The sequence below is a fragment of the Bufo gargarizans genome, chromosome 2, assembly GCF_014858855.1.
Source record: "Bufo gargarizans isolate SCDJY-AF-19 chromosome 2, ASM1485885v1, whole genome shotgun sequence".
Classification (NCBI taxonomy): Eukaryota; Metazoa; Chordata; class Amphibia; order Anura; family Bufonidae; genus Bufo; species Bufo gargarizans.
Window position 1 is genome coordinate 523,256,525 of NC_058081.1, and position 124,704 is coordinate 523,381,228.

Sequence of the window (124,704 nt, forward strand, 5' to 3'; positions counted from 1 at the left end):
GCGACAGCGATGACGCTAATCAGCGACTAATCAGTCACTGCGGTGCGGTGGACTGGGCGCCAACTACCTAGCAAGTAGCTAACTACTTGGCGGTGATGAGGGACCCTTACAGGGGATGATCAATGACAGGGGGGTGATCAGGGAGTCTAATATGGGTGATCAGGGGTTAATAAGTGACGGGGGGGTGTGGCCCCCTCCCTCCCCAGTATTTAATTCATTGGTGGCCAGTGCGGCCCTCACTCCTCTGTATTAAATTAATTGGTGGCAGCTGAGAGTTCCGATCGGAGTCCCAGTTTAATCGCTGGGGCTCCGATCGGTAACCATGGCAACCAGGACGCTACTGCAGTCCTGGCTGCTATGGTTACTTAGCAATTTTAGAAGCATTATACTTACCTGCATTGTCTGTGACCGGCCGGGCGCTCCTCCTACTGGTAAGTGACAGATCTGTGCTATAAGCAATGCGCCGCACAGGCCTGTCACTTACCAGTAGGAGGAGCGCCCGCCCGGTCACAGACAGCACAGGTAAGTATAATGTTTTTAAAATTGCCAAGTAACCATGGCAGCCAGGACTGCAGTAGCGTCCTGGTTGCCATGGTAACCGATCGGAGCCCCAGCGATTAAACTGGGACTCCGATCGGGACTCTCCGCTGCCACCAATGATGGGGGAGAGGGGAGGCCGCACTGGCCACCAATTAATTTAATACAGGGGAGGGAGGGGGGCCGCACTGGCCACCAATGAATTTAAAACTGGGGAGGCACCTGAGGGGTTAATTGTGCGGATCACAGCCCCCTGTAAGAGATCAGGTGCTGCCAGGCAGCAGGGGGCAGTCATGTACACAGTTCTTAGTATATTCTAACTTGAAGCGTCCCCATCACCATGGGAACGCCTGTGTGTTAGAATATACTGTTGGATCTGAGTTCTCACAATGTAACTCAAATCCGATGGTATATTCTAACAGAGGCTTTCCCATGGTGATGGGGACACTTCAAGTTAAAATATACCATCGGATTGGAGAAAACTCTGATAGGGACTCCTGACTTTACATTGAAAGTCAATGGGGGACGGATCCGTTTGCAATTGCACCATATTGTATCAACGTCAAACGGATCCATCCCCATTGACTTGCATTGTAAGTCAGGACGGATCCGTTTGGCTCCGCACAGCCATCTTACACCAAAACGTTTTTTTAACTTTCTTCATGTCTGGTGATCCTCCAAAAATCACGGAAGACAGAAAAAACGGACACGGATCACGGAACAACGGAACCCCGGTGGTGTGCATGAAGCCTTACTCTGATTCTGCAGTTTACAGAAATTCCCCATATGTGGCGGTAAATTGCTCTATGGGCACGTGGCAGTGGTCAGAAGGAAAGCAGTGCCATATGAATTTTGGAAGAAGATTTTGCTGGAATGCTTTTTAGGCGGCATTTTATATTTAAAGAGACCCTGACGTACCCCTACAGTGGAAACCCTCAAAAAGTGACCCCATTTTGGAAAGTACATCCCTTAAAGAACAACCATCGTACCAGCAAATTAGATAGCAAATGGGAGAGAGAACCTTACACCATTACCGCTATTCTCAATCCAGAGACTGATACTTATGAGATTGCCCAAGAGGACAAATCACGTGTAGTGCATCAAAATCGCCTTAAGCTGTGTCGCAAGGAAGATACTCGAGAAGAAACTCTTTAAGAAGAAGCTGTTCAAGAGGAAACTCAATCCGTAGAACCAGAGCCTGGAAAATCATCTGATTCAGAAGGACTAATACAGTCTTTTGGAAAAACGTTATTAGACTCTGATCCTTTACAATGGTTTTTTACCCCATGGCTAAATATCTTAGTGCCTGCCAAGACCATCACAACCGCACTTCAACCAGAAGAGCTATCTCAAGAAGTATCTACTACAGCTCAGGAAACACCAAGTTCCCTTGAAATAAGGCCTGTAGAGTCTCAGCCACTTCGTAGATCCGACAGGATTACAAGAGGACAACCACCTGCCCGTTATAGGGATTTCCTGCATCAGCAGCCGAGGAGAACTTCCAGCCCTGCTGTTTCATAGTTGAGTGAATCCTTACATCGTCTGGAGTTCCAGAGTTTAAGAAAGAGACTGACCTACGTCTATTATGTTTTATTTCCTTAATGGACTTTTAAGGGACTAATTACCTTACACCTGTTTTGCAATGTTCAAGCCTGCACCCGGAGATAGACTTTCATGCACCTGAGCCTCCGTTATATGCTATTTTGACATTTACCTGTGCCCAGGGAACCGACTCATACCCCGTGAGCCTCCTGAGATGTTATTTTTGTTTTGTTTTTCACATCATTATGGACTATCCTGGTTTTCCCATTACATCACCAGTCTTCAGAGGAAAAGTTACAACCCCGTTGTCACCTTTTGTCACATTTCGTTGTTGCCTGAGATATGTTTGCCTAACCCATTTTACTTTTAGATACAAGGAGTACAAGAATGGGGTTATGTTGTTATTCCCTATGCATGCATGCTTTCCCTTCTCTTATATCTTATAGGAAAACACAACATAGAGTCAAAAATGTGTCGAGGTCGACACAAGTTTTACCATGGGGGTATGCAGCGTCCCACACAGGACATGTGGGAACTGCAAAATAACTGTAAACTACATTACCGTGTTGCATGTCATTCTGCATTACATCACCTGTTATATCCCTGTTCATAGGCTGGTTAAGTGTGTTTTATACATCGCACCACTAGTTGAGGACAGCACCACCCTGGATATCTAGCCCAGCTCAGGTCTAATCTGTGTTCAGTTGTTTTTGTTAGTTAGTGTGCAGATCAAGCACAAGTCTGCTCAGGAGTGAAGTCTAGTCCAAGAAGGGACAAAGTAGAAAAAGGACTTAAACCAAAGGAGGATAGCCACTACCTAGGCATCAAAGACCTTTGGGGAGTCTAGGTGAAGGATTCTTTAGCAACGGGCAACCTCACCAAACTTCACTGGATTTAAAAAAGGACCGGAAGCAAAGTCACCTACCAGTAAGAATTATACTGAACCACAGTCTGAGTCAGGACCTAGCCATAACCTATTAACAGTGGATCAACAGAATTTCCCTATATACCCAGGGACTGTATTCTGTCTGGATGTTTATGCTGCAACTTAAACCAGCTACAGTAAAAGTTATGAGTTGTATCCTACCACTGTCTACCTCATTCTTCAATACTACCACTACAACTAGTTGTACCACCATAAACTGTACTGGCGTCACGACAAATACCACCAAGGGACCCAGCCGCCACAAGCACTCTAAACACCGCCGTCATCAAGGGCACCTCAACCTCCATCTTGGCTGGTGCTCCCCTACCACAGAGTGTGCCCCGGAAAGTTTCTTGCTGTCTTCCTCATCACTGTGCTGCTGGCCCACGGAGGCTTTCTGCTAACAGTGAATAAACCGATGAACTGTATTACTACTCCCCCTCATCGGCCCACCGTGCACCTCACGTGTCGCCCCTGCGGTTCTGGCATGCCACACTGCGGATTTTAAAATTCACAACCTGGGTCAAAACCCGCACAGGCTGCTGGCAGGGGCCCCGCTGTACTCACATGTAATGGAGCACTCTGATGGGGCCCGGCGTGAAGTAAAGTGGCAATTTCAGGCCCCATCAGAGCAGTTCATGCCTCCATTACATGTATAATATGGGGGTGGGGGGTGGGGGGGAAGAGAGCACACTCACTCAAAGCCAGGCAGTTCCGTTTCCATAGTGAAGCAGGGAAATGTCGCTGTTCCCTGCTTCACTGATCTTCAGAGCTCAGGAGCTCCCCCTGCTGGCCCCAGGCCCCACATCACACTGCTGGTTGTGGGAAGAGAGCTGAAAGCCCAGGAATCTGCCTCCTGTCATCAGGGAAGAAGGTAAGTATGTGTTTTTTTTTTCCTAATGCTGCAGGCTTGGGGCGGGGGGGGGGGGGGGGGTGTTTGATGGCCACAAGTTCAACTAGGGTGAGGGGGGCACAAAAGTTGGCATCTCTACTGAGGGGCACCGGGGCCACATGGATTGTGTTTACACCACTGCATGGGATGCATGAAAAGGCACCTAGATGTACATGATTAGGACATAATTATACCTTTAGACATATCACCAATGTGATTACAGCCAGTTATGGGGACTCCTCTCGCTGCAGGATCTCTTTATGTTCAGTCAGGAAAGTTGACCAGTGCTACCATTTAAATAACTTGCAGACTTGGTATTTGGCAGCAAAACCACAAAATTGTGTGTCTTAAAGAACATTTTCACCATTTCAATATATATTTAAAAAAATAAAAATCACTTGGTCACACATTTTTTTAAAATTTTATTTAATTTCATAAATTTACAATCCAGTGTATTGCTCTATCCAAGCTCTGTATTTAGATACTGAAGAATAAACAGCTGGAGCATTGGGGTCACAAGTGTCACTTCCCCAGCTCACTACTCCAACCAACTTGTACCCGTTTTCTAAACGGCAGATCAATGGACCCCCCGAGTCACCCTGCAAAAGACAAGTGTCAAGTGATTGTATTCACCCCTTGTAATATTTTTAATGCATACAAAATACAAAAAAATAAAATAAAATAAAAATCAGCAGGAGAGCAGTAGCTGAAAACAGGTCATTTTGGCTGTAGTTTTATAATTTAATAAGTTACAAGCATTTAGAAGACATTTTGAATGTACTTCTGATTCCCCATTAAATCTGCTTTAAAAAAAAGTAAGGCTATGTTCCCAAGGCCAAAATCCGCCACCGTTTCATCAGCGGCCGCTATGTAATCCACATGTAAAATGCCATCATTGCAGCTTCCTATTGGCTTAAATTGTGACTGCAAGCACATAATGAATAAAACGGTAGAGTTTTGTTTTTTCCAGAAGCAGATTTGAAAAACGCTTGAGAAGTGGCATGGTGCTTCTTGGAAACACCTTTGTATAAGCTCCTCTAAAACTTTGTTCGCACAGCAAAACCTGCAGCAGAAAATTAGTAGCCAGCAAAAAAGGGTTGGTTTTGGTTGCAGTTTTGTAATTTGGTGGTGGTTTCAGTTGAGTTTTTATAAGCATCTTTGAGAGTTTGAGTAAGGTCTATTTGACTTCCCCATTGAAATGAACCAATTCAGATTCAAAGTAGTAACTGCCAGTAGTCAGCTGCACAATCCGCTATTACATGATGATTATTGAAATAAACAGGTGGCCATGCTTATGACATCCAGAGCAGCTCAACAGTCTAGCTTAGGCCTCATGCACACGACCACCATCTCTTTAATGGGTCTGCAAGCCAGAAGGTCCGGTGCGGAAGGGAGGCACGGAACCCCACGGAAGCTCTACGGAGTGCTTCTGTGAGGTTTCTCTCCGTGCCTCCGCACAGCAAAAAAATAGAACTTGTTCTATTTTTTTGTGGTGAAGACGGATCACGGTCCTATTCAAGTTGACTGGGTCTGGATCAGTCTGTTGCAGCTGCACGGATGTTGCCCGTGCACTGGGGACCGCAAATTGCAGTCCCCAATGCACTGAACGGCCGAGCAACAGCCGTGTGCATGAGGTCTAATACAGGTGGGTCTTGAAGCAAATAGGGCCTCTCTATGCCCACATAGGATTAAGATTATCAGTTTCTTGCAGGCTGAATATTCATCTACAACCATGTTTTGGAGCAATTAAAGGTGGATTTAGACAAGCAGATAATAGTTTAAGCTATCACCGACACGAGCGACTACCGACCAAACGTTCTAGCATTATAGTGTAAAACTGTTTTTTTTTCGATCGTATAATCGTTGATTATTGTTTACTGTGTTCATACAGGTCGGACAGATAATTGGTTGAAAAAGTGTGGCAATGGGATGTTTTATTTAAAAATAAAAATAAAGTTTCATTGTACACACCCATCACCAACCCCCACGTCTGGATTGTATTTACATGGCCATGAACCAACACATTTTTGGAAATTCCTGCACCAGTACGTATTTTAAAATAACTAATCAGAAAAGACCACACTTAAAGGGGTATTCCCATAACAGCTAATAGGGGCATATTGTTGTGCATTTTCATACGTATACAATATTATCTAATGACATTATGATCAAAATGTATGCTCATCTCATTGCCTTTAAGAATAAAATCAGCCTGAACCAAAGTTCTATTATGTGGCTGAGGAAGCCAAGATGAGTTGGATTATTCTTTTTGGATTACTAGGAAAGTTCTTCAGAACTGGTCCCATCTGAACTCGGTCTACCTTTGACCCGGTAACGTATATTTTGTTTACTACTCATGGTATTAAGATATTTATCTCGGTATATAGCCAAGAGTTCCTATACTGTGGGAATATATAGTCTTAGGTGCCTCCATAATGCTGATTATTCTCTTAGCAAAGATGCATATTGTTAATGGAAGATCTGACATTATTTGAAAAGAGGACTAAACCCTTGGAAAGCTATTTTCCTTAGTCTGATTGCCGAGCTGAATATTTTATCATATTAATATCATATATTTTTGATTGGTCATAGGAAAACAGAGTCAAAGGGATAACAGTCATTTTCCTGTAAATCGGTGTTTTATTGTTATAGCCTGTTTGATAACAGAAGATCCTAAGTTTCTCTTGGTATATGAGTCCGTTTGTTAAAAGTATGACACTGGTCGTCATAAATCATTAAATCATACTGTGCTGATCAGATAGGGGTGTGTTAACACCACCGTGTGGTACATTTTGGGTGTTACTTTGTAACTTCATCATTTGTTTTGCAGTTGTATTGTTTTTAAATTCTTGGTTTTTAAAATAAACGATTATATATTTTTGCATATACAATTGTCCCTTTGCTTCACTGCTTGCACAAATCAAATTAAGATACTTGATAAAAAGAACTTAGAGGTGTTTTTTTTTATGTCCGCCTGAAGGATAATATCATTTTTATATATTTTTTATCCTCTCTTCTATATGAAGATTCTTTCATATGCAAAATATGACAATATCACTAGGATATGCCCCCCCCATTGTCTGATCGGTGTAGGACTCGCACCTACACAGAGAACGGAGCGGGGAGAGGTGGTGGAGAGCGTACTGCACAAACAATGATTGTACTTGTTCGCATCAACAATTTCACAGATGTTAAACAGGCGTTTTTGGTCAGATCACTTAATCGTTGGTAACATTTACATGCCACGATTCTTGTCCATCTTGCATCGCTTGTGTTCGAATCATCACGATTATCTGCTTGTTTAAATCCACCATAAGTCATTAAGTAGCGCAATTAAAGTTCTATGAAATATTAGGGTACAGCCACATGTTCAGGTTTCTTGATGCAGTTTTGGAAGCCAAAACCCAAAGTAAATTAAAAAAAAGAACAGAAATAGTATCTGTCTATAATACTCTCCTTTTAAGTAACCTCAATGTGTGGCTTTACTCTTAGGCTGGGGCTATCTTGGCCTCAAGAGACTCTGGGGTAGAGGTAGCTTTCTAGTAGTAGTTTGCTGCACACAGCCGCATTCATTGCTATGGCTGCAGTGCTACACAGCAATCCTTGGTTCTACGGCAAGTGTCGTGGCCAAATTCACTGTGTAGCCCCAGCCTAAGGGTAGGATAAGAAAGAAGCTAACATACCAGACAAGAAGAGGCTCCTGAAGCCCCTGCACAAAGGTTTCTTTCAGTTATATCTGGTCCCCAGTAGCTTCTGCAGGCTTCACTGGACAGTAGAGGAATTTTTGCTTGCTGAAGTAATTTAGGAGAATAGATGCCTAAAATGGAGAGAAATGTATTTCAAACCAATATAGTGTCCTCAGAGTCTATGTACATTGATGATACAGTACAAGAGTAGAATGTAAAAAGTTTTTGGAAGAGTACTGATTGCACTTTACACATCAATCATTAGAATGGGACACATGGACCTACACTATATGGAGAAAGAAATTGGGACGCACCTCTTAATCATTGAATTCACATGTTTTATTCAGTCCCATTACAACAACTGTATAAAATCCAGCCCCTGGTCATGCAGTCTGCCTTTACAAGCCAGTACTGTCTGCTCCCACTGATGAGGGGCAATCACCCTGAAACAGCTGTCTGCAGATGAGGTGCTGGCTTGCTTATATTCAAGTCGTGTCTCAAGGCCTATTTAAAAGGTCTAACATTGAGAGATAGCACCCCCCAAAACATCTGTGAAAGAATGGCTTGATCTAAAGAGCTCACTGAATTGTCATATAGTGATCAGAGACACTGGTGTAAAGCACCAAGGGATCAGGCAACATATAGTCAGGAAGAAGGCAAAGGTCAGGGCAGGTAGAGTATGTGAAAATCCATGAAACAGTCCAGTCCAGCTCAGGATACAGCGAACAGGGACAGGTCAGGTCAAGCAGCAGAGAGTCAGGGTCCAAAAAACAGGCAGAAGTTGGTACATAGACAGACAAATGGATTATAGGTCTTTCACAAAGCACAACAAACAAGTTAAACTAAAAGGAATCTATTGCTCAGGCAAGGGGTGGATCATATAGCCCAGCATATATAGGAGGGGTGAGGAGATCATTAAAGAGCTGAACACAGCAAAAAGGGGAATTAAACCTTGCAGTGCTACAGGGTGAGGATCATTGAATAGACAATAAGGGCACATGCACATGAATGCATTTTCTTTCCCTGTCCGCTCTTTTTTTTTTGCAGACCGTATGTGGAACTATTCACTTCAATGGGTCCACAAAAAAAAAAGCAAGTTACCCCATGTGCATTCCGTTTCTGTATGTCCATTACACACAAAAAATAAAAACATATCCTATTATTGTCTGCATTATGGACAAGGATAGGACTGTTCTATTAGGGGCCACCTGGTCTGTAAAATACGGAATGCACACGGATATCATCCGTATTTTTTGCGGACCACAAAATACATACGGTCGTGTGCATGAGCCCTAATACACACACAGAAAGACTGGCTTGCAGCATGGGACACAGGAGACTGGCAACCAGCCCCCGCCAGAAGCTAGGCGAGTGCTGCGCCACCCGTGCACACACTGAATAGTAGCATGACAGCAGGCATCAATAACATTTTATAAGTAAAGAGTAGTTTAGGTGTTCTGGTCTGAGCTTTGTATTGCCTTCTTTTTTCATCCACTTTTCTCATAATCCGATAAAAGTAAGAAACAGACAAGTGTAAGAGAAGACAGGCTGGCAAATAGAAATATATGACCAGCTTACCTATACGTCCTAGGATGAAAAACGGTTAAAAACTAGGGGGCACAATCCTACAGTAACATTGCAAGGTTTTAGATTCCCCAAGTCTTTGGCATAACTAAAGGCAGGGACCAGAGTAGGATTTTTTCTAAATTCTCACTTCAGTAAATGTTATTTATCATCATGTAGAGAAAGTTAATACAAGGCACTTACTAAAGTATTGCGATTGTCTATATTGCCTCCTTTGCTGTCTGGATTCATTTTTCCCATCGCATTATACACTGCTTGTATCTTTGGTTATGACCACCCTGCAATCCATCAGTGGTGGCCACCAGAGAGGATGAGGTCTCAGTACGGTGCAAGCGGAGCCACCGCAGACAGACTGCAGGGTGATCATAACCCTGGATACAAGCAGTATGTAATGTGATAGAAAAATGAATCAAACCAGCAAAGGAAGCAATATAGATAATGACAATACATTAGTGAGTGCCTTGTATTAACTTTCTGTACATGATTTTAATGCCATTTGCTGAAGTGAAACAACTCCTTCAATATCCATCTTTCGTTTCTAGCATAAGCATTAATTCTGCCGTTGGCATTACTACAGATCAGTTTATAGTCACTGTTCACATCTGAGCGCTTACTTCTTCCTTTGGTGGCCCCCCATCCTGCCGTCAGACAGCTGTCATGCTCAAACTCTTCAGCTTCTTGTGGCAAACATATTACAGCAATGGAATCACCTAGAAAAGACAATTCCCTGTATTGTCTTAAATACAATCTCACAAGACGTCTTTCATTGCAGAGAAGAAGTAAAGGTCCTTTCATACGGATAGATTTAGCCAACAATTGTTGTGAAGGAAGTGTTCCTTCGGCGGCACCTTTACACCGACAGATAATCGCGAATGAGCTTGTTAACCATTAACTGCTCAATGCTCAGCCAGTGTGAAGGGTTCTTAAGACATCTGCTTTATCTATCCTTACATACAGCTTCCATGTCCTTACTCCCAGATGACAATGTGTTCTCTTAGGCCTCTTTCACATTTCACATGAGCGATACGGATTATCGTCAGGATCTGTTTGGGGAAAAAACTGATGGTTTTGTACGCAAGTTCAATCCGTTTTGTCTGCAATTTCGTTCAGGGTTTCAGTTTTTTTTCACGCTGTTACAATCAGTTTTGATGCGTTTTTCACATGAGGAATAATTGTACATCTTCTGGCATCCATCAGGAAAAAAACGCATTGCATCCTGATCCCTTCAGTTTTTCACGCAAGCCCCATTCACGTCTATGGAGCCAGAGCTGCATGAAAAACGCAGAATATAGAATATGCTGAGATTTTTTTCTGAAAGATATGTGAAAACTCATGTTCACAGATCCATTGAGATAAATGGATCAGTATTCAGTCCGGATGCTATGCGTTTTTTCCATCTGGATGCGATGCGTGTAATACTCGTTCATGTGAGAGGCCTTTGTTTTTTAAGTTGGGTGACATCTAGTATGACCACAGATCAATAGTGTCCAGCAGCTTAAATGGTGGGACTACCTACTAATTCAGTGGCCTCTCTTAGGCTTCCATCTGCGAATGCTGGATGATAAGACCTATGGAAGCTTTCATGTTAGCCAAATTGGTTGTCACCCTAGGCATCAGTATTGTATCGGTAGGGGTCTCAACACTTGCCAAATCAGGTGGTATGAAGGTGGCTGTGCCCGGTTCTGCAGCTCTGTCACATTTCCCGATGCCTGTATGGAAATTAACTGCTGCGAGTTGCACATAGTCTCCTGCTGGTCCTGCAGCAATGATGTCACATCCATAGTCTGTGTGAATGGTACATGACCGCTGAGGACAGTGATTGGCAGCAACGTTCATGTGAATGATGGAAAAGATGCCATCGCTGTAGGACCAGAGGTAGCAGAGCTACTGAGCCCAGAGTGCAGTGCTGAAGCAGTGAGACAAATAAGGGTATGTTCATCTTTTTCCAGATGAGGTTTTTGACACTTTTTAATGCACTTTTTCACCCTGCCAATTCATTGGAAATTCTGGACAGGGAATCATCAAGAATGGATATTTTCACTTTTTTGCGAGGAGAGATTTTTTTTTTTTAAACCTGGCAAGCAGAAAAAGAAGCTCTGTGTGAATTTACATGCAGATTCTCCATCAAAATCAATAAAGTGCAGAATCTGCCCCAAAAATCTCTTGTGTGAATATACATTAAAACAGCGCTCCAGATGTTGCAAGACTACAACTGCCATCATGACTGGACAGCCTACAGCTATCCGGGCATGCTGAGAATTGTAGTTATGCAACAGCTTGAGGGCCGCAAGGTTGATATCCCTGCCTGCCCTATAAAGGTGAGCAAGGCCTCGTTCACACTTCAGTGTTTGGTCAGTGATTTCCATCAGCGATTTGTGAGCCAAAACTAGAAGTGAAGCCTACACAGAGATGAGGTATAAGGGAAAGATCTGTGTTTTCACCCGCAACTGGCTTTGGCTCACAAATCGCTGATGGAAATCACTGACCAAACACTGAAGTGTGAACAAGGTCTAAGGGGTATGTCCTTAATTTCAAATGGATCCAGACATCTCCACATTGATTGTTGCAGTTGCTCTGCTAGATTTATATCATGCTGGCAGCTCGAGGGGTGTGTCCTTTCTACTGCAGCTCTCTGCCTATTACAGCTCAGGGGGCAGTTGAAGGATTAAACTGAGCATGTGCAGCCATTTCAGTGAGCCAGACAAATAAATAAGCCGGGGGGGGGAAGGGGGGAAAGGGGGGGGGGTGGCGCTATACAGAAAGATTTCAGTGAATAACTCAGTGGCTGTACTACATTTTAAGTATACAAGTTACAAAAGTATTCAGATCCTGGTGCTGGTTTGAAAAGTAAAGAATATTTTTTGTGGGAAACCCCTTTAACTTTTACAATGACCAAAATGACACTACTTTTTATGGACCATGGTCTGTGGGGGTCATGTACTAATGTTCTACACCAGTTTATTGCCAGTTGCTAATTTTCCAGCTCCTGGCTGGAGTAGGTTTCAGTTTCTGGCGCACAGCCAGCAGAAAATGGGACAAATTTATTTAGAGCCACGCGCCTCTTAATAAATTGGTCATATCTCCCACCAGCTGGGTTTTTACTGTCATTAGTAAATGACCCTATGCGTGCAATAGAGATGCAAGTTTTTCTCTTAGGCCTCATGCACACGACCGTAGTTATGGTCCGCATCTAAACCGCAGTTTTTGCGGCTCGGATGTGGACCTATTCACTTCAATAGAACCGCAAAAGATGCGCACAGCACTCAGTGTGCTGTCCGCATCCGTTGCTCCGTTCCGAGGCCCCGCAAAAAAAAAATATAGCATGTCCTATTCTTGTCTGTTTTGCGGACAAGATTAGGCATGTCTACAATGGGCCGCCCATTCTGTTCTGCAAATTGCAGAAGGCACACGGGTGGCTTCCGTTTTTTGCGGATCCGCGGCTTGCAGACCGCAAAAAACGGCACGGTCGTGTGCATGAGGCCTTAATTGTGGTGAAAACAGTTAACAAATGTGTCCCCACAACTGGGCCATTATTTTAAAGGGTTTTCCTATGGCAACATTTGTGACATTACTAGGATATGCCATCAATGTCAGGTAGGTGCAGATCCCACTTCTGGGATCCACACCTGACATTTGCCACATATCCTAACGATATGCCACAAATGTTAACATGGGAAAACCCCTTTAAGCCATACAAAAATCATCATAAAAAGGGGGAAAACACAAAAAACTATGGCAGAAGAATTTTTTCCACAACACCTAAATAAAATAAAAATTATTCAGTAATGTGTACCTCGAAATGATTCCATTAATAAGTATGACTTATTCCTTATAGCCATAATTGTACATACCCATAGAATAAAGGTAATATACTATTTAAATATTATACTATGCTACATGGTGAACAGCATAAAATGCAAGAAGAAAAAAAATTGCTATCTTTTACATTTCTCCTGGAAACGGTTAATAAAAGTTGACCAACAAGGTGTATGTACACCAAAATGTACATACACAACTAAGAAAAAATAAATATACACAACTAAGAAATAAAAAAAAAGTTATGGATTGTTGAATGTGCAGATGTGTAGTACCCCAGACATGGATGTATATAGGTGTGTATTATAATGTTATGTATTTTATGTTAGTTGGCCATACATTCCAGGAAGGGAAGTATGGATGGCAAAGGTTGATGGGTATAAGGCTAACCACCCTGTTCCTCCCCTCTTGATAGGAGTGGGCTGGTCCTGCTTCCTACCAGGGATAGTTGGAGAGCCGCTAGAGAAGGGAGAGGAAGTACACTGCAGAGCTTTGTCTCCTTACAGAGATTCTACAGAGAGATCAACTTAAACCAACCTCAATAAAATCACATGAGAGATGAGACAGGAGAGTGATCAGCAAAATTCTAGATTTCAGACACTGCTGAAAGGTGAGGAACTATTGCTCAGACACCCATCACTCAAAAAATACCACTAGGCCAAATAAAGCTTGTCTGAACCCGACAGTGGACACCTATATCCACAAGTGCCTAGTTGCAGCTATCCAACCTGCCTCCATACTTCCTTAGCTGGTACCAGAAACTACACTCTGAATTTGCTGTTATTGGATGTGCCAGAAGTTATATGTTACACTTAGTAAAAAGAGACTGTTATTCATTCACCTAATTCTTTAAACTACATTTGCACTGCACCGATCCCCAGGGAGTAACAGCCTGAGGGAGTACACCGTGACACAACATCTCATCAGGGCCACTCCCATCCTTCGCACGGGCTCCCAAGGGGCTCGCTGAAGATGGAAAAAAATAATCGGAATATCATAAAAGCCCAAAAAAGCATTGTCCTTTAAGGGAAAACCCCTTACCTAAGGGAACGGGATGCTCAAGCTCTAGTAGACAGATATCATAATCTGGAGGATCCAGGTCTTCGCTGTACAGTTCGTGAACATATGATTTCCTGACTATGGCCTCAGTCTTGTTGGTGACAGACCGATCTGTGTGTCCTATGATGACTCTGTCTGACCCAACACTGCGAATACAAGGATAGCATTCATCATAAAATGTATAGGCTGTGACGTGGACCTTTTCAAAATTAACTCTTCAGGCTCATTAGAGTTTTCAGATGTTTAGAGGAGTGAAATCTGTGGCAACCGCAGCATGGGCAATTTCCTTATAGCTGCAGTGTAATAAAAGGACACCCCAACCCAACCTAATACTTTTTAATGCCGAATGCAAGACGTGAGTGGTGGGGCATGACACAGGGATCCTCTTTGTGTCAGGTCTCATTCCCTGAAGGTCTGTGCTAGGCTAAAGACAGTGGGCAAAATTTACTAACACTATCTACAAGTACTACAGTGTAAATTTACAGCAGCCGATACTGGATAATAAATCTGTTACACCTATAGATCAGTGTTTCCCAACCAGCGTGCCTCCAGCTGTTGCAAAACTACAACTCCCAGCATGCCCAGACAGCCTTTGGCTGTGCGGGCATGCTGGGAGTTGTAGTTTTGTAACAGCTGGAGGCACACTGGTTGGGAAACACTGCTATAGATGGTCTAGTCTAAATTCCCTGACAAACGCCTCATTTCTGACAAAGCCACACTCTTTTTCCATGAAGCTATGCTCCCTTGTCAGATGAGGCATAAAAAGGTTTGAGAAATGTCAAAAACACATGATAAATGCATTGCAAAACATTTAAGTCAGAAGGGGTTGCATCAATTGTGCCAAAAAACGGGCACGTTTTCAATAGTAAAACTGTCCCAGTGTGTAATATCAGAAGACCGTGTGATTATTAAGACAGGTCCCCGTTGTTACCCAGCATGCAAGTCCCCTATGACTGTCCCACCAAGACTAAATCACTCAGCATATTCAATTTCTTTCAAATAATCTGCAAATGAAATTAAGAAAAAGAATGTTTACACAAAGCTGCAGTGCGCCGCAGTCAGTATCCACTTCTTATGGATGATTGCCGCTCCACAGAAAGATTTTCCCCATTGGTCCTGAAGATTGGCAATCCATGGCCAGGACTTCGAGGCTGCAGCTTGACCTCCCACAACTCTGGGTGTCCCTTTTTCATCTATAACCACCTCTGCCATTGAAGTGGACTTGGTTTTTGGCATGGGATCTACATAAGAGGTCCCACAGTTTTCTATAAAGATAAAATAAAAATCTAAAATACAAGGTAAGTCATACAGTCATTAAAAGAACATCATAACCTTGTTCTGGTGGCATACTGAAATTTTGTTCACAAGCACTGGGTTTATTGGAAAGTGGGAATGGCTACATAGGAATTTGACCATAGACCAGCTGAGTTGTTAGCATTTTAGCTTAAAGAGGTTTTCCGGTTTGCATCAACATCCTATAAAATCATTTATGAAGGTAGCTGTAATCTTGCAATAGATGTATTTTACTTTTATTGCTTCTATCTTCTTTGCTGTGGTCACATGACCATGTCCATGCAGCTGATTTCCTGTCATGTTATGTCCATTAGCGTGTCAAAGCAGCAACAGGGGAAGCGATAGGGGAATGTCTATGTGACTAGCTGGGTGAGAGGAGCTATAAACTAACTGGATGTTGTCAGAGGCAAGGCTGGAGGTGTGGCAAAGAAAGTGCAACATGGTTACTAGGGAAAATAATAGCATTCTGAATACAGAATGCATAGTAAAATAGCGCTGGAGGGGTTAAAAAAATAATAAAAAATATTTAACTCCCCCTAGTCCACTTGCTCGTGTAGCCGGCATCTCCTTCTGTCTTCATCTTAGCTTTTTGTAGCAACAGGACCTGTGGTGACGTCACTCCGGTCATCACATGATCCATCACCATGGTAAAAGATCATGTGATGGATCATGTGATGACTGTGACGTCACCAAAGGTCCTTGTTGCTACACAAAGCTAAGATCAAGACAGAAGGAGATGCCGGGCTGCGCGAGCAAGTGGATTAAGGTGAGTTAAATATATATATATTTTTTTTTTTAACCCCTCCAGCCCTATTGTTCTATGCAGTCTGTATTCAGAATGCTATTATTTTCCCTTATAACCATATTATAAGGGAAAATAATAATGATCGGGTCTCCATCCCGATAGTCTCCTAGCAACTGTGCGTGAAAATCGCACCGCATCCGCACTTGCTTGCGGATGCTTGCGATTTTCACGCAACCCCATTCACTTCTATGGAGTCTGCGTTGCGTGAAAAACGCACAAAGAGGAGCATGCTGCGATTTTCACGCAATGCACAAGTGATGCGTGAAAATCACCGCTTATGTGAACAGCCCCATAGAAATTAATGGGTCAGGATTCAGTGCGGGTGCAATGCATTCACTTCACGCATTGCACCCGCGCGGAATACTCGCTCGTGTGAAAGGGGCCTTAATGTCAAAGGTTAATGTCTGCTACAAAAGTGGACCAACATGCTACAGTGTAGCAGCTCACTGCCAAAATAGGCAGGGGGGCTACCAGACATGTGTCAGTGAACCCTACTGCATATAGAGTTCCAAAGCGGGCGGATGGTCACTGCACCTATGCTAACGCAGTTGCTGGAAGAATACAAACTGGTAGTGGCAGCATTATAGTCTGGGAAATGTTTTTGTGGCATTTAGGCTCACTCATCCATGTGGTAGGCACTGCTAACAGATTTGGGTATAAATCTATCCTTGAAGATCACGTACACCGAGAGTGCTCACTGTCTTGGATGGCATTTTTCACCAAGAAAATGTGACATGTCACCTGGCTAGAAACATCCGACATTGGTTGGAAGAGCATGACTAAGACTTCCAAGTACTACCCTAGTCCCCTAATTCCCCAGTCTTGAACTCCACTGAGCATCTGTGGGACACACACACTTTCCAGCAGCTGTGGGATGCACTGCAGCCAGCATGGCTCCAGATACATGGACAACCTTTAAGGACCTTATTGAGTCACTCCCAGCCTGTCTAGCTGCTGAGCATTATGCACATTGCAGAATACTCCGGATATTAGCTGGTGTATACTAATGATGCGACGTAACTCTGTATAATCTTGTTTATTTGCACTGTTATTGCACTGCACAGCCATCCAATACTAAGAGACTATGCAGAGCTGAGTTTTGGAGGGAAAACACAGACTTTTAATTGTTTGGTTTAGCTCCATCAGATGGTTATTTCTGGAAACTTCTTGGTCATTCCCATTGACTTGAATTGAGGTACAATACGAGTCTATGGCACCCGTGAATTCCAACAATGTTTCCGTTAGAGTGTGCTTCTCCAGCTTAATCCCTCCCTCTTGAAAGTTCTATACAGTTTTCTACTGATCTAGAAGTTGAGCAGTCAGAACCCTAGATGTCTGCAACAGGGACCAGTGTTTAACCCCTTCCAGCAAAAGCCATTTTGGACCAAATGCCAAAGCCCATTTTTCAAGTCTGACAAGTGTCACTTTATCTGGTTATAATTCTGGAATGCTTTTACAGATCCAAGCGATTCTAAGACTGTCTTCTGGTAACACATCATATTTCATGTTAGTGGTGACCGAGTTGATATTGCAATTTTCTGAATCTGAATTTCTCTGAATTTTCTCAGATTCTGACAAATGGTGAATCCTTGCAAAATAATTATTACCATTTCCCATATGTCTACTTTTTGTTTGAGTCACTTTCTAAGTTTCATTTTAAGTTTTTTAGGATGTTAGAATTTTGGAAGCAATTTTTGAAATTTAAGAAAAAAATTTAAGTACCAGTTCAGTTCTGAAGAGACTTTAAGGGGCTTACATAATAGAAGCCACTAAAAAATGACAGCATTTTAGAAACTACACCCCTTACAAAGTTTAGGTGTTCCACAGGAAAGAAAGCAAAATAGAGGTAAAATTTAATAATGTCATTTTTTTGTGTGCAGATTTTTTATTTCAATCCATTTTTCATATAACACAGCAACAGTTAAAGAGTACCTGTCGCCACTTCTGACACACCTGTTTTAATAGCTACATGTATTCCCCATGCAATAACAATTCCGAAACATCTATTCTTATGGCTCTATGTTGTTCCGTTCCTTTATTATTTCTACTAGAAGCTATCAATGAATTGCTAGCAGTCTGCAGTAAGGGTACAGAGGGGTGTACCTGCAGGGAACACGGGGGCACAAGCGGCATCAGGGGCACTCTGATTGGTCTTTTGCCGGCTTGCTCGGTGACAGCACAGACTCCTGGACTGTGACACTTTATAGTGTCAAAGTCCCAGTCAGTGGCAGATTAAGTGCATGATAGGCCCGGGGCTGCCTACCCAACTAAGGCCCCTCCCTCCATTTTAGTTATTTCTTTCTTTATTTTTTATAAAGAGGCTGCGGTGCTTCGTGAGTGCCATAGTCTCTTCCTAGGCCACATGACATCACATTCATTTAGGACAGAGCAGCACACAATGCTCCAGACAAATAACAAAAAAACAAAAACAAATTGGCTCCTAAACTGAAAAATTTGAGACGCAGGTCACAGTAGTGAGCCAGCACTACATTAAAGAGAATACAGCACCACATACCTCTTACATCCAGTGACATCCCCGGTCATGTAGAACTTCTCTTTCCTCTTCTCCTCCATTAGACCCAGACCGCCATGACCAATTCTTTCAGCCGCATCTCACCTCTACAGAGTTTGTTACACAGACACGTTCGATTTCTAAATTTTTCCATCAACTTCCTCATCCTGGTGTCCCAGCAATGTCATCCTACTGCCACTCCCAATACTTTTCCCGTGGTGCTCCCCAATGCCCCATACTATACTGCTGAAAAAATAGTGACCCCAGTAGACATAATTGGGGTAATTTATCAAACTGGTGTAAAGTAGAACCAAATTTCCAAAGGAGCTGTCCGAAACGAAAGGTGGAATCTAACTGGTTGCTATGGGCAACTAAGCCAGTTCTACTTTACACCAGTTTGATAAATTAGCCCAACTGTCCCTATAGTAGTGATGGCTTACCTCCAGAACTCCGGCTGTGTTGAAACTACGACTCCCAGCAGGCTCCACTCATTTCTATGGAGCTCTGAGAACAGCCAAGCAAGTGTGCACCTTTGGAGTTGTAGTTTTACCACAGCTGGAGTGCCGGAGGTTATCCATCAAAGCCCTATAGTGTCTACAGCAATTATAATGTCCCCTATAGTTCCCCCAGTAATATAACACCCTATATTGTGCTTCAGGTGATAATCCCTGTATAATGTTCCCAAAATTAATGTCCCCTAATATGTGCATGTAATAGAATTGCCCCTACAATGCCTCCCCAATAGCAACGCCCCCCCACACTTCCCTATATAGTAATTTCCCCACACACTGTAATTTACCCCACACTGCACCCATATAGTAATTTGCCCCCACACAGTAATTTACCCCACACTGCCCCCATATAGTAATATCCCCCACACTGCCCCCATATAGTAATATCCCCCACACTGCCCCCATATAGTAATATCCCCCACACTGCCCCCATATAGTAATATCCCCCACAGTAATTTGCCCCCACACAGTAATTCCCCCCATAATAAATTTGCCCCACATAGTAATCCCCCCATCATTTCCCCCTGACACTGCCCTCACATAGTAATTTCCCCACACACAGTAATTTGCCCCACACAGCCAGCCCCAATATAGTAATTTGCCCCCACACCACCAACCCCAATATAGTAATTTGCCCCCACACAGCCTCAATACAGTAATTTGCCTCCACACAGCCAGCCCCAATATAGTAATTTGCCCCCGATGTAATGTCCCTTCACTAATATTACCTCTGGTGTGAAATCCCAGCGCGGTACTGAAATCCCAGCGCAGGCAGGCGTGATGAAGTAATCGCTCGCCTGTGCCGGTACGCAGCACAGTGATGTGTGCACGGCTGCCATCACATGCCGGGAAATAAGAAAAAAATAAAAAACTTAAAAGCTATATACTCACTTATTTCCCGGCATGTGATGGCAGCCGTGCACACATCACTGTGCTGCGTACCAGCACAGGCGAGCGATGACTTCATCACGCCTGCCTGCGCTGGGATTTCAGTACCGCATAGGCCTCAGGCCCACTAGGGCTGAAGCCTATGACAGTGATTGGCGGCGGGTTCAGGGAACTATGCGCTACTGTGCCCCACCGCAGTATGTGGGTATCTGAATCGAAGTTGGGCCCCCAACGGGCCCAGGGCTGCCAACCCAAATGCCCCTATTGTCCGCCATTGGTCCCAGTTAACAGTTCGTACCTAATTGTACGCCCGATTGTGGTAAATTACCTGCAATCTGGATGTACAGTTACATCCAAATGTGACAAGGGGTTAATGGAATAGATGGACCAAACAGGAAGCAGAGACTGGGATACCAGTTTTTAGCCAAGGTATCAGCCTTCTGCACGACAGAGGGACAGCTAGCAAAGGCCTTTCCTCAACACGGAACCTTCTTATGCCAGAGAGGAGACTGGAAAAGCCAGCTTGTGTTGGTTCTACTGTTTTGCACTTGGGTTCTTCCAATAAAAAAAGCACACTGGTTTACTCCAAACCCTGATTCTCTTGTCTTATTTCCCTTTGGGATGCACCATGCCTTATCTTCTGCTCCGGAGTGCATTGCAATTTGCAACATGCAGCGACACCTCAACGGTATCCGGGGTAGTCAGCATAGTGCTAGGACCACCCCAAATCTCTCTCCTCCAACCACTCTCTCCATCACCATTTTTGTCCTTGTCCCACCCTGCTGCTACCAGATCCACATTTGCCTAACCTCCTGTACGGGAAATCGCAATGGTTCCTTATTGCGCTTTGCATTGAGATCCCAGCACTTGTATGAGTAAGTAGAGGATCATTATGCAGAGATTTGGCTGTGGAGAGAGTGACTGAGCATGCATGACCAGCAGCACTCAGCTCAGTAGATAGATGTGCACAATTGCTATTGCAATTTTGAACACCAAGTGGCGCCATACTAAGTAAATAATAGTACTTGGTTACATCATTGTTTTTTTTAAACATGTAAATGGCAAGTATGCATCACTTTTATGATCTATACTATGAATGAGCGAATTGACTTCAGATGAAACATCCGAAGTAGATTCGCATAAAGCTTCATTTCAATACTGTACGGAGCAAGCGCTCCGTACAGTATTAGAATGGATTGGCTTTGATGAGCCGAAGTTATTACTTCACAAAGTCTCGCCAGACTTCGCATTACAACTTCATAAATTGATTTATACAATTTTTACAGTATAAATCAATTTCTGAAGTTATGTGAAGTCTCGCGAGACTTCACAAAGTAATAGCTTCGGCTCATCGGAGCCAATACATTCTAATACTGTACGGAGCGTTTGCTCCGTACAGTAGTGAAACTACGTTTTATGCGAATCGACTTCAGATGTTTCATCCGAAGTCGATTTGCTCATCCCTAATCTATACAATCAAATGTATGTAAGGGGCGATAACAGAGAACCTATTAGACATTATGGACAATATGTCCCATGTGCTGCCACAGCTCCCAGGACTTAAACAATTAGCGAAAGATGGGACAATGTACAGTATATTGAATTACCATAATCCATGGCAACCCCCTCAGACCTCCATGTCTTTATTAAGGAACAGTTTTTTTCACTGTAGCGAATATGGAAACCGCGGCCGTTCACAGAAACATCCGTGTGGAAGTGGAGTGTTAGGAAACTGCTGCTGGTGCTGAAGATATGATTGGACTTGCTTCCGCAAAATGTCCCTAGGAGATAAAAGTGAGACAAATGGCATCTCAAAGGTAAAGTCATTGTCGTTATTTATATAAAAGGTCCACAATTCTGTGCTGATTAATTTTAAGGACAGAGCCTATTTTGGCCTAAAGGGCACAGCACCATTTTTCAAATCCGACATTACTTTATATGGTAACTCTGGAATGCATTGGCCCAGATTAAATAATCCTTGATTTACTAGGATGGAAGAATAGTTCGGCCACCTTTAACAACACCATCCCATTTCCCCCCCATTAACAACACACAAAGACTTCAGTTTTGGTATAAAGGGCTGTAGCAACCAATTTATTAACATATTAATCCAAAGTAACATTTTCTTTTTACACTTGCATGTAACCGAATAATGCCAAACATTCCAACTCATAACCCCCTGATGAAGAGGGATCCTGGAAGGCAACCTAATCATTTTAATTTTCCAGTTGTAATTCCACCTTACCATTGGCTGCACTCACCGGCCCAAGGGCACCAATCAACATTATGCCCCTGCAGGCCTTCTGGCACTAACGGGAGCCCCCAGCCTTTAACTTACCAAACCACCTAAAATGCACGTCCCAAAAAGAGTCATGCACCTATTCCACATAGTTTTGCCTAAAAAAATCCCCTTTTTACCTGCCACAAACGAGAATCGGTGACACCTCACCTATGCTCATCCTGCCACACCCAAACCGCTGTCGCCAACCCTTCTTGCAACCCCAGTGCCCACAGATCCATCCCAACCTCATTCAGATGAACACAGTCTGCCTGTAAAAAATTGAGCAGACGCCTCTTCCAATTCCTTATGGTGCACAACAAACCCCCCTTTCCGCCGCACAAATCTCCAAACCTCCTTGTTCAGCTTCGCCCTAGCTTTGTTGATACGATCTACTGATCTGGCAAACTCCCATGCCCGCCGTGTTACCACCTCTGACCAAACTACCAACAAGCCCGGAAACTCCGCCCATAGATGCAACAGATCCAACTTGATGTCCCTTATTACATCCCTCGAGCGACGCAACCCCAGGTCATTTCCCCTGACACGAAGCACCAAAATGTCTGGGCGTCTAAGGCAACATAAAAACAAAACTCATGCAGAACCTTACCCCACAAGAGGCCCCGCAAACCTATCCAACGCACTTGTAACTCATCGTTCGAAAAACCTAACTGTCTTCTGTTCCGCCGAACATTTGCTCGCAAGGCTCCCCACTATACATAAGAATGCCCAAATATCCAGGCCAAACACGATGAGGACCCTGCAACAAAACAAAGAGGGAACACATAATACATAAAACTCCTACTGCCACCCTAATCCCCTGAAAACACAACCCATCCCCCTTGGCACCCTTTAAAACAGATGAGGGCGAACATAAGAACGGAAACAAGCCGACTCCCAGCGACCAATATGTTTAATTGCTGCATCACCTAAACCCCACCAGGCTGCCTCTGTAGTTGTCCCAATCCTAAAAGAATGAGAAGCAAAACTGGAAAACCGCTATGCACAGCGCCGAAAACTATGCACTAGTCTCAAAAGACAACCCCAGCAAATACACTAAACGTTTGAAATTCTTCCGCAGAAGAGCATCCCCCACCCGATCTATCAGCTTTTCCCACTGAGACCAAACCACTAAGTAAGCCGCCTACGTACCGCTACTGACAGATCGCAGTATCAAGGACACCGACACCCCAAGGCCACGCTCCAGAGCCACTGGGGACAAATCAGCCCTTTCTCGTCCGCTCACTGCACCAGTCGACGAAAACAATCCCACTGGAAGCGAGAAAGAGAACCGGCCACTGAATTATCGACTCCAAGCACATGCACTGCTACAAAACATTAATTCAATTCTAACCCCCGAAGAACCAGGTGGCGCAACACTGGCAGGGAACTAGCAGTTTGCGAATTTATAGCTTGTACCACCCCTAAATTGTCACAGCAGAACCGCACCTGTTTGTTATATAAACAGTTCCCCCACAACTCAGTAGCCAATGCAATTGGAAATAACTCCAACAGCGCCAAATTGGATAGGAAGCCAGCCTTCCGCCACTCCTCCCGCCAAGGGCCCGCACAGCACTGCCCCTGGAAAAAAGAACCATAACCACACTGCCCTAGAAGCATCTGTATAAATCTCCAAATCAAAACTTGACACTGGCGCCACCATCTAAACTGAACGCCCATTAAACTCACCCAAAAAATGATCCCACACCACAAGGTCCTCCCGCACTTCAGCTGTCACCCTCACATAATGAAATGGTACAGTCGCGCCCAAAGCCAACCGTCTGCAAAAAACTCATGCAAATCTAACACCTTATCAGGTAACTGGCATTCCACCTTCACTGTATCGATTACTATCCCTAAGAATTTGACCGATGTGGACGGCCCCTCTGTCTTTTCCATAGCCAACAGAACCCTGAATGATGTTGCCACTCGTTCCATAGTATGCAACAACGTAGAGCACACCCGAGAACCACCCGGGCCTAGGAACAGGAAATCATCCAAATAATGCAATGCGGAATTCCATCCCGACTCCTGCTTTACTGCCGACTCCAAAAAGGAGTTAAACGTCTCAAACAGCAAACACGAAATTGCACATTCCAGAGGGAGACAGCAGTCCACATAAAATTTACCTTCCCAACAGATGAAAACTTTTAGGGTGGATCGGCAACAAACAGAACGCCACTTCAATATCTGTTTTGGCTAAAAGAGCCCCTTGCCCAAAACGCCAAACCCAACTTACCGCCACATAAAAATATGTGTACGAAACCGAACATAACTCCCGTTCTATCCCATCGTTAACAGAACGGATACGAGAGATGATGGATGAGGCAAAACTAGTTTGGCTCCTTTTTTGGAACCAAACCAAAAGGGAGACACCCGCAAATCTGGTAAAGGAGGCACTGAAAACAGCCCCGCTATGCGAACCGCTCTCAACTCCTTCTCTATTTTCTGCCTCACAACCTCTGGCCTGGTCAAGGCTGAAACCAAATGCCTTAAAACCAACTGATTCACAAGGAATCAAAAAACCTTCTGTGAAACCCGAGCGCAACAGTGTGGCCCCTTCTTTATTTGCATACCTCTCTAAGAATGGCAACATCATGTCCACCCTCATGGTGTCATTCCTCTTCTGAGAACCCTCAAATCCTTTCCTCTTACCTTCCTTGAAACAACAGGACAAACTGAGCGCCTCCACATCCGGAGCATTCATGAATCGGCAATCCGAAAGGAACTTGCAGTACCCTTTGTTAAATTGCCAGCAACACCCTTTTCTACCCTCCGCTGGAAAATCTGAGGCCACAAAAGGGCTACGTCCCTGCCTTGGGTGCCGCCATCAAGATCATCCAAAGACTAATGTCTTTGTGATCCCATCTAATACTAGGCCGCACCGCTTTCCTCTGACAAAACTGTTAGCCATACCTTAGCCAAGCTACTTCCCCATACACTCTGTAAGCTTCTCCAATAGCATCCATAAAACAAAACAACACCGCACAGTGCTCCAGAAATCTCTCTCCCACTACACTAGCCAAGATCGCAAAAGCCTTAAGCCAATTCACGAACGTACGAGGTATTAAAACGGTAACAACGCTTTTCCTCCCCCTCCTTCTTTCTCTCATCTGGTCTTCCTCCATCTAGATTGAACTTCTCCAGGGGAAAAAGCAAAAATATCTCAACATATACATCCTTCCAAATCTTCTCCCTGACCTCCTGTTTCAAATGGGCCCCTAGCAGTACCTCAAAACACACATACACTTCCCCTCCCGCTGCATCTGCCAGTCGTACATCCTTGACCGCCACCTTTTTCTCGCTACTTCGTGCCTCCCCACCAGAAGACCCGCCATCTCAACCCCTTCTGATCCACGCCCCGGTTTGCCTACTTCTGAGACCCGATTCTCCACCGATGAACCAGACAACGGTGCCCAGACAGTCGCCGGAGAGACCCCTGCACCAGCCCCCAAGCGCAACACCAGCGCCAACAACCCCGCCACCAACTCCTGCGCTAAACCCCCAGCACTCGCCACCCCAGCTGCACCCGCACAATCACCCACTAGCCCCCTTTGAACCTCCTCGTGCTGCACCCCTATTGTCCATTTACCAGGCCATCCCTGAGACTAACTCCCAGCGGCCGCCGTAACTTGTGATGAAGATCCTTCTTGGCTCACAGACGTAGCCGGATTCTCTGGAACAGGACAGGTGCTCAATGCCGCATGTAGTCTAACCTCTCCTGGTCTTCCCATTCTTCTTGGCTCCATTCACCCTCCTCAATGGAGCTGACTGCGCCACTGCCCTCCCCTGCCACTCTAACTCCTGTACTTGCCGGTAGCTGCCGGACCCCCTGCTAGGCCGCAGCGCTGCTCTCCTTTCATTGCTCTGGCCCCTCATAGAAGCCGCTCCTCTTCATACCGAGGGGCCCGCTTGCTGCCCACCCAAAGCGGCCCTTCATCCAGGTAATCTATGACCTGAGGCTCGCCCCCTGCTATGGCTCCCGTGCAGGGGGGCCGCCACTGACTGGTGCAATGCACCAGTGCTAACCACTGAGCCACCGTGCTGCCCATAGATCAGGTTGTTACGGCGATACCCAATTTGTCAATTTTTTTATATTTATTTTGGTTTTACACAATAAAACCTTTTTTAAAAGAAAAACAATGTTTGTGTGTCTTCTTGTGCGTTTCTGAAAACCATATTTTATTTTATTGTTCGGGCGATTATCTTATCTGCAGAGGCTCATTTTTTGCAGCATGAGGCAACAGTTTGGGACTATTTTGGGGTAGATACGACTTTTTGATCTCTTGGTATTACTTGTTGTGATGTAGGGTGACAAAAGTGGCTTTTTTGGCAGTTTTTATTTATTTTTCTTACGTTCACTGTGTAATATTTTCTATAGAGCCCGTTGTTACAGACATGGCAATACCTAATGTGTCTTTTTTCTCTCCAATTCTATGTCTTTTTATGGGAAAAGGGTATTTGTTTGTACTTGAAACTTTAATTTTTTATTGTTAAAAAAAAAACAAAAAAAAATATTTTTTTATTTTTGTCCAACCATGAGACTTCAACAATTCATGCTGCGATTCTCACACAACACAGAACTGATGGTTACAACCGTTTGAACCACCATGTGCGTTAAAGCACAAAAAAGTGTCTGGTCATTAAGGCCTTTTCAGACATGGTCATTAAAGTGCTTGTGTAACATCCCAGAGTACGTCACTAAAACTCTGTCACCCTGCTACATTATGTTAAAGTGTAAATGCGTTATCATCTAGCAATGGCCGGACTGAGGGGGGGCGGAGCCCCCTTTAGGGGAGGCCTACATGACTAGGGTTTGGTTTAGTGAGCTGGAGGGGAGGGGTGGGTCAGAATAGGTGAATGGGAGGGCTATAGGTAGGGATGGAGGTTAGGATAGGTAGTTTGAGCTGGGGGGGTGGAGTTAAGGGGTTAAATAGGGTGAGAGGAGGAGGTCAGGGCGCCATTTTAGGTTGGAGAAGAAGCTGGAAGCTAGCTTACCGCGGGAATGGAGCAGCTGGAGGCCATGCTGGCGGAGGTGCGGGCGGCGGCGGAGGTGAGGGGCCTAGCGTGGGCCCAGGAACGGATCCGGACGTTGTTGAGGGGGACGGTGGAGGCGCCTGTTCTGCCTCCACATCGGGCGTTACGGCCGCGGCGGGCCAGGCCGCCGGCGCGCCTGTCGCCATCGGCTTCCCCCCCTCGGGCTCAGCGCCGCATTAGGAGCCCCTCGCGGGACCCTGCCACGTCGGGCGCCTAGGTCACCAGCTTCTTCCAGGCCCCGACGTGGGAGGAATCCTCCCGGTAGGCGGAGCCTCGCGGGTGGCCGGTCGCGGCCATCTTCGCCATCGTTAGAGGTCGGCGGGGGAGCGGGACCTGGCACTGCGGGCCCCTCCGTAACTCCAGGCACGGAGGTGGCCCCTCGACGTGGGAGGTCCGTTGGTCAGCGCGGGGCTGCTGCAGGAAGGTCCGTTGGTGGCAGCAGGCCTCAGGATGCCAGGCACTGCAGGAAGCTCCGCCCCCAGGAGTGCACCGAACTCGGAGGTTAACCCCGGCGTCCCTGGTCTGTGTGGGGCCAGGGGACAGGTGACGGCCAGTCCAAGGAGCTGTTCTGAGGGGTCCTGCTGTGGGGTGCATTCCTGCCCTGCGGGAGGCAGGGTGAAGAGGAGCGGTTCGGCGTCTTGGTCCATCCGGAGGAGGACGTCCCGGGTCCTAGCGGGATCGGGGGACAGCGTGATGGTGACGGTTCGTCGCGGAGGAGAGGTCGTCTGGAGTCCGGACTTGCGGCTGGTGGGGACACAGCACCCAGGCAGCCAGGTGAGATTTCATGGGGACCGCTTGCGCAGGTAGTGCAGGGTGTGGGGGCCGGGGGTGGCTCCCAGTTAGATTTGAGTAGGGGTTTGGGTCAGTTGTTGGGGGGTTTGGCGGGACTGGTGGCGAGTTGGGGTTTGAGTGGGGGGACCCCGTTACAGGCCTGGGGGGTGCACGGTGGGGCTGCAGGCGCGGGGTCGTCGGGGGAGCAACAGCAGCGGGGGTTGCCGGGCGTCGGTGCAAACGCAGGCGGGGACTGAAGGGGAGGAGGAGGCTGTTCGGGTGGATGACAAAGCGAAAGGGGAGGTTTATGTTTGTTTTGAGGGCCCGTTGGGGGCGCATTTGAAGTCTGAGGTGCGGGAAAGGATTTGGAAGGGGGAGTATGTGGAGATTTTCTCCCTGCTCCCGTTGGAGCGGTTTAATTTGGATAGGGTGCGGAAGGAGGATGGTAAGAGGGAGGAGGAGGAAAAGCGTCGTTATAGGCTGATACCGAGGACGTTTGCTAATTGGCTGCAGGCGTTTGCGATATTGGCGAGTGTGATTGGGGAAAAGGCGCTGGAGGCGTGTTCCGGGTTGTTTTGCTATTTGGACGCGATCGGGGAGGCGTATAGGGTGTACGGGGGGGTTGCCTGGTTGCGTTATGACGAGCAATTCCGGCAGCGGAAAGCGGTGCGCCCTGAGATGCGGTGGGATCATAAGGACATCGCCTTGTGGTTGAAGGTTACGGCTCCGGTGCGTGCGGTGCAGTCCTTTCGGGGGGACGGAAGTAGTGGGGGAACAGGCGGTACGGCAGTTGCCTCGGCGAAGGGACTGTGTTTTGCCTTCAATGAAGGAAACTGTAGGTTCGGTGCTAAATGTAAATTTAAGCACGAATGTTCCGGCTGTGGGGGGGCTCATGGGGCGGCGCAGTGTTTTAGGGGGGGCAGGCAGGCTGGAGCCGGGGGGAGAGGGGGTGATGGTGCTGGAAAAGGGGGTGACGCCGGTGCGGCTGGGAAAGATGCAGCCGTACTTAGATAGGTACCCCAATAGGGAGGCCGCGAGCTTGTTGAGTTTGGGTTTTGCTGAAGGTTTTAGAATTCCGTTTGTGCCGGGGGGGGGGGGGGGGGCGGTTTTGGTTACAAAGAATTTGCGGTCGGCTAGGGAGCATCATGAGGTGGTGGGGGAGAAGTTGGGGAAGGAGGTGCTGCTCGGGCGGATGGCGGGTCCATTTTTGGCTCCGCCTGTTGACAATTTGAGGGTGTCGCCGTTGGGGGTCGTGCCCAAAAAGGAGGCGAATAAATTTCGCCTTATTCATCATCTGTCGTTTCCGAAGGGCTCCTCGGTGAATGATGGGATTGACCCGGCTGTTTGTTCAGTAGTTTATACGTCATTTGATGCGGCAGTGGGTTGGGTGAGGCGTTTTGGGGCGGGGGCGTTGATGGCGAAGACTGACATTGAGGCGGCGTTTCGGTTGTTACCGGTTCATCCGGATTGTCAGCATTTGTTGGGGTGTTTTTGGGATGGGGGGTTTTTTGTGGATCGTTGTTTGCCCATGGGGTGTTCGCTGTCGTGCGCTTACTTCGAAACGTTCAGCTCGTTTTTGGAGTGGGCCGTTGTGGACTCGTCGGGTTGTGATTCGCTGATTCATTATCTGGACGATTTTTTGTGCATTGGCCCCCCTGGTTCACGGGTTTGCGCTTTGTTGTTGGAGACGTTGGGCTCTGTTTTTAGGAGGTTTGGGGTTCCGTTGGCTGAAGGTAAAACGGTGGGGCCGGTGACGGAATTGAGTTTCCTGGGCATAGTGATTGATTCGGTGAGGATGGAGTGTCGGTTGCCGGGGGATAAGCTGGAGGATCTGAAGATGTTGGTGGCGAGGGCGATTCGGGTGAAGAAGTTGCAGTTGAGGGAGATTCAATCGCTTTTAGGGAAGCTTAATTTCGCATGTCGGATAATGCCCATGGGTCGTGTGTTCTGTAGGCGGTTGGCGCAGGCGACTGCGGGGGTGGTAGTTCCGCATCATTTTATTCGGTTAGGGAGGGAGCTGCGGGCGGACTTACGGGTTTGGAATTCTTTTCTGGACCAGTACAACGGTCGCTCGCTGTTTATGGGGGGAGTGGTGGAGGCTTTTGATTTTGAGTTGTTCACTGATGCGGCAGGGGGGGCAGGTTTTGGGGCTTTCTGTGGCGGTCAGTGGTGTGCGGGGGTTTGGCCGGAGGCTTGGGTTGAACGGGGTTGGGTGCGGAATTTGGCTCTGTTGGAATTGTTTCCCATTGTGTTGGCGGTGCTGTTGTGGGGGGAGCGTTTCCGGGACCGGAAGGTGCGTTTTCACTGTGACAACATGGGGGTGGTTCAGGCAATTAATGGCCTGTCGGCATCGTCGCCGTTGGTGGTGCGGCTGCTGCAGCGATTGGTGTTGGAGTGCTTGTCGCTTAATGCCTGGGTTGTGGCAGTGCATGTGCCTGGGGTGGAGAATTGTATCGCTGACGCCCTTTCTCGTTCGCAGTGGACTCGTTTTCGGCAGTTGTCCCCGGAAGCGGACGCGGTTGGTCTGGAGTGTCCGGATTGCCTGTGGGAGCTGTTGGAGGAACGTTAATGGGGCTTGTTCGGGCGTCCTTAGCTCCGGGTACGTGGGACTTGTATATGAGGGCGTGGAGGGCCTGGGAGGATTGGTGTTCGGTGTTGGGAGGGGGAGCTGAGGAGCCGGAATTGGCGTTGTTAATGTTTTTGGGTCATGGTAGGGAGCAGGGTTGGTCGGTCAGCAAAGTCAATGGTTACATGGCGGGGTTGGCTTTCGGTTTTAAGGCACGGAAGTTGGTGGATGTCACGAAAGCGTTTCTCGTGGTGCAGGCGCTGAAAGGGTGGCGGAGAATGGGTGCGGGGGTGGATGGGAGAAGGCCGGTTTCGTTTGGGTTGTTGGTTCAGTTGGGGGGTCAGTTGAGGGGTGTTTGCCGGTCGGAAGGGGAAGCGCGGTTGTTCCGGTTGGCTTTCTCGTTGGCGTTCTTTGGGGCTATGCGGGTGGGGGAGTTAGTCTGTCCTTCGGTGAGTCGTGCGGGGGGCTTGTTCAGAGGGGATCTGGAGTTGTTTGCGGACAGAGTGGAGTTTGTCATCCGGCGGTCAAAAACGGATACGATGGGGCGGGGTCGGAAGGTGGTACTTTTCCAGATTGACGGTTGCGATATGTGCCCGGTTCACTGTTTACGGGAGTATGGGTTGGGGGCTGGGGGGGTGGCTTCCCCCTTGTTGGTGCATGCGGATGGTTCCTTTGTGTCTCGGTTTCAGTTCTCTGCAGTTTTTTCTAAATGTTTGGTCCGGGCGGGGGTGGAGAAGGAGGGTTACTCTAGCCACTCCTTTAGGATTGGTGCGGCGACGGAGGCTGCTAGGTGGGGCTTGGGCGAGGAGGTCATTAAGCGGATTGGTCGTTGGGAGTCGGCAAGGTTTAAGTCCTATGTTCGTTTGGATCGATTATAGCCGGGTGTGATGAGTTGGTATGTCGGTGTAAGGTTGTGGTATTGTTCTTTTGTTTTCTTTTGTTGCAGGTGCGGCGCCCGCTCTGGTGTGGATTCTGGGGCATTCATACGTCTTCTGGGGGGCCGTCCGGGCAGCGGTTCGGCCGGACGGCCAGCAGCTCGGCTTTGATAGGGAGTCTGCGGTGGTAAGGTGGATTGGGAGGCGGGGTATGGTGTGGAATGGGGGTGTTGCCTGAGGTTCATAGGTTTGTGCGGATGGATAGGGCGCCGGATGTGTTGGTGGTCCATGCGGGGGGCAATGATTTGGCAGCGAGGCCGATTCGGGAGCTGATCAAGGAGGTTAAATGGGATTGTTTGCGGTTATGGTCGTTGTTCCCGGGTATGGTGTTGGTTTGGTCGGACATTGTTCCTCGGCAGGTGTGGCGGGAGGCGCGGTCCGTGGAAGCGGTGAATAAGGCGAGGGTGAAGGTCAATAGGGCGGTTGGGCGTTTCATGGCTAGGAACGGGGCCGTGGTGGTTAGGCACAGGGAGTTGGAGGCTGGAGTGGGGGCCTATTGGAGGTCGGATGGTGTGCATTTAAAGGCTGTGGGCTTGGACATGTGGTGTTTGGTGCTGCAGGAAGGCATTGAGGTGGCCCTGGGGTTGTGGAGGAACGCCCGAGGTGAGGTGGTCAAGTCCGGGCGTTGGTGGCGGTGGGGGGGGTCCTTGGAGTTGGTCATGGTAGAAGCTGAGGACAATTGGGGGGGCCCCACGGTTGGGGCTGGACTCCCAGGTGGACCGAGTGGTTGTGGTGAATCGAGGGGGGGGTCATTCGGTGGTACCTTCGAGCTGGGCGTTACGGCTGGAGGCAAGAATGGCTCACCCTGGTTCGGCAGCTCGATGTTTTGGGGCTTCAAGGACCCCCCCCCCCATTGGGGTTTTTACGGTATTATATATGTTATGTTGTATTTTGTTATTTAATAAACGGCTGCTGTGGCCATTACATTCCAGTCGTGGTCTGTGTTTTATTGGTTATGGGGCTCAATGGTGGGAAGTGTAATGGTGGTAAAAGGGTAGTTGGAGGTGGGTTTTTATAGTGAATAAGAGGTGGCGAACGGGAAGTAACCAATACCCTCGTCATGTATAATCTGACATTACATTGCATTATCTGGATTTCTTATGACTGTTTTATGTAAATTGCTGTAATTATTCCTGTACACCAGTAGGTGGCGGCAATGTGCAGACAGTCTATAGGACAATTTAGTATATCTAGGCTACAATAGTCCATTCCAGACCAGCTCCCCCCTTTCTGAGGAGGAATGGAATCTTCCCATTTCCTACCTCAATAGGGAGGAAGGAAAGGTTAGTCAGTGCGTACCAGCCCCCTGTAAGGGGGGGCTGTGTTGGTAGGAGGTCCCAGAATCAGGGATCCCAACCCTGGATCCAACCTCGGCTGAGGTTCAAGATCCATCTTCCCAGCCTGAGTCATCTACCTCAGCTGGACGACCAGAGAGGCAGCATCCACAGAACAATAGATCTCCAGGAAGAAGACACCATACCCTGCGAGCTGTCCTGTGAGTACCAAATACTAAGTCCAGGAGAAGCCAAATACCTCCTCAGCTAGTCAGGCCCATACCAAGCAGAATACAGACAGAGCAGAAGACTAATACCTGCCAAATCTATAGGCGTATGTACCAGATGCAGAATAGATATAAATTCCTGCCACATATTGCCCAAACCTGCTGGGACCCAAGACTGTTGCTGCTACCTTGTATGGATCAAAGCTGCATTAAGTAAAGACAAGTTGGACTTTATTATCAGTCTGGATCTCAATTATTTCATCAGAACTCCTATTAACAGCACTCAATTTTGTTGCATGTGAGCCAGGATACAGGAGTCCAGCCGTACCAAGGTAGGAGACACCGTTGACACTGCATAGAGACATTATTCTCCCTCTGGCATTCCTCACCTGGTATGGGAGTTATAACATCTTAAAGGGCCCTGCTACAGTACCTGCGCAAGCTGCAACTGGCGTCACAAACTTATACACAAATAAAACTGACCCAGTTGCATAGCAACCCGACTGACCCAGTGTCCTGCTCATTGCACTTGCGAATGAGCACTTTCCCTGCTAGTAAGGTAAAATGCTTACTGGTTATTGCATGGTGTCTGTAACTGGAGGGACAGGAGGCAGTAAAAACCAGTGAGTGCTGTCCTCTGCAGTGAAGGAAAATGCTGATTTATGAATAGGAGGCAGGATTAAAGGAAATTTCGCAATTTTTCCGGGGTTTTTAATGTAGAAATTATTTTTTTTAAACAAATTCCTGCAGCATGGTCCCTGAAATAGAAGATTTATACTTGCCTGCTCACCACAGCCCCTGCTGCCATCTTCCAGTTTCAAGGGCCATGCTGTGGGAACTTGTTAAAAAATAATTTTTACTGGGAAACCCCTTTAAGCCTCTAATGCACTGCATGATATTCAGGACAATTACTGGAAACAAGTGTTCATAGGAGGGCTCTTTCCTAATATCTGGCCTGTATAATCGTGCCCCTGATCAGCTGATAAACAAGCAATCACTCATATGTTGGCTGATTTGCACATTTTATCAGGATGAAAAATGTATGATAATCATCAGCACATCTCCCTGTGTAATCAGGAATGTGCTGCCGATAATTAATAGAACTGAGTGAGGGAGAAATGACTGTGGTAGCGATCATTCCTCCCCATTCACTTTGCATTGGCTCGCATACAGGAGTGCGCCTAGCCTTTTTACTGCCTGAGGGAAAAACTGAAAAGATCCCCCCCCATGCCAATTTCTTAACCTAACCCCTTCCTTTCAGCCCTACTGTTAAAGACATACTTGGAAAACATTACATACAGCACTACAAAACATACAGGGTAATACAGCACCACATACCACTTACATCCAGTGATGTCTCCTCTGATATAAACGTTCTCTTTATTTATCTTCTCCATTCAGACCAGACCGCTATGATTAATTTCGTTCAGCCTTCTCTTGTCTCTGCAGAGTTTGACAACTACTTTTCCATCCTCCTCCCGACCTGCTTCCCAATACTATACTGCAGAAACAGATAATCCCCCTGAAAATATTATTACCACACAGATAGTTCCCCTTCAATAATTATTGGCACACAGTGCCCTATAAAATAACTGTGCCCAGCAAATAGTGTCCCTGAAACATATAGTGCCATAAACCGTGTCCTCCAAAAATAATTGTTCTAAGCTGATACTGTGCCAGGGTACCTCCCAATGTAGCAGTCCTCCCAAAAATCCCACCAATAGTAATAATTCTCTGCCAGAGTGCACTATGTGGTAACAGTGCACACCATAGTAATACTGTCCCTCATTTTGCCTCCAGAAGTAATAATGCCTTCATAGTGCCCCCAGTTGTAATAATTCCTCCTATAATTTGTTTCTGTAAAAAAATATATAAAAAAATTAAAAAATTACCCCTTATGTTTGCCAGTAAAATAATTTCCCCTTGCAATGTGTGCCAGCACAAAAATGCTCCCTTATGACGTGTGCCAGCACAAAAATGCTCCCTTATGACGTGTGCCAGCACAAAAATGCTCCCTTATGACGTGTGCCAGCACAAAAATGCTCCCTTATGACGTGTGCCAGCACAAAAATGCTCCCTTATGACGTGTGCCAGCACAAAAATGCTCCCTTATGACGTGTGCCAGCACAAAAATGCTCCCTTATGACGTGTGCCAGCACAAAAAAAAAAAAACTTTTAGTGCCCACATGTAGAAGAAATGTCCCCATAGTGGCCCCCTTATAATATGTGCCAGTACAAAAATGCTGTATGCAGTACTTACAGCTGCAATGTCCCCATAGTGCTTTCTCCAATTACAAAATAATGACCCCCACCCCATTGTGGCCCAAAATCATGCTGCCAAATAAAAATAATAAACTCAAAATACTTACCTCCATTCTGCTGTCAGCCATGCAATGCAAGACATGGACCTCTTCTGGTCTGTGCCCTGAGCTCTATGCAGTGCGATAATTGGCCTCTGATAGGCTTTAGTCCTAGTTCCTGTAGCCTGTTAGAGCAAACGGTGGGCCAGGGAGACATCGCTCCCGTGCTCTGTCGTAGCATTCAACTGTATTGCTGCCTTGAGTACAGCGATGCAGTTGAATATGTAGAGATGAGCGTTTCCACAATGAAAGCGCTCATTGCCCATGGCCCTTCCGCTGTCCCCCTCTTGCCTGTACCTGGTACTGCCTGAGGCGACTGCCTCACCTAGCCTCATTGGTGGTGCCTCTTGCTTGTGTAATAGGCAGATGCAAATGAGCGCTGATCGCTGATTGACCTTGAAATAGAGTGATGTGGCCCTCAGACAAAAAAAGGTTGCGCACCCCTGATTTAGAGTATATACCATGAAGGATATCGGAACAGAGAAGAACAACAAGAAAGCATACTGTAGGACTCTTGAATTTAGCTTTTACGTGGCATATGACAGAGCAGCGCGATCCTACTATTTATGTGCTAGATTTATCACAGGGGCTTAGACTGAGGCTTATTGCACACGAACGTGTGCGCTCCGTGGCCGTATTGAGGACTGCATTTGTGGATCTGCAATACACGGGTCCAGCTCCATGTGCATTCCACATCATGGATGCAGACCCATTCAATTTATTGGGTCCGCTAATCCTGAGATGCGGAATGGTGCGGAGCGGAACCCTTTGGAAGCACTACAGAGTGCTTCCATGGGGTTTCGTCCCGTACTTTCGTTCCTCAAAAAGATAAAACATGTTTTATCTTTTTGCGGAACGGCCGGATCGTGGACCCATTAAAGTGAATGGGTCTGCGATCAGCTGTGGCTGCCCCATAGTGAGTGTTCGTGCAATTTGTGGGCCGCAGCACGGCCACGGGGCGCACACGTTCGTGTGCAAGAGGCCTGAGTGATATATGTTGTCTAACTCTATAACTATATAACTATTAGTTGCTTAGGCTACGTTCACAGTAGCCGGGAGCTCCTCCTACTGGAAAGTAAAAGGTCTGTGCGACGCATTGCTTATAGCACAGACCTGTCACTTACCAGTAGGAGGAGCTCCTGGCCGGTCACAGACATCGCAGCTCGCAGGTAAGTATAATGCTTCTAAAAAAATGCTAAGTAACCATGGCAACCAGAACTGCAGTAGCGTCCTGGTTGCCATGGTTACCGATCGGAGCCCCAGCCATTAAACTGGGACTCTGATCGGTACTCTCCGCTGCCACCAATGATAGGGGGGGGAGATTTTAATTAGGAGGGGGAGGGAGGGGGGCCCACTGGCCACCAATGTATCTACAGTACTACAGGGGAGGGAGGGTGGGCGGCCGGCCACGAATGTGTTAACTACAGGGGAGGGAAGGGGGGCCCACTGGCCACCAATGAATTTAAAACTGGGGAGGGAGGGGGGTGTGCCCCCTCCTGCCTCCCAGCACATGATCTCTTACAAGGGGCTATGATACGCACAATTAACCCCTCAGGAGCAGCACCTGAGGGGTTAATTGTACGGATCACAGCCCCCTGTAAGAGATCGGGTGCTGCAAGCCAGCAGGGGCAGTCATGTACACAGTTCAAAGTATATTCTAACTAGAAGCGTCCCCATCACTATGGGAACGCCTCTGTGTTAGACCAGCGTTTCCCAACCAGTGTGCCTCCAGCTGTTGCAAAACTACAACTCCCAGCATGCCCGCACAGCCAAAGGCTGTCCAGGCATGCTGGGAGTTGTAGTTTTGCAACAGCTGGAGGCACACTGGTTGGAAAACACTGTGTTAGACTATACTGTCGGATATGAGTTTTCACAAAGTGAAAACTCAGCTCTGAAAAGGCTTTTATGCAGACGGATCTGCGGATCCGTCTGTGTGAAAGTAACCTACGGCCACGGATCACGGACGCGGATGCCACTCTTGTGTGCATCCGCGTTCTTTCACGGACCCATTGACTTGAATGGGTCTGTGAACCGTTGTCCGTCAAAAAAATAGGACAGGTCATATTTTTTTGACGGACAGGAAACACGGATCACGGATGTGGCTGCAAAACGGTGCATTTTCCGATTTTTCCACGGACCCATTGAAAGTCAATAGGTCCGCGAGAAAAAACAGAAAATGGCACAACGGCCACGGATGCACACAACGGTCGTGTGCATGAGGCCTTACTTTGAGACAGATGTTTACACCTAAATTGTGGCACAAATTTTGCCCAAAATGGTGCATCTTAGGCCCTGCCCCTTTCCCATTAAGCCCCACTACCTTGTTGGAGTATGTCGGAAAAAAAGCGTAGATACCCTAGATGCACCAAATTGTGTCACTTTTTAGATACATTTTAGGCATACATTAGTAAAATCAGGGCCATTGCACTTTATGTTACTAGTAAACGTTGATCGATATTTGATCTTGAACAGTTTTCCAAATTTGGAATTTATTTGACAGTCATGCCTCACAAAATAATAATAATTTACCATATGTCCACTTTTTGTTGCCATTATTTTGTAAAACATACTTTTATTTTTGGGGGATGTTAGACAACTTATAAATTTGGCAGTTCAAGGACCAGTTCAGGGATATCTATCTATCTATCTATAATATATATATATATATATATATATATATATATATATATATATATATATATATATATATATATATATATATATATATATATATATATATATATATATATTAGAAACCACCAAATAAAATCAGCCCATTTCAGAAACTGCGCCTCAAGATTTTTAAAACAGCTTTATGAAGAGGAAGTGAAATTTAGGAATGTCATTTTTTTTTGCAGATTTTACTCCATGTATTTAACACAGCAGATGTGTATGTAAAATAACTACTGCATATGGCAATTGATAATATAGCCTTTGTTGATTCTTATAATGTGAGATTGTGGAACAGCTCTGCCTGTATAATGTTTATGCCTAAATTGTATTTGAACTGTCATTTGGCATTCCGGGCACTAGAGGCCACTGTTTTGCAGCTATAGCCAGCACACTCTGGAATTTACATATGCAAAGCAGATGATGACTCATGCAGGCCGCTTCTGAGAAAAACCAGGAAGTCTGAGCTGATCTGACATGGTGGAAGGATTGTGCTCAGAGAGACTAAATCCGATTCCATCCTGGCTTGCGGATGTCTGGCAGTGAATGGACACTCAGAGAAAGGAGACTAGCTGTCGTCCCCTTACTGCATCCAGCTCTTTGTAAGAGAGATTTTCCCAGGAAGACTATTTATAGTGTGTGGACAGAAGCCTTATTACCAAGCAAGGCCGCACGGTTGCTGAAAGGTTGGTGGCCATCCTGGGTAAGCGGAATCCTCGGGCCCAGAATGGACGCAGGTCAATACACCTGGTTACTGATTGTACTATACTGTGTGGCGCCTAAAGTAACATAGACTAGCCTAGGCCTTGTATTAACTAGATAGTTAGGGTTATATCTTTGTTAGGCCTTACTGTACTGGACTGCAGCGCAGTAATTGACTTGTAGGCTCTGCTGAGTCTGACACCGGTTAGGCGTTTCCTCTGTAGCGGCACAGCACGACTTGTAGGCTCTGCTGTGTGCACCAACGGGCTCCCTCGGACAGGGACGTTGACTGTGGGCCTGGGGTATTACTTATTCTGTTTATACTTGTGTTATTACTATTTCCAAAGTAAAGTTTCTGTTCTTGCATATAAACCTGCTGTCAGTGTCGCTTTCCTCGTCTGTGACATTCCGGTACACGGCTTACAACTTGGCGTAGTCGGCAGGATACAGCAACAGTTATGGACGGGAACGCGGCGGGAGACCGTCCCCCGGCGCCAGTGGTGCCGGATCAGGACCCAGCCCAGGGTGCACAGGCGCAAGTCGAGCTTGCCCCCAACAATATGACTACCCCAGTAGGATACATCCCTATAGGGGCACTGTTGCGTCATCTGCCAAAGTATGACGGTAGAAGCATGACATTGCAGGACTGGAATGAAAGGGTGCGAAGTGTGGTTAAAATGTGTAACCTGACCCCCGAACTGCGGGCAGAGGTTGCGCTGGGAGCCCTAGAGGGTGACGTCAGGCGGACAGTGATGGTAAGGCCTGACTCCGAGAGAGATACCCTAGAGAAGATATTCTCCCTGCTAGAGAGAGCCCAAGGGGGGCGTGCCAAAGTGGTACAGTTACGGAGTCACTTCTTTAACTGACCCCAGAGAGAGGGCGAGATCCTGATGCAATATTCCAGTGCTCTACAGGAGACGCTGAATGAGATACAATGACGAGACCCTGAGGCCATGGGTGCATTCCGGGAGGTAGATCGGCTTCTACGAGATCAGTTCATAGTGGGGCTCTCCAATAAACTCTTACAAAATAAATTACAAGAGATGACCCGAACAATGGCCGACATAACATTCTACAGAGTCTACTTAGCCGCCGTAGAGAGAGAGAGAAAGAGCCCATACCTGCGGCAGCGAGAGTAGTGAATAGTACGCATGATGCAAGGGACCGGCTGGGGTCTGAAGAATCGGAGTCCTTAAAGGATGTGGTCCAGGCCTTGCGGGTGGAAATGTTAGAGCTTCAACTGGAAGTGTCCCAGATGAAGGCAGAACCGTCCCGGCCTCCGGAAACGGTCCCCGCACCTCGTGCCGCTCCACCCAGAACAACCCCGGTGAGGGGGCCGGTCAGAAGAGTGCCCCTATGTTGGGCTTGCCGAAAGTACGGCCATATGGCCAGAGAGTGCCCAGAACAGGTAGCGTCTGAGCCAACGTTAAACTTCCGACCGCTGCAGTAGCTGGGTGTCCTGCGGCGGTGCACCAGAAGTTAAGCCCTCTGCGTGAAGAACAATCTGTATGCCAGCAGCCCCGTATTAGAAGCAGAGTTGGAAGGCCGAAAGGTCTGCTGCCTAGTTGATACAGGGTCAGAGTGCACCCTAATGCCTCTGGAGTACTTCGAGAGGCACTTTGGGCATATGCTGGAGCTCGAAGACGGGAGCATCATCAGGCTGACGGCTGACGATAATAGAGAGATGGATGTTAGAGGGATAGTCTGGATGCGGGTCCGACTGTTTGGGAAAGACATCAGCAAGAAAGGGGTCGTGCTGGTGGACCATTCGTTCCGGAAAGGAATGGACGTGACCCTGGGCATGAATATACTGAGAGACCTAGACCATCAACTCTATGCCAAGGAAGGGCCGAAGTACTGGCAACGGGCCACACACACCGGCCTACCCATAAGGTCTTACAACAAATGGTGAGAAGCTGTAGCCTGCAAAAGAGAGACCTGTCCGGTCGGGCCATTGGAGATGTGAGGGTGCTCCGGAGGACTCCGTTGAAGATCCCACTTCGACAAGAGCGAATATTGATGCTGCCAGTGGGGGCTGGACGACGACTGAATAGACTGGAGGTCCTAATCGAGCCCGCTTATCAAGAAGAAAAACAGATTCGCCCACTGGTAGCCCGGGCCCTCACCATTGTGAAGGACGGATATGTGCCTATACGCTGCTGTAATGTTGAGGACTACGAGTTAACAGTCCCGCAAACACCCTGCTGGCCAAAGTTTATGTGTCCGAAGGGGGTAACGCTCGACGAAGGGGCTTCACACTGCAGCCGGATAGGAGATCAGCCTGAACCTATGCAGTGGATATCCATTCAAGGGAAACCCCGACAGCGGAGTGGAACGGTCGAGTGATCATAGCTCGTATGGGGGTGGACTGCAGAACCCTGACCCCGGGGGAACAAAAGCTGTTGGAAGACACCCTCTGGGAATTTCAGGAGGCCTTCTCAAGACATAATGGGGACTTTGGGTGTGCTACTGCCATCGAACATGAAATCCCAACCGGTGATGCTGCGACGATACCGGCAGATCCCACCTAAAATGTATCAGGAGGTGAAAGATATGGTGGCCAGCATGTTAGAGAACCGGGTGATCTAGGAGAGTCAAAGTCCGTGGGCTGCTACGGTAGTCTCGGTGTGGAAGAATCATGGGAGTCTCCGGCGTGGATTATCGGAAGCTGAATGCTCAGACCATCCGGGATGCCTACCCCCTTCCGCGGATTGAGGAGTCATTATCAGCCCTAAGCCAAGCAAAGTTCTTCTCAACTCTTGACCTGGCTAGTGGGTACTGGCAGGTGCCAGTGGCCAAGAAGGACAAAGCCAAGACAGCCTTCATTCTACCTATGGAACTCTACGAGTTCAACCAGATGCCCTTCGGCCTCTCCAATGCTCCGGGCACATCCCAGTGATTGATGGAACACTGTCTGGGGGACCTCAACTTTGAATCAGTATTGATATACCTGGATGACATAGTAGTGTTCGGGGCTTCCTTTGAAGATCACCTCCAGAAGCTGCGACAAGTCTTGGGGCGGTTACGAGACCATGGGCTCAAGATCAAACCCAAAAAATGCCAGCTGTTCCGACAGCAGATAGAGTACTTAGGACATGTGGTCACCCAAGAAGGGGGTAAAACCAGCCCCGAGCAAGGTGGAGGCCGTTCAGAAGTGGCCCCGGCCAAGTACGCTACGGGAGGTACGGGCGTTCGTGGGACTGGCCGGCTACTACCGGAGGTTTATACCCAAATTCACTCATCTAGTGGGCTCATTAAACGAGTTGCTAAGAGGCATGGCTGGGGGCCCGAAGAAATGTCCCGTCGACTAGGGGCCCCGGCAACAAGAGGCCTTTGAAGCGATGAAAGAGGCACTGACCAATGCCCCCGATCCTGGTTTACACGCGGTTTGATACCCCATTCCTGCTGTATACTGATGTCAGCCCACATGGTTTGGGGGCCGTATTGTCCCAAGTCCAGGATGGACGGGAGAGAGTCATCGCCTATGGGAGCCGGTCCCTAAGAGAGTCAGAACGCAACCCTGATAACTACAGCTCCTTTAAACTGGAACTACTGGCACTGGTGTGGGCCATGACTGAAAGGTTTGCAGAATACCTGACTGGTGCAGAATTGACCGTGATGATGGACAACCCGTTGGCACACCTGGAGAATGCAAAGCTCGATGCACTCGAGCAAAGAAGGTTGACCCGCCTTTCCAAGTACCAATACTGCATCAAGTTCCGGTCCGGTAGGGAGAACGACAACGACGATGCACTCTCTCGAGTTCCAGTAGGACAGTTGACTCAGAGAGCCGATGAGGAGTTAGAGGACACAAACTCCTGACCTTGGTCGCTTACCTTTGTTCCCGGATGTGGCACATTCAAGTGGGGTGGCGTCTGGAATGACGCTGGTGCTGCGGAAAACGTTGACTGATTGGGAGAGAGTCCAGAGTAGCTGCTGGGATTTGTAGAAAGTGAAAGAATGGGTTCGGAGCAAGATCTGGCCTTGGCCAGAAAAACGAGCCCGTCTGACCCCAGAGGGTCAGAAGTTGTTAAGGCAATGGGACAAGCTGACAATTACCCAGGGCCTTCTGTGCCGGATCATATACTTACAGTCAGAGCTGCATGCAGTACTGGCAACAGATTGTCATTCCCATGTCGTTGGGACAGGAGGCTGCCCGGGAAATTCATGAAAAGGGAGCTCATTTTGGGAGTGACAAAACGTTCAAGTGGCTCCAACAGCTGGTATACTGTCCAGATCTGGCCGACATGGTGGCCGCGGCATGTTTTAAGTGTCGATCCTGCAGGCTGAGTAAGAGTACTGAACAGCGGGCTCCTGTGCAGACCATTCGCACCTCAGTGCCCCTAGAACTTCTGATGATCGATTATATACAGATTGCATACTCTACCTCGGGACACTCGTACTGTCTAGTCATGACAGATCACTTCACCAAGTATGCGGTGGCTGTGCCCCCAGAGACCAACAAATACACCACTGGTCAGTAAAACCAAAAGAAATCCCTGTAGGGGTCTACTAATTTTGAAAATTAAAACAACACTTTATTAGATTTAGTTAAAAGGGGTTATAGATGCCCCAATATACCACACGTTTAAAACTATCACAGTACATCACACCATTCAGAACATACTAATATATAACCCTATTACTAGGTAAAATTTACACAGTTACTACCGTCTGTCTAAGAGAAGCGCCTAACACTAGTCCCCACCCGACATGTTTCGCCGCAATGCGGCTTCGTCGGGGGTTTGGGGTATTAGCGTCGGCGCGCTGAAGAAGCACAGGTTATATGCACTAGGTAACTCCCACCGTTTGTGCGTAGCGGCTGGCCCATTGGTCGCGGGCCGCGAGGGGCGTGTCCACTGTATCACATGCATGGACGCCTGGCGATGACCTCATCACAGGCTGTCTGCACTAGGTCACGCCCCCGTTCATTCGTGGCGGATGACCCATTGGTCGCGGCCGCGAGGGGCGTGTCCACTGCATCACATGCACAGGCGCCTAGTGACGACCTCATCACCAGACGTCTCCTACCCAGTCCAGTCGTCGGCGCCGTCTAATGTCATCATATTCAGCGTCATCACTCCGTCTCCTCCTTGTCACGGAGGTGGGAGCGGATATCCAATTGGATACAATTGCACAGTCAGTAGCCAAATACTGGATACATTTTTATGATGAATGACTGGATACATACAAATGGGTATTAGTTAGTTTTTAGATACAGTTGATGAGAAATGAGGCAGAACGCTACATGTTTATTATATACTGACAACAGCAGTTCACAATATGTGTGCAGCTAGCTAATTAAAGCATTATAAAGTACATTTGTCAGATGATATTAGCCTCATTTCTCATCAACTGTATCTAAAAACTAACTAATACCCATTTGTATGTATCCAGTCATTCATCATAAAAATGTATCCAGTATTTGGCTACTGACTGTGCAATTGTATCCAATTGGATATCCGCTCCCACCTCCGTGACAAGGAGGAGACGGAGTGATGACGCTGAATATGATGACATTAGACGGCGCCGACGACTGGACTGGGTAGGAGACGTCTGGTGATGAGGTCGTCACTAGGCGCCTGTGCATGTGATGCAGTGGACACGCCCCTCGCGGCCGCGACCAATGGGTCATCCGCCACGAATGAACGGGGGCGTGACCTAGTGCAGACAGCCTGTGATGAGGTCATCGCCAGGCGTCCATGCATGTGATACAGTGGACACGCCCCTCGCTGCCGCGACCAATGGGCCAGCCGCTACGCACAAACGGTGGGCGTTACCTAGTGCATATAACCTGTGCTTTTTCAGCGTGCCGGCGCTAATACCCCAAACCCCTGACGAAGCCACATCGCGGCGAAACATGTCGGGTGGGGACTAGTGTTAGGCACTTCTCTTAGACAGACAGTAGTAACTGTGTAAATTTTACCTAGCAATAGGGTTATATATTAGTATGTTCTGAATGGTGTGATGTACTGTGGTTATCAGTGAAGAGTGACACACAGTTGATATTAGTAATCGGGACCTGGGCCCAGGTCCTGGGACACCTAGAACTAGGGTTATACCTCAAGAGTGTGTCAAACTGTATACCACTCACCTGCACATTCACATCTCTCTCTTTCAAATTGAGAGAAAAAGTATAAATAATCTTTACACAAACCAGTACTATCGTCTGATAGTTTTAAACGTGTGGTATATTGGGGCATCTATAACCCCTTTTAACTAAATCTAATAAAGTATTGTTTTAATTTTCAAAATTAGTAGACCCCTACAGGGATTTCTTTTGGTCTTACTGACCAGTGGTGTATTTGAGGTTTACCTCCCGAGGGTCTTTACTAGGGCCTATTGTTTGGTATCCACCAGAGACCAAACCGCAGAGTCGGCCGCCGAAGCTGTCTGTAAACACTTTATACAGGTGTTCGGGTGTGAATGAACTGTACCAGCTGTATGGGATTGAATGCTCCCGCACCACTCAGTATCACCCACAAGGAAACGGGGCGTGCAAACGCTTCAATCGCACCTTGCTTCAGATGCTGCGGACTCTAGAAGACAGTCAAAAAAGCCCAGTGGCCAGCGTACCTACCTGAGTTGATGTAGGCCTATAACAGAGTACACAGTACCACCGGATACCCGCCACATATGCTCATGTTTGGACGAGCTGGACGGGAGATTGACGATCTCCACATGCCTAACCCGATGGAGTCCCCCACCAAGAAGTATGACTGCATGGGTGCAGGAGCACCGCCGACGGCTTAGATCGGTCCACACGGTTGTGGGGGAGCGCCTGGGACAGGTGTACGGTGACTGTGGGCCGGGGGTATTACTTATTCTGTTTATAATTGTGTTATTACCATTTCCAAAGTAAAGTTTCTGTTCTTGCATATAAAGCTGGTGTCAGTGTCGCTTTCCTTGTCTGTGACTTCGCTGTATCCTGGGGAGCCCACCCCGGTACAGGGCTTACAATAAGCCATGCCCACTTTTTAAGCAAATCTTCTGTGCAGTCCTGTCCATAAGATGGCTGCCGATGGAGGGCCATGTGACCAGGTAATTCACCTCTATGTAATTTCTCCTGCATTCAGACACTGTGTCTGCTCTAAGGTCCCAACAGTGCAAGTGCAGATGGGAGGGGCAGTGTATTTGAACAGAGGAGATCTCACACGGAGGTGATTTTCCTGGTCACATGACCCTCCATCAGCAGCCATTTTATGGACAAGACCTAATTGCAAACAGCACAAAACTTGGCAAACAAGGGGGGCATACCTTATTAAATATAGAAAATGTTACACAATTTCTACAAAATTTATATTAGTGCCATATAATGCTGTAATCATACAAACACATTATTCAACTGTAACCAGAATTCAAAAGGAATCTGTCGCAGTTTTCTGCTGCTCTTACTTTTAAATCCCATCAGTGCCAGCACATGCCAATGAGTCCGCATATTTAATGAGCTCCCGACCCACCTGCCTCTGACAATATTTTTCCATATTAATCAGCAGTAGGTAGGTGGGAAGCCATGAGCTCATGAATACGCCATTGACATTACGAATACGCCATTGACATCTAAGCATTGCACGTGCAGCGGGTGCCATAACCGCCGGGTTTCAGCAGCACAAGTATGCGATAAGCCAACCACGGCATCAGAGCAATCCGGAAGCAGAAGCGCGCGCTTCCACCGCGGTAACAGCGTTCCCCGGCTGAAATCAAGCAGGCTTCAGAGTCTATTAGAGGACTTTACCAATACAGGCCACTAGGTGGCAGCACTGTCTTGTTATATTGAAAATGAAGTGTTCAATGATAGCTATATAGCCATCAATGAACACAATGGCCAATCTAATGATTGCCTGTTATAGTCACCCAGGGTGACAAAGTAAAAAAAAATAATAATATAAAAGTTCAAATCACCCCCCTTTCCTTAAAATAAAATACTTAACCAATAAAAAAAAATAAACATCATGGGCATCGCCGCATGCGAAAATGCCCATACAATTAAAATATAACAATATTAATAGCATACAGCAAATAGAGTAACAGTAAAAAAATAAAAAACTGCCAACTTGCCATTTTTTGTCACTTTTACTCCCCAATAATTTTTTTTTTATAAAAAGTGATCAAAAAGTCGCACACACTTCAAATTGGTAAACTGAAAAGCACAGATTGCCCCACAAAAAAAATTAGCCTCACACAGCCCTTTACACATAACTACAAAAATTTTATAGGGGTCAGAATATGGTGATCAATTTTTTTTCAGTATTAAAACGCAAGAAAAATTAAACATGTGTGGTATTGTTGCAACTGTACTGACCTGGAGAATGAAGATAACAGGTCAATTTTACCGCATAGTGTACAGTGTAAAAAAATAAAAACCTGTCAGAAATGCATTTTTTTCCAATTCTACCCCATTTAGAATTTTTTCTGCCGCTTCCCAGTACATGTAAGCAACCGTAAATGGCGCTATTAGAAAGCACAACTTGTCCTGCAAAAAATAAGCCCCAATCAGGCTATGTGAACGGAAAAAATAAAAAAAAGTTAGGACTATGGGAAGGCGGGGAGTGAAAAACGCAAAAGTGGAAAATCTCAGGGTCCTCTAAGGGTTAAAGAAAGTGACCCAGTATTTTGCTAAGGAGAGCGGTCACTATATTAAGCTGCCCTTAGTTAAGTCACCATAACACTGGTGACAGATTCCCTTTAAAAGTCACATTCTTATCAGCTTGATAAGAGTTTAGCTATAATGAATGCTTATGAGGTCAGGAGATCAGAGATAAGGCTTCAAATAAGCCCTCCACTGAAGGGACTGAGAGGTGATACTCTGCAAACAGACTGATTTTTTTTAACCCCTGTAACTCAAAAATGGCTGAACATTCCTCAGCATAGGTCATCAATATCCGATCAGCTTGGAGGCCAACTTCCAGCATCCCCGCCGATCAGCTGTTTAAAGAGCAGGCAGTGCTCATATGAGCGCTGCCTCTTCTGCGGTTTACTTGCTCGCCACAACAATTGCAGGGGTAAGCAGGTGTAATTACAAATATGTCTGTAGTGTACAGGAGCGAGATGCCCGTCACTACTGAAGGGTCACTTGGGTACTGTCGTTCCCCCTGTATTTATGGGGAAGTTGGTATAGAATATCTTATAATGTCATGCTATGTATTTTCCTGTTACTGTGAAACGTGCATTTTGCAGGCCGGCTAGGGTGTAGTTCCAGCTCTGAGTCACTAGAGGGAGCTAGGGAACCCTAGGTTATATAAGGCCCAGTCAGGAAGTAATAGCAGTTGGAGGAGACAGACAGTGGGAAGCAGAGGTCAGAAATGATCCTGTGTCTGAGAGAAAGCAAGGCTATGGGCCTGTGAGAGCATAGCAGGCCTGAAGCCTGCCGGCTAGGAGAGGGTAGTAAAGGCCCTGTAACCGGGTTCCGGATCCAAGGAAAAGGTTCCCCTCCTGAGTCACCATCCGTTCCGCTGCAGCAGCATAAGTGAGCCACAAGCCAAGACACAGATTACCACAGAGGCCGATCAGATAAAGCGAGAGGTACTCAAGATAACAGAGGAGGTACTAGATAAGGACAGCTTCAAGGGTACGCCAGATAAAGGGCATTAGACCTTGGAGAGAAATTCACATATAGCGGGACCAGTCAGGAATAGTGAGCAAGCCGCCTGTACTGCATCTCCTGTAATTAACACTCTGTATAATTCATCGCTAAGACCGGCCTTTCTGTAATGTCAAGAACCATCTGTATTCTTCTAAAACCAACCGTCTTTTATGGAACTGTGCACTACCAGTGTCCGTGTATTATCTTGACTGATATTCAGTAAAAGTTCCAGTTTTTGTTGGCTATCCTGTGCTTGCTTCATTCTTCCACCATACTTTACACGGCGTGTCACCGTTTAACTGACACTGGCGTCACGAACTGTTAAATACCTGCCTGTTCCAGTATTTGCCCCAATTGAAGACGACAGTGGATCCCAGGTTAGTGGTCAATCTGCACTACAAAGCCCAGCACACACTACTGACCCCCTGGGACACTGCATCGCTCTTTTTGGCGTCACGAACAGGATCCGCATACTTCGACAGTGCAGAGAAGTGTGAACTGTGTGCTTTAACTATTCCACCACCGTATTGCAAAGACTGTAACCTTTATTCCTAACTTGTGGATTACAATTGTGCCTGGGAGGAATCAGAGACGCTGTACTGTGTTGCGCTACCCCCAGAAAAAAAAAAAATCGTATTTGTGGACTGTGTTTTGCTGGATTTCTCATTATCCTGCTTGCTGGCAGTGAATTGCGGCTTCCCGACAGTTAAAATGGCCGCCGGCGCCATGAGGCTTTTTACTGCGCCATCAGGATGTGCAGTGGCGCGAATATTTGGCGCCGAAACCTTCCAAGAAGAAGGAGGAGACGACTGCCCTGGAGCGCCGCCCACCTTGAGGAGTGGCGAGGCGGCTGATTACTTTGAAGAGTTACGCCTGGGAGGCGGGGCTCCGATGGAGATAGACTGGCCCAGTGCGTGGGAGGAGTCAGAAGCGATGCAGCAATCAGGAAGAGAGGAGATGGCGTGCGCTGCGGAGAGCGAGGATGAGACCACGTGCGAGTGGGGCGCCACTCCACCGGACTTTCCGGAGTTGGGGCCGTGGGATCCTTTAGCCTGGACGGTCAATCCCGGAGCCCAGGCCATGGATCTGAGCATCACCCGACCCGAGTCCCCACCGATCCGCCGCCGGCATGCAGAATGGCCGGCTATCATGGAAGAGCTGAAAGCCGCGGTGGCAGCAAAGAATACTAGCCGGAAGAAGCGCTTCGAGGAGATGGCTAAGTCGATCCAGGGAGACTCTTTCCCGGGTAAGCCCCAGCTCGAAAGGCGCCGAGGGATAGTAGTGTCATTCGATAAGGACAAAGGCTATGGATTTATCCAGGAGCTGGGGACTGGCCGGGACTTTTATGTCAACCGGCGATCGGTAAAACGGCATTACCTCCCAGAACATCTCCACAATCTTACCATAGGGGAAATCGTGGAATACACTCCCGCTGAAAGTTTAAGGGGCCCCTACGCCACCGCAGTGACTCGCCCGAACGCGCCGGTTGAAAACTGGGACTCTGAAAAAGACAGGGCCGAACCGGCTGAGATAGCTAGCGCGTGTGTGGACAAGGGCCGGACCACCCATCTTCAAAATCAGGCCTACCTCAATACAGATGTCTTCTGGGAGCCGATCGTGCTGCAGGGCCTGGAGGAGCGGTATCCCCCTCCGGCTGCAGTGAAACGAGAAGAAGAGCAGGAGCGGCATGACAGCTATCGGAGAGCCGAGGAAAGTGCTGAGGCCCGGCGCCAAGCAGCCGCTGCCATCGTTCCCCCAGCGGCCGGACCCCCTGGACCTCCGGTAAATCCGACCACCTGTACCAAAGCAGAACTGGAGGCCCTACGAAAGAGGGTGTACTGGGTGGCGGACCTCGGCTGCGCAGGAGGCGAGCGGTGGTTTCCATTCCCGAGGACGGAGGCCGAGATGGAGGCCGTGAAAGACAAACCTCCCCCTCTAAAAATTGTCAGGGGAGACGGGTTTCAAATGTGGCCGTCCTTGCCGGAACAACTGCTGCAGGTGCCATATGTCGACTCATCGTCAGAAGAGGAACATGATACCCGGCTGTGAGTACTTTTGCCCTCTTGTTCCTTTCCTTAATGGCCGTTTGTCCCTCCAGTTGGCAGGGCTGGTGAAGCTCGCTGCCAGTTACCCACGGCCGGTGGCATCCTAGTTGAAGAATGTGCCACTCTGAGTCAATGCTTCCAGCTGCCTTTGTTTTGTTTGGGACATCCGGTTTGCTGCTGAATTCCCGGTTGTGCCTTGAAGTTTTTGCACAAATTTTACCCCTTTTACCCCCATTTCAGGTTGAAAAGACATTTTTATGTCAGCACTATTTTAAAGGGTAAGCAGGACTTGCCAGGATAACAAGGCCCTGGTATTGTCAGAGTCCTGTATTGTCATTTTATATATGTGCTGCTGACAGTATTTAAGTAACCGGTTTGTTTTTATTCACATCTATGTGCCCAGAGATGGACTTCCTATGTGCAAGCCTCTGAGAGGTTAATTTATTATGGACTTATTTATTGTCATGGACTATCCTGGTTCTTTCAACATCCGCTGTGCCAGGTCAGCGCCCCCGTTCCACTCACTATCCTGTGAAAAAGAGAACGACGCCCCTTGTCACCAGACTTCGCCATTTCCAATTGGGTCTGATAAGAGTGTAATTGACATATATGTATGTATGCATGTGTCTTTCTCTGTTTCAGGTCAGGATTCCAGTTGGGCGGGCCCTGATGGAGTACGAGGTCGTACTCAGCTTAAAGCAGCGGGGTATGTAGTGTACAGGAGCGAGATGCCCGTCACTACTGAAGGGTCACTTGGGTACTGTCGTTCCCCCTGTATTTATGGGGAAGTTGGTATAGAATATCTTATAATGTCATGCTATGTATTTTCCTGTTACTGTGAAACGTGCATTTTGCAGGCCGGCTAGGGTGTAGTTCCAGCTCTGAGTCACTAGAGGGAGCTAGGGAACCCTAGGTTATATAAGGCCCAGTCAGGAAGTAATAGCAGTTGGAGGAGACAGACAGTGGGAAGCAGAGGTCAGAAATGATCCTGTGTCTGAGAGAAAGCAAGGCTATGGGCCTGTGAGAGCATAGCAGGCCTGAAGCCTGCCGGCTAGGAGAGGGTAGTAAAGGCCCTGTAACCGGGTTCCGGATCCAAGGAAAAGGTTCCCCTCCTGAGTCACCATCCGTTCCGCTGCAGCAGCATAAGTGAGCCACAAGCCAAGACACAGATTACCACAGAGGCCGATCAGATAAAGCGAGAGGTACTCAAGATAACAGAGGAGGTACTAGATAAGGACAGCTTCAAGGGTACGCCAGATAAAGGGCATTAGACCTTGGAGAGAAATTCACATATAGCGGGACCAGTCAGGAATAGTGAGCAAGCCGCCTGTACTGCATCTCCTGTAATTAACACTCTGTATAATTCATCGCTAAGACCGGCCTTTCTGTAATGTCAAGAACCATCTGTATTCTTCTAAAACCAACCGTCTTTTATGGAACTGTGCACTACCAGTGTCCGTGTATTATCTTGACTGATATTCAGTAAAAGTTCCAGTTTTTGTTGGCTATCCTGTGCTTGCTTCATTCTTCCACCATACTTTACACGGCGTGTCACCGTTTAACTGACACTGGCGTCACGAACTGTTAAATACCTGCCTGTTCCAGTATTTGCCCCAATTGAAGACGACAGTGGATCCCAGGTTAGTGGTCAATCTGCACTACAAAGCCCAGCACACACTACTGACCCCCTGGGACACTGCATGTCGTCCCCTATTCACCTCTATGGGACAGCTCCGTCCTATTCACTTGAACAGACAGAGCTGTCCCATAGATGTGAATGGGAACGCCATACCTGCAACGAGCAGGTAAACAGCTCATCAGCGGGGGGTGCTGGGAGTTGGACACCCGCTGATTTTATATTGAAGACCTATCCTGAGGATAGGTCATCAATAGTAAAAAGCGGACAACCCCTTTAACATAGCAGTAAAAATACCAGAACTTACCCAGCAACTTCGTCTCATTAGCGGCTCCATCATAAATCTTAAAATAGTCCCATTTGCAGTTTGGAGAGTCCTCCAGTGCTAGGTCTACAATATTTAACTCGAGTGCATTCCCAGATACAGAAGAAATGATCCACCAACAATCCAGTTCAGTAAGGTAAGTCCAGGGATAGCCGGGTGATTTTAGATCTGATTGACTAGTTCTTAAAATATTCAGTATGGGACAACCTGAGGAGACAAAAATAATTAATCAAGCAAGAACCAAATATACAACCATACAAAATATAAAAGCCTAAACATTTTTCCCAATGTGAATGGGATGGTTGTGGTTGTCAGACCATGTAGTGGGGTGGGTATGCAAAAAAAACCCTGTAATAGCTTACAGGAAATTGTATGTCTCTGGGCTGACTCTTGTGAATTCCGATCATAATTTACAATTTTATTTAAGCAAATCATACTTACGGAGAACAGACAAATTCTCTCCTCTTTCTACAGAATCTAAGGTGACAAAACAAATTAGGTTATCAGTTACTGAGGAATTGTCAAGTTCTGTCTCTAGTGACTATTGGTTATTCATCTATGTAGCATTCAACACATTTATGGGCACATGGAAACCACCACCAAGCTGGTTGACTTCTGTATATGGATCACTTTCTTTCGTTTTCGATTATGGTTTTCGTGAATACCCAGTATCAGATAACTAAACTTGTGAAGAACCAAAAAAACATAAAAGGAGATTGCTCTTGATCTCTTTATTAAGAGCTATTCTTTATTGTACTGGAAGACTAGATGACAATTAATTGAACATAATTTTCAAAAGTTATAATCTTGAATGACTGAATCTTTAAAATTTAAATTTTGTATGAGACATGCATCTTTATATATGTTTTCTTTGCTAGTTTCCAGAGAAACAGAACAACAAAATTGACATATCAAGCAAAAAGGTCATGCTGAACAATCACTTTCAATCAATTTTGAAATGTTATGAAACTTAAAATCTGAAAACTGCCATCAGAACAGCCTGCATACCTGTCTGCAGCTTCCAGAAGGAATATCTTAAAGAAAATCCTTTCATAGACACCCTGGAGTCAGAAGTAAACACTAAAGTCATCTCCGGACCACTGGTCTTCAAAGCATGGTCAGACATGTTCCCACAAAAGGAGCCTGAAAAAAATTATCAAAATAATCAACTAGCTAATAAGCTGAAACCTCAACAGCTCACAGGCACCACCCAACCACTCAGTCCACCGTTGATATTCTGTATTATTCTTAGAAAAGATATCTTAGCATAGCTGTATTTATTTATCTTGCCTAATAGATCTTTATTTTGACCAAGCCCCTGATACACTTGTAGAACATCTAGGCAACCAGTCTGGTCTTTTTCTGTATTTAGTGAGTCAATGTCAAATCGAATTATGCTTCCAAGTGGGGCAATGATCCTCCATTCACATCTGTAATTAAAAGCAGAATTTAGGGTTGAACTTGGGAACATATATCAAGAAATAGGAAAATCAAGTGGCCCCTCTCCCCACTGGCCTCACTCATTTGATCCCCCCTGATTTCGGGTAGGACTTGGTTAAACTTGTGAGAAGTAGGGACCCACAATTGAAACAGCCCTTGTCCAAAAACCATGGATTCCAAAATACCAGATACCTTCTGTGTGCATGTTTTTTTCACTCTTATCATTCCTATTGATTATCCTCATCTGCAATACGGACTAGAATAGGGCATTTTTTTTTTTTTTATATAAACAATAGAGTACAACTGACAAAGGTAAAGATAAAACGATATTACATAACATTTTACAATATTCAAGTAATAATAGGTAAGAATATCTGCCCTATCAAGCCAGATGCCTGTGTGATTACACCCAATTCAGAGGTTTCGGCCAGGGCAGTATGATAGAAATGTACTCTAAGGAATAGATTAACAATATAAACAAGTCATTTTTAAACTGGTTAAAAGGAAGGGATAAGTGGTAGAGAGAAAAGGAGGGTATGATGAGGTAAGGAAGATTGCATAGTAGGTGAGGAGAGGGGGATGGTGACCGGTAAAGTTATAACCAGATTATAACATAAAAGTATTTGAGGTATGCAGTGGCTGTAATGGCGGTCATATTGACCTGGGCCTGCCTGAACAGCCTCTCCCTCTATAAATCTTTAAAAAGGTCGACCAAAGCAACCGGATTTTACTAAACTTACTCTGGTTTCAGGATTCCCAGTAGGAAATATTCTCTAACTAGTAGATTTGGTCAACTTTTGCTATCCATTGAAATAAAGAAGGGGAAACTGTACATTTCTATGAAGCAGCTAGGAGGAGCCTGGTAGGGGCTGAGAGGTCGAAGTAGTAATTTCAAGTATGGTTTCAGGGAGAAGCAGTAACAGGAGGGCCTCTGGTGCATATGGTATTGATATAGGACACTGGGTATTAATTGTCGCAACCACCTCTGCCCAAAAAGGTGAAACTTTAGGGCAGTACCACCACATACAGTAATAGGTTCCAATTTTGTATTTGCATTTCAACATGTGGAGGAATATGATCAAGCAATGTTAACCATCTTAGCCAGTGACATATACACCATCTAGTCTTGAATCCGTTCTCCTGTACGTGTGTACATCTGGATGTAATTTTAAAGGGATCTTAGGAGCAATTTAATTTGCTACTTTGAAAAAAGTGGTTTGAAGGTCTTCTTTCCGGGTAATATTATAAGACAACTCCTTGTGTGCAGAGAGAGAATGGAGGGGAGTATATTATATATTGTAAAGAAGTTTTTTTTAGGTTGTCTGGGTTGTTGGATAAGTATCTCAAACCAAGTAAGAGCTTTGTTGAGGTCAAGACGTTTTAACAAAGTGTTTAGGGCATGAGCAAGAACAAAATAAGAAATAAAGTTATAAAAAGGTCAGGCATGTTTAGAGGCCTCCAATTCATCCACAGTCGTTAGGAGGTCATGTTGAAAATAGAAAGTATTGTGACTTAAAGGGATTCTGTCATGACATTTTAGGCCTATAACCTAAACATATGGCCAGGTCTGTCCAAATAGCATGAATCCGAAACGGTCCTTATTAAATGTGCCTGTGGCTCTATTAGCACATAAAACAGGTTTTTATAACCTGTCATTCACCTACCTAATGTGCCCAAGGGGACGTCGCTTCATACAGGGTGCCCGGCTGCAGCCATCTCAGTCTGGTGCCCAGCGCCGCCTTCCCAGTTGAAATCGCCGCCCTCCCTGTCTATAGTGCTCCCTTCCTCACCTCAGCCCCGCCTCCGCAATCCTCCGGGTTTAGGTTATAGGCCTAAAATGTCATGACAGAATCCTTTTAAAAGGGCATGTTCTACAATTTGTGGAATGGTCACATGTATCCGCAAAGTAAGCATACCTTCCGTGTGCACTCCGCATTTCTCTCACATAAATAGTAAGGGCCATTCTTATCCTCAATACCAGAATATGACATTTTCTATGATTTACATAACAGTCACACGGATATGTAAAAAATACAGTAGTGTGCATGGCCCCACAGAAATTAATGTGTCAGTGTACTATCCAGGAAAAATACAGATAGCACATGGATGAAAAATACAGTCCTTAATACAAAGAAACCTACTTATAAGACTATCTACAACCTGTCCCCTCCCTACATCTCTGAGCTACTTTCCCAATACATCCCCACAAGACCTCCTTCTCTACGATCCCCTTTTCACCTATTCTCACTATTGCCTACAAGATTTCTCCTGTGCATCCTCTATACTCTGGAACGCATTAGCCCACCCAACATAGACTCAACTACAGTGGAAACCTTAAAAAGAAACCTGAAAACCCACCTCTTCAGACAAGCCTACAACCTACAGTAATCCTGCTGTCACTATACCGCTATGACCAGCTTTACCCTCACCTACTGTGTCCTTCTATCCCTTGAAGATCGTAAGCCTTCACAGGCAGGGTCCTCTCTCCTTCTGAACCATTTTATAACTAATCTTGATCATGCTTATTGTAATTGTTTTGTATTACGTATGTCTATCCCTTTTCATATGTACAGCGTCATAGAATGAAAAAGACTAATAAAAAATATCAGGAACTAAAACTTGAATTGGTTCAGTACTGGGCCACCCAACAGCTCAGCCCCGTAGCAGCAGTGTTTTCCACTTTAGATAGAACTTCTGTAGCTATAGTTGTTTACTGCACAGTGGCAGTTATTGGAACTGGCATCAGAAACCCTTCTTTCAGATAATTCTAGGCCAATTTCTAACCAAAAATTATAGGACAATAAGAAAAAACCTTGTACCACTTGTCCTTGGAACATCTGGATAATGTTTTATTGATAATATGAGCTCCTACTTATGTGGGCTCATCTAGTATAGACCTTTGCGACTATTACCAAACACTGTACATAAACACTTTCTGAACCCTTACCTGAGATTATTGAGATATTCATCTGGATATCCAGGAGAAGAGATCACTCCATTCTCTGAAGTTACAATTCTATCATTACAATCCTCCAGAATTCTAGATTTCCTCCATCCGGTCTCAATAAAATCCCTCACTGCAAACAACTGTAAATCAGTTCACAATACTCTTGAGAAGAATAATGGAGGGATCTCATAAAGATATATACAACATTACCTCTTCCACCATATATCTTGTACTGGAGGCTAAAGCCATTTCTGCTATAAATGCCTTGATTAGCAGAGATGAAGACCACTCGTACAACGGGCCCACGACTTTCATAGGTCATTGGTGTGGATGGGAAGCCGCACATCTTATCTGCAAAAATGCAGATCTAGTTAAATAAAAATATGAAAACTTAGGCTACTTTCACACTAGTGTTTTCGCTGGATCCGGCAGGGTTCAGCAAAAACGCTTCCGCTACCCATAATACAACCATATGCATCCGTTATGAACGGATCCGGTTGTATTATCTTTAACATTGCCAAGACGGATCAGTCATGAACTCTATTGAAAGTCAATGGGGGACGGATCCATTTTCTATTGTGTCAGATAAAACGGATCCGTCCCCATTGACTTGCATTGGGGGTCACGACGGATCCGTCTTGCTCTGCATCCCAGGACGGAAAGCAAACTACAACGTGTTGCGGTTTGCTCTTGGGAACGCAACTAAACGGAACGGAATGCACTTTGGAGCATCCGTTCTATTCAGTTCAGTTTTGTCCCCATTGACAATAAATGGGGACAAAACTGAAGCATTTTTTTCCGGTATTGAGCCCCTATTACTGATCTCAATACCGGAAAACTAAAACGCTAGTGTGAAAGAGGCCTTAGTTATTGGTTAACTATGGATACCCCTTTTATGTTCCACAATAACCTATTTTACTTTTCAGGTAAAAATCTTTGCCTTTCAGCCAAGAAGGGGAGGGGGTTCTTTAGTCTTTTGTTTTAACAGCAGTGGAGCCACAGAGGTCCGATACCAACCTAACTTTCATCTATACTTTATATTTCTCATTCCTTACGGACCCACTTCTGGCTTTGGCTGGAAATACTGCCATAAAAAAAGTGTGCGACACCACTCATAGGCCTGTTATTGGGGTAACAATGCCTGAAATTTTCCTTTGAACCTATGAAACTAACAGCAAAGTACAGTAGAAAACCTACACAACACTGAAAACGTACCTTTATATCCTAATACTATGTCAAGCCTCATTCACATGTAAGTGTTTTGGTCAGTGATTTCCATCAGTGATTGTGAGCCAAAACCAGGATTGGAGCCAATACAAAGTATAAGGGAAGCTCTGCACCAGTTCTGTCTTTAGAACCGCACCTGGTTTTGGCTCAAAATCACTGACCGAACACTGACGTGTTAATAAGGCATCAGCACTAGGGATGAGCAAACTTTCGTTTTTGAAGTTAGAGTTTGGGTATATGGTGAATTGCGCTATGGATTACGTTACCACGGACTTCATCGTATAAGACACGGTTCTTTTTCTGGGACTTGTAGACACAATATTAGGATATAAAGGTATGTTTTCAATGTTGTTGTAACGGGGTGCCGAAGGCGCACTCGGTCTCCCATCAGCCGCAGACCTGCTGCTTAGCTTCGGGAGCGAGGATCTGTGTTTGACCTCGTTCCCAGGGCGGCTTTGCTAGCTGGGAGGCTCCCTGCTCCTAGGTCTGCCTTGAGTGCCGAGCTGATCACTTGGTGCTCGACTAGTCGGTCTGTCGGTCAAGTGACGCTGGCCACGTCACATGACCCTCAGACCCCACTATAAATACAGGCAGCCTGCTGACCACAGGTTGCCTGTAAATTTAGGTTCCTGGGGTTTGTTGGATACCTGTATACTTACCTGATCCTGTTCCCCGACGATCCTTTGCCTGCTCCTCCTGTACTACCCATCCCTCCTGGTATTTTGACCTTGGCTTCCACCTGACTATTCTTTGCGGACTCCTTTGGTACTTCGACTCTCCTGGTATTTCTGACCCCGGCTACGGTTTTGACCTGGTACGTTCACTATCCGTTATTTGTCTTGTCTGTCCTTCCCGCACGTATCCTAAGTTAGGGACTGCCGTCCAGTTGTCCCCTGTCATCAGGACTTGTGAGGCAAGTAGGCAGGGCCAGGGGTGAGAGTGGAGCGCAGTGGTCACTATCCTCCCCCCTGTGTGTGTGTGTACACGTGACCGTTACAGTTGTCTAAGTGTCCTGCAGTGTACTGGTGTTATTTTCATAGATGAAATGTAGTTGACAGACTCTTCAACCCTTTCACTACCGGAGGGTTTTTAGTTTTTGCGTTTTAATTTTTCTTCCCTATCTTCCTTAACCCCTTAAGGACTCAGCCCTATTTCACCTTAAGGACTTGGCCATTTTTTGCAAATCTGACCAGTGTCACTTTAAGTGCTGATAACTTTAAAACGCTCTGACTTATCCAGGCCATTCTGAGATTGTTTTTCCTTCACATATTGTACTTCATGACACTGGTAAAATGAAGTAAAAAAAATAAATTTTTATTTATAAAAAAAATACCAAATTTACAAAAAAAAAACTAAAATTGCAAATTTCCAAGTTTTAATTTCTCTACTTCTATAATACATAGTAATACCTCCAAAAATAGTTATTACTTTACATTCCCCATATGTCTACTTCATGTTCGGATCATTTTGGGAATGATATTTAATTTTTTGGGGCTGTTACAAGGCTTAGAAGTTTAGAAGCAAATCTTGAAATTTTTCAGAAATTTTCAAATACCCAATTTTTAGGGACCAGTTCAGGTCTGAAGTCACTTTGCGAGGCTTACATAATAGAAACCACCCAAAAATGACCCCATTCTAGAAACTAAACCCCTCAAGGTATTCAAAACTGATTTTACTAACTAGAGATACAATTTCAAAATTTAAAATTTTTGGCAGATTTTTCATTTTAATATTTTTTTCTTCCAGTTACAAAGCAAGGGTTAACAGCCAAACCAAACTCAATATTTATGGCCCTGATTCTGTAGTTTACAGAAACACCCCATATGTGGTCGTAAACCGCTGTACGGGCATACGGCAGGCGCAGAAGGAAAGGAATGCCATACGGTTTTTGGAAGGCAGGTTTTGCTGGACTGTTTTTTTTTACACCATGTCCCATTTGAAGCCCCCCTGACAGGGGCGTACATAGAAATCACTGGGCCCCATAGCAAAAATCTGAATTGGGCCCCTTAACCCCGCCCACTACCCACCATGGCCCCTCCCACTTCCTGACCTGGCTCCTCCCATGCCACAAACCCATTAAATAAATTTATACATGACCTACTGAAACTGTTAGGGATAAAAAAAATTATTTTATTATTAAACACCTTTGTTGCAGTAACGTATAAAATGTACATGTATTTGTACCCCTTTAACTCCTTAAAACTTAACTCTTTAAACTCCTTAACTCTTTAAACCCCTTTAACTCCTTGCTGCTGATGCTGAGTGTGCACATTTGCGCATGTGTTTGTGTGTGTTTGTGTGTGTGTGTGTGTTTGTGGGGGGGGGGGGGTTTGGCTGGTTGGTTAAATATCATTTGGTGGCTCTGTGCACACTCAGCATTAGCAGCAAGGAGTTAGAGGGGTTAATATCTAACCCCTAATGCCCTCCAAAATGCCCGGGGGGTTGTTAGGAAGGAGTAGGTGTAGGTGTAGGAGGAAAGCACACCGTCCTCTATGAGCCCCCCCAACCCCTAATGCCCCCCCAAATTCTCAGGACAGTGTGCTTTCTTCCTACTTCTCCCCCCATAGGCATTTTGGGGCTCATAGAGGACAACAGGACTCACTGGAGTGGGATTGAAGCATGTCCCACCCTGTCCTGGCTGTCCCCCTCCCCACCCCTCCTCTCTCTTGCTGCCTGTGCCTGGCCTGTGTCAGGCTGTCAGTGTCTGACAATCTCTGAGTAATGGTATCTGAGTCTGACATTATCATCATACCTAGTCTCTGCTGTGCTGACTGAGTGTCTGCTCTCTGCGTTCAGGCCAGGCCTGGGAGTGGGACAGTCCGACAGGGTGCTTCTGACTTCATCTCCTCTGCAGCTCTGCTCCTCAGGCACACTGGTGACGGCCGACGGCGAACCGATTCTCCCGCCTCCCTTGCACACACTGGCCAATCAGCAGCTGCCTCAACAGAGTTGCCTTGTGCTGATTGGCCAGCGAGCGCTACTTGCAGTTGCAGGCTGGTTTGATCCTGATTCCGCAGCAGTAAGGTCAGGAGATCAGGTCAGACTCTGGGCAGGGGGCGGCTGGCGGCGGAGATTGCGGGAGAAGAGTTGGCTGAGCCTGAGAAGAAAAGCAGCCGCATAGCCGCATGTCATGAGTGGGCGGGGCCTTCTCTGTGCCGCGGGCCCCATAGCAATGGCGTGGTCTGCCTCTATGGGCGGTACGCCACTGCCCCCTGATGCACCCCTAGAGTAGAAACTCCCAAAAAGTGACCCCATTTTAGAAACTATGGGATAGGGTGGCAGTTTTTTTGGTACTAGTTTAGGGTACATATCATTTTTGGTTGCTCTATATTACACTTTTTGTGAGGCAAGGTAACAAGAAATAGCTGTTTTGGCACCGTTTTTATTTTTTGTTATTTACAACATTCGTCTGACAGGTTAGATCATGTGATATTTTTATAGACCAGGTTGTCACGGACGCTGCGATACCTAATATGTATACTTTTTTTATTTATTTATTTAAAGGGAACCTGTCACCGGGATTTGATGTCACATGGGTTGCTAGATGGCCACTAGCACATCCGCAATACCCAGTCCCCATAGCTCTGTGTGCTTTTAATGTGTATAAAAACCGATTTGATACATATGCAAATTACCCTGAGATGAGTCAGAGCTTGAAAATATGACTCTTCTCTGGTCACACAAGTAAGATATGACTCTTTTATGTTAATTTGCATATGTATCAAATAGTTTTTTTTTACACAATAAAAGCACAGAGAGCTATGGGGACTGGGTATTGCGGATGTGCTAGCGGCCATCTAGCAGCCCATGGCCTCAGCTCTATACACAAAATCCTGGTGACAGGTTTCCTTTAAGTTTTACACAATGATTTCATTTTCGAAGCAAAAAAAAAAATCATGTTTTAGTGTTTCCATAGTCTGAGAGACATAATTGTTTCAGTTTTTGGGCGATTACCTTGGGTAGGATATCATTTTTGCGGGATGAGATGACGGTTTTATTAGCACTATTTTGGGGTGTGTGTGACTTTTTGATCGCTTGCCATTACACTTTTTGTGATGTAAGGTGACAAAAAATGGCTTTTTTTTACACCGTTTTTATTTTAAAAAAATTACGGTATTCACCTGAGGGGTTAGGTCATGTGATATTTTTATAGAGCAAGTTATTACAGACGCTGCGATACCTAATATTTATACTTTTTTTTTATTTATGCAAGTTTTACACAATAATATAATTTTTGAAACAAAAAAAAAATAATCATGTTTTAGTGTCTTAATATTCTGAGAGCCATAGTTCTTTTAGTTTTTGGGCGATTAGCTTAGGTAGGGTCTCATTTTTTGCGGGATTAGATGACTGGTCAGAGGGGTTAAGTCATGTGATATTTTTATAGAGCCGGTCGATACGGACGCGGCGATACCTAATATGTATACTTTTTTTTATCTAAGTTTTACACAATAACATCTTTTTTTTTTATGTTTTAGTGTCTCCATATTCTGAGCCATAGTTTTTTTTATATTTTGGGCGATTGTCTCAGGTAGGGGATAATTTTTTGCGGGATGAGGTGACCGTTAGATTGGTACTATTTTGGTGGGCAAATGCCTTTTTGATCGCTTTCTGTTGTACTTTTTGTGATGCAAGGTGCTAAATGGTTTATTTGGCACAGGTTTTATTTTTTACGGTGTTCATCTGAGGGGTTAGGTCATGTGATATGTTTTTAGAGCCGGTCGATACGGACACGGCGATACCGAATATGTATACTATTTTTCACCAATTTTTTTTTACTTTATATGGGGAAATTATGTTTTTGTTTATTTTTACTTGAAACTTAATTTTGGGGGGGGGGGGGGGAAACTTTATTTTTTGTCCCACTTTAGGACTTGAACTTTTGGGGGTCTAATCCCCTTTACAATGCATTCCAATACTTCTGTATTGGAATGCATTTGCTGCATGAGTAATACAGTGAGTATTACTCATACAGCTTCCTGCCTGTGAGATCCAGGGAGCTGGATCCCACAGGCTCGACACCGGAAGGCAGCGCAATGCCTCAGGAAGGTATTGTGCTGCCTTCCATCCCATCGGGTCCCCCCTACAGCCGCATGGGGACCCGATGGCACCACCGCCGCCGCACCAGGTAAAAGCCGCAAACTGCAGGTCTGAATTGACCTGCGGCGATCGCCGATGCGGGCGGGTCACATGACCCCCCCCCCCCCCCCGGCGTTGTGATAGGATGCCCGCTGAATGATTTCAGCGGACATCCTGTTCCGATTAACCCCAGCCGCGTCGCATAGTCGTTTTAAAGTTAGGACGTACAGGTACGTCCTAAGTCCCTAAGGGGTTAAGCCATAACTTTTTTATATTTCCATTCACATAGCTGTATGAGGGCTTATTTCTTGTGGGACAAGTTGTATTTTCTAATGCCAATATTAATTATGGCAAACAATTAATGGAATTGGAAAAAAAATATGCAATTTCTCCACCGTTTTACGGGTTTTGTTCCCATAGCGTTTCATTTGCGGCAAAACTGACCCATGCCCTTCATTCTCTGGGTCAGTACGATTACAACGATTCCCCATATGTATAGATTTCTATGTTTAAATAGCGTAAAAATAAATGTAAACTTTGAAAAAAAAAATACATTCTGACCCTTATACATTTTTTATAGTTATGTCTACTGAGCTGTATAGGGCTTCATTTTTTTGCCAGACAATTTGTACTTTTTATTCATACCATTTTGCAGTGTGTTTGACTTTTTGATCACACTTTATTAAATTTTTGGGGGGTAAAATAAGCAATGAAAAAAATGGCTAATTGGCCATTTTGACCCTTTTTCCCCATTATGCCATTCGCTGTATTGTATTGGAAAAATATTTTTGAATAGTACGGGCATTATTCTACGGAAAGGGGGCGATTTAAATTTTTTTATTTTTTGTAATGATTTTAAAAGCTCATATATGAGCCTATAAAATCTGTTTTTGAATTTTGAACCATCATGTATTTTTAAAATGAGTATTACTGTCAAGACCCTCCCCCCCCCTTCCTCTGGATCAACTTCCTCTGGATCTGCCTTCCTCTGGATCAACTTGCAGGATGACAGGCCGAACTGGATGGACAAATGTCTTTTTTCGGCCATATGTTATGTACTATGTTAATTGCTCATTTCTTATGTTGGCCAAAATAAGGATTGCAGCATAAATGCTGTGTGTCTTGTCAGCGAGACTCCCAGCATTGAAAGCAACTACCGACATCCCCATTGGCCACAGGTTTTTGACCATTTAGATGCAGTGATCTCACTCACGTGATCGCGTAATCTAAAGGCTTTAATTACCGCGATCGGCATTATTGTCGGTCACGGTAATTAGCGACAGGTCTCTGCTGTTTGAAACAGCAGAGACCTGCCGGTCATGACGCCCACTGCACTTGCGAGCAGGTGCCATGTTTGCACATCGCTGGTAGCGAACGGGTTAAAGAGTAACTAAACCTTTGTATCACATTTTAATATGATGTCCCTAATGCCCTAATAAAACTTTTTCTAATATACTTAATTAATTTAGAATTTTTCTTATTCTTTTCCCTACCTGAAGCGCACCATTCCATGTGGGCTTAAAACTCAGTTCTCTGTACACTGCACAGCGGTGCATGGAGTATGGGCTGTGAAATTAATGAATGGGGCCGCAGCAGCGCTGTGAGTATGGGCAGGAGCGCATATTGCTTCTCCTTCCCTTGCCATTACTAACTCCTGGCATAGCACATAGGTACCCTGTACACATGTACTATGCCAGGACTAGCTGAGCGGAGCGGGCTCCTGCTTCTCTCTGCTTCGCTAAGCTAAGAGAAGACATGCAGTTCTCTTAGCTTAGCGGAAAAGGCAGGAGCAGGAGCCCGCTCCGCTCAGCTAATCCTGGCATAGCACATGGGTACATGGAGTAATCCTCCAGGGGGCACAGGTAGGGAAAAGACTAAGAAAAATACAAAATTAATAAAGTATATTAGAAAAAGTTTTATTAGGGCATTAGGAACATCATATTAAAATTTGATACAAAAGGTTTAGTTACTCTTTAAGCAAATCATTTTCTTTGTATGTGGCATAAGGCTACATTCACACGAACGTGGTGTTTTGTGGGATCCGCAAAACACAGACACCGGCCCATGTGCATTCCCAATTTGCGGACCACACATGCCTCGGCTGTCATAGAAAATGCCTACTCTTGTCTGTAATTGCGGACAAGAATAGGACATGTTCTATTTTTTTACGGGGCCGCGGCACGGAGCAACGGATGCAGGCAGCACACGGTGTGCTGTCCGCATCTTTTGCGGCCCCATAAAATTAATGTGTCTGCACCCGTTTCGCAAAATTGGTCGTGTGAATGTAGCCTAACACTGTGAGAGTCCATAACCTTCAGCCATGTTCCCCTTACCTATCAATTTACTGACATTGTTCTCCTCCTGATAGATGGACAGAGATTCCACGATACAGTTTACAGATTCCTGGATAGATAGGTGTTCCACAACAACTTTTATTAAGCCATTAGAAGTTGTGGTGGAGATGACCCAGGAGCAGATCAGGCCACCAGCATATCCATATGGAAATCCTGGTGAAGCAATAGAGCCAACCGCATCTTCCAAAAGAAGGCCTCTGGGACAAGCTACAAAACAGAACATTTTTTAAGTTAAAAAAAACAAAACACACAAACTGCATGCTACACCCACGTGTCAGAGAGTCAAGTTCACTTTTTGCACTAGCTCGTGTCTTCATTACAGAGACTCTTGTGCCCAGCACAGTGCCGGCTGATGGCATATATCAAATGTAGTGTGTATACTGGCAATGGGATAAAAAAAAACACCCTTAGAGATTTTAAGTCACTTACCCGCAAGTGGAGATCTGTCCTTGTTAACTTTCAGTGACTGACTTGCAGCATTATCCTCATTATATAAAGTTTTGTTGACTTCTGCATATAAAAAGACATGTCACATTAGAAATCATTAGTGGTCCTAGTACAGAAAGAATACATTGCATCATTCGATTACCTTGTTGGGTACTTTCTATCCAGCTCAGGAAAGAACGAACTCTTGTATATACACCAGGCTTTTTTGACCGTGCACAGCCCACACCCCAGCTGACTATGCCAAAAAGTACATAGGATTTATTTGAGCTGGGACAGACCAGGGGCCCCCCAGAATCACCCTGTAGAAAAAAAAATCATTAAATAGAGTTTTTGTGCTGTTGCCATGAGGCCAAACCAATAACTAGAACTAGTTATACATTTCATGTCATATGGAAAAAAGAAATCTTCCACAAAATTGTACAGACCTGGCAGGAATCCTTTCCTCCGGTATCAGGAAATCCAGCACAGAACATGCGTTCTGAAATCACTCCTGGGTAATAGGAATTGTTGCAGATGCCATTATCTAGGATGGGGACTTGTAATTGCTGCAAGCGGTTGGAGTATTGTCCATCTAAAGTGCAAGAAATAAATTCCCCCATGTATCTGGTAAATATTAACCCCACTGAAAAGATGAAATACAGGATCATAAGAACAATAGCCTGACACAGTGTTGTCTCTGCAGCAGCCATGCGACTAATTCTGTGTCCAGACTCTACATCTTAGACCATCTCCTAGCAGAGAGGTTAAGCTCAACCTCAAACACCAGTCAGCAGGTGAATTACATGCTGCAAGGGTGTGTTTTTTTTACACATACGCCTGCCCCCTTTATATAGGGTATGTCTCCAACCCAAGAATCACAAGTACATATAATCCCTTTTATCACATCCCAAAATGAAAACAGACCCTAGACCATTCTCCTAGATAGTTAAATACTTGTGGTCGGATCGGCTATAAGAAAGGTGAACCTAACCTATCTAACCCTATCTACAAAAAGCAGTGGAGTTATGCCATAACTGCCGTGGTAGGGCAGCCTAAGGCCACCCTAATGTGAAGTGACTGTAAGATGGTGTGGGTGGATGGGTGAAATCAGCACAAGCCTGGGCCCACAGGTGCCTATAAATAGCCTAGTAATCAGCCAGCCTGGGCCCACAGGTGCGTATAATTAGCCTTGTAATCAGCCTCCCCTCCCACAAATGCAGCAATATATTTTCTTAATACAAGTCCCCCCAAAGAGACACCAGAACCCCTAAATAAATGCAGTCACCAGAACAGACCCTCTATACTATAACCCCAATCTAGATCCCCTATACGAATACAGCTCCTAAACCATACTTCCTGTACTTATACAGACTCCAAACCAGAACCCCAAAACTAATCCAGACTCCAGTCTGTACTTTGCAAATACTGACATCTTCTCATTATTGCTGCTTGCCGTTGTCTACACTCCCGATCACCTCTGCAGATGTCTAAAAACCATCTCTGGCATCCGGATGTTATCTGCAGAAGCACCCAGGAGTAAAGAGGTCTACAGAAACAAGAAGTGGCGAGTATATTCTAAGGATTTGATGCATGCGTTAGATGACAGCTCTTTCACAAGTTCTTCCCATTTTTCAGTGTTTTAACTTTAATAAAATTGTTCTAGTTGCCCACAACAACCAATCACAGCACAGCTTTCCTTTTTCCAGTTTTTCCACAAGAGACATTTGATATATGAAGTAGAGCCCATTATACCAAGTACAGCCACCTTCTCCAGTGCTGCCCCAACCAGTGACCACACACAGGGATGTCGGCTTAAGGGGTTCCTCCATTCTAGGCAGACAGATTGGACGTACAAAGTCATTAAAGGTCAACTCCTCTGCCAAATGGATCAATGCAATGTCGTAGTCATTGGTGATGTGACTGTACATTTCATGAGCTGCAATGGTGTGAACCATCCTGTCCTGTAGGACACAAATAAAAAAAACACTAGCCACAATTATCTAGATTATCCCTTATTATAGAACACCATATAAAAAAAAACTGCCGCCCTGCACACTGACCTGCCTGCTGGATTCATTCAAGAGTCGATCATGGATCCCAGCTACAAGATGGTAACGGGAAGGATCGAAGGATCTGCAACCACAGACATTGCAATTAGGAAAATATGGGATATATTTGTGGTCATTCATGAGTCTCAAAAAAGTTGGTAATGGGGATGAGCCATTGCATTCAACGGGTTTGGCCGGACACCGAACCCCATTGAAGTAAATGGGTACTCGAACTTTGGGACTGAAATGGCTGTAAAAAAAGTCATAGAAAGAGCTAGATGTCTGCAAAAGGATCCAAAATGGGGGTAAAAGCAGTACAATTGCCCTGCAAACAAATATAGATAGGAAAATGGCTTAACATAAAATACATTAAAAAAAAATTATAATATTGAACCAGGAGGAAGAGGTCCAAGTGGAGAAGGAAGTTGAGGAGGCTGTTGACATGGCGGTGTAGATGGAAAAGGAGGAGGAAGCCAACATACTTTTTTTTTTCTATTTGTCTGTTAATTCTGTGTGTGACCTATAGCCATTTTTTTTGGGGGGGGGGGGGGGTGGCCAGTATACTTCTCTACTATGTCAATATAAGACATAATAATCTTGAGCCAGGAGGTGGAGGTCTGAGTGGAGAAGGAGTTGATGGATGTGGCCAACACTTTCATTTTTTTTTTTTTTACATTGGGAAATAGCAAAGAGAATGCACAAACTGCTCTGGAGTATAACAATGGCTGGGTGCGGCCAGTATACCTAGTCCTGTGGGATTCATGCCCGGTTCATTTTAATGAACATGAGCTTGTCCATGATGGATGTTGACAGGCGGATGCGCCTGTCCATGATCACCCCCCCCCCTGCCGTGCTTAACAAATGTTCGGACCAGTGGCGTACCGCCAATATAGGCAGACCACGCTGTTGCTATGGGGCCCGGGGCACAGACACAGCCAGTAGTTAATATGTGGCTCAGCACAGCGGCACTTGTGTTCGTCCGTCCCCCATCTCCTGACTGGGCAAGGTCTAGTTGGTTCATGATGCAGCAAGAGAACTCCTAGGGATGGGGGGGCTCATAGAGGACAGTGTTCTTTCCTCCTACTCTGTCATTTATCTGCCTCCCCCATCCTGAGTCCTCTATAAGCCTCTATGAGTCCCCCCAACCCCTAATGCCCCCCAAAATACCAAGGAGGGGGAGTAGGAGGAAAGCCCCCCCCCCCCGAGTCCTCAATGAGCCCCCAACCCCTAATGCCCCCACCAAATGCCCAGGGGGGAGGAATAGGAGGAAAGCACACTGTCCTGAGCATTTTGGGGGGCATTAGGGGTTGGAGGGGCTCATATAGGCTCATAGAGGACTCGGGGGGGGGGGGGGGCTCATAGAGAACAGTGTGCTTTCCCCTTACTCCCCCCCCCAGACATTTTGGGGGCATTAGGGGTTGGATAACCCCTCTTACTCCTTGCTGCTGATGCTGAGTGTACACATAGCCACCAATCATATTCCCCCAACACATCAGTCACCTTTGGGGAGGGGGGATATGATTGGCGACGTCTGGCTTTAGCACAGTGGACAAAGGCAGGAGGAGCAATGTGTATGTGTGCTCCTGCCCTGTACTCATTCAGCTGTGCTCACATACATATCGCGTCCTGTGCCCACTCTGCTAAAACCTGACATAGCCCATATATGCCCGGCTTCACCAAAGCAGACAGGCAGGAGCAGTGATGTGTGAAGTAGTCATATTTATTGTATGTATGTGTGTGTGTCTGTCCCTGTGTCTGTGTTTGTTTCACCATGCCCACAGTATTCCTATGTCTTGACGCAGCTGCATCAGGACGTTCTGTGTGGGGCAAGAGAAAGAAGAAGAAAGAGGAGGCAGCGCCGCCAGCATGGAGTCCATGGGAGAGGCACAGGGAGGCACACTAAGGACACAGGTAACACTACCACATCAGAACTAGTGCTATCTGTGGTTTTATTCATAGGCCTGCAGGTAACACTACCATATTATCAGCACTAGTGGTATCTGTGGTTTTACATAGGACTGCAGGTAACATTACTACTTTTTCGGTAATCAGAGAGCCATCACTGTGTTATCTGTATTCAGAGAGCCTATCACTGTGTTATTTGTGGTGTTACATAGGACTACAGGTGACATTTACTACATTATCTGTACTCAGAGAGTTATTACTGTGTTATTTGAAATGTTACATAGGACTGCAGATAAAAATTTTATGGAATATCCACAGGAGTCCCATAGATTCAGATACCACAGAGTTTTGTTCCTATGGCATTCCCTTTGCCACAAAACTGACCTGTGCACTTCATTCTCTGGGTCAGTACGAATACGTATATGTATACATTTCTTTATTGGCAATTGGGGGTGTGGCAGGGGAGGAGCCAGGACAGGAGGTGGGATGGGCCAGGGGTGGGTAGTGGGTGGGGTTAGGGGCCCAATTCAGATTCTTGCTATGGGGCCCAGTGATTTCTATGTACGCCCCTGGTTCAGACAATACACTTACCACAGGGCAGGCCAGCACCTCCAAGGTGTAAAGGGCAAGCTCAGGCCATGTGCCCAATTTGGAGACACAGAAGTTAAATGGGGCAGTCCCATCAGTCAGTACATCGAGACGTGTGCACACATATTGTTCCACCATGTTGCTGAAACGCTCCCTCCTGTTGAGACTGTCCGTATCAGATGGGGGTGATGGATGTTGTGGCATGCTTCCACATTTCGGCCATACTAACCCTCCCTTCTGAGATGCTGGCGGTGCCCTAGCTGCCTTGGTGACTTCCTCCTCCACCTTGTGCTTCCACTGAGCTCTTGCTGTCAGGTGGGAATGCCATCAGTAGAGCATCTACAAGCTTGCACTTGTGCTCTCACATCTTCCAATCACGCTCCAGTGACGAAAGTAAGGACAGCACGTTGTCCTTGTAATGGGGATCCAGCAGGGTGGCCATCCAGTAATCAGCACTACAGCAAGTAGTTTCTCATGTGTGCCAGGCTGCCCAGAGGCAACGACAAGCTGTCCTCGGTCGGAGGTGTATTGTCTGTGTCCGCTGTATCCCCCCAGCCATGTTCCAGTGATGCCCGTGAGCCGATTTGCGTTCCACCCTGCTGTGAACACGGATCCTCCTCATCATCCAAAACTGTGCCCTGGCTGGACAGTTGGGTACCTGGCCGCTGTTTGGGCAGAAGCCCACCCTCCGAGCCCCCTGTGGACAACTGGCCTGTTAACAATGGAAACAATCCCAGTTCCTCCTCCACTTCCTCCTGTGGCACATCCTCATCTATCATTGCCCGAAGCTGTTTTTCAAGGAAACATAGAAGTGGGATAGTAAAGCTGGATATGTTGGTGGAGTATTTGAAGCAGCGCAACACAGCACACAAGTCTCGCATGGAGGCCCACTCGTTGGTGGTGAAATGCTGTTGTTCTGCAGAGCGACCCATGAGCGCTGCAGCTAAAACTCCACTATTGCCTGCTGCTGCTTGCACAGGCTCTCCAGCAAGTGCAAGGTGGGGTTCCACCTTGTGGGTATGTTGCATATGAGGTGGCAAGAGGGAAGGCATTGGTCACGCTGCAGCGCAGACAGGTGAGCAGCAGCAGGGTGAGAATGCAAAAAGTGCGCACAGATGGCCCGCACTTTCTGCAGCAGCTCTGACATATCGGGGTAATTTTTCAGGAACTTCTGCACCACCAAATTCCCGCGTCAGGCAAGAAATTTGCTACTAGATTTCGCCCGTTGTCACACACCACCAGGCCAGGCTTAAGGCTCAGCGATACCACTCACTCATCGGTCTGTTCTTCTGGATCATGTAGGTGGTGCTTAGGTTTAGAACATTGACCCTGGGTTCACACCTGAGCGTTCTGAAAGGAGCGCTCTGTATGCGCGATTGTACCGGCGTTTACAATCACGCATACAGAGACAAGCGAACGCCCATTGTCGCGCGTTCCCGAAAGTCTATGTACGGGAACGCGCGACAAAACGCCCCAAAGAAGCTCAAGAACTTTTTTGAGCGTAGGGCGTTTTTCAGCGCGTTCAAACGCGCTGTAAAACCCTCCAGTGTGAACCATTCCCATAGGGAAGCATTGGTTTTCATGTCTTGAGCGTTTTACAGTGTGAACCCAGTGTTATGCCTCACTTCAGGCTCTGACTGCATAGCGTGCAAACCATGTCATTAGCACATTGCCTGAAGCAGTGCAGTTTCTTCTAGGTAAAATTTCTCTCAGGGCGAGTGTCAAAAAAATCATAAATTACTGCTTAAACTGCTAAAAGTCGCAGACAGAGTGGTACAGGAGAACTGCAGTATAAAGGAAGGCAATACCCTTAGAAGAGTAGTCATGAAATACAATCCTCAATAATGTGCAAAACCAAAAAACTGTCATGTTAGCATTTAATAACTAACTAAAACCCAATCACAGCAGGTCTCAACTAGCACACGCAAGTAAATGTACAAAAACCAAGTAACATAAAACCAGATTCAAAGCATAGGCGGATTACTGTATACTGTAAATAAAATGTATGGAGGTTACACCATGCCGGACAATATAACCTCTGTGCCATGCTGTACAATAAACAGTATAACCCCTACACAGTGTAGAGGTACTCTGTATATTGTGTGGCACAGTGTAGAGGTATACTGTGTATTGTGTGGCACAGTGTATGCTATATGTGTATAAAAAACATACTCCACATGAAAACTTACAGTTACTTGGCTTGGCCCTTGGGGATCTCGGACACCACTTCAACACTTTGGCCGGGGGCTCGGTGGAGCCGATGTGCTTTATCCTAATGAGAAAGATTTGATAATAAGGATTTGTAGAAGGGGCAGAGGGATAGCAGGGCAGGGTGAGGCTGGTGCTGCTACTAGAGGTTCATACCATGGGGGAGTAATAAAGCCCACCATAATGCCCCCCCAGTAGAAATAATTCTCCTTATAATGTGCAAAACATACCCCCTTGTAATGCCCCCAGTCGAGCTAATGTTCCCATAATGTGCCAATCTAAAATACCCCTTCTCAGTGCCCCCGTAGATGACCCCATAGTGCTCCTCTCCCCCCTTCCCCACAGTACCCACCATAATGTGTCCCAGTATAAAATGCCCCTATACAGAGCCCCCCATATAAAATACCCCTTCTTTTTAGCCTCAGTAGATGCCCCTATAGTGAACCCAAAATGTGCCAGTAATAATGGCCCCCCACCATCATGTGCCAGTAGCCCCCCCTTATGTGCCAGATGCCCCCCCTTATGTCTGTGCCAGCAGCCCCCCTTATGTGCCAGTATTGTCATTTGTACACATATATATAAAAAAACAAAAACAAAAAAACAACAACTTATACTTACCTCCTCCAGCGATGCGATGCAGGCCTCTTCCAGCCTGTGTCCCTCGCTGGCTCAGGCGGCGCGATGACGTCATCGCGCCGCCTGCACCGGCTTCTGATAGGCTGCCGGCCTAGTGCTGGCAGCCTATCAGAGGAACAGGGAGAGGACACACCCTCCCTCCCCTGCAGCATCACAAACATTTGTATTGCCATCCTGACGATGGCGATACAGATGACTATAGAGGAGTGAGTGCTTCCACAATGGAAGCGCAGCACTCATCTCCTGCTGTGCCCTGCCGGCGCCCCCCTTCTGACAGCGCCCGGGGCAGACACCCGGCCAGCCCGGCCCAAGAAACGGCCCTGGCCTGAAGAACTTACACACCAGGGAACTCCTTTGAGTTGGCTTTGGTGTCCTCTGTTCCTCTGCACGTTAGGCAGTAGCAGGTGTACTGGCTAGAAGTCGGCTGCTCTGCATTAGCGCCCTGCTCCCTCATTTGCTGTGCGGATAGTGCTGCGTGACCCCCATCTCTTCCACTGAACTGCACACGTCACTCGGATGACCTGGATGCCTCCCTCCTGGCCGGTCTGCACACTGCAGAAAGCTGCAGCAGTTGACTCCTGTGATTAGTCCTCATCCTCAGAGACGGTGGTCCTCCCACGTCCTTATCCTCAAACATAAGTAGTTGGGCATCAGTGCACTCAATCTCTTCCATTTCTGGAGCAGGGCTAGGTGGATGGTCCATGGAAACCCCACCAGCAGAGTCATCAAAAAGCATAAGTGACTGTTGCATGACTTGGGGCTCAGAATGCTTGGCTGATGTGCAAGGGGTTGAGGTGGAAGACAGATGCCCATGGGCCACTGGTGCCAACTCTGCGCTTTCAGCAGGGGACCAGGTGGGAGAAAATGTGATGAAACTGGAGGCACTGTTAGCCATCCAATCTGCTACTGTCTCTACTTGTTCTGGCCTCACCATTCGTAGAGAGGTATTCAGGCCTACAAAATGACTCAGAACATCCTGTCGCCTGCGTGCACCAGAGGAAGGCGTTTCATTTGGGCGCATAGATGGCACAGATCAACAACGTCCTCTCCCTGCAGCAGGAGCTCCACTACCACCAACACCAACAGTACCACAACTTGATGCTCTCCTCATTTTTTTACATTCAACCAAAAAACTAGCTAACAGAAGAACAATTGTATTTTCATGTCACGGATGCAGATGAGTTGTATTTCCCTAAAGGCATTATGTAACTGCAACAATTAGACTCAATAAGTCTCCTAAAACAGCAAGATGGATGAAAATGCGGTGTTCTGAACCCCCAAAATTGCGTTATGTCACCCATACAATTAACAGACTGATTAGCTATTATATTTCCGCAACACGGATGCAGATGAGGTGCATCTCCCTCCCAAAAAAGGCATTGAGTCACTGCCACAATTAACAGACTGATTAAATCTCCTATACCAGTAAGGCGGATAAAAATGCTGAGTTTTGAACCCCAAAAATGCCTACAGGTCACCCACAGACTGAACAGATTAGGTATTGTATTTCTGTGTCACTGGTGCAACAGTTGTATTGCACCCACATAAACGCCTATAGGTCACCCACAGAGTTATTACAAACATTAAAACCTAACACTGTCAGTGCAGCGGCGTTCTGTCCCTACACTAGTCAGAGCAGAATGGCGGCGCAACATGTGATCCAGCATTTATGCATGCAAGATCACATGGTGCACCGGCCAACAAACTTTATTTAAAAATCCGAACAATGAACACAGACTTTGGCACCAATGTCCATGTTCGGGTGCCTAGATACCGTAATGTTTGGTACGAAACTGAACAGTACGGTCCGGCTCCGCTCATCTCTAGTGGGGAAAAAAAAAAAAACAGGTCTGTGCTTTCAGGTGGCCATCGGGGAAGGCTACCTGATGGAGAATTTTTATATGAATGTGTATTTATATGTAAATTATGGGTGTCCAACATAATTGGGCAGTCTCAGTGCTGTGGGAGGGGAAGGTAGACACCCAGACGGCAGACAGCACTATATGCTGTGAGAAGCTATGTTCTGCAGAGAAACACTACAAAGGGTATTAAGATTTCAGCATTTGTATTATACAGTTTCAAATGAAGGCTTCTATATCACCTCTGCACAGTATTCAAGACATCTGCTTGTAGTTGGTCAGTTATCACAGCCCTGCCTTGTAATGCATCTGGGTGTGCGTCATATAACCATGAAAGATTTTTAAATTAAAGAAATCCACAGCACGATCCCTTTGTAAATCTTTTTGTGTTCTTTATTAATATTATAATTTTTTATTTGAGAGCGCAATTAATTCCATGCCGCTGTACATCTAGACAGGGTTACACAAATCTAAAAATACAATAAACAAGCTATTAACAGACTGGTACAGAGGGTAGAGGACCTTTAGGGAAGGGGAGAATACAGTAGACTGATGGTATAGGCTGCTCATCTGGCTGTGTGGTGGGTTTTCAGGTTACTCTTGAAAGTTTGGATGTTGGGAGAGAGTCTGATGTGTTGGGGTGGAGAGTTCCAGATTAGGGGAGAGGCACGTGAAAAATCTTGTGAAGAACAAATGAGAGGAGAACAAAGGAGGAGGTCCTGTGAGGGTCTCGGATTACGTGTGGGGATGTATCGAGAAAGCAGGTCAGAGATATAGGGAGGAGACAGGTTGTGGACGGCCTTCTACTGTACGTAGTTGTAAGTATTTTAAACTGAATTCGCTGGGCGACGGGGAGCAAGTGAAGAGATTGGCAGAGGGGGGAAGCAGAGAAGAAATTAGGGGAGAGGTGGATTAACCAGACAGCAGAGTTTAGAATAGATTGGAGGGGAGTGAGAGTGCTGGATGGGAGGCCACAGAGGAGGATGTTGCAGTAGTCCAGGCGGGAGATGACGAGAGCATGCACTAGTATTGTGATGGCTATCCTCCGGCACTCCAGTTGTGGTAAAACTACAACTCTCAAGATGCTTGGCTGTTCTCAGAACTCCAAAGAAATGAATAGAGCATGCTGGGAGTCTCAATAGTTTCACCACAGCTGGAGTGCTGGAGGTTAGCCATCACTGCACTAGTATTTTAGTTGACTCAGAGGTGAGGAAGGAGTGAATATGAGAGATGTTCTTAAGCTGAAAATGGACAGGGCAGAATCAAATGTTATCCCCAGGCAGTGGACCTGTTCAGCATATGACCATTGCTAGGCTACAGGTACGCTTTGGTCAGATGACCCGGTTCCTATTACCTGGAGGCTTACATGCCGCACAATATGCCAGGAGATACTGTCACTTTGAATCCTATTACTAGGATGACCATTCCCAGTTTTCTCTCAGCTAATGTAAGATAACATGTGCATTAGAAATCAGTAATTCTTATCCACTTTGCTGGTACAGCACAACGCTGCGGATTTGCAGCACACAAACCCGCAACGGCAAATCCGCAGCTATTCAGTCATGTGTTACCCTGGCCTAAATGCTCAACCTGCGGCCCTCCAGCTGTTGCAAAACTACAACTCCCAGCATGCCCAAACAGCCTACAGCAGGGCATCGTGGGAGTTGTAGTTTTACAACAGCTGGAGGGCCGCAGGTTGAGCATGCCTGCTCTAAGCAAAAAGGTCAAGCAAGTCTGTTTGTCATGATAAAGGTCTAAACAAAAAGGAGGAAGTCAAAGAATACATGGAATGACTTCAAGATTATATCCAGAAAACTATCTACCCACTTTTTGTAAAAAATAAAATGATAAAGAATATTCACACAAAGGCTGTTATTATGCGAGAGAAAAAAAACTTATTGACAAAGTTCCTTTAACTTTTTAAAATGTAAAAAAAAGGTATGTTTTAATTTACCATTAAATAGGTATTCTGGTTTTAACACGCTTTCTTTATCTAATTGATAAAGGAAAACTAGAAGAACTGTGGGGGTTCGATCACTGAAAGTCCCATAGTTCCTTAGAAAGGGGGCTCCTGTACCACAAAATAAATGAAGAGGCTGGTCAACCATGCGCCATGCCGCTTTATTAATTCTCTATGGGACTGCCAGATATAGCATGGCGTATGCTTGACCAGACGCTCCATTCATTTTGGGTTATTGGGCCCAGCAATCAGACCCCCCAAAAACTCATGATAAACAGAATATCCCTTTAAGGGCTCATGCACACAACCGTATGCTGGCAAATTGCGGTCCGCAGTCCACGGGCACAGACCGTAGGGCCACCGCATGCTGATCGCGGACCCATTAACCTGAATGGGGTCCATGATCCGCATGAGATGGTCCGCACGGCAAAAAAGTAGTGCATGCACTACTTTTTTGCAGTGCGGAGGCATGGACAGAAGACCCCGAGTGCTTCCGTGGGCCTTCGTTCTGCACCTGAATGGGTGAATTCAGTGAATGGGTCCGCATCCGTGATGTGGGGTGCACACGGCCGGTGCCTGTGTATTGTGGACCCACTGTATGCGGGCCGCAATACGGCCACTGCCGGGCAATGGCCGTGTGCATGAGCCCCAACTCTGCCTGTTTTCTAAATGACATTTTACCATGCCAGGAAGTAACAAACACACAATGGTGAATACAAAATTAGCCAGTAGGGGCACAACCAACCTATCAACAGCACAGAGACTTTTTTGTTTTTCAAAGATTTTTGAGAAAAATAATCCTGCTATTTTAAAAGGCTTACGGTAGGCAGTGAGCAGCTGTCAGGATCCATTGGGGTGATAGGATTACTCCTCCGCACTGAAACCTTTCCTGGTACTTGATCATTACCTGCCATGGCCAACAGTTAGGACAAGATTCCTCCCCTCCTACAATGCGATTCAAAAGCCACTGCGGGGACAGGGGGGACACCCCACAAACCCCTAGACACCAGCCAGAAAACAAGAGTCATGTTAGATTAGATTTGAATGAGTAAAGGAGAAAAAAAAACAAGCCTTTTTCAGCTCAGCCAGGTGGCAACTCAAGTTTTTGGCGCCGTTGAGTCAGATTCTCACCTGTATTAATGTGCTTAGCTTCTCGATTTGGTTCTTGATATGGTGCCAGAGAAGCCTCAATTGAGGATGCAGTTGTCTTCTTGTCTGCAAAATCTAAACAGTCCGGAGAGAGATTCAAAGAAAGAAAAGTCATATTTACATGAGGACTAGGGGAGCTGTTTATGGGAGAAAGTGTTTTTTCTAATCATTAAGCCCATTGGGTTGAAAACACTACATTCACCAATACTCTGGCAGTCCAGATTAATTACTGCACTATGTTGGAGTCAATCAGGAATCATGGACAAAAATGAAAGACAAGATCTTATTGGCTTCCAGTCAATTGATTATAGCGTTTTGTAACTTTTTTGGTTGTTGCTAAAATGCAGCAAAAATATAACATGAGACAACTATGAAAATAGTCTTCAATAAGAATCTACTGTGTGTACAGCTGTTATGCAGACCCATGTGTATCCATGGTTACAGACTACAAACCATGTGTTAGGCTACATGCACACGACCGTGTGTGTTTTGCGGCCCGCAAATTGCGCAAAGAAAACGGATGACATTCCGTATGGCATCCGTTTTTTTTGCGGATCCGTTTTTTTTGCGGATCCATTGTAATAATGCCTATCCTTGTCCGCAAACTAGAAAAAAATAGGACATGCACTATTTTTTTTGCGGAGCAACGGAACGGACATACTGATGCGGACAGCACACTGTGTGCTGTCCTTGTTTTTTGCGGACCCATTGAAATGAATGAGTCCGCATCCTATCCGCAAAAAAACGGATCGGACACTGAAACAAAATACGGTCGTGTGCATGTAGCCTTAGGCCCCATGCACACGGCCGTTGTTCACAGCCGTGTGCGGGCCGTGGAACCGCGGCCTGGATCCCTCCTGAGAGCAGGAGCGCACGGCGTCATTGGTTGCTATGACGCCGTGCGCCCCCTGCTGCCGGCACAGTACAGTAATACACTGGTATAGATCGCACTCATGAGTTTAGCTTTCCTATCTGCCTCCTCTGTGTAAGAGTGGAGTAAAACGTAATAGGATGAGACAAAGATTTGCCATGAAAACACATAGATCTGCCTTGCAGCTGTATACAAAAAGGTTAGGGTTATTTTAAAGTCAAGAATATTGGCAAAATGTCTTTAGTTTTTATTTTAGATGGATAGGAGTGAAAAACACCCTTTAACCCCTTCAGGACCTACGCCGTACATGTACGGCGGAAGTCCGGTCTTTAAACATGGCACCAGCTCCCAACATGCAGAGGGTGCCATAGTCGCCGGGTTTCTGCTGTTTAAAATAGCAGAGACCCACGGCACGTGTATGCGATCAGCCCTAAGGCATACATTTTCCCCTTCAGATGCCGTGGTCAAATGTGACCACAGCATCAAAGAAGAAAGTAATCCAGCATCGGACAAGTCTGTCGTTGCAACGTCTTTATTTTATTTATTTCAAATAAAGACGTCGCTACGACAGAATTGTCCGATGCTGGATTACTTTCTTCTTTGATTTCTATGAATGCCGGAGTTTGCCTTGGCTCGTACCATGCATGGAGGACATGAGGTGAGCTGGACTTGTTGCTTATTAGGACACGGCATCAAAGCAGTCATGCGCTTCCACTCCTGTAAGAGCGTTCCTCGGCTGAGATCGGGGAACCTGTCACACTGCTCTAATAGCCCAAAGCCTCAAGCAGGCTTCGGAGTCTATTAGAGGAATATACCAATACAGGTCAGTAGATGGCAGCACTGTATTGTTATATTGAAAATTAAGTCTTTAATGACAGCTGTATAGCCATCAATAAACACAATGGGCAATCTAATGATTGTCAGTTATTGTCACACAGGGTGACTTAAAAAAAAAAAGTTTTAAAAAAGTAAAAAAAAAAAGTTTACAAATATAAAAAAAAAAATTGCCTATTCACCCCCTTACCTTAAAATAAAAATACTTAAATAAAAAATATAAACATCATGGTCAATGCTGCATGCGAAGATGCCCATAAAATAAAAAAATAACAATATTAATGGCATATGGCAAATGACACAACGGGGGGAAAAAAAAATAAACAGGCAATTCGCAATTTTTTGTCACTTCAACTCACCAATATTTTTTAAATAAAAAGTGATCAAAAAGTCACACACACACACTTCAAAAAGGTTATAGGGGTCAGAATATGGTGATCATTTCCTCTCCCCCCCCCCCCCCCACAGGCTTTTAAGTTTTCTATTTCAGTATTAAAACGCAAGAAAAATTGTGTAGTATCGTTGTAACCGTACTGACCTGGAGAATGAAGGCAATAGGTGAATTTTACCTCATAGTGAACGGTGTAAAAAAAAAAAAAAAAAAAAAAACACACCTTTGTCAGAATTGCGTTTTTCCCCAATTTCACCACATTTGGAATTTTTTTCCCGCTTCCCACTACATTGTGTGCAACCGTAAATGGTGCCATTAGAAAGTACAACTTGTTCCGCAAAAAATAAACCTTATGAGTAAGGCTATGTGAACGCTGAAAAATAAAAAAAACGGTGAGGACTATGGGAAGGCGGGGAGTGAAAAATGAAAACACAAAAATGGAAAAATCGCAGGGTCCTCTAAGGGTTAAACCATCTGTACACATACCTGGATATATAAAGCTGAACCTCGCCATGAAACCAGCATAATTGTTCTCACGATCGCTTTCGAATTTAATGACCATAACATTACTTGGACTGAAGACTTGACGAGCAACTGAAAATCCACATAAGGTTACTAGAAGAAGGAAGACAAGAAACTCAGCCAGGCCATGCACAACATGACTGAATGGGCTGAACTCAGGTGAGAATAAGGTGGCCTAATGGGGAGATATTTAGCATTTACCAGCCTTGGTCGTGTGGTACAGTGTGATGATGACTATGTCACTACTAGGTAAAGCTGGGAGGGTTGCGAGTATTTGATTTGCCAGTCCATAAATACAGTAGTCAAGTTGATAAGCGTATTAATAAGCAGTCATCTCAGATACAAATAATACAGTATATCCCAATGGTTATGAATACATTTGTGTAAGCAATACGGATTTAAAAAAATATATATAATGTAAGGTATATATTTCATTATTATCCTGTATGTACATAAGATTTTCTGCAAATTTCTATATTTTTACTGATATTTTATTATTCTGTTACATTGTGATATCAGCCATTTTGGGATAAAAGACCCAGACTAATTTTTGCAGTGTACCGTCTTCTCTGGACAAACGTCAATTAGCATATCAAAGGCAACAAATAGCTGTCAGCTATTTACTAGAACAAGAATGTGTTACAATTTGTCCAGTAGGCGGTACAGTGGTCACCTGGGCACAGAGATGCTGGAAAAATCCCGGAGATACAACACTCCAGCTGCTTGGAAGAAAGAAGAGACAGAGGAGATATGATAGAAACTTTTAAATACATAAAGGGAATCAACTCGGTAAAAGGAGGAGAGCATATTTAAAAGAAGAAAAACTACCACAAGAGGACACCGTTTTAAATTAGAGGGGCAAAGGTTTAAAAGTATTATCAGGAAGTATTACTTTACTGAGAGAGTAGTGGATGCATGGAATAGCCTTCCTGCAGAAGTGGTAGCTGCAAATACAGTGGAGGAGTTTAAGCATGCATGGGATAGGCATAAGGCCATCCTTCATATAAGATAGGGCCAGGGGCTATCCATAGTATTCAGTATATTGGGCAGACTAGATGGGCCAAATGGTTCTTATCTGCCGACACATTCTATGTTTCTATGTTTCTATGCTTCTATCAGTCTATTAAGAGTCAATTGGAAATTGCTAAAAACCATATGTAACAACTAGAGTTGAGCAAAGCGAGCTTTGGATGATTAATGCGAAGTCGCTTTGTTCAAAACTTCGAAATAATACTGTACGGAGAGCCGTCTGTGTACAGTTTTAGAATGTATTGACTCCGATGAGCTGAAGTAAGTTATTCACGAAGTCACGCGTGATTTCTTTGAATAACTTCGGTAGTTGATTTTTATTAAAGTGGAAAACCACTTTAAAACTTGAAGCTGAACTCAGCTTTGGTTCCAAGGTACTAGCTAGAACCGAAGCAGAGTTTGTTTCCAAGTTTTAAAGTGTTTTTCCACTTTAAAAATCAACTTCCGAAGGAATCACCTGTGACTTTGTAAATAACTTACTTCGGCTCATCGGAGCCCATACATTCTAATGCTGTACAGATCTCCGTACATTATTATTCCCAAGTTTTGAACAAAGCGACTTCGGATTAAGCATCATAAGCTTGCTTCGCTCAACTCTAGTAACAACCAATCAGAATTGGCCAAGCAATTTTCTAGAGTTTTCTAGAACTGGAAAAAGCCGGGAGGAGGGCAACAGAAGAAAGAGGGAAGAAGGGAAGAAGAAGACAGAAAAGAGAAGTGACAGTGAGAGGAAAGACAGGAGCTGGAATAACCTAAAAATACCTATATATGATAACTATACTGTAACGTTTTAGGAATTTTGGTGTTGAGTTACCAAATGGTCTTGTGAGTTACTTTATATTGTAATTTTTTTATTAATTGTAACTATTGTTGTGTACTAGTCTCCCGGTATGCAATTATTTTTGTTCCATTATATCTCCGTATATCACCAATAGTTGTAATATGAATTTTTCATTTATACAATTTTATTTTGTACAATATACTTTTTTTTATACGCTCACTCGTGTCTCATTTATTACACCCAACTTTTGAATCAGAGGGAATCAGTAAGAGGGGTATTATATATAATATATTTTTTCTTACATTTGCAATACATTTACATTAAATAAATGAAATTAGCAGATTCATATGGCAAAACCTATAATTGTACAGACAAAACTAAGTTCGTATGTGCACAGTATAGGGCCATGTTAGATCTTTCTTCCTAAGTGTTTGTACTCCGCTTTAAAGGGGTTTTCTGGGATACAAATATTAATGACCTATCCGTTGGTGGGGGAGATCTCATAATGATAAGTTATCCAATCAGCTGTTTTGGTCAGTTGCGGCACCTGAAACTATACAGTATATGGAGCAGATGCAGAAGGCTTAGTACACTGTGTAGTTTCTGCTGCCGGCATGCTGCAGTTCAGGTCCCATTCACTTCAAAGGGAGCCGAGTTGCAGTACCCCAGCATGGCCACTACACCGTACGGTATATAGTATGGTCAGTTTCCAGCTCCGTACACTGTTTAGTTTCTAACGTTGTGGCTGCCTGAAATCTGATCAGTTGATCGATAGGGTGCTGGGCCCACACCGCTCTGATACTGATGACCTATGCTGAGGATAGTAACAGAAAAATTAGTATTGGAATCGCACTCACCAGAGCTTGAGGTCATCCGGTATGCAGCAGCCTACCTGGAGTCCAAGATTCATCAGGGCTCCTTCATGAACAGTCCAAAGAAAGAAGATGGAGGCAGCATGACCGGTAAAACATCCCTTTATTAGGGGAACCGCCAAGTGAACAGCGTGCAGGGGTTGTGACGTTTCGGCTGCTTCACAGCCTTTATCAAACACAAAATGCCATTAACAAGTGCCTGTTTAAATATCTTAAAACACACCCACTCATAAGAGAGTGGCCAATGATAGTGTGACTAAGGTGCTGAGGTCATCACAGATGCGTCCTCAGGTGCTCCTACTACATGTGTCAAACAATCATACATATTAGATCCTTATCGCCCACATACCTGACAGGCACACATGTGCCTCGGCGTTCACAAGCGCCAGGCGCGCATGACAGGAAAGAGAGGGTCACGTCACTGCCTGTTTCCTTAGGATCAGCTGCTCGCAGTGCGGCTCCGCCCACCCGATCTCACGTCATCCTATCTCCCCCGTCGTGCGCGCCGTTGTCAGGGACGCCTCCGGGCTGGTCCGCCCCTACCCCACAAGACGGGTGCGATAACTCCACCCCACCGCATCCGCAGTATTCACGATCCAAACCTAGATCGGATTAGGCTGCAATGCTGTTCTGCATTCCCTTCACAGCTTAAGGCAACGATGGGGGACGTCCACAAAGGAGGCGGTGTCATCACGTCATCAGCCGAAACCCGGCCCTGATGACATCACAGTCCCGCCTCTCCAGTGTCCGATCCACCCCGCATTGCCGAAGCTGCAACCTCAGTCTAGCCCCATCCTTTGCTGCGGTGCGTGAAGGGAGAAATCCACACTCATCTAGGGGTCACGGATTGGACCCAAGCCTTAGTTCTATGGCATGCCGTACTCCATGTGGGCTAGGAAAAAGTGAGAAACGTGCCTTAATAAAAAACAAACTACAGTTAAAAACATTACACAGAGAACCAGTTCAAAGGTCACTCAGGCTCATTACACATTCGTTATCGGAAAATCTATGTTCATCCCATAAGGTTGGAGGGCTCTCATTTCAAAAATCCACCTAAGTTCTTTCTTCTGTAGAATCCGATCCTTGTCCCCCCCACGTCTCAGAGGGCCAACCGAATCAATGATCCACGCTCCAGGAAATGTTTTTGTCAACCAACTCCGATTCAGAATCATTGATTCGGTTGGCCCTCTGAGACGTGGGGGGGACAAGGATCGGATTCTACAGAAGAAAGAACTTAGGTGGATTTTTGAAATGAGAGCCCTCCAACCTTATGGGATGAACATAGATTTTCCGATAACGAATGTGTAATGAGCCTGAGTGACCTTTGAACTGGTTCTCTGTGTAATGTTTTTAACTGTAGTTTGTTTTTTATTAAGGCACGTTTCTCACTTTTTCCTAGCCCACATGGAGTACGGCATGCCATAGAACTAAGGCTTGGGTCCAATCCGTGACCCCTAGATGAGTGTGGATTTCTCCCTTCACGCACCGCAGCAAAGGATGGGGCTAGACCGAGGTTGCAGCTTCGGCAATGCGGGGTGGATCGGACACTGGAGAGGCGGGACTGTGATGTCATCAGGGCCGGGTTTCGGCTGATGACGTGATGACACCGCCTCCTTTGTGGACGTCCCCCATCGTTGCCTTAAGCTGTGAAGGGAATGCAGAACAGCATTGCAGCCTAATCCGATCTAGGTTTGGATCGTGAATACTGCGGATGCGGTGGGGTGGAGTTATCGCACCCGTCTTGTGGGGTAGGGGCGGACCAGCCCGGAGGCGTCCCTGACAACGGCGCGCACGACGGGGGAGATAGGATGACGTGAGATCGGGTGGGCGGAGCCGCACTGCGAGCAGCTGATCCTAAGGAAACAGGCAGTGACGTGACCCTCTCTTTCCTGTCATGCGCGCCTGGCGCTTGTGAACGCCGAGGCACATGTGTGCCTGTCAGGTATGTGGGCGATAAGGATCTAATATGTATGATTGTTTGACACATGTAGTAGGAGCACCTGAGGACGCATCTGTGATGACCTCAGCACCTTAGTCACACTATCATTGGCCACTCTCTTATGAGTGGGTGTGTTTTAAGATATTTAAACAGGCACTTGTTAATGGCATTTTGTGTTTGATAAAGGCTGTGAAGCAGCCGAAACGTCACAACCCCTGCACGCTGTTCACTTGGCGGTTCCCCTAATAAAGGGATGTTTTACCGGTCATGCTGCCTCCATCTTCTTTCTTTGGACTATGCTGAGGATAGGTCATCAATATCTGTAGCCAGGGATACCCCTTTAAGGTTGTGTAATTTAGGTCCAAAATTCTATGCCAATCCCTTAGCAGGTCATTTCTGATACAGAGCTCTACATCTCCTGCATATGTAAGAAATACAAATGTTACAAATAATGTAAGCCATATAGTGCATTAGTATCCTTATTTTCAGCGACTTTCAGTTAATTTGTGTCTATATTCGTACTGGTATTTTATTATTATTCTGTTACATTTGCGATAAAGACACGTTCCAGAGCAAGCCGGTTTGGGGTAGTGTACCATTTCTCTTGACAAGGTTCATTAGCATATCAACGGTTGTCAGCTATTTACTGAAAAAGAAAGGTGTAGGAAATTGTCTCTCTGGGAGGTGTATTTCTCCTGTAACTGGGGTTAGAAATCAATAGTGACTTTATGGGGGACGCAAAGTGTAAAAAAATAAAAATAAAAATAAAATTGTGTTTTATAAAAAAAAAAAATCCTTAATTAAGTTATTAAAATAAATGTTGAAAATAGAAAAAAATTTTTTTTAAAAAATGACATTTTGTATTGCCGCGTTCGTCACGGCCGGCTCTATAAAAATATAGCATGATGATCCACCCTGTCCAATAAACACCATAAAAAAAATAAAGAACCTGTAAAAAAAAAAAGAAGCCATTTTTGTCACCTTACATCACAATAAAGGGCAACACCAAGTGATCAAAACAGCATATGTCCCACAAAATGGTACCAATAAAACCGTCACCTTATCCCACAAAAAATGAACCCCTACATAAGAAAATCGCAAAAAATAAATAAATAAAGCTCTTCGAACATGGAGACATTGAAAAAAATATTTTTCAAAAATGCTATTATTCTGTTAAAGTGAAATAAATAAATAAAAAGTATGAGACCCTACCTAAGATAAATTTTTAAAAACTATGACTTCTTAAGTTTAATAAATAAATAAAAAAAATAGACATTAGGTATTGCCACATCCGTAACAACCTGCTCTATAAAAATATCACATGACCTAATCCCTCAGGTCAACACCGTAAAAAAATAAACCTCACCTAACATCACAAAGTGATCAAAAATGTTCATGCCCCCCAAAATAGTACCAAACAGTCACCTCATCCTGCAAAAAATTAGACCCTAAGACAATCTGTCAAAAAATAAAAAAGCTATGGCTCTCAGACTTTTTTTTGTTTCAAAAATGCTATTAGTGTAAAACTTAAATAAATAAGAAAAAGTATTCATATTAGAGTATTGCCATGTCCGTAACAATCTGCTCTATAAGAATGTCACAAACTAACCCCTCAAGTGAACGCTGTAAAAATAGATAAATAAAAAAGGTGCTAAAACAACCAATTTTTTGGTCACCTTGCCCCATAAAGTGTAATAATGAATGATCAAAATATCATATGTACCCAAAACGGGTACCAATAAAAACGCTAACTCTTCCTGCACAATATGAGCCACCGCACAAGGCGATCGGTTCGAAAAAAATAAAATAAAAATGGCGTTCAGAAAATGGAGACACAAAAACATTGTTGCCGGAATTGAGGACCACATTTGCGGTTCCGCAATACACGGGTGCTGTTCCATGGGCCTTCCGCATCACGGATGCGGACCCATTTACTTCAATGGGTCTGCAAATCCGGAGATGCAGAATGGTGCGGGACGGAAGCATGGAACGGAACCCTACAGAAATTTTTAAATATGATCTCCATTTTCTTTTAATTTTTGGGGAACACCTAAATGGTTAAAGTTTGTAAAATCAGTTTTGCGTAACTTGAAGGGTTTAGTTTCTACAATGGGGTCATTTATGGGGGGTTCCACTATGTATGCCACACAAAGTGACTTTAGACCTGAACTGGTCCTTAAAAAATGGGTTTTGGAATTTTTCTTAAATATTTTAAGAATTGCTTCTAAAATTCTAAGCCTTGTAACGTCCTAAAAAAATAAAATGACATTTTTTTCTCCATACAAAATGAAGCCAAACATAAAGTAGACATATGGGGAATGTTAAGTAATAAATATTTTATGAGGTATCACTTTTTGTTTTAAAAGCAGAGAGATTGAAATTTAGAAAATGTAGAATTTTTAAAATGTTTTGGTAAATTTGGGATTTTTTTCATAAATAAAAGGTGAAATATATTGACTCAAATTTATGACTATCATGAAGTACAATGTATCACGAGAAAACAATCTCAGAATGGTTTGGATAGATAACATTGTTTCAAAGTTATTACCACATAAAGTGATACATTTGCATAATTAGGCCTGGTCAGGAAGGGGGTAAATGGCCCGGTCTGGAAGTGGTTAAAAATTGAAAGCAAGGGTCCCCAAAGAAGTTAAGAATGAACCCAAAATGGACGGAAGAGAGCAGAAAAATGTGTCCTTAAGGCTTATTTACACGGTCGTGCCATGTTTTGAGGTCCACAAATCATGGATACCGGCCGTGTGTATTCTGTATTTTGCGGAATAGAAAAGCCGGCCCCTAATAGAACAGTCCTACTGTCCTATCTTTGTCCGTTATGCGGACAATTATAGGATATGTTCTATTTGTGGAACGGCCAGACGGACATGGAATAGTAATTTCTGTTTTTGTGCGGACCCATTGAAGTGAATGGTTCCGCATACAGGCCGTAAAAAACAAAAACAAAACCTGTGTGCATGAGCCCTTTTAAATCTGCTTACATCTGTGAAAAGGTGGTCAGTGATGCCTCAGTGAAGGGTCCGTGTGTCCGTTTTTTGCTGTCCATGTTTCATCCGTGTTTCACCGACACTGAACAGCTGAAAAATAATTTTCAAAGCATCTCTTCCTAATGTGAAACACAGATGGCATCCGCGTTGCATCCATGGTTTTTATGGACCCATAGACTATAATGGTTGTGATGGATCCATGAACACAGACAAAATAGAGCATGCACCGATGCAAAAAAAAAAAAGACCCACGGACTGTGCTAAAACACTGATGTGTTAATACACACATTAGAACGAATGGGGACATGTGTTGTCCGTGGAGAACACGTACAGCACGCATTGTGAAATACTGACGTGTAAATGAGGCTTTATGGTGGGATCACAGAAAATGGCAATCTGGAAGCCAAAGACATTCCCACGGAGTCCATTTCGGGTGGTCAGGGCCCAAAATGAAAAACTAGAAAATGAGATAAAACAGCTTAAATTACTGATTAAAACGAGTGAAGTTGAAGGCTTAAAAACACCAAACCCTATTACAAAAGCAGAAGAGGGGTCTTTCAATTTGAACTTCTCTTGAAAAGGTCTTGTGTTGTTTTATTAATGTTGGCAGCAAGGAACCTGGGGGAAGCTGGAGGATTGGGGCAGTACACGGTTCCTCTTGACAAAGCTCATTAGCATATCACGGCCATCAAATAGCGGTCAGCTATTTACAAAAAAAAAAAAAAGTGTAGGGGTTTGTTCTGTAGGCGGTAAAGTGGCCAGGAAGATGCTGGATAAACAACATGCCAGCTGCTTCTATCAGTCTTTCAAGAGTTAACTGGAAATTGTTAGAAACCAGACTTGACAACCAATCAGAAGTGGCCAAGCCATATTCTAGAAGATTCGAAAACTGGCTTTTAAACAAACATGTAAAATGTGGGGATATGAGACCCCCCAAAAAAAGAAAGGAACCTGGGGTAGGGGGGCCTGAAAGAAACCTGGAGGGTCTGAAGGGGAGGATAGACCAATAAAGGCCTATGCAGTAATTATGTAGGTAAGATTTAAAGGGAACCTGTCCTCACCAAAATCCATCCCAGACAGACAGCAGTACCTTCAAGTAGCCGGCAGTGAGCTTCGAATGATGATTTTCTTACTGCATTCAGATGAGGCAGAAGTATGGAAAACGTTCTCTTATCCTCAGTCCACGCTATTTTCCAGTCAGGCTTGAAGTCAAGGTAACCGCGCCCCCTTCCCTGTCTCTTCTCCTGTGACTGACAGCCGGCTGTCGGGCATAGGCGTGGTCAGTCACAGCAAGGAGGCAGCTGCCCCCTTGAATTCAAGCCTGACTGGAAAATAGCGCGGACGGAGGATAAAAGAAAGTTTTTCATACTTTGCCTCATCTGAATGCAGTAAGAAAATCGTCATTAGAAACCCACTGCCGGCTACTTGAAGGTACTGCTGGCGGTTTAGGATGGCTTTTGCCGCTGACAGGTTCCCTTTAAGGTAGTTGTCTGTTGTACAAGTTTATAGTGTCATCTTGGTAGTTAAGTAACTAAGTAATTGTAACTATTGTTGTGCATAAGCATATTTATTGTTCCGTTATACCTACATATACACGTAATAGTAATTGGAATATCAATTTTTCCACACTGTACATTATACTTTCTTTATATGCTCACTCTTGTGTCTCATTTATTATATCCAAGTTTCGAATCAGACCCAGTAAGAGGGAGTATTATATATAGTGTATATTTAATATAAATCTATGTATAATTATTTCTGATACATAGACATGGAGTAATATAACATTCATGCTGCCTGCAGCTGCCACTAGAGAGCGAGCTCAGTTGCTTACTGAAGATGGATATTTCATTCAGTTCAGTCGTAGCCAAATCAATCGATTTGCATTTGTAATGCCCCCGGGTGGCATTACCACTCCTACGCCCTGCTTCTATCTGTGAATGCCAATATAATGTTATCTTATGCATTGATTTCCAGGTCCCTAGACACTTTGCATTTATAATAATCTTATGTAATTGTTCATGTAATGTGCCTGGTTCACCAGCAGGTGGCAGCAACTATGGCAGAACTCACCATTCCATTCTCCCCTCCTTTCTCGGTCAGAAGTGGGCCAGTCCTGTTTGCTACCAGAAGGAGGTAGGGAGTTCTGGTGTGTTCTGGTTGAGACTCCATGTTGGAGCTGCCAGGATTCTAACCTATTCCCTAGCATAATCCAGAGTCAGACTACAGAGAGAAGTTGCAGCATCCTGCAGAAGCAGAGATTCCATTTAAGTCTGTTAGTACAGCAGAGCCAAAGAGTAAACGAGTTGAGATTGTTTGCCTGCCAGAGTTAATGCTAAAGTCTACTGGAACCAAGATAAAGTCTGTAAACCGTTTGGAGAAACGTTTATGCAAAGTAAAGCTGCCATTCAACTTTATCACAAGGTCTGGACTCAAATATTTCTTCAAATCCCTCAATTGTTCACCCTATTTGTCTGCTTCAGTGCCAACGCCTGGGGGTTCCAGCGTATCCAGGTAGGAGCACCGTGACACGTGCACAAAACATTAAGGGACATCATAGGCCACCCTATATTACTTGGCCATTTCTACACCTGTGTACCAATACCATTTCTTAAAAGGGACACCGTCCCGTAGTTGCTTCATTGCAACTGGCGTAAAAAAACAACAACACTTATCTCATCTCAAAGGGACCCCTTGCGGACCGCTGGTGTTGCACATTCAGCTCCCTCTAGTGTTGTCTGCAGGTAGCCAGAATGTAGCTATTAAACTTTATACACAGTTTTAAAAAAAAATAGACCTCTGACCACCATAGAGAGATTAAAGGGGACCCATCACCGGGATTTTGTGTATAGAGCTGAGGACATGGGTTTCTAGATGGCCGCTAGCACATCCGCAATATCCAGTCCCCATAGCTCTGCGTGCTTTTATTGTGTAAAAAAACCGATTTGATCCATATGCAAACTAACCTGAGATGAGTCCTGTCCCTGACTCATCTCACGTACAGGACTCATCTCAGGTTAATTTGCATATGTATCAAATCGTTTTTTTTTTACACAATAAAAGCACACAGAGCTATGGGGACTGGGTATTTCGGCTGTGCTAGCGGCCATCTAGCAACCCATGTCCTCAGCTCTATACACAAAATCCCAGTGACAGGTTCCCTTTAAATTATTCAGCACTGATTTTTTCAATTTAGATTTAAACCAAAAATTGAAAGAATTCCCTGAAAATAGATAAAACTTGTACCGATTTGATGGGATTCCTCTCTGTCGCTGTAAATAGAAACACGGTCGTATTCACATTGTTCCTGGTATTCCAGAGCAAAGTCTTCAAATACAAGCTGCAAAGGCAAAACACTAAGGTAAAGGTATTGTAGCATTGTCTGGAGATGGGGATCTAAGAATGAGCAGTAATACTTCACACAGCCAGACAGATAAGAGTGGCAATATTTCTAGAAAATAAGCACATTGAACACTAAAATGACTCATCTTCATTGACTCATTATGGTCATCATGTCTAAGTGGTGTCCAAATGACATCTGTTTCTAACACCAACTAAAATGTAAAGGAACACTACAACTAGTGCAGGGCCTTCAATGGGTTGTGTCACTTCAGTAAGTGGCATTTATTATGTAGAGAAAGTTAATACAAGACATTCACTAATCACTGCGATTGTCCATATTGCCTCCTTTGCTGGCTCGATTAGTTTTTCCATACTTCAAACACTGCTTGTTTCCATGGTTACGACCACCTGATAATCCAGCAGTGGTGGCTATGCCTTTAAATTATAGGAAAAAGCACCAGCCTATTCACACTTCTGCTGTCCCGACCACTAGAGAGGCCAGTGCTTTTTCCTATAGTGTGTATACATGGCCGCTGCTGCTGGATTGCAGGGTGGCCGTAACCATGGAAACAAGCAGTGTATAATGTGATCGAAAAATGAATCAAGTCAGCAAAGGTGGCAATATGGACAATCACAGTACACTAGTAGGTATTTTGTATTAAAGAGATTGTACAGCCGTTAATATTGAGGATCTAAAATAGGTAATCAATATCAGATCTGTGTGTGTGGGGGGGGGGCTGGGGGGGGGGGGTCAGATACCTGCAGTCATTGATAGACAGACCCCTGCTGTATGCGCCGGCATAGGTTAAAACACCGATGCCGGCGCATTAACCCTTCAGCACTGACCGCGCCATGCGCGGTATCCTGCCGGGTGCGGGGTGGCCATCAGGTCCCCGCGCTGCTGTGACGAGAACCCAATGGCAGGGAAGGCAGCCCAATGCCTTGCTTCATGGCTGCCTTCCGTGACAGCCTGTGAGATCCAGCCCCCTGTGTGTAATTACAGTGTGTAATACGCTTACAGCCAATGCATTACAATACAGAAGTATTGTAATGCATTGTAAAGGGATCAGACCCCCAAAAGTTGACGTCCCAGAATGGGACCAAAAATAAAGTGAGAAAAGAAGTTAAAAATAATAATAAAGTTTTACAAAAAAAATTTAGTTTCAAGTAAAAAAAAAAAAAGTGGGATATTTGGTATTGTCGCGTCCGTAACAACCTGCTCTATAAAAATACCACATGATCTAACCTGTCAGATGAACATTGTAAATAACAAAAAATAAAAACGGTGTTAAAACAGCTATTTTTTGTTACCTTGCCTCACAAAAAGTGTAATATAGAGCAACCAAAAATCATATGTACTCTAAAATAGTACCAACAAAACTGCCACCTTGTCCCGTAGTTACCAAAATGGGGTCTTTTTTTTGGAGTTTTCACTCCAGGGGTAAATAAGGGGGTCTTCAAATGTGACATGGCAATTTAAAATTATCCCATTGAAATCTGCCCTCCAAAAACCATGTGGCGTTCTTTTCCTTCTGCGATCTGCCGTGTGTCCATACAGCAGTTTTTGACCACATATGGGGCGTTTCTGTGAACTACAGAATCAGGGCAATAAATATTGAGTTTTGTTTGGCCGTTAACCCTCGGTTTGTTACTGGAAAAAAAAAAAAAAGGGAAATCTGCCAAAAAAGTAAAAGTAAAATTCTGAAATTTCATCAACATTTTCCTTTTATTCTTGTAGAACACCTAAAGAGTTAACAAAGTTTGTAAAATCAGTTTTAAATACCTTGTGGGGTGTAGTTTCTAAAATGGGGTAATTTTGGCTGGTTTCTATTATGTAAGCCTCACAAAGTGACTTCAGACCTGAACTGGTCCTTAAAAAGTGGGTTTTGGAAATTTTCTGAAAAATTTCAAGATTTGCTTCTAAACTTACAAGCCTTATAACGTCCCCCAAAAATTAAATGGCATTCCCAAAATGACGCAAACATAAAAGTAGACATATGGGGAATGTAAAGTAATAACTAAACAGAATTTTGGAAAGTTGCGAATAAAAAAATAAAAAGTAAAATGTTTTAGTTTTTTTTATAAAAATGAAAAATATTGACTGAAGTTTACCACCATCATGAAGTACAATGTGTCACGAGAAAACAATCTCAGAATGGCTTGGATAAGTAAAAGCGTTCCAAAGTTATTACCACATAAAGTGACATTTCAGATTTGCAAAAATCGGCCTGGGATTTAAAGAGGACCTGTCATCAGTTTTGACATAGGCGGATTATGGTATTACCGTGTAGGGCGGGCCCCACTGATGCCATGGGTGTTTTTTTTTATTTTTTAGCCTATGTCAAAACTGAATAAAGGTCCTTTTTAAAGGTCAAAGTGGCTCCGTACTGAAGGGATTAAGGGAAGAGCAAGACACAAGGATTCTCTCTAATATTTTTTAAATTCCTTTCACATTGTAGCCTAATGGACATGGATGCATTCACACTGGGCCCAAAGGTAGTATATAGTAAATTCACATTGAACCAGAAATTGGGCATATAGAATCAAATTGGAGGGTGGTATACTATCAAACTGGACCCCAAACAGGATGTATACAACCAAATTTGCACTTAAAAGGGGTTGTATACAATTACACTTAACCTACAGGTGTTGTACACAAACACACTGAAAATATATATATTTTCATTTTTTATTTTATTTTTACCCAAAAAAGCCATTTACTTGTATGACTTGGCCTTCTGGTGCTTCTATGACCCAGCGACAGATGGCATTACTAGGATATAATCCGGGATAATTGAGGGTGAATATTTTGCCTTCCTCTCGCAGATCTGCCGCACTACCGCACCCAGAGCCTGCACAATGAGAAAGCAGAATTCATGACCACAGGCCAGAGACCCCCCAGTCACACAAGAGGGCAATGCTGGGAACACTAACCTTTCTCTGACGAGGAAAATACCGTTGAGAACTTGAATTCAAACCCACGGCCATTAACGGTGCCATCCGACAGGAAAGTTACTGTAACATTACTGGAGCGGATTATTAAAGGGGATGGCAGGACGGATCCACACACCTTTCCTGAATATGTATTGAAATGTTCATACCCATCATTTTCATATGTATTATATATTATAAAAATAAGTTAGATACATTATCTTAATCCTAAGTAGCCACTAACTCTGCCACCACTGTGTAAACTTTCATCATTCCTTTTGTTCTCTATGTAAAGCTAAAATTGCTTAGTTACTACCTCCATCCACCACTAGGGGGAGCTAACTGCATATTTATATACTTTCCATTGAGCTCAATGAAAAGTTCTAGCCTCAGCTTCTCCCCCAATGGTATTATGTAACTATGGCTAGACAGGCGATTTGGAGGGCTATCATAAAAATGAAGTTCTGACCCTTATAAAAAGACATGAGCTGTAACCCAGGGCAACCAATTCATCTAATATACAGGCAATAGAATTGTAAAAAAAAAAAAGGCATCATTTAACTCTGATTCAGTACTACTTGTGACCAGAAGGGGGGCATCAAGCACATTTGTATACAGAAATATACTCACGGACATCCTTTAGTTTCACAGTAAAAGTCAAAGAGTCGTGAGCGCAGGTCACATGGTCCTCAATGTCCAGTTTAATAAATTGAATCTTGATTATCTTACCCACTGATGAAATTATTGTCCATTGACATAAGCTGCAATGATGACACATTTAGGGATGGCATAATGGAGCATTAAAACACTTACTCCTCTGCCCTGATGAGGGGCAATCACCCTGAAAGAGCTGTCTGCAGATGAGGTGCTGGCTTATTTAATATCAGAGTCATGTCTCAAGGCCTATTTAAAGGGTCGAACATTGACTTATAGTATAGCTGCCTTACACCTGGAGGCATTAGAGGAAGAGCTTGTTAAGAGCTCATTTGCATCTTCCCAGAATTCCAGAGGAACATCTATTGCCTATAAATCTCATGCTAACTAAGGCGCTATCTTCCCAAGGAGAGATAGTACCCACCAAATCCTGACTTAGGCCTCACACCCAGTTAACTTAGTACTCTCTGCTCTGCACTGATGAGGGGCAATCACCCCGAAACAGCAGTCTGCAGATGGGGTGCTGGCTTATTTAATATCCGAGTCATGTCTCAAGCCCTTAGGCTGAGTTCACACGGGCAAGATTTCTGTGCGGGTGCAATGCGGGAGGTGAACGCATTGCACCCGCACTGAATCTGGACCCATTCATTTCTATGGGGCTGTGCACATGAGCTGTGATTTTCACGCATCACTTATGCGATGTGTGAAAATCGCAGCATGTTCTATATTGTGCGTTTATCACGCAACGCAGGCCCCATAGAAGTGAATGGGGCTGCGTGAAAATCGCAAGCATCCGCAAGCAAGTGCGGATGCGGTGCGATTCTCACACATGGTTGCTAGGTGACAGTCTATTCACTGTATTATTTTCCCTTATAACATGGTTATAAGGGAAAATAATAGCATTCTGAATACAGAATGCTTAGTAGGTGGTCAATTGAGGGTTAAAAAAAAATATAATTAACTCACCTTCTCCTTTTGATCGCGTTGTTGCCGATCTCTTTACTACTATAATGATGAGCTGTGGGCTAAAGGACCTGTGGCGACGTCAAATCACATGCTCCAATCACAAGATCCATCACCGTGGTCATGGATCATGTGATCTGACGTCACCACAGGTCTTTTAGCCCACAGCTCATCATTAAAGTAGTAAAGAGATCGGCAACTACGCGATCAAAAGGAGGTGAGTTAATTATAATTTTTTTTTAACCCTCAATTGACCACCTACTAAGCATTCTGTATTCAGAATGCTATTATTTTCCCTTATAACCATGTTATAAGGGAAAATAATAACATCTACACAACACCGAACCCAAACCTGAACTTCAGTGAAGAAGTCCGGGTTCGGGTCTGGGTACCACAGTCGGTTTTTTTATCACGCGCGTGCAAAACACATTGTACCCACGCGATAAAAACTGAACATCGGAACGCAATCGCAGTCAAAACTGACTGCAATTGCGTACCTACTCGCACAGGTTTGCCGCAATACACCAGGACGCATAAGGACACGCCCGTGTGAACCCAGCCTTAAAGGGTTGAACATTGACTCATAGACTAGCTGCCTTACATCTGGTGGCATTAGAGGCAGAACTTGTTAAGAGCGGATTTGCATACCATCTTAAAAGGCACAGATGTATTATGCCGCGTCCCTTAAGACACATTTCTACCACCAGGGGGAGTGTTTTCATAGATTAACCCTAACTATGCACAATCTAATATGGCTCCATAGAGTCTCATAACATATATTCTAGATGACATTTGCATTTGAGGTGGGAAGCACCCTATACAATATAGAATTACCTGCTGCTGGAATAATTGCTCCTTTTATCTAGGGGGTACTTGATGTAACCATTTTTGGCAACAATAATCAAAGGGCTCGAACTACAGCCACCTGAAAGATACAAAAGTGTAGATTATGTCCAAGTAAAGAAGATGATGGCTGTGATGTAGGAATTATAGTACTTATTACCGATATGGTCAGTTTATGCATATTCCATACATCTAAAAATTTCAAATCCCCTGTATACGTAGTCACTTGATAAAATTCTATCTTTCTGCAGTCACCACTAATGGGAACCAATTATATCACAGTATGCAGTAAGCTCCCTCTAGTGGTGGCTATAGGCTAACAGAAAAACTGTTCTGTCTGCTATAAATATATTCATCCATGCAGAATTTTGAACCTATTTAGCCAGCTCCTTATCATTTAATGTAATGTTAGTAGTTTTTACAGCTCCGACTCTTTTACTGAAACACAATAATTGAGGCATAGCCCTGAATTATTTCTAGGTTGACTCACTGTCAGATGAGGAATTTCTAAGGAAGTCCATAAGAGCAGAAACTTTGGAGTATATGGCTGGAGACCCAAGAGCAGCTCTGTCAGTCATTGATGCTCCCCAAACTCTTCCACAACCAGCGCCCCAAGACGTAGTGCCAATCAAGACCCATGTACCAGATCGACGTCTGCAGACAAAGGGTCCACCCGAGTCTCCCTGTAATCAAATGATCAGAACCGATTTTTCTAACGGCCAAAAAGGGCCCATTCTCCGAGATGATAAAATGTGGTAGTGTCAGAACATTATTCATTTTCTAAACACAGGCTGCCCCTAAACTCCCCTCAGTAAACAGATTGCACATGTCAAAATGTTCCTCCTTCCTGTACACATCCCCCGTGTTCTGTTTGTTTTCCTCTTGAAGGGGAATGACTCCCCCCTATAACAGGGATAAGCAACCTTCGGAACGCCAGCTGCTGTGTAACTACAGCTCCTAGAATGCAAACATCAGGGACGTAGCGAAGAGGGGGCAGACAGAGCACGTGCAGATGCTGGGGGGCTTAACACTAGCCCGCCTATCAGTTCCTTCCACAGCCAAGCTGTTCGTTTGCATAGTGAAGCAGGGAGCTGAGCATGGGCATAACTACTGTGAAGGGGCACAAAGATGGGCATAAACTACAGTGAGGGGACACAAGGACGTAACTACTGTAAAGAGCACAAAAGTGGGCATAACTAATGAAGGGGCACAAAGGTGGACATAATTACTGTGAGAGGGCATAATGTGGGCATTTATACAGTGCAATAGCACTAAGGGGAAATGCCCTCGATTACCCCGTTATACAATGGGATGGCACGGTCTTAGAGGACCAGCACAGCACCCCCTCGTAGGTATTTATCAGGTACAGTCACCATCCCTTCCTTATGTGATTATTCTTTTTTCTCTATCACCACAGGGACCTTGTTTCGGATCCAGAGGACCAGTTCGTTCTTTCGTTTATTGCATACCCTATAATGGATTTTATTAGGTGGGAATGGGCAAGTACAGTTATGCATTTGGTGGAGTTAGAAGACTGGCTTAGTATGAAAACAAAAATTCTCTGCGAGGCGCTTAACTACTGCCCACCCCACGCAAATCTGAATCCGTGCCCTGGGAGCAGGAAAGCCTAGCTACACCTCTCCAAACATGCTCGGTTGTTCTTTTAACTGACAGAAGTGAATGAAGCATTCTGGGAGTTGTAGTTTCTGAACAGCTGGAGTACCGGAGGTTGCTGGTCCCTACCCCATAACATGATCTTGTTTCCTGCCAAGTGGCAGGAGCCTGAATAAGCCTGTGCAACATGGAGAGGCAGTTAAATGTATAGCAGGTGGTGGTCACTTAGGAAGTTAAGAGCTTGCTAGGTAACACCTGAACTGGAGGAAAATAAAGTAACAGATTCTATAGAGGCGTTGAACACCAAATCTCATACCCACATACGTTCTAATACCAAACCCCCAAAATGTATTTTGCCCCTCAAAATCTTGAGCCCACCTGACAAGCATCCTTTCCTCCATCCGGGAAGCCAGCACAAATCATTGAGTTATGTAAGTGTGGAAGCCCCATGGAGGCAAGTGCAGATCTACACATTTCATCATCTAGTATGGGAAGGTTCACCTCCTGCAGGATGTTGGACAGCTCTCCACCTGAAAATGGAGAAAACAAATCAGCATTGCCTAGATATGCCTGTCAGGAATCTGAGAAAGCTGATCAAGGGTGTACGCAGATACCATAAGGCCTCATAGCAAAACTTGGTATGTAATTACAATTTTAAAACATGACAGGAGGCTTCCTATTTTGCATTAACTCTCTTTACTAACTCCACAGCAGTAAAGAAAAATGTAAAGAGTAACAAGTAGATCACTGCGCAGCATAGTATATAAGGGTCATGCTGCCTGTACACTTCCTCTTTCTTTACTGCTCCATCACAGACAGGTCAGACTTTTTGCTCCCCTGGAGCTATATTACTTCTTGTACATTTATTCTTTCTATATCGTATTATTATCATTTACCTCGGGTTCCTCAGGTCCCCCTCTAGCCTGGAGTGCCTCCTGGCTTCCTCCTTTTAGCGCCATTTTCGCGGCCGTTTTCGCGCCGTTTTCGCAGCCGTTTTCACGCCATTTTCGCGGCCGTTTTCCCGCCGTTTTCCGTGCCGGCCCACTTCCAAATCACGGCTGGCCTCAAAAATTTAGTCCCCGGCTTACGGCCATCTTAATTTTACCTCATAACATCTCATTGGGGATTCAGTGTGACTGTACTAATTAGCTGTACTCCCTCATTACTGGTTTTCACCCCTGTGCCTATCTCAGACTACTATTCAGTTCTCTGTGCCTCATGTGGCTGGGTCAGTCAGGTCAGTGCTGCTGCCTGTTTATTATTGTGACCTGCATTTAAGGGTTTCAACCCTGTGCGACCGGGGTGAGCCCCCACTATTAATACGCTGCTTATTGGGAGACTAGCAGTTGCAGTTCTCTCTAACTGGGTGAGCCCCAGTTTATAAGGTCACTACTTTACCCTGCTGGGGTTTATACTGGGCTTTGTTCCCATACTATTAAAACTGACCATACGCCTGTTCTCAAGACCTGGGTGCCCGTTTATTACTGTACCTTTCAGTGACATACCAGCCGACCCTTATCATGGAGAATTCCCAGAATGTCCCTGTAGACTTCCAGGCTATGATTAATGCAGCTGTCGCTGCCTCTGTGGAAAAGGCACTCTCCAAGGCCCGAGCTTCGGCTCCTGACGTACCTAAAACTCGCAGACGTCCACGGCACGAGTCGGACTCCGACCTGTCCGACTATCAGACAGGGGATGAATCCCGCCCTATGAAACGCCATGACAAAGGCGAGGACTATACACCCAAAACACCCAAGGGTAAGGCACCTGCCAAGCGTAAACCTGCCAAACTTCACACTCCAGCCCCGCGTCAGGAGTACTCTTCAGAAGAAGAACAGGACCCTACCCACTCCATGTCAGTGCTAGATGAGTGGCAAGCTGACGCTTCAGAGTCGGATTACGACGCATGGGGCTCGGACGAGAAGTCTGTTTCCGCTTTTATGCAGGAGACCCTCCTGGGTGCGGCCCAGGCAAGAGGTATCGAAGACACTGCTGACGCAGAACCTCCTCTTGACTCAGACACCATTATGGACCCCTCAGGTCAGGCGATGTTCGATCCTCGCAACATACGACACCCCAGATCGGGTGAATGGTCGCCTCCAGAACACCTTTCCAGGTTCATGCACCTGTGGCTCCGCAAACCTCTGGAGAAAGAGGTCCGCAACCGACTCAGGTCTGAATGCCCACGCCCTTCCCTGCCGGATAAGGTCGCTCAGACCCCAGAATTTGACAAAGTTATGACGACCTTTATGATGCGCAGTGGCAGAGACCCTCGACGGGGGGTAGAGAAAGGCCTATGGGGCGCCCAAGATAACCTACTGGATTCCGTAGGCCCCCTGGCTCGCATTATGTATCTGGCGGATGATGCCTACGCCAAAGCCGATTCCTTCTCCACCGAGGACTTCAGGGAATGGGCACATGACATTCGTGAGTGGGCACAACGTTGTTTTTGTTTCATCGGAAACGCCAATGTTACGCTCTCTTCGGAGAGACGAAAAGCAGCGTTATTCCGTATTAACGGTAAATTGGCAGACCTTGGCACAAAAGAGATTGGGCCCCAGGCACAAGGAAAACTTTTCGGTGAACCATTCCTCAAGGAATTAAACAAACATGTCAACGTGTTCACCTCCCTTAATAAGGCGCAATCCTCAATGCGCAGTGTCTTCAGGAGCAACCCTACCAGAGGGGTTTTTGGAAGGGCTGGCCGGCAACGGGGCCGTGCCGCCAGCCGATTTTGGCCTTCAGGCCCCCGTACTCAACCAACACCATTTTATCCGACAAGGGACTATCAGCAACGACCCTTTTCCAGAGGCTCGGATAGAGGCCGTGGAATCCGCGGACGCGGACGTTCCCGCTTTACTGCAGGTAAGGACCCATATTCCTCCGTTGTTACCATGTACCCGCACTGCGGGCCGTATTTCCCTTTCTTTCCACAATTGGGCCGCCCTTTGCTCAGACGCATGGATTCTACAAACAGTGCAGGGTTATATCATAGACCTAGTGGGAACCCCCTTTCAGGTTCAGCCCCCTCACCCCATCCACATGTCGTCTTTCGACCACAACCTCGTCAACGCGGAGCTATGCGAGCTTCGGGACAAAGGGGCTATTCAACCAGTCCACGAACAGGGAGGTTACTTCAGCAACATCTTCCTCGTGCGGAAGAAGTCGGGAGAATACCGCCCAGTTATCAATCTTCGCGCCCTCAACGCGTACGTGGTCTACCGCCACTTCAAGATGGAGGGCATCCACCTTCTGCGGGACCTTCTTCGGAGCAACGACTGGTTCGCCAGGCTCGATCTAAAAGATGCATACCTGTCAGTCCCGGTGCACCCGGACTGTCGAGCACTCCTACGTTTCCTCTGGCATGGTCGCCCTTGGCAATTCACTTGCCTCCCTTTCGGGCTCAGCTCAGCCCCATGGTGTTTCACCAAACTCCTAAAACCGGTGGTGGCCCACCTGAGGTCCAGGGGCATTCGATGCATCATCTACTTGGACGACCTCCTCCTGTTCTGCTCCGACGAACGCAGACTACGCCAACACACTCACCTGGCAGTATCCCTACTGGAATCTCTGGGCTTCGTGGTGAACCAACAGAAATCGGAGCTGACCCCTACCCAGACGATACAATTCCTCGGCTTCGAGATCGACTCGACGACGTGCACTCTGAGGCTACCAACCTCAAAGATCGCAACCATTCGCAAGGAGATTCGCAGAGTTCTCCGACTCGATTCCATCCCTCTACGCAACCTGGCCAAGATTGTGGGACTCCTCTCAGCTTCCATTCAAGCCATATTTCCGGGTCCTCTCCACTACAGGGCCATGCAACGACTCAAGGCAAAATACCTTCGCCACAGACCTACCTACGATCAACCCGTCCCGGTGACGACAGAAGTTCGCGAAGAGCTGTCATGGTGGCTGGACAGCATGCAAGCCTGGAACGGCAAGGCCATATTCGGAGACACTCCAGATTTTGTTTTAGAATCAGACGCCAGCTTGTGGGGATGGGGTGCCACCAACGGAACCATCTCCACGGGAGGAGCATGGACGACGCAGGAGCTCTCCATGCACATCAATTGCCTCGAACTCCTAGCAGGATCCTTCGCGATTCGCAGCCTGGCTCGGGAGAGCTCGAATTGTTGCATCCTCCTTCGCATGGACAACATCTCCGCAGTCCAGTACATCAACCGCCTAGGAGGCGCTCGCTCACGCCTACTGTCGGATATCACGAGGGACATCTTCGACTACTGCCTCCCTCGCAACATCACGTTACAAGCGGAATACTTGCCTGGAGAAATCAACCTCGCAGCCGACTGGTTCTCTCGCCACTGGAGAGACGTCAGCGACTGGAAGCTGAACACGAGAATCTTCAGGGCCCTGGCAGCCCGGAGGGGTCCCTTTCACCTGGATCTGTTCGCCTCTCGCAACAATCACCAGACCCCGGAGTTCTTCAGCTGGCTCCCGGACCCGGAGAGCAAGGCGACAGACGCATTTCTCCAACAATGGCCGGCGACAGGAGCCTACGCTTTTCCCCCATTCTCCATGATTGCGAGAACATTACACCAGATGCGGACACAGCAAATCAAACTGGTTCTCATAACGCCCTTGTGGCAGAGTCAACCATGGTTCCCGGACCTCCTGGCCTCCTCCTACATGGATCCTCTCCTCCTTCCATCCTTCCAGGACCTGCTCACGGATCCCAAAGGATGTCTCCACCCGCTCATCCTGGAAGATCGACTACCCCTGGTGGCTTGGTCTCTTTCCGGGGTTCCTGGCGAGTCAGCGGACTATCGCAGACTGCTAGGGACCTCTTATGGGACTCATGGGCCCCGGGAACTAGACGCTGCTACCTTTCAGCTTGGGCCTCCTGGTCTACTTGGTGCATGGAACGGGACTCCGATCCATTTACGGCACCTGTTCCCATGATTCTCAATTTTCTTTCCTCCTTGTTTTCTTCTGGCCGCTCTTATCGCTCTATCAACGTCGTTCGCTCCGCGATTTCGGCAGCCCATACTCCCGTCGGGGACCTCCCGGTCGGCAAAGATCCTCTGGTCTGTCGCCTACTCCGCGGCATGCGGCTCCGCCGCCCCCCAGCCCCCAAATACCATCACCTATGGGACGTGGGACTGGTTCTCCGTTTTTTCAGGGATTGGCCTCCGAATGACCGCCTCTCCCTTCGCCAACTATCCGCTAAGTGCACTTTTCTCCTTTGTCTTGTGTCTTTCCGACGGGTGTCGGACGTTCGGGCCTTCGATGTCGATGCCTTTGAGGTGACCCCTGAAGGAGTCACATTCCATATCTCTCGTCGCACTAAATCAGGTTCGACGTCGGTCTCTTATCCCTTTTTTCCAGACGACCCGCAGCTCTGTGTTGTGTCCACCCTTCGCAGTTATGTTTCGGTTACCTCCTCACTCCGTTCCTCTACGTCAGGTCAACTCCTAGTTTCCTACGTGCGCCCTTACGCCCCAGTCTCTGTCACCACGCTGGCCCGTTGGATCCGCTGGATCCTTTCCCTTACAGGTATAGACCCCGCTTTCGGCGCCCACTCCGTTCGCGGAGCGGCGGCTTCATCAGCCCTAATGGCAGGGGCGTCCCTTTCGGATATTCTCCGAACGGCGGACTGGTCTAGGGAATCTACTTTCCGTACCTTTTATTTTCGCACTCCCCCTTCTGCTGGGACATCTCTTCTTCAGCGTTAAAATTGCAAAATAGGAAGCCTCCTGTCATGTTTTAAAATTGAAGATTATGCTAGCTTTAGTGTACTAATAATCTTAATTTTAATAAAAACAGGAGGCGAGTATTTTCCCTCCCTTCTATTCCCTACCCTGACTCTTTGGGGGAGTGAATCTCAAGGTGTCGGATATGGGGCTTGATTTTAATAATCTCTCTGTTTTGGGACATATTCGGAATTTCTCACCCTAAGTATTGCCTCCCTGACGGACAGTTCTTAGTTGTATTACATACTTACACCTACCATACATTTAGCCACTAGATAATTTGCACTCTATTTGTAATGATTTAACTTTACACTATTCCGTTAAAGCCCATAAGAGTGAATAGTTACGATTCTATACCTAACCTATTTTATACTCTCCTTTCAGTGTAACCCTCTTCAGGTCCTCCACTGGTCGCTGGTTTGTTAATCTTACGACCCCATAGGATGAGATGAGAGCTTCGTTCGGTCTTACCTCCAACCTTGTTTACCAGAAGTCTCCTCAAGTTCTCTTCGCCAGAAACCGCTGTTACAGTTTTCGTTGAATTTCTGGATGTTCGAGCTCAACCTGGACTTTGATGTCGCTTTTAGAAAGAGGAAGTGTACAGGCAGCATGACCCTTATATACTATGCTGCGCAGTGATCTACTTGTTACTCTTTACATTTTTCTTTACTGCTGTGGAGTTAGTAAAGAGAGTTAATGCAAAATACTCGCCTCCTGTCTTTATTAAAATTAAGATTATTAGTACACTAAAGCTAGCATAATCTTCAATTACTTCACCTACTTGACTTCTATGTCAGAAAAGTGCAACAGGAGCTTCATAAAAAAATAGGACTTATTCTGAACATTTATCAATGTATTAAACCATACAATTGGCATAAATACACTGTTAAATTCCACCCCCGAAACACTTGCTCTCCTTCACATATTACATGAAAAAGCTGGCTGCCTGCAGCCACCACTAGGGGGAGCTCAGTACAATGGAATTTATACAGCTACTCAATGGGAATCTCTTTGCACTGTGCTCCCCTTAGTGGTGGCTGCACTGAAATGCAGTGGATCTATGTCAGGAAGCAGGAGGACCAAAACTCCTCTCACCACAGCCCAATAGCAGTTGCCTCTATGGTGAGTACATCACTGCCACTGATCCACTGCCACTGCACAGGTATGCAAAGCATAACACAAACCAAAAATTCCAAACCTTACTTGAGATTCCAATAATTTCTATGTTGGTTCAATGTGTCTCCATTAAGTGCTGGATTTATTTGCCTGTACCATGTTTGACCAGGACTCAGGGTTACCATGCATGAAGCGCTATATGTTCTGGCAGTGAGCTGGGTACAGTTTGCTGTGTAACTGCCTTTAGGGTGCCTCCACAAAGGACGGATATGCAGCAAATCCACAGCATTTTACAGCACCAGCAAAGTGGATGATGTACTAAGAAATCAACAGCGTGGAATTGAAATCCACTGCATGTCAATTTATGCTGTGGATTTCAACCCGATTCCACCCTCTGCAATGCATGGGGCAAAATCCATGGCAGATGTGCCACAAAGTTCCACCCCACGTGGCTTTACACTAAAGAGAATGTACAGAAATCAAAAAACGTGGCTTCTTACTTCCAGAACCACAGCATCTGTTGTGCGAAGTGTTCCAACTCAGCTCCATCTGCTTCAATGGAGTCGAGCTGCAGTACAACACAGGGCCCATGGACAGTTTTGCCGCTGTTTCTAGAAGAAAACCGCCATGCTTTTCTAATTATACACAATCCTGTTTTGGGTTCTGGGAAAGCTGACCCGGTATCTATACAGAGATCATATTGGATGTTACCCGTTTTTTCCAGTAACAGATAAGTCATTTAATTAATTTTATTACATTTTTCATTTAATTATTTTTTGTGTGTGTATCTCAGTAAATTTACTTTCGTTAACTCTTCCCCATCCACTGGCCACACACATGGTTCCAGGCTCAACCTTCTCCCCCACTTGTGGCAAGCACACTCGCTGCACACGAGACCCTGTAAAAAAAAAAAAAAAAAAAAAAAAAAAACGGAATAAAATGTAAAAAGGTACAGCACAGACTATATTAACATATCATGTAACAACACTAGCAAGGGAACGTCACATATGGACTGCCCACAACCAATGCTCAACAGCCTCCATGATCCTCACCCAGAAGGATAGGCTTCTGCAGATAGACCAGTGCAATGTCATAACTCATACTCCCATCATGCTTGTACTTGGGATGCATTTTCACATCAGACACTGGGATATCCTGTTGCTGGGGGTCATCAATCTTCTGGTCATACTCTCCAGCTACCACCACCAAGTGTTGGATTTTGTCACTGTAAAAAAAAGAAAGTGTCGGAGTCAGATGTGGCTGTGACCTTTATGGTGACGGCACTAGTACAGTAAAAAGGGGATGTGACTAGTGCACTGGCAGTGACCATAAGGGTGGACATAAACAGTGGAGGGTACCTTTACTGAAATAAAGGGGCGACATCTCATCTAAGCAGGCGTTATCCCCCACCTAGTTCAGTAAGTTACAGCATAACCTAGTGATGCATGATAACCTTTCAAATTATAAATTATGCTGCCTGCTGCCACTAGGGGGAGCTTGCAGTATATGGATGCATTCAGCTATTATGATGATGGCTGCATTAGCATTGAGGCAGATGATGATGGTCGTCTGTGGGTAGTGAGGTTAATGCTGATGTTCGCCTGTGGGGACTCTGATCTCAGGTGTGTGGCTTCTACTTACTTATTTGCAGGATAGACACAGTGAGCAGCAGTCACCACCAGGTTTTTCTCTACAATAGTCCCACCACAGATATGTCTTTCATATAATTTTATTGACACCTGCATTAGAAAACATTAAAAAAAAATTATAATCTGTTTTTGGCCCTTCATCTTGGGCTTAAAAGGTGTATATTATATCCTGATGAATTAAAAATAATAGAGAATTGTGATGACTTGCTTTTGTGGTGACTGAAGAATAAAAGGTGGCCATGCCAACAACAGCTGATGGCCAAATATTCTTTCGTCCAGCAGCTCCTCCACACAACGCTCAGTTAAGCTGAGTATGCATGTGTTCTCAATGGGGAGAGGGGAATAAGCCACCGTTCGATGGCTTTAGCAGCAGATTATCTCCTTTGAAAACAAAGGATCAGGCATGTTGAAAGTTAAGATGCCTGATCATTTTTCTTTCTTGATTTAGGCTACTTTCACACTAGCGTTCTGAAACATCAGACGGATCCGCTCCTATAATGCAGACGGTGGCTCCGTTCAGAACGGATCCGTCTGCATTATAACTCCGAAAAATTTCTAAGTGTGAAAGTAGCCTGAGCGGATCCGTTCAGACTTTACATTGAAAGTCAATGGGGGACGGATCCGCTTGAAGATTGAGCCATATGGTGTCATCTTCAAGCGGATCCGTCCCCATTGACTTCCATTATAAGTCTGGACGGATCCGCTCGCCTCCGCACGGCCAGGCGGACACCCGAACGCTGCTTGCAGCGTTCAGGTGTCCACTCACTGAGCGGAGCGGAGGCTGAGCGCTGGCAGACGGATGCATTCTGAGCGGATCCGCCTCCACTCAGAATGCATTAGGGCCAGACGGCTGCGTTCAGGGCCGCTTGTGAGCCCCTTCAAACGGAGCTCACGAGCGGACACCTGAACGCAGGTGTGAAAGTAGCCTTAGACTGAACATCAAAATACAAATTGCATGGTTAGACCACCTTATTCTAATGTGTATGGCCACATTTAGACAAGATGTCACCCAAGATATGATACATAACGGTAAGCGCTGTGCTCTGCTATCTTCTGCAGTCTCATACAGAATCAATGGAGAAGCAGGGTGTATGCCTAACCTGCCGTTCCATATGGACAGGGGAATAAGACTCTTCTTCTCAGTATCGGTGGGGGTCCCACAGTCAGCTAACCACCAATCAGTTAGTTCAGGAACATCCCAGTGTATTTTTTCTTCACTTACAGTCCAAGGTTGTCCACCAACTGGCGTGTCCGCTCCCCCAACAATACGAGAGTTCATTTGCATCATTTTCTCAGTTTTTCTTAATGGCCGGATGCCACATTTCATCCCTGGGCACAACATGGAGGAGAACAGGGATCAGTAATCTATGAGAAATACCCTTCAAGGGGTTGTCTCATCTCAGAAATTGGTGGCATATTGCTAAAATATGCTATAATTGTCAGATAGAACCCACTCCTATCTCCAGAACGGGTCCCTGAAAGTGATGGTGAGCGCACCGTGCAAGTACGAAACCCCACCACATCCCCCATTTGCTTCTATGGGAGTTCCGAAAATAGGCAAGAACTGGCTCGGCTATTTTCTGCAGTCTCATAAAGGTGAATGGATAGCTGGCAGCGATGCACAATGCACTCTCAATTCACTTCTATCTGAAAAAACGCGCTCTCTCAGCAATTTTCGGAACTTCTATAAAAGTGAATGGAGAGCATGCCTTACATGCGTGCTGTGCTCTCCTTCACTTTTGGGGGCCCGTTCCAGGAAATAAGAGCGGCTACTGCTGCTCACTTCTACGGCTAGCTAGCTGCACACAGGAACTTCTAGTATCTTCCAGCTAACACCTGCACTGTGTCGCTCTTTCTGGCGTATGGCCATGACACTGTATTCACATGCTGTCCCCCGGGTAGGGCTCACAATCTAAATTCCCTCTCAGTAGGTCTTTGGAGTGTGGGAGAAAACCGGAGTACACAAACACTGGTAGAACATACAAACTCCATGCAGATGCCCTTGGTCAGACTCAAACCTAGGACTAACCACTGAGCCACCATGCTGCCCCACAAACATGGGTGCAAGATACATGTCCGTGGTAGCGGAATCCATAATGGAATTCTTATAACCTAGATAACCCGATTCTTGTACTCCGAACTCGAAACACAAATGTTGCTTGACACTATTGAGGGGTCTTCAAGCAACACCATTAGACATTAAAAAGGGTCACTGGTGCAGTTTGAGGACTTGACAGTATTGCATTATTAGGGAAGGACGTAACTGTCTCTGAAAGGTCCACATAAGCAGCCACCTCTGCTGCATTCATACATAGGGGAGATTTATCTAAATTGGTGCTAAGGAAAACTGGCTTAGTTGCCCATAGCAACCAATCAGATTCCACCTTTCATTTTCCAAAGGATCTCTGAAAAATGAAAGGTGGAATATGACTGGTTACTATGGGCAACTAAGGCAGTTTTCCTTTGCACCAATTTTAATAAATCCTCCCCCCATTGTGTTTTTATATTTTTTGATGCACAAAAAAAGCAAAATGTCAAGACACGCCCAGAAAACATCACATGAACATGCCTATAGTCAGTAAATAGACCTACAGTTGTCCTTCTCCCACCTGTAGAAGCTAAAGGCAGTTGTTGGGACTCAAAAGTATAGGAATATCAAGTCATGACTATTTAGCATTTATCCCTTAGGCCAAGTTCCTACTTCAGTTAGGATGGGTTCACACTAGCGTTTGGATTCCGTTATGGCTTTGGAGCAAAATGGAATCCATAAGACGGAATGGCGGATCCGTTTTGCTGCCCATAGACTTGCATTATGACGGAATGCAAAACGGACGCCTTTAAAAGGCATTCCGTTTTGCTCCACCCTAATAGAAGTCTATGGGAAAACATAACGAATCCGTCTGATTCCCGTTACGCAAGACGGAAAACAAAGTCCTGTCGACAGGACTTTGTTTTCCGTCTTGCATAACGGGACCCAGGCGGATCCGTTATGTTTTCCCATAGACTTCTATTAGGACGGAGCAAAACGGAATGCCTCTTAAAGGCGTCCGTTTTGCATTCCCTCCTATGGATTCCGTTATAACGGAAAGCCATAACGGACTCCATAACCCTAGTGTGAACCCACCCTTATTTGGTTAGTTATTTCCATCAGTTATATGACCGTTGGATGTTTTGCAGATACCGGCCGTAAGCATTTTTCAGAACGGAATGTCCGGCCCCGAAAAGAACATTCCTATGCTTGTCCGTAATGTGGACAGCAATAACACATGTTCTATTTTTTTTTGCGGAGCCGCCAAGCAAACATGGAATGCACACGGGTCATTTCCATTTTTTATTTGCGGCCCAATTGAAGTGAATAGTTCTGCAAAAAAAGAAATAGAAACCAGACAAAAAAAAAAAAGAACGTAAAAAAGAACAGAAAAAAAAAAAATATACAATTCATGTGCATGAGGCTATACTGTGCCAAAACCAGGTACGGGTCAAAAACACAGAACATACCTCATCTCTGTGTAGGCTACTGGTTTTGCCTCACAATCACTGATGGAAACAACTGAAGCGTGAACTCAGCCTTTCAGGAGCGCCATACCCACCCGCTGCCCCTTGTCCTGCCAGTAAATTATGCAAGTAAGAAATTGAAACCTTCTGACCTGTGGTTCTCTGCGACGCAGACCATCTCTTAGCAATAAATGGTGAGGAGGGGGTAGCATCTGTGATACCTGCATAGAACAGGTTACCTGGTTAAATGCATGAACATATGTACCATAGACCCAGACCCTACAGCGGTCCATGGAAAGGTTGACCACTTCTCTAAGGGCCGGAAAGTCAACTTCAATAAGGCTGGGAAAGCACAACTAATCAACAGCGTACTAGAGAAGAGGGATGGGTGAACCTTCATAAGTAGTGTTGAGCGAACTTGTGTTTTAAGTTCGGCGTATCGAAGTATCCCGTTATGGATTCCGCTACCACGGACCATAACGGAATTAAGAATCCATAACGGGATACTTCGATAACCTGAACTCGAACTTTAGACACCGAACTTAAAACACAAGTTCGCGCAACACTATTCATAAGGCCTCATGTGTATTTTGCGGTCCGCAAATAAAGGATCCGCATCAAATACGGATGACGTCTGTGTGCATTGCGTATTTTGCGGAATGGAACAGCTGGCCGCTAATAGAACAGTCCTATCCCTGTCTGTAATGCGGACAATAATAGGACATGGACAATGGACATACGGAAACAGAATGCACACGGAGTAAGTTGCCTCACACGTTTTCAGTGTTTTTTTGAGCTTATATTTTGTGGGGGGTTTTAGGTATTTGTGGCCATATAGAGGTATATATTTACCACTTGGCTTTTTTTTTTTTAAATTAAATTTTTTTCTTGGAAAGTATGTGCCCCCACGTCCATGTAACTTCCTCTGCAGTATGGGGAAAAGACATTGGTACAAAAAAACTGCAATGCACAAATACAGAAAAAATGTCAACACACATTGCACATGCATATATTTAAACCTCCAAAAAATAAAAAAATAAAAACAGTAGAGGTCTATGGGAGAAAAATAGACAATGAGGGAAAACACAAGATCCAGAGCATGCTGTGAGAAAAAACTAAATATATCATTGACCAAAAACAAGGGTGCAAATATAACCCCAAAAATATCCCCAAAATATGTGTGACACCAGCCTTAAGATTTAATATAAGAACATGATTTTGGGGTCTCACCCAAGGACAGAGGCAGGACAAGTAAAAATAGGATACACAAGGCCATCGGCTTCAAAGCCAGAAGTATTCAAGGAATAAGCAGAGCCTTCGGGTTAATCAACTACTCAGTCCATGGAGATCGCAGTCAGGTGGAGCTGTCCAAAGTCAGGACTGGAACCAGTTGATGAAACAATCAAGATAAAATCCGGTCTCTAACAGCTAAGGGCTCATGCACATGACTGTTGTTGTTTCACTGTGTTTTTCATGGATCCGTTGTTCTGATCCGTTTTTTTTCTCTGATTTAAGTCCTCTTCCGTTCCGTTATTCCACAAAACATATCCGTATGCGATCCGATTTTTTGTGGATCGGAAACAGTAAGGCTACTTTCACACTGGCGTTTCTGGGTCCGCTTGCGAGATCCGTTTCAGAGCTCTCACAAGCAGCCCAAAACAGATCAGTTAAGCCCCAATGCATTCTAAATAAATAAGGATCCGTTCAGAATGCATCAGTTTGGCTGCGTTTGGTCTCCGTTGCATTTCTTAGACGGTCACTAAACGCAGCATGCAGCATGTCCGTCTGACTATGCGGAGCCAAACGGATCTGTCCTGACTTACAATGTAAGTCAATGGGGACGGATCCGTTTTTCACTGACTGGTGCAATTGAAAACGGATCCGTTCCTCATTGACTTTCAATGTAAGTCAAGACGGATCCGTTTTGACTTAGACTTTTTTTTGGAATGAATAATGCAAACGGATCCGTTATGAACGAATACAAGCGTTTGCATTATTGGTGCAAATCCGTCCTGTGCAGAGAAAAGGTGGATCCGCACCAATCGCGAGTGTGAAAGTAGCCTAACTTATTAATCACCAAACACATGAGCAATATGGGCTGGGAATAGCATTTCTACAGTATGGATCTGCAAAATACGGATGACATATGGATGTGTTCCGTGTGTGTTACGTATTTTTTTTGCGGACCCATTGACTTTAATGGGGCCTCAGACCGCGATTTGAAGACAAAATAGGCCATGCACTACTTTTTTGTGGAACGGAAATATGGAAACAGAATGCACACGGAGTACCTTCCGTTGTTTTTGCGGAGCCATTGAAGTGAATGGTACCGCATAGGGTCCACAAAAAATAAATAAATGATCGGAAGAGGAAAGAAAATACGTTCATGTGTATGAACCCTAAGGCCTCATGCACACGGCCGTTGTTTTGGTCCGCATCCAAGCCGCCGTTTTGGCGGCTCAGATGCGGTCCCATTCACTTCAATGAGGCCGCAAAAGATGTGTACAGCACTCCGTGTGCTGTCCGCATCCGTTGCTCCGTTCCGTGGCCCCGCTAAAAAAAATATAACATGTCCTATTCTTGTCCGCGCTTTGCGGACAAGAATAGGGATTTATATTGAAGGCTGTCCGTGCCGTTCCACAAATTGCGTAACGCGCACGCACACATCCGTTTTTTCTTGCGGATTTGCAATTTGTGGACCGCAAAACACACCACGGTCGTGTGCATGAGTCCTTAGGCCCCATGCACACGGCCGTGTTTCACAGCCGTGTGCGGGCCGTGGAACCGCGGCCTGGATCCCTCCTGAGAGCAGGAGCGCACGGCGTCACTGGTTGCTATGACGCCGTGCGCTCCCTGCTGCCGCCGCAATACAGTAATACACTGGTATGATCTATACCAGTGTATTACTGTACTGTGCCGGCAGCAGGGAGCGCACGGCGTCATAGCAACCAGTGACGCCGTGCGCTCCTGCTCTCAGGAGGGATCCAGGCCGCGGTTCCACGGCCCGCACACGGCTGTGAACACGGCCGTGTGCATGGGGCCTTAGGGTGAGTTCACACTTCAGTTATACAGTCAGTTATTTGATCAGTTATTGTGAGCCAAAACCAGTAGTGACGCCTACTCAGAGATCAGGTGTAATGGAAAGATCTGCACCTGCTCTGTGTTTTGGACGTGCACCTGGTTTTGCCTCACAATAACTGATGGAAAAAACTGATCAAATAACTGAAGTGTGAACTCAGTCTAACATCTAATTCCCTATCATTAGGCTAGATCAACACAAAGACATTTGTCGCGCGACAATTTTCATAATAGTAGTCTATGGTATCGCACTGCGACATGCTACATTCTGCAACTGCGACACGACAGTCACAAAAAACCCATTCAAGATGGATTTTTCTGCGACTGTCACGTCGCAGTGCGACACCATAGACTACAATCATAAAAATTGTTGCGGGACATTAATGTCGCAGTGTCGTTGCGCCCTATGTGTCATCTGTTCCGTTTTTTTTGCAAATAGAATGTGGACCTATTCATTTCAATAGATCTGTAAAAAAAATGGGACAGCACACCGTGTGCTATCCGCATCCGTATGTCCGTTCCGTAGCCCCGCAAAAAAATATCGTCCTATTCTTGTCCGTTTTAGGCATTGTTACAATGGATCTGCAAAAAAAAACGTATGGCATACGGATGTCATCAGTTTTTTTTTTTGCGGATCCGCAATACGGTCGTGTGCATGTAGCCATATTCAGTAACTACACGGAGGTGGTGGTGTGGCTGAACAAGACATACACCAGACATCCCAACCTGCAAAAACTCATTTCAGGGAGGTGCACTTCTCATTTCAGGGAGGTTTTCTTTTTTTTTATTTCACGAACTTTCTATTACATTTTCCAAACATATGCAGTATCTGCACACTCTGCTCTATGGTGTGGAGGACTGGGCTCATTACCCTGCCCCAAATTATCATATTTATGTATATGATTAAAGGGATTCTGTCACCACCTATAAGCCCTGTGAGCTAAACATAGGCTCATGTCCAGGGCAGCATTCTGATTTCTAAGGTGGCCTTATAAAAGCTATTTGTGGCTTTATTCTGCGGAAAAACAGGTTTTACTAACCTGTCAATCACTGAATTAAGGTGCCCAAGCAGGGGAGGTCTGTGGATGCATGGTGCCCGGCCGCACGCATCGCCGTTCGTGCCCAGCGCCGCCTTCTACTCCTCAGTGCCGCCTCTCCCTCTCTCCTCTCGCTTTGAGATCCCGCGCGTGCGGACTGCTGGCATCGGCTTCTTCTTGCACTGTGCGCACGCGCCGAGAAGGGGACACTGCTACAGGTTGCCGGAAAGGTTTACTGCGAGTAAACTAGAGATGGGAAGTTCGGATCTTTCACATGAATCGGTTCATTTGAATCAGTTCATTCAAATGAACCGATTCATGAATCGAATCTTCGGTTCATTCGCTGAGCTGACAAGAAGCAAGTGAACCCTGTGGAGGGGGGGGGGGGGGGAGATTTAACACTGGGGTAAATAATATATAATTAAAATGGAGGGTTAAATGTGTAAATGTATTTAAAAAAAATACATCTCTCTCAATAGTTATATAGCTACTGAATGAGACAGAAGAAGATGCCTTTAACATATATATCTTCTTGAGAAGCCAATTTGACCCTAAAGGGTTAACTCAACCTGTAATCTAAACTCTGTCCTGTCACTTCTCTTATCTCTCTGCTATCAGTAAACCTTTCCGGGATATATTGTCTCACATGGGGTGTCAGGGAGCCGCTATCTAATAGAGGGAGACTCCCTGAACTTCAGGGAGACTTGAGATCCCTGCATACACTAATAGCAGTTTATGGCCTCATGCACATGAGCGGATGTTGGCCGTGCCTGTATTGCGGTCCATAAAAAAACTGCGGGTCCGCAATATATCAGCATCAGCCGTGTCTTCAGCGTACCATGGTTGTGTACCCATTCACTTGAATGGGTCCACAATCCGAGAGATATGGTGTGGAACGGAGGCATGGATTGGAACGACACAAAAGCACTACGTAGGGCTTCCGTGGGTTTTTTGTCCATGCCGCTGCACCGCAAAAAGAGAAGTGCATGCACTACTTTTTTGCTGTGCGGACCATTGGATGCAGAACGCAGAACCCATTCAAGTGAATGGGTCCGCATCCTCAGACAGTCAGTGTCCGTGCATTGTGTAATACCCCAGGGTGGTACTACCATTCCTACACCCTGCTACGGTCTCTAATTGGCTAACCATAATGACATCTCAGTATTTATTCCTATTTGGGGACAAGAATAGGCATTTCTATAATAGGCTTCCTGTTCCGTTCCGCAAATTGCATTAGGTACAAGGGTGGCATCCGTTTTTTGCAGATCCGCAATTTGCGGACCGAAAAACACACCACGGTCGTGTGCATGAGGCCTAAAGCTGTTGAACTTAATAAAAGTCTGGACTCTGCAATTTCTCCAGCTCCACCATTACTCTCCCCTTTATTGCTTCGGAGCCTAGCCCTAGGTAGTGACGGTATCCAGGTAGGGTCCTAGTGACACACACACACAAAACTATTGAGGCCGGACCACTCGGCATTCCTGTAAACCTGGGACAGGATCGGTCCTGGGGGGGCGGCACATTGCAAATTGCAGGCCACAATTTGTGCTCCGCAGCACGAGCGTTCCTAGCACGCGGTCATGTGCATGAGGCCTGAAGGGAACTTGTGGTTAGTGTCGTAGTAATATTTTTAGGCTGGGGCTTAATAGTGATAACAGCTTTAACATTAAGGCCCAGTTCACACTTCAGTTATTTGGTCAGTTATTTCCATCAGTTATTGTGAGGCAAAACCAGTAGTGAAGCCAACACAGAGATACGGTATCATGGAAAGATCTGCAGCTGTTCTATGTTTTTGAACCACATCTGATTTTGGCTCACAATAAAGCCTAATGCACACAACCGTGGAACACGGACCGTGAGATACCGGCCTGGATTCCTGCTGAGTGCAGGAGCGCATGGCGTCATTGGTTGCTATGATGCCGTGCGCCCGCTGCTGTACAGTAATACACTCGTATTATCTATATGAGTGTATTACTGTACAGCAGCGGCGGCACGAAGCGCACGGCGTCATAGCAACCAATGACGCCGTGCGCTCCTGCACTCAGCAGGAATCCAGGCCGGTATCTCACGGTCCGTGTTCCACAGATGTGTGCATGAGGCTTAACTAATGGAAATCACTGATCAAATAACTGAAGTGTGAACTGAGCCTAAGCCCTATGTGGTATACAAAAATATCACTATAGTTATAATACTTTATTTTCCAGTCACAATGCAACCCCATTAACATTTACACATCAAATTTTGGTAGTGTGATGAGTGTCATAGCTACAATCACCGTGTAGCCCCAGCAATATTATTGTACATATAGGCGTATAAACGTACGGTAGTTACATTCATGTACAGTATAGCAGTTGTATTCTTGCACATAGTAGGACGTTTTATAGTAGTTATATTTATATGTATAGATGGCAGTATTATAGTAGTTATATTTTTATGTATAGATGGCAGTATTATAGTATACTCTTTTACATATGGAGGCAGTATTAAAGTAAAGGTAGTGATATTTTTGTTTGATACATGGTGGTTAGTGTTATTGCATTTACTGTTATTTTACACAAAGGACACACTATAGCAGTTATATTCTTGTATATAGGGGCAGTACTTTAGCAGTTATATTCTTAATCAAATTTCTTTTTATTGTAAGAAAAGCACCAAGTCATGTGGAAAGTCATACATCTTATGTACCAGACGCAGCTGGAAACTTGCTTAATCAGCAGGCACAGCATATCAAAAAAGTTGCTACACAACTTAAAAATCATAATCACAGTTGCATACAAATGAACAGGTAACGGGGGAACAAGACACGGGTGAGAGGAGGGAGGTGGGGGGGGGGGACGACAAGATGTCAGACGCATAAGTTAAATACGGCTAGAATCCACGATATTGCTTCCAGGGGGACCATATCTTGACAAACAGCGCTCTGGAGTGCGTTTCCCAATGAGCAAGCTCTTCGAACCTATATAGTTGATCAGCTTTCTCGGTCCACATCAAAAGGGATGGGGGTGAATCATTCCTCCACAGTAGAGGTATCAGCAAACGGGCTGCCGTAATAAGCATGGTCGGAAGGTTTGATTTTGAGGGAGCGAGCGTACCATTGGGGCACCAAAGTAGCAGAAGTTTTGCGTCTAGCTTAATACGGGTGTTACAGACCTTGTTAATGGCTGCTACTACAGCTTCCCAGAAAGGCTTAATTTTCACACAACTCCACCAGATATGGGAGAGAGAGCCAGGACCTCCCCCGCACCTCCAGCAACTGCCCGGGATATCAGGGTTAAGCTTATGGAGGAATTCCGGTGTTTTGTACCATCTTGTAAGTAATTTGTATGAGTTAGGCCTCTTTCACACTACAGTATGTCCATTTCAGTGTTTTGCGGTCCGTTGTTCCGTTTTTTTTGCTTCCGTTGTGGTTCCGTTTCCGTTCCGTTGTTCCGTTTTTCCGTATGGCATATACAGTAATTACATAGAAAAAATTGGGCTGGGCATAACATTTTCAATAGATGGTTCAGAAAAAACGGAACGGAAACGGAAGACATACGGATGCATTTCCGTATGTATTCCGTTTTTTTTGCGGACCCATTGACTTGAATGGAGCCACAGACCGTGATTTGTGGGCAATAATAGGACATGTTCTATCTTTCAACGGAACGGAAAAACGGAAATACGGAAACGGAATGCATACAGAACACATTCCGTTTTTTTGCGAAACCATTGAAATGAATGGTTCCGTATACGGACCGTATACGGAACGCCAAAAACGGACCGCAAAACGGAAAAAAAAAACGGTAGTGTGAAAGAGGCCTTAGCCTGTATCTTTATACACCGATTGAATCCGTGAGAATGAGCGAGGATAAAAGCCTTCTCGGGCTCGGACAAAGTGGTGGATAGCTCCTTTTCCCAGGCAGCGAGAAACCACAGGTCTGGAGGGGCGGAGGAGAGCAGCTCCTTGTAGAAAGTGGAGAGAGGCTTTTGTGGGCGCTGAACACTGGAAATCTTCCTCACTAACCATGAGGGATCCTCTGAGGCTCTGGGGACATTACTGAGGAGCGCTAGATCTTTCTTAAAGGCCATAACCGCCAGGAAAGATGCTACCTGAACTCTCGGAAGTGCAAATAATTTTCTCCAATCTAAGGCCCCTGAAACAGACACAATGTCCTGAAGTTTAAAGCTAGACAACATGGCCCAGATCCCTGTTGCCTCAGAAGTGTTAGGATGAATATAGGACTGGAGCAGGTGTAAAGGGAGGCTCTTGCTCGGGAACTGGAGGGTCGAGTCCCGGTATAGTTTGGACCATTCCAATAGTAGGCCCTTCCAAAGAGACGAGGTGTACTTATTATTAGCAGTGCATTTGCGCAGGCCCCAAAGAGCCAGTTGATCCTTATAAGGGAGCATATCACTCTCCAGTTGAGAGACAAGATTGAGAGGGTGCCAGGAAAGGAGGCTCAAGGCTCTATTAAGCATAGATGCCTTATAATAAAGGTACATGTCAGGTAGGCCGAAGCCTCCCAATCTTCTCTCCCGAGTAAGGGTGGTGTATGCTATTCTGGGGGACCCACCAGACCAAACAAAAGCCGAAAAGATCCTGTGGACCTCCATAAAGAAGGAATGGGGTAGCCAGATGGGGAGTGTTTGGATGAGGTAGAGTAGCCTGGGGACAATGAAAGCCTTAATGTAATTCTTCCTACCAATCCACGATATAAATGGGAGTTTTAGGGAGTGCAAATGTGACCTAATGGATCTTAGTAGGGGGCTATGGTTAAGCTCATAGAGTTCTTCTGGCTTTGCAGAGATGTGAGTACCCAGGAATGGAATTGATTTGGGGGCCCATGAAAAGGCGGTGGTGTTTTTGAGCATATCGATGGTAGAAGATGGACAAGAGATATTAAGGGCTTGTGATTTTGTGTAATTAATCTTAAAGTTAGACACTAGCCCATATTCTTCAAACAGGGCTTGGAGTCTGGGAAATTAGGTCAAGGGATTGGACGTGATGACCAGGAGGTCGTCTGCAAAAGCAGCTGTCAAATGGGTATGAGACCCTAGAGTAATCCCCTTAATTTCCAGATCTTGCCTAATTTTGGCCAGCAGGGTCTCCATGACGATAACAAAAAGGGCAGGTGATAAGGGGCAGCCTTGCCTTGTCCCATTAGTAATGGGAAAGATTGGAGAGAGCGTACCATTGATCCTGGCAGAGGGGAGTCAATACACTGAGAAGATGGATTGAATGAACTGGTCCGGAAGGCCAAATTTGGACAGAGCTCGAGACATAAATTGCCAGCTAATCCTGTCAAAGGCCTTCTCTGCATCTGTGCTGAGAAGGGCCAGCGGAATAGAATTCTGCCGGGCCTGTGTGATTAGGTGTATGACACGGACCGTATTTTCACTCCCCTGTCTGCCAGTGACGAACCCCACCTGCTCCTTGTTGATAATGCCAGGGAGAACCGACTGGATCCGTTGAGCCAGGATCTTGGCCCACCACTTCACGTCTGTGTTTAAAAGTGAAATAGGGCGGTAGCTCCCGCAGTTCAGGGGATCCTTATTATCTTTGTGAATTACCGTGATGTGGGTCGAGAGCGTGATGTGGCTCGTTCATTCCCCGGGCATTCAAGGAGGATATCACAATAGAAGACATACTGTAAATGGAAGAAAAGCAACGGAGCGGGGCGTAGCCGTAGTGAAGTGCGGCTTGACTTGGGGGGAAGACAAAGGGCATTAAAGGGTTAATTATTTTGTGTGGCTGGGGAGGTCAGGCGCAGGGCAAGGGGTGTGGTGTTGGGTCACTTTTCCCGGGCAGTATAAAGTGCAGGGTTTTTAGGGGGAGGTCCATCTGGTCAGCTAGTTGCCTGAGGGAAGTTGAGGATTGAGGGATCATGGCCTCCTTGGACGATATGCTGGCTGCGGTTCGTGCTGCGGCTGAACAACGGGGCATGGAGTGGCTGCAGCAGAGTCTGATGGGTGCGTTGGGTGTCCCTGCCGTTTGCCCGGAGGATCCCCCTGTGCGGTCTCGGGCGCGTAGGTCTGCGCCCCCTGAGCGCTGGAGCCCTGATGTTACCCCTAGGGCTCGTCGGCGTCTAAGGAGCCCCTCCGGGGACCCTCAGCTGCGGTCGGCGGTGCAGGTGCGGCCTGCCTCACCCCGCCGCAGCGGGAGGAATCCTGCCCGGCGCGGCGGGCCTACAGGAGAAGGCGGGTCCCCTGCCCGGCCTGTTTCCCTGCATCGGCGTAGGGGTGTTTCTGTGGGAGCGGCGTCCTCCCCCCGAGATGTCCCGCGGGGTGAGCGAGCCCGGCGTGGCCTACCTGGTCGGGATGTGGAGCCAGAGGAGCCGGCGGTGCGTCCGGCTGCAGAGGTGAGCAGTGCGGGCCCTCTTCCTGTGGCGATTGGAGCGGCGGCGGCGGTGCGGCTGCGGCCTGGTGGCGTGGGTCGGCAGCTCAGGGATCGTGATGTCCGGCCTGAGAGGGAGCGGCGGACGACGCGCAGAGTTGCCGGTACCTCTGTGGGACGTTCTGGGCGGCGAGCGGCTGTGGCGATGCGGAGCAGTGCCTGCGCTGGCTCCGGACCTGTTGTGTCCTCCTGCGCCCCTGCTGGTGAGATGCGGTCCTGCGCTCCGGCTGGAGCTGTGAGTTCTTCAGTTTCCTCTGGCCTGGTGGTACAGGAGCAGTACCACCAGGTGGCGCACTCTTCCTCTGTTCTCCCTGTGTCTGAGGATGAGGTGCCTGTGGAGCTGGCCCTGGAAGAGGGTGAAGTGGATTCGGGTTCTGGACTTGAGGATGACGGGTTGCTGCGGCCTGCGGTGGAGCCGGCTTCATCTTCGGCTGGATCGTTGAGGGTGCCTTCCGGAGGTTCTGCGGCTGCTGGGCGGACCGCCCAGGGACGGCCAGGTATGGAGACGACTGGGGCTTTATGTGTTCCGGGGGTGGGGGGCGGGGTTTGTTTGCCGGGTTTGGGTTCTGAGAATTTTGCTAGGGAAATGCTGGCGAGTATATTGTCTTTGGTGGTGGGGGCGGGTTCTGGTGCTGGGGCGTCCCCGGCGCCGGTCTGGGCGCCCTCGGCTTCTGCGCCTTGTTTGCCGCGGGCGGCTGGGGGGTTTGGTTTGCCGGGTACGGCGGTGGCAGTGCCTGCGGTCGGCGGTGGCGACGCGGGCGTTGATAAAGGGGCGGTCGGTGAGGATGTGAGGCTGGCGGATTCGGCGAGAGGTGAGATTTATGTATGTTTTGAGGGGCCTTTGGGGGCCCATTTGAAAACGGAGGTGAGGGAGAAGATCTGGAGGGGAGAGTATGTGGAGATTTTTTCTTTATTGCCTTTGGAGAAGTTTAATCTGGATAGGGGTAGAGTGGATGAGAGCAAGAAGGAGGACAAGGAGAAACGGCGATACCGGTTGATTCCTCGTACTTTTATGAACTGGTTGCAGGCGTTTGCTATTTTGGCGGGTGTTGTTGGGGAGAAGGCGGCGGGCCGGGTTGTTGGTCCTTTTGTTGAGTGTCCTTTGCCGGGTTTATGGGTGTCTCCTTTGGGGCTTGTTCCTAAAAAGGAGCCCAATAAATTCAGGCTTATTCATCACCTCTCTTATCCGCATGGGGGGTCGGTGAATGACGGCATTGATGAGGGCTTGTGTTCGGTTTCTTACACTTCCTTTGATGCGGCTGTTCGGTGGGTGCGTTTGTTGGGGCAGGGAGCTTTGATGGCCAAGACTGATATCGAAGCAGCTTTCCGTCTGCTTCCCATTCACCCGGACAGTTTTCACTTGCTTGGTTTTAAGTGGGAAGATCAGTTTTATGTTGATTGTTGTTTGCCCATGGGTTGCTCCATTTCTTGTTCATTGTTTGAGACGTTTAGTTCCTTTTTGGAATGGGTGGTGAAACGGGAGGCGGGGTGGAATTCGGTGTTACACTACCTGGATGATTTTTTGTTTTTGGGTCCAAGGGGGTCACGGGTTTGTTCAATTTTGTTGCGAACTATGGAGAGGGTTGCGGCTCGGTTCGGGGTTCCCTTAGCCCCCGAAAAGACTGAGGGCCCTTCCACGTTGATTCGATTTTTGGGCATTGAGATTGATAGTTTGGCGATGGAGTGTCGGCTGCCTGCTGACAAGGTCGAGGACTTGCGTGAGGAGGTGGCGTTGTTGGGACGATTGAAGAAGGTGCAGCTTCGTCGTGTTCAATCTGTTTTGGGGAAGTTGAATTTCGCCTGCCGCATATTGCCCATGGGGCGGGTTTTTTGTCGGCGTCTGGCTATGGCGACGGCGGGTGTCACGGTTCCGAGTCATTATGTTCGGTTGTCGGCTGAAGTCCGTGCGGACTTGGCTGTTTGGGGGGGTTTTCTTGCTGGTTTTAATGGTAAATCGGTGTGGATGGAGGAGCCGGTTACTAGTGTGGACTTGGAGCTTTGGTCGGATGCGTCGGGCTCTTGCGGTTATGTTTTTTTTTGTCAAGGGCAGTGGAGTGCTGGGTCTTGGCCGGAGGAGTGGAGTTCGGCCGGTTGGTTGGGTAACCTGGTGTTGTTGGAATTGTTCCCTATTGTTTTGGCGACTGAGTTGTGGGGTGATGTGTTGCGTAATAAGCGGGTGAGGTTTTATTGTGACAATTTGGGGGTGGTTCAGGTGATCAACAAACAGACGGCTAGTTCTCCCCCTGTGTTGCGGCTGCTGCGGCATTTTGTGCTTAGGGGTTTGGAGTTGAATGCTTGTTTTGTGGCAGTTCATGTGCCCGGGGTGGATAATTCAATTGCGGACTCCCTTTCTCGTTTCCAGTGGGATCGTTTTCGTCAGCTGGTTCCGGGAGCGGAGGTCCGGGGGTTGCCTTGTCCCCAGTGGCTCTGGCGCGTGGCCTTGGGTTGTCCTCGGGATTGATCCGGCGGTCCGTGAGTGCCAGCACGTGGTCTGCTTATTCAGCTGTGTGGGTCTTGTGGGAGCGGTTGCTGGATCAGGTTGGTGGAAGTGATATGTGTGGGGATTTTCAGACGTTGTTGGTTTATTGGTTGGGTGAGTCTTTTTCTTCCCAGGTCTCTTTCTCGGTGGTGTCTAAACGCGTTGCGGCTGTGGGGTTTTGGTTGCGTCTGCGGGGGCTGCCGGATGTGTCCCGGAGTTTCTTGGTGCGGCAGGCTTTGAAGGGTTATCGCCGCGGGGCTGTGCGTCGTGACACGCGGCGCCCGGTTTCGTTTCAGGTACTGCGGAAGTTGTGGGATGGGGCAGCGTTGGTGTGTTGTTCTGATTTTGAGGTGTGCTTGTTCCGTGCTGCCTTTTCGCTGGCATTTTTTGGGGCTTTTCGGGTCTCCGAATTGTTGGCTCGCAGCAAAGCTTGTGGGGGTGGTTTGCTGCGGGAGGATGTGTGCGTGAGTGAGGATGGTTTGTGTTGTTTGGTACGCCGGTCTAAGACTGATCAACTGGGTAAGGGTGTTCGGGTGTGGTTGCGTCCGCTGGTGGGGTCGGTGCTTTGCCCTGTGCGTTGTTTGGAGGAATTTTTGCAGTTGCGGCCTGGTGTTGGGGGATCTCTGCTGGTTCACCAGGATGGGTCGGTGCTGTCGAGGTTTCAGTTTGTGGCAGTTTTTAGGAAGTGCTTGGCGGCGGTGGGTTTACCGGCTCTGGATTATGCGGCCCATTCGTTTCGCATAGGTGCTGCGACTGAAGCGGCCAGGTGGGGTTTGGGTGAGGATGTTATAAAGCGGATTGGTCGCTGGGAGTCGTCTTGCTTCCGGTCCTATATTCGTCCTCATCTTGTGTAAATGTTATTGTGGCGTGGGTTCTTAGGAGGTCTGTT

The 124,704-nt window shown here is 45.9% G+C and overlaps 2 protein-coding genes across 2 annotated transcripts; one reads left to right on the top strand and one right to left on the bottom strand.

The window, feature by feature from the left end:
• Window positions 1-4,336: 4,336 nt before the first annotated feature.
• On the bottom strand, window positions 4,337-108,680 carry OVCH1 (ovochymase 1). The gene is made up of 32 exons (XM_044277490.1): window positions 108,576-108,680; window positions 107,346-107,443; window positions 106,757-106,929; window positions 106,507-106,602; window positions 99,253-99,404; window positions 97,751-97,943; window positions 97,252-97,342; window positions 95,431-95,561; window positions 94,804-94,944; window positions 94,591-94,721; window positions 91,774-91,867; window positions 80,869-80,997; window positions 78,269-78,361; window positions 77,959-78,136; window positions 67,994-68,066; window positions 67,699-67,894; window positions 66,380-66,525; window positions 66,097-66,253; window positions 65,937-66,017; window positions 65,487-65,714; window positions 57,058-57,198; window positions 56,848-56,977; window positions 53,751-53,890; window positions 53,469-53,603; window positions 52,902-52,937; window positions 52,443-52,667; window positions 21,659-21,832; window positions 15,078-15,306; window positions 14,024-14,187; window positions 9,781-9,876; window positions 7,580-7,713; window positions 4,337-4,495 (listed from the first exon to the last, which is right to left on the bottom strand). Exons 1-32 carry the CDS (start codon window positions 108,678-108,680, stop codon window positions 4,337-4,339), a joined length of 4,449 nt encoding a protein of 1,482 aa, XP_044133425.1.
• Window positions 100,851-105,095, top strand: LOC122926594. The gene is made up of 2 exons (XM_044278015.1): window positions 100,851-101,739; window positions 104,973-105,095. The coding sequence occupies exons 1-2, from the start codon at window positions 100,902-100,904 to the stop codon at window positions 104,975-104,977; spliced, it is 843 nt and encodes a 280-aa protein (XP_044133950.1). The 5' UTR covers window positions 100,851-100,901; the 3' UTR covers window positions 104,978-105,095.
• Window positions 108,681-124,704: the final 16,024 nt, after the last annotated feature.

Bases quoted from the DNA above. Each gene is read 5' to 3' on its own strand.
- LOC122926594 (XM_044278015.1), top strand. From the start codon at position 100,902: ATGGACCCCTCAGGTCAGGCGATGTTCGATCCTCGCAACATACGACAC.
- OVCH1 (XM_044277490.1), bottom strand. From the start codon at position 108,680: ATGAAATGTGGCATCCGGCCATTAAGAAAAACTGAGAAAATGATGCAA. The intron at 53,891-56,847 runs GTAAGGGTTCAG...TTTTAATTACAG, and splicing joins GAATATCTCAATAATCTCAG to ATGTGAATGGAGGATCATTG. The intron at 15,307-21,658 runs GTAATTCAATAT...TTATCTTTATAG, and splicing joins GGGGGTTGCCATGGATTATG to AAAACTGTGGGACCTCTTAT.